The sequence below is a fragment of the Ailuropoda melanoleuca genome, chromosome 2 (genome assembly GCF_002007445.2).
Source record: "Ailuropoda melanoleuca isolate Jingjing chromosome 2, ASM200744v2, whole genome shotgun sequence".
NCBI classification, from domain to species: domain Eukaryota; kingdom Metazoa; phylum Chordata; class Mammalia; order Carnivora; family Ursidae; genus Ailuropoda; species Ailuropoda melanoleuca.
The window spans coordinates 180,316,586-180,443,145 of record NC_048219.1 but is presented as its reverse complement, the minus strand read 5'-3'; the positions used below and the strand labels follow the sequence as shown (position 1 = coordinate 180,443,145).

The 126,560-nt window shown below is 50.0% G+C and overlaps 5 protein-coding genes and 1 long non-coding RNA gene across 12 annotated transcripts in view; 3 read left to right on the top strand and 3 right to left on the bottom strand.

The window, feature by feature from the left end:
* Positions 1 to 9,728: 9,728 nt before the first annotated feature.
* On the bottom strand, positions 9,729 to 68,532 carry PNKD (PNKD metallo-beta-lactamase domain containing). Of its 3 annotated transcripts, XM_019807388.2 has the most exons (10): positions 68,248 to 68,532; positions 67,345 to 67,513; positions 14,282 to 14,397; positions 14,031 to 14,143; positions 13,343 to 13,401; positions 12,527 to 12,619; positions 12,017 to 12,180; positions 11,210 to 11,296; positions 10,180 to 10,295; positions 9,729 to 9,939 (listed from the first exon to the last, which is right to left on the bottom strand). In XM_019807388.2, exons 1-10 carry the CDS (start codon positions 68,312 to 68,314, stop codon positions 9,766 to 9,768), a joined length of 1,158 nt encoding a protein of 385 aa, XP_019662947.1. In that variant the 5' UTR covers positions 68,315 to 68,532; the 3' UTR covers positions 9,729 to 9,765. The 3 variants fall into 3 exon arrangements, with proteins under 3 accessions (XP_019662947.1, XP_034511052.1, XP_011232023.1); XM_034655161.1 differs by lacking the exons at positions 67,345 to 67,513; positions 68,248 to 68,532 and adding an exon at positions 27,825 to 28,140; XM_011233721.3 differs by lacking the exons at positions 9,729 to 9,939; positions 10,180 to 10,295; positions 11,210 to 11,296; ... (3 more) ...; positions 14,031 to 14,143; positions 14,282 to 14,397 and adding an exon at positions 65,840 to 66,237 and having other exon boundaries at positions 68,248 to 68,401.
* Positions 48,804 to 65,111, top strand: TMBIM1 (transmembrane BAX inhibitor motif containing 1). 3 transcript variants are annotated; one of them, XM_034655162.1, is made up of 12 exons: positions 48,804 to 48,953; positions 57,484 to 57,725; positions 58,995 to 59,095; positions 59,844 to 59,908; positions 60,090 to 60,143; positions 60,642 to 60,692; positions 61,208 to 61,247; positions 61,488 to 61,525; positions 61,711 to 61,798; positions 62,144 to 62,239; positions 63,206 to 63,259; positions 63,684 to 63,830. In XM_034655162.1, exons 2-12 carry the CDS (start codon positions 57,524 to 57,526, stop codon positions 63,828 to 63,830), a joined length of 936 nt encoding a protein of 311 aa, XP_034511053.1. In that variant the 5' UTR covers positions 48,804 to 48,953; positions 57,484 to 57,523. The 3 variants fall into 3 exon arrangements, with proteins under 3 accessions (XP_034511053.1, XP_002913716.1, XP_034511054.1); XM_002913670.4 differs by lacking the exon at positions 48,804 to 48,953 and adding an exon at positions 50,281 to 50,429; XM_034655163.1 differs by lacking the exon at positions 48,804 to 48,953 and having other exon boundaries at positions 57,524 to 57,725; positions 63,684 to 65,111.
* A 137-nt stretch (positions 68,533 to 68,669) lies between the features above and the next one.
* Positions 68,670 to 73,577, top strand: AAMP (angio associated migratory cell protein). Of its 2 annotated transcripts, none has more exons than XM_011233729.3 (11): positions 68,670 to 68,882; positions 69,329 to 69,487; positions 70,170 to 70,289; positions 70,746 to 70,885; positions 71,145 to 71,289; positions 71,587 to 71,670; positions 71,775 to 71,890; positions 72,040 to 72,143; positions 72,296 to 72,386; positions 72,536 to 72,690; positions 73,118 to 73,577. In XM_011233729.3, the coding sequence occupies exons 1-11, from the start codon at positions 68,762 to 68,764 to the stop codon at positions 73,191 to 73,193; spliced, it is 1,311 nt and encodes a 436-aa protein (XP_011232031.1). In that variant the 5' UTR covers positions 68,670 to 68,761; the 3' UTR covers positions 73,194 to 73,577. The 2 variants fall into 2 exon arrangements, with proteins under 2 accessions (XP_011232031.1, XP_002913717.1); XM_002913671.4 differs by having other exon boundaries at positions 68,671 to 68,882; positions 69,332 to 69,487.
* Positions 73,578 to 77,168, bottom strand: GPBAR1 (G protein-coupled bile acid receptor 1). Its single transcript, XM_002913672.4, has 2 exons — positions 76,682 to 77,168; positions 73,578 to 75,001 (listed from the first exon to the last, which is right to left on the bottom strand). The coding sequence occupies exon 2, from the start codon at positions 74,954 to 74,956 to the stop codon at positions 73,964 to 73,966; it is 993 nt and encodes a 330-aa protein (XP_002913718.4). The 5' UTR covers positions 74,957 to 75,001; positions 76,682 to 77,168; the 3' UTR covers positions 73,578 to 73,963.
* Positions 77,169 to 81,039: 3,871 nt separating this feature from the next.
* ARPC2 (actin related protein 2/3 complex subunit 2) lies at positions 81,040 to 108,731 on the bottom strand. 2 transcript variants are annotated; one of them, XM_034655160.1, is made up of 11 exons: positions 108,710 to 108,731; positions 108,137 to 108,218; positions 100,493 to 100,527; positions 98,894 to 99,006; positions 94,614 to 94,659; positions 91,650 to 91,836; positions 90,903 to 90,996; positions 85,461 to 85,587; positions 83,803 to 83,903; positions 83,250 to 83,350; positions 81,040 to 81,504 (listed from the first exon to the last, which is right to left on the bottom strand). In XM_034655160.1, exons 2-11 carry the CDS (start codon positions 108,208 to 108,210, stop codon positions 81,480 to 81,482), a joined length of 903 nt encoding a protein of 300 aa, XP_034511051.1. In that variant the 5' UTR covers positions 108,211 to 108,218; positions 108,710 to 108,731; the 3' UTR covers positions 81,040 to 81,479. The 2 variants fall into 2 exon arrangements, with proteins under 2 accessions (XP_034511051.1, XP_034511050.1); XM_034655159.1 differs by lacking the exon at positions 108,710 to 108,731 and adding an exon at positions 108,433 to 108,584.
* Positions 108,732 to 125,808: 17,077 nt separating this feature from the next.
* The window catches only part of LOC105240718, a 3,817-nt gene continuing 3,065 nt past the window's right edge, over positions 125,809 to 126,560 (top strand). The window contains exon 1 of the long non-coding RNA XR_002144141.2: positions 125,809 to 125,871. This is a non-coding gene — a long non-coding RNA (uncharacterized LOC105240718). The remainder of the gene's footprint in view (positions 125,872 to 126,560) is intronic.

The window sequence follows — 126,560 nt, the reverse complement described above, 5'->3', positions numbered from 1 at the left end:
CAATAGTAGGCTATTAGTAGTTAAATTTTGGGAGAGTCAAAGTTATACCCGGCTTTTTTTTTTTTAATTTTTCTTTTTTTTTTTTAAACACAATGTTCAGTTTTATTTTTTTAAGTGTGTTTATTTATTTACGTAATGTCTGCACTCATTGTGGGGCTCTAACTCATAACCCCCAGGTCAAGAGTCACATGCTCCTCCCACTGAACCATCCAGACACCCCTATGCCCGGATGTTCAACCGTGCCAGGAAGGGGGAGTGTTGGCATGCCTAACCCCATGTTATCCCAAGAGTCAACTGTAATTGGCAGAGCCAGGACTCAACCCAAGCCAGTCTGGCTCCTAGAGAGAATTCAAAGAAAAATGAGGCAGCAAATAGACAATACATTGAATTCAAACAAGGTAGTGATCAGTGACAAAGATGAAAATTGAATTACCATAGGACTCAAACCCCAGGCTGTGGGCTATCTGGTCCCCACCTTGTAAGTGTTCGAGTCTGCATCACAGCGGCTCTAAAAAGGGGTTCAGCCCGGCAGAGTCATGAACAGAGAAAAATCTTGTCCAAAAAACTTCCATCAGCAAAGGAGTTGCCCCCAACCCCCACCATAGCCTTCAGGAAGGTACCATCCTGCGTCTTCTCAGTAGGTGATTATCAACTTCGGGAAGATTTACGATTACGTGTAGAATTGCTTGAGACAATCGAACTAGCGATATTAATTTTTGTGGGTGTCATATTGTGCATATTTGGTATTTCAAGTTCTTTAAAATAATTTGGCTCGGAAGGGGGCTTAAAAGATAAGTCTTGAGGGGCGCCTGGGAGGCTCAGTCAGTTAAGTGTCTGACTTCAGCTCAGGTCATGATCCCGGGGTCCTGGGATCAAGGCCCATGTCGGGCTCCCTGGTCGGCAGGGAGCCTGCTTCTCCCTCTGCCTGCTGCTCCCCCTGCTGTGCTCTCTCTCTCTCTCTTTCTCTGTTAAATAAATAAATAAATAAAATCTTAAAAAACAAAAATAAAAAAAAGACAAGTGTTGAGACTCTAATTTACATCAGGCAGTTGAATGGCACCTGGCGGGCTCCGTTGCAGAGGGTGGGACTCTTGATCTCGGTGGTTGTGGGTTCGAATCCCATGTTGGGTTTGAGATTACTTAAAAACAAACAAATAAAACAAAATCTTTAAAATATTAATAAATTGGGCAGTTGAATAATTGATTTAGACTGAACTCTGAAGTTAAATTTTTACTGGAATTGTAAGTAGAACCAAACGTTTTTTAAAAACCTTAAAATTTGCTTGCTTCCTTCCTTTATTTATTTGTTTTTAAAGATTTTATTTACTTATTTGTCAGAGAGAGAGACAGCGAGAGAGGGAACACAAGCAGAGGGAGTGGGAGAGGGAAGAAGCAGGTTCCCAGCGGAGGAGCCTGATGTGGGGCTCGATCCCAGAACGCCGGGATCACGCCCTGAGCCGAAGGCAGACACTTAACGACTGAGCCACCCAGGCGCCCCTTATTTATTTACTTTTAAGTAGGTTCCACACCCAGCACGTAGCCCAACATGAGGCCTGAACTCACAACACTGAGATCAAGACCTGAGCTGATATCAAGAGTTGGACATTCAACCAAGCCACCCACGTGCCCCCAAATTCACTATATTTATGTGTTTACTTTTATTAGATTGCAGTTAAAGTACTCGCAAGGCTGGTTCCTCTTTTTTTTAAGACAACTGAATTCTTTTCATTTTACTTTATTTTTTTCCAGCTTTTTGAGATATAATTGACATATGACAATCAATTCCTTTAAAAAAGAAGTAGAATATGATGAATAAATACAACAAAAACTTGCAATTTTGAAAAGAGGAACCAATTATTATTATTATTATTTTTTTAAAGATTTTATTTATTTATTTGACAGAGATAGAGACAGCCAGCGAGAGAGGGAACACAAGCAGGTTGAGTGGGAGAGGAAGAAGCAGGCTCATAGCAGAGGAGCCCGATGTGGGGCTCGATCCCACAACGCGGGGATCACGCCCTGAGCCGAAGGCAGACGCTTAACCGCTGTGCCACGCAGGCGCCCCAGAGGAACCAATTATTAATCAAAGCCCCCTTCAAGGTTATTATTAACATTTACTGGATTTATGCTTAAAAGATGACTGATAAGTTGAACTTAAAAGTTTTAAGAATGCTTATGTTTCAAAATTTGCAATTTAAGGAACTATCATTTTAAAAATGTTAATTATTATTTATTTTTTTAGTAAGCTCTATGACCGGTGTGAGGCTTGAACTCATGACCTCAAGATCAAGAGTCGCATGCCCTACCGACTGAGCCAGCCAGGTGCCCCTAATTTTATTTGCTTTTTAAATTTTAATTTGCGTATTCATTTTTAAAAGCCAGTGAATTCTGAAGAAGCCTTTCCCTGCACGTGAGAGACTGTCGGTGGCATTAAGAAAACTCACAACTGGGGGCGCCTGGGTGGCACAGCGGTTAAGCGTCTGCGTTCAGCTCAGGGCGTGATCCCGGCGTCCTGGGATCGAGCCTCACATCAGGCTCCTCCGCTGGGAGCCTGCTTCTTCCTCTCCCACTCCCCCTGCTTGTGTTCCCTCTCTCGCTGGCTGTCTCTATCTCTGTCGAATAAATAAATAAAATCTTTAAAGAAAAAAAAAAAGAAAACTCATAACTGCTTGAGGAGGTAGTTTGCTAGTTCCTCAAAAGTTAAATGTGGAGTTACTATATGACTCAGTAATTCCACTCCTACGTCTATACCCAAGAGAACTGAAAACATCTGTGGACACAAAAACCTGTACCCAGATGTTCGCAGCACCATTATTCATGATAGCCAAAGAGTGGAAAGAACCCACCTGTCTACTGCCTACCGGCTATACAAAACTTGGTGCATATACAGACAAAGCAGTATTATTCAACCACAGGAAGAGTGACGTACTGACAGGTGCCGGGGCAGGACCCTTGAGAACAGGCCGAGTGAGAAGAACTGGGCACAAAAGACCACATATTGTCTGATGCCATGTTTGTGATTTGCGCAAACCTGTGGGGACAGGAAGCAGATCAGTGGTTGCCTGGTGTGGGTATGCAGAGGCACAGGGTGACATCAAATGGGCACTGGCTTCCTTTTTGGGAGGAATGAAAGTGTCCTAAAGTTGGATTTGGGGCCCCTGGGTAGCGCAGGAGATTAAGTGACTGACTCTTGGTTCCCGTCAAGATCTCAGGATTGTGGGATCGCGCCCCACGTGAGTCTCCTGGATCAGCTCAGAGTCCGCTTGGGTTTCTCTCTCTCTCTCTCCCTCTGCCCCTCCCCCCAGCCCCGCACCTCTGCATGTGTGTGCACGCGCTCTCTCTCAAATCGATCAATAAATCTTTAAAAAAAATAAAATTAGGGGCGCCTGGGTGGCTCAGTCGTTAAGCGTCTGCCTTCAGCTCAGGGCGTGATCCCGGATCTCTGGGATCGAGCCCCACATCAGGCTCCTCCTCTGGGAGCCTGCTTCTTCCTCTCCCACTCCCCCTGCTTGTGTTCCCTCTATTGCTGGCTGTCTCTCTCTCTAATAAATAAATAAAATCTTTAAAAAAATAAAATAAAATTGGATTGTGATGGTCACAAAATAGTGCATATACTAAAAACCGCTGAATTGTACACTTTAAAAGGATGAATTTTGTGTTATGTAAATGACATCTCAATAAAGTTGTTAATAAAAGATTTAAATAAGATCTACAAAATCAATCCCTATTGCTTTCATTTGTAAATTACATAAAGTTGGAAAGGATATTTTTGATTATTAGGACAAAGTTTGAAAAAAAAAAAGAAGAAACTTATGGTCTAGATGCTTTTTAAGGGGTGCCCATGTACCCCTCTCCTGGCCTGAGGGAGGATTTGCTCCCCCAGCCCTTTACCCTTTAGAGTTTCTCCCCTCCCTCCTCCCGGCTCCGTGGTCAGGCTCCTGGAGCTGCCCAGGACTCCCACCTGCCCGTCCACACAGGCTCCCACTCCTGAGAGCCCAGCTTCTTTCTCAACCCCCCACCCCCACCCCCACCGCCAGAGATCCCTCTCCATTCGTGCTGGCTGTTTCCTGCTTTGAGAGAAAGAAATGTGACAAAGTGCTTCACGGAAGGATCAACATCCAGTTTGTTAGTCCAATTTTTAAACCTCTGGAAGAGATCTGCTACAGACCCTTGTTACCGTCCCGCCTTAGGGCCTGCTAGTGGAGATCCCCCAGCGGAGGGACGCTCTATAGCAGGTTGACCTACTAGCTGTGTGGCCATGTTGGGCAGGTTGGCCTCTCTGAACCTGTGACAGGGACAGCCTGTGTCCTTCCAGCCGCTGGGATCGGCGTCTACACAACCACAGCCACTAACGTGGAGAAGGCTCACTAGGTGCCCAGCTCTGCAGGTATGAACTCAATCCTCACCATCAGCTTCCACGGTGGGGCCACTGCGCCCTCAGTGGACGCAGGAGAGAGGGAGACACAGAAAGGTTAAGTAACTTGCCCAAGGTCACCTGGTTAATAAATGAAAAGCATGGGGGCGCCTGGGTGGCTCAGTTGGTTAAGCGGCTGCCTTCGGCTCAGGTCATGATCCCAGCGTCCTGGGATGGAGCCCTCGCATCTGTCTCCCTGCTCAGCCGGGAGCCTGCTTCTCCCTCTCCCTCTGCTGCTCCCCCTGCCCCACTCCCCCGCTCGTGCTCGCTCTCTCTCTAATAAATAAATAAAATGCAAAATGTGGACCCCAGCTCAGATGAGCTGTCTCCAGAGCCCATGTTCTTAATCAGTTTGTCCTACTGCACCTGACAGACTGGCCCTACGTTTATTAGTAACAGTAAGAGGAGAGACTGCTGTTCACTGAACACCACCGTGCATCTCACTTAGCTCTCCCAGTGGCTCCAGAACTGGGGCCAGTGACAGGTGATGCATGACTGGCGTCACCCACGGTCAACCAGAGACAGAACCTATATTCCTATCCAAACCCGTCCCTCTCCAAGTCCTCTGTCTGCCACCCTGTCCCACCTTATTATCTATCTATCATCTATCATCTATCATCTATCTATCTATCTATCTATCTATCTATCTATCTATCATCTATCTATCATCTATCTATCTATCATCTCATTTTCTATTGGTTCTGCACCTCTGAAGAACCCTAAGACAGATGTCTTTCTCTGCATTTTTTGTGGGGCTTTGCCTGTAGTTAGGAACTCAGTAAGTGTAATTGCCTAGAGTTTACTGACCACCTGGGTTAGGTTCCTACCCACTTGCAAAGTCTCTGCCTGTGGCCAGGGCCTCAGAGGACTAAGAGCACCCCCAACACACACAGGTAAGCACAGGGCTCCTCGCGATCACGTGGCAGCTTCCCTGGTCTCCGTTCCTCCCTGGAACGCCTGAGCCTGCCCACTCGGTGTCCCCTCCCTTTCTCCTTTCCTGCCCCTAGAGACAGACAACCTGTGATTCAGGAACAAATGAACTGCTTGCTGGTTATTTTTAAAAGTACGTGTTATTCCAATACCTTTGGGGCCACCCGACTACCTCCATGTCTTCTATATAATGAATTCTAGCACCGGGAATCGGATGTAGCATTTCCCAAAGGGACTCCACATGCCCTTGCGCATCGGACTCTCCTAATAGCCTCTGCTAAGCGGAATTGTTGGTGAACGTTTATGATTTTGCTACCTTGGATCACTTCTGGTATCACACCCCCTATTACTCCGGGGTACATTTTCCACACCTTTAGTCCACCTTCAGTTGGGTCTGACCCTGCCCCTCCAAGTGTGGTCATGTGACCTAACCTGTTGGGTGAGAGGGGCCCATTTCCCTAACTTCTGATTGGCTCAGGGTTGGGCACATGACCCGAGCTGAACCAATGAACCTCAACCCCTGGGACTGTGGGAGGTTCTGCTGGGTGTGATGAACCAACCAGGAGCCTGTAAGCCTAGAACTTACAGACGTGATTTTTCCACTGCAGGGAGAAAACCTGACGCAGCCCGATACCAGTGCAGAAGAAAGCCGAGCCGAATGATACAATTGCCCTTGAATCCGTGGATCCAGCGATGTCTGAAGTCACCAGGATATAATCCCCCACTTCTTAACTTCACCAGCTGATAAACATTCCTCTTGGTTTAAGTTCCTTAGTGTTGAGTATGTCACTTGGCACCTGAAAGTGTCCTGACTCATTTAAGGTTGTCATCTCCATGGAAGGTGAAGAAACAGGTCAGGGAAGTGAAATTTGCCCAAGGTCGCTTGGATGTTGCATGACAGAGCTGGGAATGGAACCGAAGTCTCTAAGGCCAGTGACACCTGCTGTCTTGTAAGCAAAGGGCAGGTAGCCTGGCTGTTGCTGGTCAGTGCCAGTACCGCGAAAAGCATAGGCCATCATTCATGACAATGTCCCAATGGGGGGCTCACCCGAGGCTCTAGGAAAATGCTTCACCGGCCCTAGAGAACCATCACCAAATGCCCCTTGAAGCTGGGCATACCCAAGGAGACCTGGCCCTGGGGCTTGCCCATCCAAGACAGGAGTGACCCAGAGACAACCCCAGAGCACAGAGAGCTGCCCTTCTTCTGGAAGGTGAGGGTCATGGCCCCTTCCTCCATGCCCACCCTAAGTGCAGCCCTGATCCAGAGTAGCGGGGGTCAGTGCCCAGGTCCCTTGGTTTGGGGTGAGGGGTGCCTAAGAGGGTAGGCTGAATTGTCCCACGGGGTGGGGAAACTATGCCTTGGTCTGGCCCCAAGGAAACGCGGGATGAAGCCCGTGCTGCCCAGTCTTCAGCCATATCAAGGCCACCTTTAAGAGTTCTGCTCTGGGGGGGGGTGTGTGCCTGGGTGGCGCAGTCTGCCTTCGGCTCAGGGCGTGATCCCGGAGTCCTGGGATCGAGCCCCACGTCAGGCTCCTCCGCTGGGAGACTGCTTCTTCCTCTCCCACTCCCCCTGCTTGTGTTCCCTCTCTCCCTGGCTGTCTCTCTGTCAAATAAATAAATAAAATATTAAAAAAAAAAAAAGAGTTCTGCTCTGGGGGTGCCTGGGTGGCTCAGTCAGTTGAGCGGCTGGCTCTTGAGTTTGGCTCAGGTCATGATCTCAGGGTCGTGGGATGAATCCCCAGGTTGGACTGTGCTCAGTGGGGAGTCTGCTTAAGATTCTTTCTCTCTCCCTTTCCCTCTGCACCACCCCCCCCCCCACTGCTCATGCTCTCTTTCTCTCTCTCAAATAAATAATCTTAAAAAAAAAAAAAAGAGTTCTGCCATGGCCCAGGGCCACCTTTACTTCCCTCCGATTTCAATATATATCTTTAATTACTTTCATAACTTGAAAACTGCTATCACTTTGTGGGGAAAAGGAGGAAAAAAGAAAACTGCTATCACTTGTCAAAAATATTGACCCCAGGGGCACCTGGGTGACTCAGTCGGTTGAGTGTCTGACGGTTGGATTTCTGTTCAGGTCATGATCTTGGGGTGGGGGATCAAGCCCCATGGGCTCCGGGCTCAGTGGGGAGTCTGCTTGTCCCCCTCCCTCCCCCTCTGACCCTTTGCATGCACCTGTGTGCGCTCTCTCAAATAAATAGTAAATTAAAAAAATACTGACTTCAAAGGTAAATACAATGCAAACAAAACCACAGTGTTAAAGTTTAACTCAAGATAGTTGCCCGACTGAGGTTCTGGACCCGGAGCCTGGCTCTGTTAGAGACGCGTTGAAGAGAGGCTGGTGCCAGGGCCTTGCCCCTCAGTGCTGTTCCTCTCCCCTTCGGCCAGTGGTGCACCTGTGCCTCCCAAGCTCTGGAAAACACGAGGTAAGCACGTGGTAACTCTGAACAGGTGCACACAGGCTGTGGGAGGATGTATTTCTAGCCCTGTTTCTGGCCAAGGTTCCTGGAGCACAGTGACTCCAAGTTACAGACTGGAAACTTCGACAGGAAAACGGAACAGCAATAAAGATGATCTCACTGAGTGATGGAGCCCCAGTTAAATTAGTCATTCATTCAAGATTTATTGAGCGCCTACTGTGTGCCAGGCACCGTGCTAGGCGCAGAATTACAGAGATGCATAAGATACAGTCCATGCCCTGAAGGGTTCACAGTCTAGAAGGGGAGACAAACATGTAAACAAGTAAAATACAGTGTGAGAGAGAGAAGCATTTACAAAGAGCAGAGGTAGCCTGGAGGGTGAGGGGCATGGGGGTTGTCTTCCTGGAGGAGGGGGCCTTTGAGGGGGATTGTGAGAGATGAATGGGTGTTTGCCAGGCAGACAAGGCTGGAGGAGCAGGGGAAAGGCATTCCAGTCTGAAGAAACAGCATGAGCAAAGGCACAGCGGCATGAAACTGCATGTCTGGGGGGGGCAGGGAACTCTATTCTGGCGGTATTGCTAGAGTTGGTACCAGAGGCTGTGACTGGAGAGGGAGGCAGAGGCGGGATGATGAGGGGAAACTGAGGGCAGGGGGCATCTTGGAGGCTCACTAGAGGCGAGCAGAGCCCGAGGGAAAGCTTGAACCCAGGAAGAGAAGGCTCCCGGCTGACCCGAGGTATGCCTGCTCAAGGACCTTAGGGATCCTCTCTGTGGCCCCAAAGGGACCTGGACCAGAGACCAAGGAGAGGCTGAGCTCGGGGCGGGGGCGGGGGGGCTCAGGCCTGGGGTCCTGGAGGCTGCCATTCACTCGAGAGCTGACAGCTCTCTGCTCCCAGACGTCTGATTTCTGCACTCTGCTGCATAGACCCCTTTCCCCAGCCAGAATGGGACCAAGGATGGAATGAGAAATGACATGGGGATGTTCTTGGCAAACTGCAGAGGGCCAGAGGAAGGGCTTTATAACTAAAAGAGGGAGGGACTGAGGGCAAAGGAGGGGTTAGAACAAGGCAGAAGTTCCTAAGAACAAGGGCCATCAGGAGAAAACTGCTACGGCCAGGGTGGAGGATGGCTCTGTCCCCCCTGGGACGGGGGTCCTTTGGGCCCCAGGCAAGGGCAGAGGCCAGCTGCACAGGGACCCCGTGGGGCTGCAGTCCCAGCTCCTGGTGTCTCCTCAGCCTGGGGGAGCTGTTTCTGTGGCAACCAGGACCCTCCCTCTTCCAGGCTGTAGGGGAGTCACTGAGGCCGAGATTGTCCAGACATATAGACGTCCAGCCCTTTCGTCTTTCCCAGAAATGGCTCTGTTTGAAAAATGCCTTCATGGGGAGGGGGGAGGGCAGGGGGAGAGTCTTGAGGAGGACGGCCAGTGTCTCAGGACACTGGAGCCCAGCTGCCCGTCTGAGTGACGGCTTTTCCAAGGCACCACATCTCAGGCCACTTTGGGGGCCTGAGTGTCTTTCCCAACCCTGGAAGGGAGAAGGGGGAAGAGGACTCAACCTGTTCGTGGCTTCTGCTGCCCTGGGTTCAGGGGCTACAGGGAGAGTGAGGCCTCCTGTGGGAGGGGCGACCAGCACTCTCCGTGTCCTTGTGCCCATGTCCTCGTGCCCTCGTGTCCTCGTCAGGGGCAGGAGCCAGGGGCAAGAGCGGGGGGAAGGGAGAAGGCACTCTCCCAGCTGGGTCTGGAGATGTCCCAAGGCTCCCCCTTCCTCTTGCCCTGGATAACTCAGCCTCACCCCTGGGGTCTCCAAGCCTTCGACCAGCCTCTGTCCGCTCAGTCTCATGGCCTCGTCATCTTGTCCCTTCTCCCCCTGACAGTGTTGGGGCCTGATGGCCACCGTGGGTGCCAATGGAGGTGGTGGTGGTAGCAATGGCAGGGGTGGTGTGGTGCGGGTGATGGGTGGCCTCCCCGCCGTGGGAGGTGGGGGCTGGGCTGGGCTGGGGGCTGTCACTTGCTCTTGTGCAGGTCCTTCAGCTGGCGGAGCTTCTCCAGGAGCTGGGCCCGGGAGTAGCCATCGTCCCCCGTGGGGCCTGGGCCTGGCCCCAGGGCCTCCTGCAGCACCAGGCAGTGGGTCCTCAGGAATGGGTTGTAGGAGCGCTCCTCTCCCAGGGTGGACGGGCACTGTGGGATGAGAGGCACCGGGTTTGACAGACAGAATCTGGAAAATAGACCCAATCAGGGAAGCCTCCCGGCCCCCTCCTCTGTCTCAGGGTCCAGGGGGCTTCCCGTGAAGGCCTGTGGACCAAACATGTCGGGGATCTAGGAACGGGTCTGCAGGCCGCAGCTCAGCATGGAGGGGCTCCCACTGGGGAGTGCCCTGGAGGCGGGCCCCCCTCCCGGACCCCAGCCCCTGCCCCGCACCGTGCTCTTGCGCTCCATTCGCTGCCTCTGGACCCACTGCATCTTCCTCTCCCGGGCCAGGTTCTCAGGCTCCACCACACCTGCAAAGCCCAGATTCTCTTCTGCGTACTCGTGACCTAAGGACCACCGGGGTGGGGGGTAAGATGCAGGACACAGAGAGGGGGTGGTGTGGTCAGAAAAAGTCCTCCTTACCCTCAGGCCTCTGGGTACCCGACCCGGCACTTCCAGGAAAGCCCCCACCACAGGCGGCTGCTTCTCTAAATGTGGCCACAGGTCAGCCATGAGTGGAGGGGCCGAAGCAGTTCCGAGACAAGACTGCCAGCCCCAAAGCCAGGAGCCCTGCATCCTTGCCCTGACTCTGCCCCTGCCCAGCTGTGCAGTCTCAGCCAAGCCATGGTGCCTCTCTGAGCCACAGGTTTGTCATCTGGCAAGTGGAGAAAATAATGCTACTAGAACAGAGATGTGTCCCCGGTGCCTAGGACAGAGCTGGGCACGCATTAGGTGTTGCATCAAGTATCTGACAAATGAGTGGATGGATAAATATACATTCTGAGGATTAGCTGACATCTTAGTGATGTGTTTGAGAAACTATGGCTATCCAATGTTCATGGATGTATGTAGGGACATGCAGTGTCTGGATGGATGGACGTGCCACATACGTGCGTGGGGCCGGATGCACACGCAGTGTGGGATATGGACGCATGCCATGGATGCATGCAGAGGGGATTTACTGACTTCTCCTCTGATAAGCAAAGGCTCTTTTCTGTTTTCGGCTCTGGCTATGAAATATCAGCCATCTCTCTGGGAGGCACTGGGGCCTACAGGACTCCCAAGAGGCCGAGGCTGGCTGTCAGCTGGCATGAGAAGCAGAGACATTCAGGGCCGGTACTCCAGAATGAAGGGGGCTCAGCCCTCACTGCTGGAGTTGGCTCTCAGGGGCCACCCGAGGTGCAGTGCCGTCACCTCTGGGCCACAGCTGGGGCGGCTGGGACTCTAGGGGAGTGAGGGAGGAGAGGGAGGGGGACCTCACCAGGCCACAGCAGAGTGTCATCCCCCAGCCCCAGCACCGTGTCCAGGGAGCTCAGCATGGTCTCTGCGGTGCCCTCAAAGGTCCGTCCTGGTAAGGGGCAGTGGGTGTGTTACAAGGTGCAAGAACGCAGCTTGGTATAAGGTATGTGGAGGGGGGCGGGGACCAGCGTGCATAGCTGGGGCTGGCCACCAGCCCTCAACCTGGCCCCTGCCATACCCACCCCCCAGGCTTCTACGCCCTCCTTCCCACTGGTTGCTGAGCCCACATACTCGCTCCCCAACCAAGCCTGCGGGAAGGCCTCCATTGCACATACTGACGTGTGGATGGAGAGGGGGACAGAAGCCTCAGGCTGAGCGCCAAGGGCCCCAAGCACAGTTGGCGTGGGGTGGCTCTTTTCCACAGAACACTTTTTTCTTTGCCTGTGCTGCCTTCTGAGACTCCGCGCAGCCTGGGACTGTGATCCTCCCCTACCCACAGGTCACCCTCTCATTTGGGGGTTCTCCATTTTTTGTAACCTAGTCTCTCTGGGTACTGGAGAACTAGGCTCCACCCAGTGGAAACCAAGGCCCTGCCAGGTCTGTGCTCAGTTACAAGCATTGTCTCATTCTGCGCATCCCCTGTGGGAAGTTGTGAGTGTATTAAAAACAATGGGCTAACACAGATGAGAGTAAGGGCAAGGCAGTTCTGCACTGAGAGCAGTTTTCATGCACTGCATGGGGCTGTGGCCATCCTTGGGTCTCTGCCCTGACTCTCCCCCTCCTTTCTGTCCCCCCTCCTCCTGCTTCCCTTTTGGGGGGGGGAACTCACCACAGCCAGAGAGGAAAAGCAGGTCCCCTGAGAAGAGGCAGGAGGGACCCTTGTAGGGCTCCCCATCCAGCAGGTAGACCAGATGGCCTTGCGTGTGGCCAGGGGTAGCCAGAGCCCGGATCTGAAGCCGTCCCACGCTAACCACATCTTGATGACACAGGGGACTGAGAAGCAAGGCAATAGGGGAGAGAAGGTGCTAGAGCTTGGGCTGTGCTGATCCTTGCTGCCCCCCAAGCCCAAGGGGCTGGGTGATTTGAAGGAGGCAGGCCTTCTACACCAGAGAGGGAAGGCACTGACAGTACCCAGGGCTACAGACCCAAACTCTTGCCTCTCCCTCTTTTGGGGACCGTGGCTGGATGAGTTGGGGGGTGGGCTGTGATCTGTCCTCTAAGGACCAGGAAGGGCTTCAGCAAAGATCCAACTGCTGGCAGTCCTGCAATACTCGCCTGCAGGATGGGTGTGAGAAAGGGCCCACAGAAGGGCCACCCCCGCCCCGGGTCAGGGACTTACTGGGTGAGGTAGGGGATGCCGTCCTGAGGGTTCCCGTACACCCGACAGTCCTGGTGCCACCGGCTGAGGTCACGGTTCCCTCCACTGTGGTCCCTGGAGGATGGCAGAGACAGCAGGGACTTTGAGGGGCAAGGTACTAGGCCTCCTTGCCTTCCTCTTTGCAGATCTCTAGGCCTTCGAGCCCTGAGCCCTGGGCTTCTGAACTGAGTCAAGCTGTCCACAAATCGAGGCCTTTGTTTGAGCAGCTCCCCTGCTCGCAACGTCATCCTCACGACTTGCCACCCCTCCCCTCCATCATCCAGCCAGTGACAACGGATCTTTCTGGACTCTCTCAGCTCCAGGGTCATCAGCTTCTAATTCCTCCAAGTGGATCTGGTCATGCTTCTCCAAGGGCCCCCCACATCCTGTACCTTGTGCCAACTGCCACCTAAATGTTTGTCATCGTTGTACACTGTCATGCAGGGCTGTCTCCCCTATTGGACCATAATCTCCTTAAGGAAAGAGCTCACAGGGTTTGTTCGTGTCCTGAGCACAGTGGGCATCTAATACATGACCAAGGAATGAAAGAGAAATGCCTACCCTGCCCTCCTCTAGGGCTTCAGGAGCCTGATAAGCGCCCCAATGGGAGAGCCGCCCCTTCCCTCCTTCTCTGCTGGTGCCCCCGTGACTTTATGAAGAAGGTGGGTGCCCTTGCATCCTGACTCCCTGCCCCCCAGCCCAGCCCGTCCTCACTGGCCTAGTCCTGCCAAGCCCACTGGGGGCAAGGGTCACCCAGGGAAGATCATCTGTACCCAGACCCCCACCTCAGCCCCTTACCAGTGCTTGTGGGTGCAGAGGATGGCAACCAAGTTAACGCCCTCCTTTTCAATGGAAGCCTGGGGGAGAGAGGAAGTACTGAGACTGAAGAGCGGTGTGCAGCAAGGGACAGGGGCGCAGGTGCCAGGCGAAGAGGGGAGAGCTGGGAAGATGAGGGACAGGGAGGGGATGGAGCTAGGGAATGAGGGGGTAGGGAGGAGAGTGCTGGGGAGAAGGCAGCAGCAGCAGAGGCTGAGCCTGGACACAGGGGAGACGATGGGGAGGTGGGCGGAAGGAGACTCGAGGAACAGAGGAACACACATACCCGTGCACACAGAGAAATAAGAAATGGGAAGGAAAGATGAAGAGACCCAGACACTGACAGATGAGGAGAGAAGAGGGCCAGAAAGGCACCACAGAGAGTGACAGACAGAAGAAACCTCAGACCATGGTCCTGAGTCAGCATCCTTTTCGCTCTGGCTCGGGTTCCCCCACGGCTGTCCTACTCCCCCCACCCCCCCACCATGCCCTAGACACTGGCCCCTCCCCCTGCTGTGGTTGTGGGGGTCTCTGTGTGTACTTGCATGTCAGGGTCCATGTGTGAGGGCACAGGGAGGGGGCACATCCCACTGGCAGAGGGAGCAGGGACAGCTGCCAGTCCCTAAGGTGACCCACCCCCGGTACCCCTGCCCCCCCATCCTCCCCTCACCTGTACAGCCTGAGGGTCTGAGGGGTCCACAGCCACAGCCAGCCGGGCCTGGGTGTCGATGATGAGGTAGCTGTAGTTGTCTGAGAGGACGGGGATGGGAAGCACCTTCACTCCTGGGGGACAGAGATGGGCTGTGGGTGGGGTGCCGGGCAAGGAGCCCAGCGCTTGGGGGGGTATATGATGGGCCGGAGGCAGGGAGGGTGGGTGCGCACAGTTTGGGGCCATGTTGGCCCGGGGCAGGCAGAGCTCACCGTTGAAGAGGCGGGGCTGGGTTCTGGAGTGGCCTTTGGGGTAGCGATTCCGAGCCCTGCGCAGCTGCTGGCGGTAGAAGAGATACCCGAGCCAGGTGCGGGTGTACAGGCTGTACCTGCGGGCGGGACATCTGCGCTCAGCCCCGCCCCCCGCGCACGCTCGGCCCCGCCCCCTGCGCGCGGGACCCTCCGCGATGCCTGTGCGGATCTCCACTGCCCTGGCCGCACGCAAGTCCGCGCATCTCTCCCGTCACTTATTGTGAGCCTACTGTTTGCCCGGCTCAGTCCTCCGGCCAAGATGTTGAATGGCACAGACACACCCTAAGCCCCAGGCCCATCGGAGGAGGTGTGAACTGAGGGCTTCACAGAAGGGACTCAGAGGGTGAGGGGTTAATTCCGCAAAAAGGGTGGAGGAGTTAGGAAGCGGAAATGGGGCGGACAAAGTAGGTCCAAAGAGCAGCGGCGCCTCACATCACGCCGGGGAGCTGCTGCACCAGATTCTTTGCCCCATCCCCAGCCTGTGCGGCTCATCAGGGCTGCGGTGGGGCCCGGGAACCTGCATTTCTAACAAGCTGCAGGTGATGCCGGTTGCCGCTGGCCCAGGAACCGAACTCGGAGAACCTCTGGGGCAGAGCAAACAACAGGCAAGGCCCAGAGGCAGCAGACAGCATGGCCTTGTTTGGGGAAACTGCAGAGAGAGTTCGGTCTGGCCGGGTGGTGGAGTAAGTAGGGAGAGGTGAGGCGGGATGGCCTGACCACACTCCCTCCCTCTTCCCGCCACCGTGTCAGGCCACCCCAGGCTCCATATGGAAAAGGCGGAAAACGTGGCACAAGGAACAGGGGGGTCTTGTGACTAACAGGGTCCTCCAAACACAGGATGGCAGCGTAAGGGCGGGCCTCACAGGCATGTGACCCGCCCGGTCACACAGGGCCCCCCCATTCGGATCAATCTTCCACTGCCACCATCTTGAAATTCTTAAAAGATTTTACCTTTGGATTTGTGCCCCAGAAGTGAAGTCTGATAGGGCAAGGGAATATGTGGGGGTCGGAGACCACACAATATTTGCATGGTCGGTCCCTGCTGCCCCCACACCTACCACCTCACCGTGCTCACGAGCACAGGATTCTGGTGGCCCCACCGTGGTGAGAATTCAAGACTCAGGGTGAGTATACATCTATGACCGAGTAACGGGCCTGGGAGGCCACGCCTTCCGTCCAAACCAGAACTTGCTTCAAATGCATACAAAGGTGCTCTAAGAAACACAAATGACTAAGAAACCCTGCCCCATCCTTCCTTACTCATGTTATTTCCCTGTATGATCCGTTTTCGCCGCAAACGATGCTACAGGAGGCAAGGGAAAGAGGGTAACCCATCTGTCCTGTGCCTTCCGTCCTCCCTTGCTCATTGGTAAGCCAAAAGCAGACGGGGCTGGCAGAATGTGGGTGTACCAAAAGTGAAATAGAAACAGGTAATTCCGTTTTGTGCGGCATTTCCACTGCGTGGGTAAGAACAAAATACATATCTGTGTACAAGCTAGGAAATGTGAATTATAGTTTCAGTGATTTCATATGTGACTTAAATGTCCTTATATTTGCATATTTGCATTTGAAACTGGGACTGTACAGGGGCGCCCGGGTGGCTCAGTCGCTTGAGCCTCTGACTTGATTTCAGCTCAGGTCCTGATCTCAGGGTAGTAGGATCGAGCTCCATGCCGGGTGTGGAGCCTGCTTGGGATTCTCTCTCCCTCTCCCTCTGAAACCGCCCCCCCTGGAACAAAAACAAAAAACTGGGGTTGTATAACAATAAAGCAAAAGGCAAAATTCGTGCTAATAATTTAGATTTTCAATTTTTCTTTACTTTGGCTGATGTTAAGTAGCAAATTAAAAACATCAGGACAAGTCAAAAGAGAAATCATAGAAGAAAAGAAAAGCTTATATTTTAGTACCTTTCAGGTGCTGGGGGGGCTTACAAAAGCCTCTGGCGTCCATGTTTAGGGTTACCCAAGCAAGTCAGTCAGAAAAGGGGCAGGGATTCTGGCTGATTAAGACTGAGATGGAGAAGGGGCGCCTCGGTGGCTCAGTCAACCTTCAGCTCAGCTCATGATCCCAGGGTCTTGGGAACAAGCACCAGGTCGCGCTCCCTGCTCACCGTGGAGCCCGCTTGTCCCTCTCCCTCTGCCCCTCCCCCCTGCTCTCTCTCAAATAAATAAATAAATAAATAAATAAATAAATAAATAAAATCTTAAAAAAAAAAAGACTGAGGGGAGTTGAGGTGCAGGGTTGGGCGTAGATGGTGGGCCCTAAATCTCCACAGAGATTTGCTGTGTCTATCTTGGGGTGGCGGGGGCGGGGCAGCTGCTCTTGAAGCCCCCTTGGGAAGAGCTGGCTGATCTGTCTACACACAAGATGGTCAGACAGGAGCAGGTCCAGCAGGTCTGCCTGACTGCATTAGCGATTCATCGCCACAGTCCCTGCGCTGGGTGTCCACGCACCTGCGTGCGTGGGGAACTTGGACACCCCGTGGCAGGGTTTTGCCATGCCGTCTTTAGGTCCCATTTCCACAGGCCCTCTTTCTGTTTCATTTTCAAATCAGTTCCAGGCTTTCCCCCTTTTCACCCATTCGACACTATTTAGTGAGGCTGGGCTGGGCTGGGCTTTGGGCGGAGTGAGTAAGGCAGAGTCAGTGCCCTGTGGCAGCTTATATGCTAGCGGGACAGAGAGGAGAACAAATAGATTGTCCGGTCAGGATGATGAGATCATACCGGGCAACAGAACAGAGAACAGTGACATCAAGGAAGGCCGCTCTGGAGGTGGCATTTCCAAGAAGCGAGGGAGCATGCTGTGCCAGACTCTGGGGAAGGCTCACCAGGAACTGGACGTATGGGAAGCAGAAAAGTCCCCTCGGGGAGGAAGGGAGCCAGCTGGCAGGGGCCGCTCCTTCTCTGGGCTGTGCTGCTGTCATCACAGAGCCGGCACAACAGATATGCCCAGCAAGAGCGGATTGGTTGGGACGACACAAATACCCTGGGTTGGATTCTAGACCAGAAGAGGAAGGGTAGAGGGACAACTGGACACATTTCAGTAAGGTCTGGAGAGGAGTTAAGAGTGTATATGGACGTTAACGTCTTAGTTTTGCTGACTGTCTGTGGTTAGGGAAGACGTAACATTCAGGGGAGCCGGGTGAGAAGTATATGGGGATCCTGTGTACTGTGTTGGCAAGTCTGAGGTTACTTCAAAATGAAAACTTAAAAGATCATAAATAAGTCAATAAAATCACTTTCCTCTGTGCCCCGACCCCACTTCGCATCCGTGCTGGGGGTCCTGTTCCTGACCTCACTGCTTCCTACTTAGGTTTATGGAAAGTGCTGGGGCCCTGGCAACAGAAAGCTCTGGGTTCCAGTCATGGCTTGGCGTGTCCTTGGGCGAGCGATCGGTCTCTTAGATCGCCTTCCTCATCTATAAAATGGCGACACCATGACTTAGTCCTGCAGGACTGTGTGAAAATTCAGCGACATAAAACAAGACACCAAATGTGAGTAGTCGGCCGAGGGCCTGGCGGGTGGGAGGTGTAGCAACTGCCGCTTCCTTCCCGAATTCAGCCGGGCCCCCCTCACAGCCGAGGGAACACAGTTGTCCACACTCGGGAGGGACTGATACATGTTGCCTGTCTTCCCTTACTGGATGCTTATTATTTTATGTGCTTTCTCCGCCAGCGAAGGTCAAGATCTGCAAGGGCAGGGGCTGTGCACTGGGGAGGCTGCAGTCAACAAGGCCCCTTTCTTCCATTCCCTCTCTTCAGCCAATGCTTGCTGCACGTGCTGGACGCGGGGCAGACAGCGGAGAGCAAGACAGACCAGGGAACAATCACTGGGAGGCCAGCGGTTGAGTGCAGCTGGCGAGGGAAGAGTGCAGCAGAGGGGAGGCAGTCTGATCGTGGACAGGGTGACAGGGTGCTCAGGGAAGGCCTGGCTCTTCCTGAGGGTCCCATCTGAGCCGGGTACCAAAAGGAGAGAGGGAGTGCAGACTGTCCAGGCGCCATGGCACTAAGGCCCCGAAGCAGGCAGGCATGTTCTAGGAGTTGCCAGGCAGGGCCGGAGGGATGGAGAGTGCCAGGGATGGGGGTCTGTGAGAAGGGCGGGCAGGGGACAGACCGTGGCAGGGCAGCGGGGGATTGTTGGTGGGTTTTAAAGCGGGGAGGCTCTTCCTTGTTATAGACAAAGGCTCCTCCATTGACTTCCCTTTCTAAGAGCTTGCTGGCTTGCAGTGTTGGAGGGAGCAGTGAAAGGGAGCCGCGTGGCAGGTGGCAGGAGGAGCTGAGTCGCCAGTGGAGGACATGACAAGGGCCTGGACTGGAGGGGTGAGTCGCCAGTGGGGGACATGACAAGGGCCTGGACTGGAGGGGTGAGGAGGAGGTAGGTGGGAACGGATGCCAGACCTGAGATGGGTGCCCTGCTTGGCTGTGGGGGGAGGGACGAGGTGGCCTTGTGGGCCTGAAGTCTGGGTTACTGTACAGAGCAGGGGAAGGCTGGCCTGGCCGGGAGGCGGGGACAAGGACCCAGTGACCCTGGGATCCTGTCCCTAGGCCTGCTCTTTCCCTGACAGTGACTTCTGTGCTACTCTCTCCAGTCTCAGAGCTCTGGCACCTTCTTCATCTGCCTGCTGTGCTGGCTGGGTGTCACAATCGCCAGGGTCCAAAATCATGCTTGTCAGCTCCTCTCCCTACGGCCTCCCTCTCTGGGAAAGGCCCTGTCACCTGCCCAGTGACACAAGCTTGAGTTCCCATTTAACTCTCTCCCTGACATACGCTACCAAAACTGAATCCTCTCAGTCCCGCCTCCCCACAACCCCAACCAGGGAAAAGGCCCTAGAAGCTCTTCATGGGGCCCTTGCGAAAGCCTCCTTTCCTCAGCTCTCTGCCCAAACTGCAAACCAATGGAAAAATTTAAGTTCTTAAAGCACCTCACTCACCTGAGTGAGTCTTGCTCCTGCTCCAGAGCCTTCAGTGGCTCCCCACTGCTGACAGGAGTGTGTCTGACAACCAGCATGATCTAGAGCACCAGGTCTCAACTCACACAAAACTCAAATACACAACATTAAGCTAATAGATTCACTATAGGGAAAACAGACAATCTGTCAATAGTTATTAAAAATGCCAAAGCAGGGCGCCTGGGGGGCTCAGTCAGTTAGGTGTCTGCCTTTGGCCCAGGTCATGATCCTGGGACTGAAGCCCGCCTTGGGGCTCCCTGCTCAGTGCTCCCTTCTTCCTCTGCCCCTCCCCCCACTTGTGAGCACAGGAGCTCTCTCTCTCAAAAAAGAAATAAAAGCTTTAAAAAATAATAAAAAATAAATAAAAACGCCAAAGCATGCAAAACCACAATCTATATTGCCTGGGGATACAGATGGTTGTAGTGAAAGCGTCAAGGCAGCTGAGGGGACAGGACGTTCATTGCGCAACTCAGCAGGGTTCCGGAGAGGCAGGAAGGAGGGAGGCTGGGCATGTGGGCACAGGGACTTCACCGCGTCAGTATATTTCGTTGCTGAAGCTGGAAGGTCCGGAGGATTGTTATATTATCCGTCTTCTTTAGAATGCCTGAAATACCTCCTGCAAATCTCGGACTAACCTGCCTCAGCTCCTGCTCTCGGGCCTCCAATACCCTCTGGGCATTCTGGATTTACTAGAATCCTAAGTATCCTTCAGAGCTCGGCTCAAACCCTCCTCGGGATGGCTCCAACAGAAAGCCGAGGTCCTCTGCTCCGTCTGGAGCACTCGGCCTCTCCCTGCCCCCAGGGGTGGCGGAAGCTGAGCCCCTCCTTGGCAGGGCCTTATCCACTTCTACCCGGTGTCTAATCGGTGCTATGCACGGTGTAGGCGGACTCGGCTCGTGACCCAGCCTCCTTCTCATGACTCCTTTGCATCCCCCTGGGGTACCCCCAGCACTAGCACAGCACAGAACTGGCTCTCAGAAAATGCTGGCTTAGTGCCCAGGCAAGGCTGGGGTTGGGGGGTGAGGGGAGGCCAGCAGGCAGGTGTTAAAGCAGAGATCTGGGGCTGAGAGTGCCCTGTCAGCTCAGCAGGCCCCACGCCCGGCTGTGGACCTTGTGAAGCCTGCTGGGGTTTATAAGGCCCAAGTTGCAACTGCCCCTGCCTCTGCCCCCCCCTCCCCTGCTCACCCATCGGCTTCCCAAGTCCCTCCCTCTCCCTGTTGCACCCACGCACCTGGCCCAGCAGGGTGCTCTGATAACCAGGTCACCTAGACCCAAGGGCATGGGTGGGGCTGCGTCACAGGGCACAACGTCCCAACTTCCCAGACTCTGGGGTCTGGGGGCCCTGAATGGAGGAGCTAGAAGGAGTGCTGAAGAGGGGGGAGGTCTGCACACGCAGGTTAGAGTGCCCCTCTGGAGCTCATGGGCTCATCTCTCCCCAGCCTCATCTCAGGGCAGCCCTGAGCTAAGTGTCTCCAATCAGTCATCTCCTGTCTGCCTCTAAACAACCTGGAGGCAGCTACTATCCGTTCTTCCTTGTTATAGACAAGGACACTGAAGCTCAGAAAGGTGGGAAGGGGTCCACTCAGGATCACACCAAAGTGAGTGGTGGGGCAGAGACTCGTCCCCGGCAGCCTGATCCTGGAGTTCACACTCGTAACTGCTAACATCCTCCCTGAGTCCTGACTGAGGGCAGAGGATGACATGAGTGGGTCCGAAGTATTTTCGGATAGACCCACCTCCTCTGAGGGCCTCTGTTGAGAAAAATAATAGGTCAGGGTGGTTTCAGTGAGACCCACACATGCAGCTGAGGATCTGGCCACTGGGACCTTCTTGGATCACTGGTTTTAGCCTTTTTGAAACTCAGACTTGGGCCAAATTCATTACATGTGCCACATTTTGCTGATGAAGGCAGAGGGTCAGAGACCCTGTGGACCTCAGGGCAAGACACCCTGAACTGGAGAATCCTGAAGGTCCCTTTCAGATCTAGGCTCTGATTCCCAGTCCTGGATTTATGACTGAGTTGATGGTTCCATGGGCAGAAGAGTAGGAAAACAGACAAGACCCCTAGCCAAGAAAATGTGAAGGTGAAGGAGTCACTGGGAAGAACCTGTCCCGTCTGCTAGTGCCCCCACCTCGCTGTGAATCACTGCCCCCTCTAACGCGCCCCTACATCTTCCTTTCTTCTGCTGCCAGAGGCAAGAAACAGGAACCCACTCCCTGCCTCAGTATCCCTCTCTGTGAAACCGGGTGCTCTTTCTCCCCGAAGGAGCAGCTCAGCCTGGAAAGGTCACATGACTTACAGGATGCAGCTGACCCCCCAGGGCCTGATGTGGGAGTCAAACTCTCTGTCATGGGGTTCCCAGGCATCATCAGAAAGCTGGGATGTGGGCCTTAGGCCACTGCATCAGAATGATCTGGGGGTGCTGGTTAAACAGGAAGATTTGTACCTTTTCCTCTTCTGCCTGCCCCCCCTCCCCCACCCCCCCACAGATTCTGATTCAGCAGTTCTGGGGCCCAGAACTACCCACTGTCACTTCACCAAAAACAAAAGAAAGTTTCCTAATTGGTCTCCTGGGACTTAGAAAAACCGCTGTGCAGGTTTGGGCAGGGGCGGGGGCAGGTGGCCTGGGGTGATCCCCTATAGTTGCCCTGAGGGGTTAGAGCTGGGACACAGCACCGATCACTCCAGGCAGGGGTCATGGACACACCTTTCACTCCCAGCCTCGCTGAACGGAGCTTGGCTTCTTTGGCTTCTGAGTCTGAACTTCTAGCCCCAGGGGAGGCCTGTGGGCTGGCTGGGGACTGAGACACAGCCCCTCCCCTCCCCGGCTCCCTCAGCCACCCAGTGCGGAACACACAATGGAGCTCTTCTTCCCCTCCTCCCTAGGGCAGTCTCCCCATCTGGGCGAGAGAGGCCTGAGGGCTCTCAAGTGTCAGCCCCAGCTCACCCTGGGCCCTGAACTCTACTGGGCCCCAACAGGCAGGCCAGGTTGCTGAGGCCTCCGGTCGGGGGTACTTTTGGCATCTCCTCTCGTGCCCCTCAGGACACAGCCTGCCCCAGGTCTGCACCTGACAGGCACTCTTTATGAAACCAAACCCAGAAATGCCTGTCTGAGGGCCGAGGGGCCTGGAGCGCTACCAGAACGGGGCCTGCTCCCAGGACCCTTAGGAACAGAAAGTGGCTCAATGTTTTACGCTTTCTCAAAACTGAGGAAACCAAAGAAGATAATGAGACAGCTAAAAAGGCCCTAGGGAGGGAGTTTCCTGAAGCTGCCGGCAAGCCTGGAATGGGGGGGGGGGCTCTTCCTGTGCCCAGGAGAGGGGCAGTGCCTGCACGTGGTCGGAACAGGCCTTCCCCGGGGGACCACAGGGTCTATCTCCAGTCTCCATGCCTGTCTGCAGCCCTCACAGCCCTCTCTGGACTTCATCCATCTTCCCCAGAGTGAGAAGGTGAGGGCTCTCAGGGGGGACCCAAGGCAGAGACCTCTTGGCCAAGTCTCAGTCCTGCCTGCGACCCCTGGCCACCTGCCCAGCCAAGGCCCCTGGGTTGTGTTTGATTTGGGTTTTGGTCTGTTCTTTCGGCTTTCCCCTGCTCTCCCTCACCCCAGTGCCAGGCCCTCTTTATTCAGTCCTGCTCCCTGGGCTAGGAGTCCAGTGGGGGAATCAGACCTGTGGTCACCTAATGTAAGAACGAGCCAGAATGGGCAGTGAAAGCTCTAAGGGGGAAGCCAAGGCCAAGGTCATGCTGGAGGCAGAGATGAATGGGGACTGGGGAGGCTGGACGGGCTTCATGGAGGAGATGGCACTTGCACCAAGCTTCTCATTCATTCAGAAAACTTTTAACAAGGGCCAACTGTGTGCCTGGCACTGTTCTGGACACTGGGATACATTACTGAAAGAAATTTCTTCCCCCCTGTGGCTCATCTTCTGGTTGGGGGAGGAAATCAATAAACAAATAGACAAATCAATATATAGGATGCCCGGTGGTGATCTGTACTATGGAGAACAATAACGCAGGGTAGAGAGGATAGAGTGCAGGGGTGTGGGCGTTGCCACTTTTATATGGGGTGGTCAGGCACGACTCCCCAGTAGGGTAAATTTGAGTAGAGACCTGAAGGGAGTGGGGCAGCAAGCCATGTGGCCATCTGGGGGAAGAAGGTTCTAGTGAGAGAGAACAGCAATTGAAGGGCTCAGAGGGAAGACTGTCTTAGAGTGTTTGGGAAAGAGCCAAGTGGCCGGAGTGGGCACTTTGCAGAATTAGCAACGAGAAGAGCAGAACAGGTGGGGTGGGGGATGGGCTGGTCACACAGGGCCTTGACTGAAGCCATTCGGTAGGGATCTGAGCAGAGAATGGCACATTCCTGATTGAACTCTTAATGGCTTCATTCTAACTGCTGTGCTGAGAATACTTTGGGGGTACAAATAGGAAAGGAAACAGTTTAGGAGGCTGGGCAGGAGAGGACCGTGGATGGGCCCAGGGTGATAACAGGGAAGTAGGGATAGGTGCGTTCAGATTCGGGATATATTTTATTTTTATTTATTTACGTATTTTAAGTAAATTCTACACCCAACATGGGGCTTACACTCAAGACCCCAAGATCAAGAGTCGTCTGTTCTATAGACTGAGCCAGCCAGGTGTGCTTCGACCTGTTCTGAAGGTGAGCTTTGACAAGGCAACAACATTTGTGAGGTAGAGACCCAGGGAGGAAGCAAGGGTCTGACAGGCCCCAGACGGAAGTGTAGAAAGACCTCCATGCCTGTGGAAGACGGCATTGGGCAGGTCTGCGGGGGTGAAGGAAGGCCCCAGAGGCCTGGGCGGGCAGGTGTGGACTCCATTCTGTAGGCAATGTGACTCGGGGAAGGAGGCACCGACTCAGAGCCACGCTTTGGAAACTACCCGGCAGCCAAGGGGCCGCTGTGGATGCTGGGGCTGTAGCTCCCCAGGGTCCCAAAGGCCTGCTGAAAGGAAAAGGACCCTGCTCCCCTCATGCAGGCTGTGTGGGAGATGGCCCAGCTCATTGTGTCCACACAGCCTTCATTCAGGTCACGTGCAGGTGGGTCATTTACTCCAGGGCCCTCAGCTCCGGATTCTTGCTGCTCCTTGAAATCAAGAGGTGGGGGGGGGGTGCCGCTCAGTCGTTAAGCGGCTGCCTTCAGCTTGGGGTGTGGTCCGGGGGTCCTGGGATCGAGCCCCACCTCGGGCTCCTCCACTGGGAGCCTGCTTCTCCCTCTCCCACTCCCCCTGCTTGTGTTCCCTCTCTCACTGGCTGTCTCTATCTCTGTCAAATGAATAAATAAAATCTTAAAAAAAAAATAAAGAAATCAAGGCAAGGGGCCTCACTGGCCCCAAAGAAGGGGGTTCCTCTTGCAGAGGTGGGGCAAGGAAGGTTTGTCCCAGGGACAGTTGGTTTTACCTGGGTCAGGACAATCCAGAAAGACCCTCTCTGCCTAGGAATGAAGAGGGGGTTTGGTCAGGGAGTGTGGAAGGGCTCTGGCAGCGAGGACCAACTACCCCAAAGGCTGCCATCTACTTTCTCAGTTGTGCAAGATGTTCCGAGCCCCAGATGAGCTCAGCTTCGTTCCCCATTCACCCTTGCCCCTGCAGACAGAGGCTCTGCTCAGGGCCCCATTCTGCAACATCTTCTCAACTACCATGGAGAAGGCAAAGGGGCAAAAGGGAAACTGAGGCACGAAGCAGGTGGCACACATGGGAGAGTCCCAAGCTCCTGATCCCAGCCTCCTCAGGCACACCCTGCCACTCCCTGGGGAACTTGTTGGGCCCCACCTCCTGCCACCGTTTGGGTCCCTGTTCATGCTCCTTTCCCCTATTCCTTGAGAGCAGCACCCAGACTGTTCATATCGGTGATCCCACAGTCCCAACCCAGAAGAGTTAGGAGTTCACTGGATGAACAGAGGGATGTGGGATTTCCTGAGGGGTGGGTGGACAGGATAGGCTTAGAAAACAGGAGAAGTAAAGAAGGAAGCTCCAGAAGGAGTAGGCCAATGCCACCCTCCCACCCATTCTCCATGCTCCAGAATGAGCCATTGCTAACATTTCCCAAGCACTTACTATGAGCCAGACCCTGTGCATTTATATGCACAATTTCATTTGATCCTCACGGGATCCCCGTGAGGGTGGTACAGTCACTATGTCCATTTTACCGATGCAGACAACTGAGGCACAGAGAGGCTGAGTTATCTGTCCGAGGTCCCATGGCTACTAAGCAACAAACCTCAGATTCAAAAGGAGATTGGTACAAGCCCACATGCCATGTGCTTCACTGTCTCCCATACCCTGCAGGGCCCCCGATGTGTGGGTCTGTCTTAGGTTAGCCTGGATATCCCTCCATGATGCCCAGTCATCACCACCCCTAGATAACTGTGGTTCTGTTTGAGGAAAGCCCTTTATAAAATTGTCAAACACCAGTGATTACTGTTATTAATGATAATAATTGCTCTTCTCTTAGTATTTCCATCACCTGCTTTCCAGCACCCCCCCATGGAACCCTTTAATTGCAGTCCTCCCAGTTTCATGTTTAGGGTGGAGTGTGCCCCGTACTCTGCCCCTTCCCATCACAGCCTGTCCCATCCCATCCCACCCTCCCCCTCCTTTCCATCCTTCCTGGAGGCAATCCCCCCCCAAGCAGCAACACCTGACCATTTCCCCCAGACCATTTCCTGCTCACACCCCCTGTCCCTCCCAGCAGCCAACAGCCTCTCCCCCAAGGGACTGAACTGATTGTTTCCCAGACCACAGTGGGGGGGGGGGGATCTGGAATTCTGATTCCAGGCACGCCCTTCTGCTCTGCAAATTTGGGGAGCTGATTGCAAGGCAGTAGGGAGATCCAGACACAGGAAAGCCCAACAGGAAAACTGAATTCCAAAGACGTTCAATGAGAATTCCAACTTTTGGGATTTGGAAACTCCCAGATCCTAAGTTCTAGGAACACCCAGACCCTCAGGATTCAGAGAAGGCAATCTTGGAAATTCTTATTTTCAGGACTTTTGATTCCAGTTCTTTGCGGAAACCTTCCTTTTCCACTTCCTCAGGCCATTTGTATGACTTCAACGTGACTGATTTTGAAACCCAGAAGTAAATTTAAAAATCCTTCTCCACATAGAGCTGTGAAATTCCCAGAAATTTTATGGGGAATTTTTTTTTTAGGTCCCAAATATGAAATTATTTAAATATCTGTAAATCTCATTATTTAACACTCTTTGCAGAGCAATGACTTGGTTGGAGCCTTATCAAAATTGTGACCAATGTTGGGGTGCCTGGCTGGCTCAGTGGGTAGAGCATGTGACTCTTGATCTTGGGGTTGTGTTTGAGCACCAAGCCCTATATTGGGTGTAGAGATTACTTAAAAATAAAACAAATCTTAAAAGAAAAAAAAGAACAGGACCAATGTTTGATCCATTAGAAATGTGAATGCCCCAAAGTCACCCATGCAAGATTCTCTCTCCCCCCATGTTTTTCCACTCCCCCCCCCCCCCCCCCCCCCCCGCCCCGCTACTAGTCATTGTATCTCTACTCCTTAGACTGAGTTTGAGTAGAATCCTAGGGCTGAAGCTTCTTGGAAGATCTGGGGTAGTCTAGGGAGGAGGGATAAATTGTACAATGTCTTCTCCGAAGCTCAGGAAATTCCCAGGCTTAGGCCCTCCCCCAAACCTGGCCAGTGGCCAGGGCTCCCACAGTTCCCGTCCCCATCATAGCTGTCCTCAAGCTTGAGGTCCTGTCCTCCAGCCCTGCTGGCTGCCGGAGGGGATTAGGGGCCCTAGGGAGCCTTCTTGTGGTCTCCCCGGCACTCCCCTCCCCCCTGCCCTCTTAGTGGAGGCGATCTCCATGGCAGATCAGAGCTGGTTACCCCCCTTGTCTGGCCCAGGAAAGGGGTAAAGTAGGGGGAAGGAAACAGTAGGACTGGGGGAAGGGGGTCTGACAGGCAAAAGTCATTGGAGGTCAGTGAACCTCCACAAGTCTGGCTGGATGAAAAGGGTCGGATTTCGCAGCCTGGGGCTCTGGACAGGGGCCAGGGTGGGAGACTAGAAGGAAAGAGACGAACTTACAGAGTTGGGACTCTTGCTTGGGATAGAGGAGCTTATATTGTGTAGTGGGGAGCTGGGTGAGGGGAAGAAGGACAGGGACACATGGAAGGAGCTGGCGGTTTCAAGTGACACTTTGATGGTCTGAGGCATTCCTTCTCTCCTGCACCTGCCCTCCTTTTCCAGCTCCCTGTCTCCAGCCCCTCATCTGGCCCTTTTCTCCAGATGTCCTCTCATGCCCCCTTTCCCTGGCCACCGTGGGCTGCTCCTCCAATCCTTCCCCAGCCCATTCCAATCTTCCAGCCCCCCGCCCCCAACTCCTGCTCTTCCTCGTTCCCTCAAATCAGGGGCTTCTTCAGCCCGCCTCTTCGATAGCGCTTCTCTGGATCCGGATGCCCCAGCCCTCGCTCCATCTGAACCCCCAAGCCCTCCTCCCGGCCCCCGCCTCTCAGTCCCCTTTCCCCAGCGCGCCCGCCTTCCCGAGCCCCGCATCCCGCCGCCGGAGCCCGGCACTAACCCGATTCGGAAGAGCAGCCTCTTGCTGCGCGCCATGAACAGGCAGCGGAGGGTCCGCCGCGCTCGGCAGCTGCGGGGGCTCACGAACAGGACGAGGACAAGGAACAGCAGCCCGCCGCCGGAGACCCACAGCCACCGCGCGGACCAGCCGGGCCAGGCCATGCTGGGGGCAGGCTCCCGCGGCCGACCGGGGGCGGGCGGGGCGGGGCGTTGCTAGGCGACGGCTCGGCCCAGGCCCCTTGGCAGGGAATCTGCGGGGTTGGGGCCCCGCCCCCTGCACTGCCAGCCTGGGGGGCGTGGGGGGGCATTCTGGCCCCGCCCCGCTCCGCGACTCGCGTTCGAACCCGCCTCCCCGCCACCCTCCTCCTGGCGCAAGCCCCGAATGCCAACCGCTGGAGGCGGCCTGGCCCCGCCCCCGCCGGCCGACCCGGAGGCGGGGCCGGTGGGGGCTTCGGATCTGCGCTCATCCCGGTCCAAGATCTCCAGAGGCCGTGGAGGGGCCCGAGGCTCGACGGGTGCCCCCCCCCCCACGACATCTTCCCACTTTCCCCCAACGGGAGACTCTGGGACAGGTCCTGGAATGGTCCTCTTGGCGGGAAACCTTAGACTGAAACTTTTTCAGCTGGAAGGAACCTGGAAGATCACTTGGGTCAACGGCCATTCATTCATTTATTCATTCACTAAATTACCGTTTTGTGCCCTCCTTTGCGCCAAGCACTGTGCTAGTTCTGTGGATGAAAGGGTCAAAGACACACAATCCTCTACATTCCTGCAGCCTGAAATCTAGAATCTGGCAGGGAAACAAACCAAATAAGCCAACAAACATAATTATATACGCATTTATTTATATTTATATACACGCATATATATAAACACACATACATACGTACATACTTGTGCGTGATTACAAAGTGTGCTGTGATAAAGGGAGGGAGCAGAGGGGCAATGATAAGGAGGACAAAGGACCAATTTAGATGGGCCAGGAGCTCCCTAAGCAGGTGACCTGTAAACCATATGCCCTTAAGGATAAGAAGAGACAACAAAGGTCAGAGGGTGTGATTCAACCAGGATTATGCAACAATGGGTGGCAGAGACAGGAGTAGGACCTTGGTATCCTGCCTCCCAAGCCCAGTGGGATTTCCACATCATTCCCCCCCACCCCCTGCTCCCGCCCCCTGCACTGCTGCCTTGCTGATGGGTTCCAGAAATTGTTGAGGTCAGTGGGAGGGAAGTAAATGCAAGGGCAGGCGTGGTGACATTGACAAATTTGGACAAACCTTCTGGCTCCAGCCCTAGCCCTGGCCCAGCACAAGAAGGGAAGGAAATGCTGCCAAGAGTCAAGTTAGCTCTCTCTCCTGCTGGGAGTTGGTTGGGGAGGGAAGCAGGTGAGGCATTGCTCTCGTTTTCTTCCCTGCAGCCTGGGCTCGGGCCTAAGAGGGTGGATAAGCTGACCCCCAAATCACACACTCTCTCCCTCAGATGGACAGCTGGGTCTAAAGGCTGGGTCCCCAGCATGGAGAGCATAGACATATAGGCTCGTTACGCACAATGAGTAGGAGGCCTCATCCTTACCCTTCCAAAAAGCTGAGAGATGGGTTGATTTATCCCTAAACGGAACTGTAATCCCAACACCTAATCCTGGTTTCATTCAGAAACCCCAGACATGGACTTTCTCTTATATGGATACATCTTGAGGGCCAGAGCCTATGGTCTGCTCCCTCCCTGTCTCCTTGCCCACAATTCAGCTTCTTCTTGGGGCCTGGCATACTAAGGGTCTGAATAAACAAGTATCAGATAGAATGGAATTAGGCTCCCACCTGTGATTAGCTTCCCACCTGCGAGTGCTGTGCAGGAGGCGGAGGGGAGACAAGACTGACAGGCTACTTTGCAGAAGGCCCTTCCAGGCCAAGGGACTTTATGTCTCTAAGTCTGTGTCTATACATGCAAAGTGAAGAATTAGGAAGCTTCATCAAAAGTCATTGTGAACACACCTTTCTGCAGGTAAAGCTGTGCCAGGCATTATATTGGGAAATTAAAACAGTCTCTGTCATCTGTTTTTTTTTTGTTTTTGTTTTTGTTTTTTAATTTCTTTATTTGACAGAGATAGAGACAGCCAGCGAGAGAGGGAACACAAGCAGGGGGAGTGGGAGAGGAAGAAGCAGGCTCCTAGCGGAGGAGCCTGATGTGGGGCTCGATCCCATAACACCGGGATCACGCCCCCATAACACCGGGATCACGCCCGCATAACACCGGGATCACGCCCTGAGCCGAAGGCAGACGCTCAACCGCTTTGCCACCCAGGCGCCCCTGTCATCTGAAACAGGAAATGCAGGCTTAGGCATGAGCCTGCTCAGAACACAGAATGATCGAATCCTTAATCTCCAGCCACACACACATTGACAAGATCATAGATAATCATTCAAGATGCATTTTGTGAAATACATGGAGCCAGGATAGGGCTGGGGATAAGGAGTGAGGGCGGGTGTTTTAGGGGCCTCACGTGGGCTCAGGAAGCCCTCCTCTCCCCTCTTGGATTGTTCTGGAAGGCTTCCAACATTTGTCCCAAATCTGCTTTAAAGATTTTATTTTTTAAGTGATCTTTACACCCAAGGGGGAGCTCGAATTTATAACCCCAAGATTAGGAGTCTCATATTCCGTTCACTGAGCTAGACAGGCGCCCCAAAATCTGCTTTAGTGTCATCTCCTCTGCCATGAATATCTCCTGTCCCAGCCAGACTGATGCCTCCGTATTCACCTCCTCCTGCCCTTAAGCCTTACATTTCCTGTTTGTCTTTGCCTGAATCCATCATACTGCTTCATGCCCTCGAGACTTTGCACATGCCGTGCGTTCTGCCTGGAGTGTCAGTCATCCTCTGTTCCCCCAAAGACTCAGATCATATGTGCTGTCTTCAAGAAAGCTCTTCTCGGGACACCTGAGAGGCTCAGTGGGTTAAGCATCTGCCTTTGGCTCAGGTCATGATCCCAGGGTCCTGGGATCAAGTCCCACATCGGGCTCCTTGCTGAGCAGGGAGCCTACTTCTCTTTCTGCCTGCCGCTCTCCCTACTTGTGCTCTCTCTCTCTCTCTGACAAATAAAAAAAATAAATAAATATCTTAAAAAAAGAAAGAAAAGAAAAGAAAAGAAAGCTCTTCTCAAACCCTCCCACCCCAGAAGGGGGTTACGCACGGCACCCCTTGTGCCAGCTCTAGGTCTCGTCCATAATTCTATCTTTCAATACAATGCCTCATGATATATATATGTTTATGTGTCTATCTCAAGAGTCTAGAGTCTAGAAGACTTTATTGTCATCCTGAAGAGGATGATTTAATTGATTCGTTTTTGAATCTCCAGTGTCTGGCATGGTTCCAGACGCATACTAAATACTCACAAATGTTCTTTGAAATTTCCCAATGCCAAGGCCCCTGCTTAATGATGCCAAGCCTATCTCTCTTCCACCTTTTCAGATGCCATTCTTCCCCTTGTCACCACGGACCAGGCACACTGTTCCTCAGATGTACCAAGCTCGTTCACACCTCAGGGCCTTTGCTCATGCTCCCTCTTGGAACGCTCTTTCCTCAGTTCTTTGAGCAGATAGCAGTTTCTCATCCATTGGGTCAGAGCCCAAATGCCAACCCCTCTGTGATGGGAATAGCCCGTATCCTGAGCTGACTGGCGATTGCATGGCTTATCCCAGGAGCCCCCCACAAGGGGGTTGTTGCCTCACAGAAGACACGCGGCCCAGTCTGGAGACATTTCTGATTACCGCAAAAGGGAGGGAGAGGTGTGCTCCTGGCATCCGGTAAGTAGAGGTCAGGGATGCTGCTAGACATCCTACGATGAACAGGACAGCCGCACAACAAAGGATTATCCAGCCCCAAATGTCAATACTACAGAGGTGGAGAAAGCCTCGCTTATGCAAACGTGAAAAGTCACCAGATTGTGCCCTAAAAATGTGTGCACTTACCATATGTAAGTTATACATCAAATTAAAGAAAAAATGTGACCCTCTCTGAGGGTGTCTCTGAGTGGTCAACTCACACCCTGGTGCTCCCCCTGCTTGTGCTCTCTCTGATAAATAAATAAATAAATAAATAAATAAATAAATAAATAAATAAAATTCTTAAAAAAGAAAAAAGAAAGCTCTTCTCAAAGCCACTCCATCACCATCGATTGTATTGCTCTGCCCACTTCCTTCATCACACTTTCACACTATGACTTTATTTTGTGATTCTCATTTGCGCCCCTGCTGGAAAGTAAGCCCCGTGAAGTCAGGGGGAGATCTGTCTGTCTTCACATCACTGTATTCTCAGTGGGGTGCACAATGCCTGGCTCGGAGTAGATGTCAAGTATCTGTTGAATGAATGAGTGAATGATAGAAACAAAGAATGAATGAACGATAATTTGGTTATTGCCACTGAGCCCTGTGGCTCTTGGAAGACTCGTGTTCTGACCAGTGGGTTGAGTCCCTGCAGGATTGACGTGCAGAAGCCATTCCCCACTCAGGAGGGCGGCTAGTGAACAGGGAGTTGGGACAAGCCTGGTGACTGCCCGTGGTTCATTGCATTATGGGAGCTGCAGGAGAGCCAAGTCTGAGGAACCCCTCTTTGCCCATGACCACCTCCCCTGGCAGCTTGGGGTACGCTGCCAAGGCTAAGGTTTGCCTCTGTGACTTTCCTAGGAGAGACCCATTAATCACCTGGGCCAGGTGACTGGCAGCTGTGTCATTCTGGCCTGTGATGGGGGGTTTTAGAGCTCAACTCACAAAGAGTAAGCCTCCCCCCAGGTTCCTGGGGTGGGGTACGGGTTCTTGAATCTGCCCCTTATCCACTTGCCATCTCAGTTTGCCTGTCCCTGGTGTCTGAATCCTGTCCTCCCAATTGGCCTGGGACCTTCCATTAGGATCGAGAGCCTGCCTTCATCTTGCATCATAGGTCGGGCTTGATGCCAGGTGCTTGGCTGGTGGTCAGGAAATCATGGTATTGGTGGTGGTGATGATGATGACAACGAGGACGATGAGCGGTCATGAAGGAGCTGAGGTGGTTGGAGCTGTTTGAATGTTAGAGAGAAGAGACATCTCGTTGGACCGGGGTGGAGGAGTGAGTTCAGTGTAGAAAAGTCAGCCGCACGATGCCGCACGATGAGTGGGGGCTTGGACAATCCGGCCCCCACTCAGCCCAGCCCCCTCTCTGCGGCCCCCATGCCGAGCCCACCTTCCCATTGTGGACCTCCCTCCAAGGCGCTGTGCTGTGCACTCTGGGAGCCTGGTTTGTGTGGAAACAAGATCCCCCCCACGCGCACCCCCAACAGCCTCTGCCTCCTCACAGTCTGCCCTGTCCTGACTGAATACAACCCCTACCTTCCATTTCTTTCCTCCCTCCTGCTGCCCTGCCTTCTGGAGTGGGTGGGGGGGAACTTCAGCCTCCATCATTTGTCATGTACTGTTCCAGGTCAGAATCATGCTCCTCCTGCCTCATGTGAGAGCTTCTCTCCAGCCCTCGTCATCAGCGCAGCCCCTAACCCAGCCTAGACTCTGGAGTAGAACCTGCTTGTGGTCCCCCCGCCCGCCCCCTGCTATCAGGGAATTCCAGCAAGCTTGGATCATCGGAACTTTCAGCTCAGCTCTTCTCAAACTGCAGGGAATCGAAGAACCTACTCGGGGAGGCTGTTAAAATACAGAATACAGGGCCTCTCCCTAAAAGATTCCAACTGGGTAGGTCTGGCGAGGGCCCGGGAATCTGCATTTAGCATGGATAAATCTGAACTCTTGCCTTGGCCTCAGTTCCTGACCTCACTTCCAAGGCCTTCAGTGCAATTGACTAGCCTACTCACGTACTCCCACCCTGGATCCCCCTGGAACTTCTCTACCTCTGAAAACCTCAAGTCCGGTGTCCTTCCCTCCGACCCCTCAGCCCCACTTCCTGTCCTCCTTTATCTCTAGCCCCTCAAACCCGTATGTTTTCTCCCAGCCCTTCAGCTCCTCCTGCCCACAATTCTTCCCTCCCAGTGAGAACCTGGGTTCGGTCCCTTGAACCACTCACCAGCTGGGGAAGCTGTCACCCCGTTGGCCCTCCATCTTTAGCCTACCAATCTTCGGACCAGCCTGGACCAACCTGACAACCCACCTGTTCTGCTCCAACCTCTCGGACAGGGCTGGAGAAAATGGCCATCCCATGGGAAGGAGGGTCTCCACCACTCAGGCCTTCCTGGGACCCCCAACACCAATGCTCGGCAGTGCTTTGACTTTGCCGACAGGCCTGCTCATGACCTCTAGTTGCTATTGGTAACCACAGGCCCACCTCCAATTCCTTGGCTTCCAGCTGATACCCTTTCTAGAGGAAATGATTTCTGTGCCCACCCACCCCCTTACAAATTTTGCTACTTCCATATACATTTTTAGAGGAAATGCTATTAGCCTTGCTCCTACCTTCAAGTGCTGTTCCTCCTGACCACTACTTTTCCTCAACCTCGGCGCAAACGTGAGTATCTCATTGCCTTAAAAAAAAATTCCTTTGACTTTGGGTCTCTTTCTAGATTCTGCCATTTGTCTCAACACAACTGAATTTCCTGAAAGTTTGTCTCCTTGGGTTTGGTAGATTGCATTTCCGTTCTCAGTTCTTTTTTTTTTTTTTCTCTCCCCCAGTTCTTCATTCTTTATCTCTCCCTGTAAACACATCCTTTGTCATATGACTATGCACATTTTAACAAAGGTGACATATATTTCCCCACACCATTGACATTGGGCTTGGTCTTGTGAGTTGTTTCTGCCAGTGGAATGTTAGCAGACAATGATATAAGCAGAGGTCTTAAATATGTGATTGTGGTTGAATCTGGTCTCTATATCTATGCCTTTTGCCACAGGACCATCCCTTGGGCAGTTGGTGGTCTCAGGAGGATGAAAAACACATGGAGCCAACTTGACCCCACTCACAGCTTAGAAGCCAGCCCAGCCGAGCCGAGCCCAGCCTAGATCTGCTGAAACTCAGCCTGCCCACAGAAGCATGAGAGAATAGTGCTTGCTGTATGCATCTCAGTTTGAGATTTGCTTGTTATGCAGCATGATTGAAACACTAGCTGATGGAGAAAATGGGAAGCGGAAAGATTAGTTATTAATGGAGCTGGAAACCTGATGCTTGGATAACCGATTAGCTATTTGGAAAAGAGCAATTTAGATCCGTACCTGGCAGAGTGCACCAAAATAAATTCTAAGTGAATGAAAGTGTCAAGGATGTAAAATTAAACCATATAAAATTAGAGGAAATTTAAATACATGTTCAACCTCTGGACAGTGGAAGACTTTCTGGGCTAAAAGCAATAGAAGTGGTTTTCTAATTTTTTTAGTAGGCGTGTATTACTCTTAAACTCAGACAAAAAGCAATGGAAGATCTAACAAGGGAAACAATTACCCTTCTCACTACTTAAAAAAAATGTAAACCTTTCAAATATTAGAAGAAAAACCACATGCACACAAGCAATAGAAAAAGCCAAAAACAAAAAACATGGAAAATATTTGCCTCATATTTGTCACAGTTAATCTACTTATTAAATAATAAAGACCTTTATGATATAAAGACCTTAAAAAATAAGAAAACACAAAGAGCCCAATTAACAAAGGGATAAATGGATATATGAAAAAATGTTGAACTATTAATATTTAAGAGTTTAATTAAATTTCTTAAATTAAAAACATCTTGGGGCACCTGGGTGGCTCAGTCAGTTAAGTGTCTGCCTTCCGCTCACGTCATGATCCCAAGGTCCTAGGATTGAGCCTCCCTGCTCCTTGGGGAGCCTGCTTCTCCCTCTGCCCCTGCCCCCTGCTTGTGCTCTCTCTCTGCGTGAAATAGATAAATAGAATCTTTAAAAAATAGAGAAGATTAAAACCAATAAATCTGGGGCATGGGACTTTTGATTTTGGCTCAGGTCATGATCTAAGGGGCGTGAGATCAAGTCCCTCCTCAGGCTTATGCTGGGTGTGGAGCCTGTTTGGGATTCTCTCTCCCCCTCTTTCTCTGTTCCCCCTTTAAAAACACAAAACAAAACCAAACAAAACAAACTAATAAAATCTGAACTTTGGAAAGACTAGGGGAAGATGGGTATTCATACACTGCTTGTGGTGATATCAATTTTTGTATAATTTTCTACATGCCCAGCATGGAGTCCAACATGGGGCTTGAACTCACAACCCTGAGATCAAGATCTGAGCTGAGATCAAGAGTTGGATGCTTAACCCACTGAGCCACTAGGCAACCCCATAGATTTAAAAAAAAAATACAGGTGTGGGGGTGCCTGGTTGGCTCAGTCACAGGGCTCTCTGGATCTCAGGGTCCAGTTCAAGCCCCACATTGGGTGCGAAGCCTACTTAAAAAAACAAAACAAACACACACACACACACACACACACACACACACAACAATGCAGGTGTGGCAGATCCTGCCAGTTGACTAATACCCATTCTCCACTCCCCCTTTTTCCCTTGTTAACCCCTATTGTGCCCGCTCTCCTATGAACTCCTGTAGCTTCCAAGTGAGCCCTTCCCCAGCCCTGGGGGTGGATCTTGACTGGTCCAGGCCAATTGGTGTATTCTTTGCCCTGCCGTGTTTAATTGGTTACACCCAGGAATGTGATGCAATTCCTGCCGTTAGACGATAACAACAAATATTTATATAGCACAAATCATATGCCAGGCACTGTTCTAAGTGCTTTACGCAGAAAAACTCTCAGTTCCCAGAACAGCCCTATAAGTCAAATAGTTATAACTCTCATTGCACAGAGAAGAACACTGAGGCACTGAGAGATCAAGTCAATTGGTCCACGATGCATAGCTGCGAGATGGGGTGGGAAATAGGCTGCAGGCCTTCTAGGAAGGTTTTCCTAGTTGTTGAAGAGGAATACAATAGGCCTGTGCTCTTTTCTTGCTCCAGGATGCTGTCATCTGCCTGTGATGCCTGGAACTGCAGCAGCCATTTTAGGATTAGGAGGAAGCTGCCTAAGAGGATATACTGTAACATGTTGGAGATGGCAGAGCGAAAGGGAGGAAGGAGCCAATGTCCTTGAAGACATAACCAAGTCCCTGAATTAGCCAGTCTGGATTACCTTGCCCCTGGACTTCTCATCATGTGAAATAAAAATAGTCCTTATTGTTTAAGCCACATTTAATTGTATTGTTTTGTTTTGTTTTGATACTTGCCACCAAAAACATTCAAACTAATACTGTGGGTAAATTGTCCATTTTAATATAAAGTGGGGGGAAATCAGGATACAAACATGTATACATTTTGTATCATTGATAAGGTTGCTGTAAACAAAAATGAGTAGAAGAAATCTAAGATGCTACCAGGGATGACTGTTGATTGAGAACTTACGGGTTACCACTTACTGTCTTTTTCTTATATTTTAAAAATATTTTCTGTCCTACTATGATGAGAATGTATTACTATTTTTTTTAAAGATTTTATTTATTTATTTGACAGAGAGACAGCCAGCGAGAGAGGGAACACAAGCAGGGGGAGTGGGAGAGGAAGAAGCAGTCTCCCAGCGGAGGAGCCTGACGTGGGGCTTGATCCCAGAACGCTGGGATCATGCCCTGAGCCGAAGGCAGACGCTTAACGACTGTGCCACCCAGGCACCCCTGTATTACTATTTTAATAAAAAAATTATTTTAGGGGGCATCTGGCTGGCTCAGTTGGTAGAGCGTGTGACTCTTGATCTCAGGGTCATGAGTTCGAGCCCCACGTTGGGAGTAGAGTTTACTTAAAAAAAAAATCTATCTGGGGCGCCTGGGTGGCACAGCGGTTAAGCGTCTGCCTTCGGCTCAGGGCATGATCCTGGCGTTCTGGGATCGAGCCCCACATCAGGCTCTTCCGCTATGAGCCTGCTTCTTCCTCTCCCACTCCCCCTGCTTGTGTTCCCTCTCTCGCTGGCTGTCTCTATCTCTGTCAAATAAATAAATAAAATCTTTAAAAAAAATCTATCTATCTATAATTTTATTAAAACAAAGAAAGCAGTCCTCCTTCCTGCCTTTACTTTTTCACTTCGCATGGATTCTTAGGCCGCTCAGCCAAGTTTCCATCCCCACCATTCCATCCTAATTTGGCTCTGACTCCTGGAACATCAAACCCCTGGGGACATGTGGCCAGCTCAGTCAGTAGAGCACGCGACTCTTGATCTTGGGGTTGTATGTTTGAGCCCCACGTTGGGCATAGAGATTACTTAAAAATAAAAAAAAAATCTTAAAACATATCAACAAACAAACAAAACCCTTTGTCACTGTTCAGTCCTGGTCACCTAACCTCTGGGCAGAGCCTTCTTTTTGCCTCACCTTCCCTGTCAGTCTCTGACTGTCCTCCCACAAGCATCCCCTTCTGCTGCTGTTGCTCCTATTCCCCAGAGCTCCTGACTTGGCCCTTTTACCTCCATTCACTGCTTCCCCTGCCTCCGCTTGACATAGAACGCATCGCTCCCGGAGAGGAATGTCTACCCCGGTTTCTCTCTTGAGTTCCAAATGGAAATGTCCATCCTCTTTCTGGTCATTTCTGGGTGTGACAGGGCAGGTGTAGGGGATCCTCGGTCTCTTTCTTGGCAGAAGGGGCCGAGGATCTGCACAGAGCTATTCTGACAACTAACCTTGATTACCAGAGGAAAGCACACAGTGTGGGGTTCATTGCAGATACCCATTCAGTGATGTTATTGAATCTTGTATCCTTCTTGCAACATCGATGTCTGGTCCTTGTGGGCCCACCAATGCACATTTTAGGAATGGGTGCCGAGGGTGTGATCCTTCCCCTCCATTTCCCACTGCCGTCACCCAAATTTGGGCTGAATCCTAACACCCGGCCCACCGCAGACCCCTCTGGCCCCCATCCAGCTTACAAAGGCTATCAGACAAAGCCTTTGGAAGCCCAACTCTCGATCAGGTCTGCTCCCTCCCTGCTCACAGCCAGTGTCTACACCATTACATTCCATTGCTTGGCTTAGCAATATGGCTTCAACCCAGTTTTCCAGCATTTTATGCTCCCTTCCAAGTGCCCCCCCAACCCCTTCAGTAGGTCTGCCCTGGTCACTGTCCTGGGTTTTTTGTCCCCTACATCTGCCACAACACACCTGGAGAAATCCCCCAGGCATTCTTCTCTGGCTGCCTTCTGCTCCCGCAAGGCCAAGGTGATCTTATACGCTCCCAAAGTAGCTATAACTAATTAAGGCTGATTCCCAGTCTGGGGAGTTCTGCAGGCCCTCCCAGGGGGAGGAAGGGAAGAGGGTGAGGTCAGTCCCCAGGGAGACTGATACGTCCTACCTTGGAGCACAGCTCCTTTAAAGCCAAAAGTAAATTAAATTTTCCCTCCGAAGTCCCTTCTGATCACCACAGCTTATGCCTGGTCACTACTCTGTCTCCAGCCTCTGGAAAAACACCTGCCACATAGTTGTAAACAATGAAATGAATGGTTTGAAAAGTAACCCTCACAATTTTCTACCTTGAACTGTGTGGAGTCCAACGGGGGACCACTGTACCTTGTTCCCAGGACTGCGGCCTCCCTAGTCTCCCCCTCACCCCCAGAGCCTCCTAGCGCCCTGGACCCAGGGCAGAGCAGCAAGTGTTTGCTCAGTTGCCGGGGAAGGAAGAACAGACCCAGCGTAGATGGTCGCCTACTGTGCACTAGGCATGAGCCACACCCTTGTGCGTGTCCTTTCGCTGTCCTAGCCACTGTGTAAGGTAGGTGATGGTGTCCTCGTGTTACAGGTGAACAGACCGAGGCTTGGGCAGGCTAAAGGAGGCACCCCATCACAGAGCTAGTAAGTGACAGAGCCAGAATTCGGTCCTAGTTTTATCTGACCCCAAAGTCCAGGCTCGTCCCACTGACGCTGTGTTGCCAGCTGGGGGAGAAAACGGGTGGGGCGGAGTCGGCCAGGAAATGGGGGACCCACTCAAACTGAGGACTTGGGGAGAGCACGATGAGCTGACTACAAGGCGATGGGCAGGGTGCGGGAAGCCCAAGGGATAGTGCCATTCCCCAGGGCTCTGACGGTGGGGCCCTGGCACCACCTCTAGGCCTGCCAGGGGAGGGCACGGAGCAGGTGTAGAACTTGGAGGGACAGAGATGTGTGGACAGGGCCACCTGACCTTTGGTTGAGGGATGAGCCGGTCCGTGGTGACCCTTCGGGAAGGAGAAGGAGAACAAATACCGTGACTTCACGTGCTCCTTGACTCCCCTCTCTCCATTGACCAAACCCAACTGAAGCTGGAAGACAAAGGGCCTACTGATGTGTCCCCCCAGGCCAGCTCCGAGCACAGTGGAGAAGGGCACAGATAGCCATGGGGCGGGGGGGGGGGGCACAAAGGAAAGAAAACCAGCCAAGTGAGGCCAAAGGGGATATGTGGGGTTGGGTGGCTGTGGGGGGAGGCGCACTGATTCTTCAGAGGGGGACCACCCCTTTCCGCCCGATGCCCGAGACAGCTCCTAACTGTGGGCCCTGCTCTCACACTCACACCCAGCCCATTCCCCGCTCAGAGCCAGGGGATCTTAAAATGAAAACCAAATCCTGTCTCTCCTCTGCTCGAGGAGATTCAGTGGTTTCCCTCTGAGGTAAAATTCAAAAGCTTAAACCAGGCCCAACAGGCCCTGCGCATCTGGCCGCTGCCCAGCTCCCCAGCCTCCTCTCAGGCCGCGCCCCGTGCTCCCCTCGCCTCAGAGCTCCCCTCGCACCCCAGACGTCCTCTGCCTCCACACAGCTCATTCCTGCAGTGGGGAATGATCACAGTATGTCCGCCGCTGCCACACACTCACATACACAACCACGCACCACGCATCACACGTGACACACACACACAACACACCACACATCACATGTGATACACACACATACCACACCCCACACCCCACTCATCACATATGACACACACACACACCACACGATACACACACCACATACGATACACACATACATACACACCACACACACCACATATGATACACACACCACACATCACATGTGATACACACGCACACACACAACCACACACCACGTATCACATGTGACACACAACACACCCCACACATCACATATGACACACACACACCACACGATACACACACCACATACGATACACACATACATACACATCACACACACCACATATGATACACACCACACATCACATGTGATACACACGCACATACACAACCACACACCACGTATCACGTGACACACAACACACACCAACATCACATGTGATACACACACCACACACATCACATGTGATACACACACATATACAACCACATGATACACACACACCACACACATCACATATGATAAACAGACACACATACCACACACCATTCACACACACATAGCACACACCATACACATCCACACACACACCCACATGCACACACCATACACACACACACCATGCACCATACACATATACACACACCACACACCCCACACACATACACACACACACCCCCAACCATACACATACACACTCCCACACACCATACACATATATACACCCCACACACCCCACACACACCATACACATACACCCCACACACATACACACACACACCCCCAACCATACACATACACACACACCCCACACATACACATACACCCCACACATATCTACATCCACACGTGTGCGCACACACACACACAGCTCATCTGACGTGGGCTACTCTTCAATGCCACCCTCTCGGGGCCGCCGCCTTGGTCTCTCCAATCTCAGTGAGGTCCATGTACTGCTCTCTTAGGGCCCTGAGTCCGTTTTCCTTCAGAGCAGGTATTACTGTCTGTACTGATGTATTGACCTGTGACGTTAGCTGCTCATGTCTGTCTTCCCCACTGGACTGCAAGCTCCAAGAGGGCAGGAGCTGGATTTATGGTGTTCCCTCCTGTCTGCCTGCTTCTTGTGCAGGGCTCAGGACACAGTTCGCCCCACAGCAGCACTTGCTGAGTTGGTACAAAATTGCTGGGTGTGAGGCCTAGCTCCCTAGCTCCTAGCCCTGAGCCCCGTATGGCATTCTACTTCTCTGAACTCAGTGCCTTTTCTAATTAACTCCTTATTACGGAGAATTTAGAACAGCTAAACGAAAGAGAAAACAGTATAAGGAGCTCTCCTATTCCCATGTCCTAGCGTCAACACGGGTCAACTTGTTTATCTGTAGGTATGGGAAATTAAGGTGATTTTCAAACTTTTTTGACCATGACTCACAATAAGGACATTTTACATCAGGACTTGTACACAGGGGAGCCTGGTTGGCTCAGTTGGTTAAGTGTCGGACCCTTGATTTTGGCTCAGGTCATGTCCTCGCGGTTGTGGGTTGGAGCCCTGTGCCAGGCTCCACGCTCAGCAGGGAGTCTGCTTGGGATTCTCTCCTTCTCCATTTGCCCCTCCTTCTGCTCATGTGTGGTCTCTCTCACTCTCTAAAATAAATAAACCTAAAAAAAGGACTCATACGCAATAGATATATAAATAAAACTAAAGCAAAGTTACATGTAACAACAATAATGCTTATATTCTCATTTTTTCCTGGTCTATTTTTTAAATGTTGGTATGACTCACTTAACTGAAGTCACTAATGGGTCATGATGAGCAATAAAAAAACTGCACTGGACTATCTTCCACCTATGTAGGCAATTGCTAGGGTTCTTTTTCTCGCCGAGAGATGATAGCCAGATCCTGCCCCCTAGTGGTCGTGTTTGGGAACTAAGCGTGTCTTCCCAGAGGTCAATTTTTGATCCGGGAATAAGTTTATTTTGGTAAAAAATGCTGAGTCCGGGTCCTAGGCCAGGCATCTGGGGAGAAGGGAGGGTCCGAGGTGAATTACAGCACTGACCTTGACCCCCAGATTCTTCCCCCAGTGATGACCAGCATTAACTGCTGTCCAATATGGTAGCCACCAGCCAGCCCCATGCGGATAGCGAATACTTGAACTGTAGCTAGTGCAACTGAGAAATTGAATTTTAATTTTTATCTTATTTCAATTCATTTAAAGTTAAATATAAAAATCAACACTGATTTCAGTTATTCAAATATGTTTGGAACAACCTGGGTATGTGAATCTACCTTTTCAACTGTACATTTTTAAAATAAAATCTAGATAAACAGTATTTCTGATGAAAATTTAACATCCAAATTGAGATGTGCTGTAAGTGTAAACTACGCACCAGATTTCAAAGTCCTAGCATGAAAAAAAATCCTGTCAAGAATTTTTTTATACTTGGTTAAACGTTGAAATGATGCTTTTAGACAAATGTTGGGTTAAATAAATAAATTATTAAAATTCATTGCACCTGTTTATTTTTACCTTTTATTTATTTTATTATTTTTTAAACATTTTATTTATTAATTTATTTGAGAGAGAGAGAGAGCGGGAGAGAGAGGACACGAGTGGGGTGAGGGGCAGAGGGAGAAGCAGACTCCCCGCTGCTAAGCAGGAAGCCTGATGCAGCCCTTGATTCCGGGATTCCAGGATCATGACCTGAGCTGAAGGCAGAGGCTTACCGACTGAGCCGCCCAGACGCCCCTATTTTTACTTTTTAAATGGGCTTGCTGGAAAATTTTAAATACTTATGCTACTTAAATCATATTTCTATTGGACAACACTTGCAAGGTCCAATAGATGTCCCTCCTTTCAGCCCCTCCTGTGCATCTTGTACCCTTGATGGAGATGAGGGAAGATGCTAGAATCCTCAATCAGACTGGGTGTGGATGGGGACAGGGATTAGGAGTTAAGCGTTGGTCAAATTAAGCTTGAGAAGCTCAGGACCTCACCTGGAAGAGAGTGGGACACCGGGCAGCAGCGTCACCTGGAGCTCATTAGAAGTGCGGATTCTCAGGTCCCTCCCCGAGAAGCAGAATCTACCTTCAGACAAGATCCCCACATCATTGGTTTGCACACTGACGTGTGAGAGAGCTCAGCGGAGATCCAGGTGGCGGTTCTCCGACAGCTTTTGTTTGCTCAGTGACGTGGGAAGCAAGGCCAAGACTGAGAGTGAGGCTGTGGAGAAGGAGCTGGAGCTTTGAAGAGATTGACGGAAGTGTGAAGTCATTATCTAGGGCAGGAAGGTCAAGCTGAAAGCCGAGAAAAACCTAAGTCTTGATGAACTCAGTGAGATCTGTCAGCACCTTGCCTGTGTTCCTTCTCCCTTTCAGCTGTGTGCGGGCAGCATGCTGAGCTCCACCAGGCAGGGGGGCAAGGGGGTGCAGGGATTCCCCCCGGGGGAGCGGGGGGCATCGACGCAGAAGCTGTCAGTCCTGGTGTGGTCACAGAGTTGTTGCAGCTGGGCTTGTTGAGCTGGGGAGACAGATGGTGCTCAAAGCGTGGGCGCTTGACATGGACCTTATGGAGGGGCGCAGTTACTGGCATTGAGAGGTCCTAGGGCAGCTATTATCTTGGGCTGGGAATAACAGAAGAGGAAATGGCTGTTGGCTTTGCGGAGCGTGGAGCTGTTTAGACCAACGCAGGTAAAATAAGAGGAAGGCCTTCCTGCGTAGGAGAGGTTTGCAGAAGCTGGGAATCCCCCCGCAGGTCAGGGTGACCGAGGAGGCCAAGGTCCACGGGCGGCAGTGGGCAGGGCGAGAGGCCCCCTTAGCTACCACAGCTTTATCTATTCTGGTTCTGTTTCATCTGCCAATGCAATCACGCTGCTGGCCAAACAAGTGTGCGCTCATCACTGAGTCACTGGGTTTCTCTCTCGTCGCCAACCATAACAACTGACAATTTTTGCTAGGCCCCAAGCACTTGAAAGCTGCTATTTGTAAACCTTACACCCTGTATTATTACCTCCCTTTTTACAGAGAAGGATACAAGGCTCCGAGAAGTTAAGTAATATGCTCAATGTCACACAGCCACTAACGCCATTTGAACAGAGCCCGGGTCTGTCTAGTGCCAAAGCTGGCTGAGAATTGGATTCACCAGGGGGCATTTCTTTCAGCATCCCCTGAAGATTCTTTTTTTTTTTTTTTAAAAGACTTTATTTATTTATTTGAGAGGGAGAGAGTGAGCAAGTGAGAAAGAGAGCAGGAGCAGAGGGAGAGGCAGAAGCAGACTCCCCGCGGAGCAGGGAGCCCAATGTGGAGCTCGATCCGGGACACAGATCACGACCTGAGCCTAAGGCAGATGCTTAACCGACTGAGCCACCCAGGTGCCCCATCCCCTGAAGATTCTGATTCACATTTCTGACTCTAGAAATCGACACATTTTTCACAAGCCCTTCGGGTGATTCTAATGGTCAGGGATGACTGGAAAGCACTGCCCCGTACCCTGGCCGTGGCACGGTGGCTGCCACGCCTCTCTCACAAAGTGACACATCCAGGGAAGGGCGAGCTCTCTCACCTAACCTGTTTCCAGTTCTGCTTCGCTGGCAAGATCACTAACAACAGCCCCACGTGCGTGCCTTTTTCAGTGCTTTTCACGTAGCTGACTTCATCTGAGGCTTCCAAAGTGTAGGAGGAAGGAAAGAACAGTACGATTAGACTCATTTATAAGTAAAGACATGGGCCCCAGGCCTCACAGCCGTTCAGGCGCAAAGCTAGGACAAAACTCTTGTTCCTGCGGCATTCGAATCCACTATTCTTTCTACTCCCAATTTCTTTATGAAAGTGCTGACTACTGTTTATAGATAACCAGACCAATTTTCAGGGGAAAGAGCTCTAATGCCCTCCCCCACCCCAACTGGGCACATCTAGAGTCCCTTTAATTCAACAGATGATGCGACAGAGCTGAGGCTAGGGATGAATGAGACTTTGTCCTTGCCCACCAGTGGCGAGAAAGAAGCATATTGACCCCCATATTTACCTCTGAAAAACAAAAGGGAGCTTTTTGGAGAAAGTGAGTGATAAATGAAAAGACCTTTCTTGGGTGGAGTCATGTATAAACTCTAAGTGATCAGGCACGTGGCAGGAGGGATCTGTAGGGCAGATTATCAGAGCCCTGGGGCTGGCTTCAGAAAAAGCTGAGTGTTCCCGGCCCACTCCCTTCTGGTTCCACCTGGGCTCCAGGGAAACCACTCCGGGGGCCCACACCTGCCAACCTCCCCTCTCCAATCACTAAGCTTTCGCTCCCCTATCCCTAAAACAAACATCAGCCTGATTCCTTTCATTCCTTCTACTCTGCGTCCTGCTGCCTCTGATTTGACTGAACTTGATTTGACTTTTCTCCCAGGGCAGGGTTGCCAGAAGAATACAAGACGCCCAGTTAAATTTGAACTTCAGAGAAGCAATGCACACTTTTTAGTGTAAGTGTTCCCAAATATAACTTGGGGCAATGACACATAATTATGCAAAAAATTATTTGTTGTTGGTCTGAAGTTCAAATATAAGTGGTGCTCCTGCATCTTTATTTGCTGAAGCTTGGCAATTCTACTCTGAGGTCACCACCAAGCCTCCCACGCCCTTCCTGACTTCCCTCTAGATGGCTGTTGACAGTCCCATGCCTCCCGTTGCCCTGGAGGTGAAATCTCAATTCTGACCCCCTGTCTTCTTGCTCAGCCCCATTTTTTTTTTTTTAAGTAGGCTCCACACCCAGCATGGAGCCCAACATGGGGCTTGAACTCACGACCCCGAGATCAAGACCTGAGCTGAGAACAAGAGTCCAATGCTTAGCCGACTGGGCCGTTCAGGCGCCCCCCTAGCCCAATTTCTTAGCACTCCCACCCCACTCCACCTGTTCAATCCTAGATTGCCTAAACCACTGCTTAATGTGCTGCTCCCAGGGGCGCCTGAGTGGCTCGGTCGTTAAGCGTCTGCCTTCGGCTCAGGGCGTGATCCTGGAGTTCTGGGATCGAGCCCCACATCAGGCTCTCCCGCTGGGAGCCTGCTTCTTTCTCTCCCACTCCCCCTGCTTGTGTTCCCTCTCTCACTGGGGGTCTCCCTCTGTTAAATAAATAAATAAAATCTTTAAAAAAAAAAGTGCTGCTCCCAAGTGAACACCTCTTCATCCCAACACCTGCCAAACTGTCAAAATTAAAATGATGTGGTCTTTTACCATCTCCCCTAGACTGTTTCTCGAGGACAGGGGCTGGCCTGCGTCCTTCAGGTTTGTCATCTCCAGAACCAGAAATTCCTGTCTTCTTGACAGACAGCAGGGGCTTGGTTAGTAATCTGCTAAGAGTATTATAAATAAGGTCTTTATTCCTTTTATCCAGGGATAAAAGGGGGTCAAGAGAAGGAGACATCATTTACTGAATGCCCACGGTGTGCCCTGGGCCAGGTGCTTCGTTTCGGATTCTTTTAGGATTATAATCTTGAGTCCATGATCAGAAAATGGGCTCAGGAGAAAGCATGCAGCGAGGCTCGTGTGGAGCTTGTCACTGTGTGTCTCCACATTCCACTTTCCCATGAGGCGGATGTGATTGCTGGCTGGAAAACAAATCTCCTTGGAGACTGTTCTGACAGTTCCAGAGAGAGGAGGGTGCTTTCTGGAGAAGAGGCCCAAGCATAGAGGACATGAAGAGGTGTCCGGAGATCTGGCCAGAATCTTTGGGGCTTTACATTTCATGCAGGACTCTATTCTGCTATCAGGGCACTTGCTCCTGTGAGCTCTTGCTGGTAAGCTCACACTTTGGGAGGGGACTTCCTAAAAGGAGGTCCGTGGATCCTAAGAACTGAATGCATCTTCAGAGCTGGGGTGGCTGGGGGAGGGGAGGGTTAGCCTGCCAAAATGTCCACCAGTCCCCCTAAGTAACTCCTACTTAAGTTATATCTATATGAATAAACATACAAACTGGGGGGGGGGGAGGCAATTAAAAAAAATCTCGATTTTAATTAGTTTGAAATATACAATCTGAGTGGTAATTTTGCTCACTATGCTTATTAGCAGGCACACTGCTTTCACTTACGACCTTCCAGGTAAGTCCATGGGCCCCTCCTTCCTAAGTCTTGCTCTGTGACAAAGCTAGACTAGCCAGTGGAGAGAATCATGTAAAAAAAAGTGTTTGGTGATGGGTCTGGAATCGGGAGGGGTTCAGGTTGTCCTGGTGGTCTGCCTGCACTTTTTTCTAGCTGTATTTTGTCAAGTCTACAGGCCCGCCTGCTGCCATTCAAGAAGTTAGCGCCCTAGAGGCTGTGAAAAGACATCCAGTAGTAGTGTGGATTTGTAGCTCTTAGCGCCAGATAAGCACCTGAAATAAAGCTGTTCCTCAACTGGCAGCTTTGGCGTAATGGAAAAAACATGGACTTTGCAACTATACAAACTCGGGCAATGTTTCAAAAATTCCCAGAACCCATTTCCTGGTCTGTAAAATGGCACTAGGAGGGTAGGTATCCTTGCATTAGTGGCTGGGAGGGCTGAGATGACGGGCCCACAAATACTAGTAACCTACATCCCAGGTCAGGATTTCTGAGTCTAGAACACCTGCTTTCCTGGTTGAAGTAACTTCAAGCAGGAAATGTCCTAGTCCCCAGGGACAGAGAGATTCCAAGGGCCGTCTTTACGTTTGGACATCTGAAGTTTTAAACCTGTGAAGTGCGTTTGGTTTAAAAGAAGAGAGATGTCAAGGATGTTCACCACGGATTTATGTCTCATAATGAGAAATGGGAAACAATTTCAGTATCTTCCAGTAGGAAATTGATTCAATAAATCAGCATAGCTATGTGATAGAATACTTTGCAGCACTAAAATTACGCTTTTGAAGAATTATTTAGAGACGAGAAAATGTTCAAGATAAATGTTAAGTAAAATGGAAGCAATAGATAAAACATCACATAATACTCCCCAGTCTAGAAAGAGAAGGAAAACACATGGACATGTAAGGCAGAGAAGCACAAGCGCAGGCGCTTTCCGCAGGAAGTCCGGAGGCGTGGAGGGAACAGATTTTCCTCCTGTATGCTTGTGTTTTCTAAGTTTCCATCAGTGATCACGCATTGCCTTTATATCCGAGGACCCTAGACGGTCGTCGGGGTCTTGGGAGGCGCTCGAGGAGCGGGCGGACGCGGGTGGGACCCCGGGCGGCCCCCAGCGCCCCCTGGCGGCGTCCCGAGGCCCCGCCCCACGGGGGGCCGGCGCGACGGGGCGGGGCGCGGAGCCCCAACCCAGCCCAGGCCCGCCCTGCTCAGGCCCGGCCAGTGCGCTCCGTGCGGGACTCGCTGCGCCTGGAAGGGAGGCCGGGAGCGCACCGTCGGAGCGGCCAGGCAAGTCAGGGGGCCGGGGCCGGCAGGGACGGGGACGGGGCCAGGGCTGGGGCAGCACCCCGAACTTTCTCCGAGTGCTCGGCCCGGGGAGGCGGCACCAGATGCGAAGCTGTGGCCCTCGCCCTTGGAGTTTCGCTTTCTTCCGGTGTCCGGGCGGCCGAGTGGCGCCTGTTTAGCGTTGGGAGCCGAGCAGTGGGTTGTGGGCACCGGCGAGCGGGCCAGGGTCTGAGGGTGTCACGTTCCCCTCCTTCTGGCGCGTGTGTCGCAGGGTGTCCACCGTACGAGCCCCCAGAGTGGCCAGCTGTGCGCGGGAGGGGGGCTGCCAGGGCCCTGGGCCGGTGGGAGGGGGAGGGGAGCGGCCGGGAGGCTGGTGCCAGCCTAGGCGTAAACAGGGGATGAGTATGTGAATGGGGGGGGAGTGGCCTGGCTTTGGGGTGGAAGCAGCCGGCGGCCCACCGTGCTTGGCATGGGGGAAGTGGCCACCCCCTGTCACTATGACTTTGCCTCAGCCCGCCTGCTTCCAGCCGCTGTCCCCAGGCTGGGTTGAGAAAGCAACAAGGAAGTACTGTCCTCCTCGTGCCCTCTCTGGGTCAGCATAAAAACCGCCAGGAACCTGGGAAAGGGGAAAACAAGTGGAGCCGGGAAGGAGCCAGGGGACAGAGGGAGGGCGAGCAGGGGAAGGCCGCTGGGAGGTTTGGGCCTGTTCCGGGGGGTCCTACATCAGCTCTTGTCCTCTGGGGGTGTCCATCCCCTCTCACCCCACTGTGGTCTGGGTGTGGTATCCAGGGGGTAGCATTCTACCTGACCCCAACTTAGGACATGGGATAAGTGGGGGGAGGCCTGGGAACTAGGGTCAGAGCCTGATGTCATGGCAGGTCCCTCGGGTGTCCAGTTCTCTGGGGCTCTGAAATATTCATCTCACTGGTGAGCTTTGGTTTCAAAGCTGGCGCCTTTGGCCTGGCCAGTAGTGGCAGGGGGTGCCAGGTGCTGCCTGGGGCTGCTTTGTCTGGGGCAAAGGGGCAGCCATACTTTCTCTTCACCTGCCTGCTTGTCCCTGTCTCTGGAGGCAAGGGACCGAACAGAGACCCAGTTTGTAACTTAGAAGTGGTGGGACCACACAGTGTCAAGGGCACTGACTTCCTCTGTCTTCTGGTGCCATGACCTCAGGGCCTCACCTGTAAAAATGGGCACGTCAGAGAGGTAATGATGGGTTACACCATAAGTGTGGGGAGGGCTTCATGTCATGAGCTGGGGTAATAGCCACCTCAGCGCAGGCTCCTCCCACGGGAACGAGGGCCTCAGCCGGAAGCTGTCCACCTCAGAGCACTTCACCCCCGCAAACTTCTCACCCTGGGTCCTTCAGAAAGAGCAGAAGCCCCAGAGAAGGAACTTCTGTCTTCGGAGGGCTGAAGTGGGAGGGCCAGAGCGTGGACACTCAGACAGCTCTCTGGGAAGAAGGCCTCTGCTAACAATATGGTGAACATCGATGTGGGCTTTCTTGAGTATTCTGTTGGGAATGCCATGGAGGGAATGGCCTTGACCGGATCCTCTAACCCTAAGAGTCTGGGATTCTAGACCAAAACCTGGGTCTTGTTTGGAAGCAGATATTCAGAAGTCCACAGGCCACAGTGCCAGCTACTGAGAGCACTCAATGTACGGGTCAGGGAGGAAGCTAAGAATGCGTGCTTGTTTTTAATGGTTTGTATTTTTTCCTATTACATAAAGGTGATGTTAGGGGATGCCAGTCTCCTCGTTCTGTGCTAGTTGAAGATGTCCCCCAGGCCTTGGCAGTAAATTCCACTGTGGAGATGATAAGAGCAGCTGTCTTGGGGGTGGGCGTGGAGAGGAGAGGAAGGACCCTCGCCGAGGATGGAGCTGATTCAGAGTGAGGGGGCATGCTTGTACTGCGCGTGGCTGCTCTGAGGGCGGGACAGGGGTTTTAAGATATGAGGAGTTAGGACATGCATCATTCTCAGGGTTGGGTCTATCTGTAAAACAATGGTGGACTGGTCAGGATCGCACGGGATATTAATAAGGTGTGCCCTGATAAAAATGTTTCAGGCTTAAGGAAGTTTGGAGAGAAACTGGGTGAAACAAAGTTGAACAGTTTTTGCTCACTGCAGGACTGCTCCGAGGCTCACTATGCCATTGTGCCTTGGGAATTTCTGAAAGGGCTCTGGATTGTTTTTCAGACTTCTCTGTTTCAGAGCTCCTCCATTAACATCTCCCGGGATGGCGTTCTTTAGAGCAGTCCGGGGAAATGCCTGGCTGGCTCAGTTTAGCTCTCAACTCCATGGTTCTGGGTAACTAGTCCTCCCCTGCTTCCCCATGGGGGCTGGTGTGTGGGAAAAGGAGGCCAAGGGAGGTCATTTGCCTGGCGGCAGGGTTAGAACTGGAGCCCAGGTCTCTTGACCTCCCTCCTGCCTGATACTCTTTCTTGTCCACACTGTTAAACTGTTTCTCTGCAGGCTCTGGGGTAAGTAAGCGCCCAGGAAATGCTGGCTGTGGGTTCCAGAGGGCAGTATGGGGAAAGTTTGGGAGGAGAGGGTGTCAGGGTCACTCCCATCCCCTGAGCATGCCATGTGTCTCTGCCTCTGTAGATGTTCTAGGTGGGGAATAAGCCCAGAAAGCAGGTCATTCTACCCTGAAACTGGCTGTGCTCCGTTAGGCCCTTCTTCCAGAAGCAGAGGCTGCTGGAGTTGGAATAGACTTGAACTTTTGGTTCAGTGTACCTGTTTTATGGTGGGGAAAAGAGAGTCCAGGATGTGGAGTGGCCCACCCTGACTCACAGCGGAGTTAGGACCAGGACAAGAGCTCCGCTCCCTGCCTTCTCACCCAGAGCTCTGGCACGGAAGGACTCTCTACAAGGACAAGGTCTTCACTGCGTCAGCCCGCCCCAGGCGCTGCTCTGTGCATGCAGGCAGCTGCTGGGGGTGCCTCGGGGGCTTGTGTTCCAAGCAGGGGTAAAAGCATAGGTCTTGGACTCTAAAATCATACATCCAATCAGGGTTCAAACACATCTCTGCTGTCTGCCTGCTGTGGGCCCCTAGATCTGTTCATTTCAGTTTTTTCCTCTGGAGGGTGGGGATGAGAATATGCACCTCAAAGGGCTGTTGTCAGACCTGCCTTAGTTGCCAGGAACAGGGTACCCAGTACTCACTGCTGTAAGCAACTCTCTTCCTTCCTGCCCGTCCTGCCCGCCCGCCGCAGGGAAGGGTTAGTCAGTCCCCCTTCTCCACTGTGGGTTGCTAATTACATCGGCCTCGCCTCCCTCCTGAGCTGAAGTCCTACGGGAAGGAGGAGACGGAAGGCAAAGGAGGAGGTGGCTAGGGGCTGCGTTTCTGAATCCTCCTTCCTTATATGCATTTCCAGGCCCTTAGGACCAGTGACCAGTGCCCTAGCTGGGGTCACTGAGCTTATCGGCACTGGTGACACACTTCTACCCCCCAGTGAAGGGTGACGGAGCTGTGGGGCCTGGGTCCTCCCCTGCTCTCCCAGACGTCTTCTCCACCCCAACCCTCTCAGCCTCAATGGGAGACAGGCCGCCCTGGGCTCGAGACCGGGGCCGGGAGGGCAGTCGTGGGTTGGCCGTCTTATCTGTTTCTGAGCAGGGGACACAGAGGATGGGGGGAGCATTGGGGGGGAAGGGTGACTTGCCCTGGCTCCGCCTCAGCTGTGTGTGTGCTCGCATCTGTTACTGGGTTCTCAGACAGTGGTCAGGGCTGGGAAGGGAAGTTCCGAACCCATGACCGAGAGGGCTTTTTTGTGGGCTGGGCAGGAACTTCCTCGGTATTGGGGTTTCCTTGTCTGTCAGACAACCGGATGATTTCTAAAGGCCACTCCCGCTCTTACGAGTCAGGCTTTGGATCCCCTCAGAGTCATCCTGTTATTCCCAGAAGCCAGGCAGACAGGAGAAGTTGATCCTGGGCCTCTTGGTGCGTGTGTGGCAGGCCTGGTGACCTGCCCAGACACTCCTGGTGTATCTTTTTACGCCTGTGCCCTGGTGGCTCTGTGCGGGGGCAGGGGCAGGAGCGGGAGCAGAGTGGGGAGCAGAGTGGAGGGCCGGTTCTTGGGGGTGGGCGACAGCTGGGGGAGTTGGGGGTAGGTAAAGGAAAAGGGTGGGAAGGAGAGCGTCCTGAGAGACCAGGGGCCGTGCTCCTGTGCCTGCTGGGCGGGGTTTCCTGAGATGCACAGTCTGAGCTATTCTTTCCATTCTGGCTCTGGGCATCCGTTCCTGGCAGAGAGGAGGGCAGGCTGCCTGGACCAGTCAGCCGCTCCTTTCCACCCCTCCCTCCGACACAGACACAGACACAGACACACACACACACACACACACACACACACACACACACACACTCACGCATGCACACACCCTCCTGCTGCAACCCTTCTGTGCAGATTCCAGAGTCTTAACCCTTCAGGGCCCCCTAGGGGAGACTGAGCCTGGGCCTCAGCTGGCTGGGGTATGGTGGCCACACTGAGATGGCTCCAGGGGAAGGAGATGCTTCCCCCCACCCCCCACAAGGCTTTATCTGAAAACCTTGACAGCCAGCAAGTCCTGGGTCTGAGCCCACCCACTTCTGCTGCTGGGATGGCTGGGTCTGGAGGAGAAAGGAGAGCTTCTGGCACCTTCCTGATGGGGGGATTGGGGTCATAAGGATGGAGGAGCCAACTTGGATCTGTAACAGGACAGGGATGGGGCAGAGTTAGAATGGCGTGATAGCAGGCATGGTGAGGAAGAATGTTCTAATGATTCGGGCTGCCTGCAAGGAAACGGCCTTGCTCCTTGTTACTGGAGTGTGTTCAGGAGAAGCTGAATGCCTACTGTGTTTTAGGAAAATTCAGGCTTCCAGTGGGGAGCCTTAAAAGTCCCTTTTAGTCCCTGGAGACTGGGAGCTCCTCCACTAGCTCCTGGCAGAACCCAAATGACCCGATTCCTGGTTTCTGGTCTCTGGATTGTCTCCCTCCTCTTTCCCCTCATTCCCTTTCTACTCCACGTTCTCCAGCTCCTACCCTTAGTCATAGCTCTGACCACTTCCCCTACTGCCTAGGCAGAGGCCAGCCCCAAACCTCGTCCTTAGACGAGGCCTCAGTGACATGCAGGTGGCCAGGGCCCTCCTGTAGTCTGGGCAGCAGTCAGCTAGGCCCCACCTGGCGCTGCTTGGAGGTGAGTGAGGCTGACCTTAGCCACTCCCTTGACTCAATACGACTCTATCTCAGACAGCCCGGATATAGTCCCAGCCCCAGGCCCAGCTCCATGACCACGGATAGGTCACTCTACCTTCCTGTCCTGTTGGTAAAGGAAGGGGGTTGGCTCGCCTCAGATGAGTGGGTCTGCTTTCAGCTCCGGCAGTTACGAATCTCTCTGACCACCCCTTTCACCTCTTGGCGGTTGTCTGGGTACTGGGGTTGGGGGGGATTATAGAGGGGGCTGAATAGCTCGGTGTCTACTTGCTATGTAAGCCTTCTGTTGCTCTTAGAGAGTCCATGGGCTTGAGGCTTAGATAGACAGGTTGTCCAAACGTGGGATTAGAGCATGGGCTTTGGAGTCTGTCTTGGAGCTCAGAAGTGGACTTCATCACACCCTAGCTAAGTAACCTTGGGCCAGAGACTTAATTCTTTCTTCATTTGTAAATAGGGATAACATTATCCACCCTGCTGGACTACTGTAAGGATTAATAAAATAGTAACTAAAACCAGCCACCATTTACTGTTTTCATCAGGGGTCAGGTACCCTTCTAAGTGCTTTATGCATATTTTTACAATTCTGTGGAGGGTACTAGTATAGTGTTAAACCCATTTTCCAGGTGGAGAAACTGAGGCACAGTGAGGTGAAGTGGTCCAGTGCCAGTGTCCGGTAAGCATGGGCTGGTGGCTGAGCCCTTGGAGAACTGGACTGTGACTTGCTTTGTCCCCAGCAGGCAGGTCTACTGATGAATTCTTCTGAAACCAGAAGAGTGAGAGGGAGGGGTGGGGGAGTGCAGAGGGAGTCCTTGTGAGTCAGTAGCCTTCTGAGCTGGAGCTGGCCCCTGGAGTCCTGGTGGCCCATCCAAGGCTGACCTTCCTCTCAGGGATTCACACTGCACTCTGGGGCCGCAGCCCCTATGGTCTGGGAAGGGACCTGTTGGCCCGGCTTGGCTTAGAGGAAGGAGGGAGGGCCAGCTGCTGGCTGGGCAAAGGGCAAGCCCACGTAGCTGGGTGCCTCAGATAATTCACAGTCTGCTAGAGCTGGAAATGAGCTCACAGATCATCTGGCCTAGGACACCTCATTTTACAGAGGTGCACCCTGAGCAGCTGACAGGGCCAGGTCACGGTGACATCACTGTGTGGTGGCCCAGCTGGGGCTTCCAACCATGGGGCCTTCCCTGCCAGTGTCTCTTGGGTCATCTTCAGCCTGTTCACCTGCGTGCCACCAGCCAGATGGTGGGCCCGGGGCTGAGATGGCCATAATAATGACAGATAGCCCTACTCCAAAGATGGCCTGTTCGTAAGTCTTCCTACGAACAGGAAGCCATTCTCTTGGTGGAGTTAGAAGGGGGCTCCTGGAGAGGGGTGGGCAGGGGGGTGTAGGGAGGAGAAGCCTCTTGCCTCAGGGGAGGAGAGCCAGTTTGTGTTTCTTCCTTTTTAAAAATCTACGAAAATTTACATATTACCTATTACAATTTACATATTACAACTATCTATGCCAATTTCCCTACCCTTACATGAGTCCAGAACATTCCCACAGCAGTTAGTATCTCTGTATCCAAAACTTTCAACACTCAGTGTTTGGTCTTCTCCTGTTCCCTTTCTTTCCTTATCTCCTCACGTCACTCTCCACTGTGTAGACCTTCGCCACAAGCCTGCTGTGGAAGCCTTGGGTCTCTGGGTCATACCCTCACTGCTAGAAAGGTCTTTCTTATTTCTGACCTGACACATTCTTGTTGTGCTGGTCTGTCTACTCTGGGAGGATGGAGAACAGCTTTTCTCAAAGTAACCCATTTAGAGACCTGGCCTGTTACTCAGTCCTTCCTCCCTGGCCCTCCCTACCACCTTCCTCCCTGAACTATCCCACTTCTCCTAAGAGAGAAGAGATAAGACAGTCCCTTATCTGATCCCTGGACTGTGGAGTACCCTAAAAAGAGAAGCCGGTTCTCTCTTCCTTCCAGCAGAGGTCCTGAGGATGTCTGCCTGCCTGGATCTGGGCGTGCTTCCTCCCTGTGGGATCCTAAAGGTCTGCCCCTCCGGAGATGCTGTGGGAGGAGGTTGTGGCACTGTCAAGGCTCAACCTTACCAAGGGCATAGGCCCTTCTGGGACCTCCTCCTTAGCTTTTCTGCAGCCCCCATCTTTGACACCTCAGAGGGGAACACCAGGCCTGGAGGACAAGAACACAGCATAACACATAGCGGGTGTACCCAGGACCCTGAAGGCCTCAATTCTGGCTGTGCCTTCACCTGCAAGTTCTGTGACCCTGGGGAGTCATGGGTCCCTTCACTGTTCTGTGCCTTGATTCTCTTATCTGAATTGACCGTTTGGGGCCATATAACCTGGAGGTCTCTTTGAGCTGTTTTGGGGGGTCCCTCCTCCTTGTTCCTCAGCCTTCCCCTGGCTGTGGGGGTCTTCCTCCTGCAGAGAAGGTACAGGCTGGGTCTGGTGGCAAACCCCTCAGCGCTCTCTCCTCCCCTCTAGCCACGGCCCCTGCTGGGGAGCATGGGGATACCAGAGGCCCTGGGGTTCAAAACATGTGTCTGTCCCTCAGGGAAGGTTCGGGGCCTGTGCACACTGTCTACTCCCCTCACAGCAGCAGATAGGATGTGCCTTGGCTATTATCTGAAGGAACCAGAAAGTCCTGTCTCTGGCCTGCCCTTTTGTACAGCTTCCCAGCCCTGGTGGCCAGCCCAGGACACCCACTCGCCCAGGCCTCTTCGGCGTCCCCTGACTCAGCCACTGGCCATGGGCCCGCTGCCCTCTGGCTCGGGCCTGGTGGCTCAGCTGGCCCTGGGGCTAGCTTGTTGTCCTCCACCCTCCTCCCCCTCCACTTTGAGCCTTGGCTCCTCCCCAGCTCTGCCTTTCAGGCCTGATGTTCCTGCCAGCTGCCCTGGGGGCTGGGCTGACCCCTGCCATGGGTCCCAGCTGGCTGTGTGACTCACCCAGAGGCTTGGCTGGGCCATCAGGCTTCTTCCCTGGTCGCTGGAAGCTTTTCTTAAATGAGCACAGGGAGTTCCTGGGCCTCAGTCCCCTGTCCCTCACACCACTGACTGCTCTGGGCTCTGGCACAAATCCCCCCTTCTGCTTTCCTGGGGCGTGAAACTGCACAGGAAGGAGGGCTGTGGACAGAAAGCTGGCATGAAGGCAGAGGGCAAGGGTGGAGCTGGTGGGGCGGGCAGCACTGTGGGGATCAGGAGGACGGCCTGTGGCCAGAGGATGACACATGGGGATCATGATTAAGAGAGAAAATAGGAGGGTCCCCTCTTCACGGGGGCAGCCCGGACTGGGGCCCCGTGAGCTGGGTCTGGGCACTCCTGACTGCTCTTCTCATCTCCATTCCAGGTGCCAGCAGCTGGGGTCTGCCCTCAGCCCTTGAGTGGCCATGTCCAACCCCAGCGCCCCCCCTCCGTATGAGGACCGCAACCCCCTGTACCCTGGCTCTCCACCCCAGGGGGGCTATGGGCAGCCGTCCGTCCCGCCTGGTGGCTACCCTGCCTACCCAGCCTACCCGCAGCCTGGCTACGGTCACCCTGCTGGCTACCCACAGCCTATGCCCCCCATCCACCCGATGCCCATGCACTACGGTGAGTCCCTGAAGGGAGTGGGGCGGGGGGGGATGACGAGGCAGCACTTGTTGCACACAAGCCACCTCTTTTCCTTCCTTCTCAGCTTCCTGTTTCATCCGTTTTTTTCATCTCCTCTTTAGTTCTTTCTGTTTCCCCATCTTTGTTTCCTCCCCACCCGCCCCCTCAGCACCTAGCCCCCTGCCCCACCGGCTGCCTGTAGCCCCTTTAGTCAGCAAGGAGCCTAGGTCCACAGTCACAGAGCAGAACTCACGCAGCTGATGAGAAAGTGGCAGGATGAAGCAGTTATGTCAGAGCGGCTACCTTAGGAGGCCATTTCCGGGTCCTAACTAGACAGTTGCCACCTCTGCCCCAAGACTCCTCCGTTAGGAATTGGAACCTGAAGCTTTTTTTTTTTTTTAATATTCTCAGTGCCAACAGGTCCTCATCCATTAAGGTCATGTCTGAGTTTTGCAAACATCCAGGAGTCATTTGGATGTTTGGTAAATGTCATGGCAGGTGTATGCTCTGTTGGGTCAGAAATGAGAGCTTAGATGCGGCGACTTTTCGTGAATGGCTCCTGTGCAGATTTTGAGAGCGGTTTGCAAGGAGGCATTGAAGGAATGTTTGAGCCCTGCAGCCTCTGGAATGCTGGGGCACGGCGAGCTGTCAGCTGCCCATACATGTTCATAGGTGTTCTGGTGGGGATATTAGAGTGCACAAGTCACGTTCACGGTCACGCCTTGTCCTAGGCACGAGGACCCCTGGCATCCTTGTGTGCTCATGTTTGCCAGATGGAGAACACGGCCCTCACTCTGTTCTCCACCCTCCACACATATGCTCTGTGTTTCTACCTGCCTTTCCTCCTTTCATTCCTGACACCCCCTGTCCTGACGCTGCCAGCTCCTCTCGCTGATGCTCCAAGCCCTGCCCCTGCCTGGTTTCCTCACTAGGTCATGACCCCTAGATGGCAGGGACCATGTGTGTTCATACCCCAGAGCACCCAGCTGTGGGCTGCACACGCTCACCCACGTGCCGTCAGTGAATGTGCACTGACAGATGGGCTCACACCTAAGGCCCCTCGTGACAGGGACACATGGCTCCATATGGTGCCCAGCCCAGCACTGGGCCGCTCTGAGGGTGTCTAGAGGACCTGGCTTGGGTGAGGAGTTCCTGAGTTATGGCTTCTCTCTTTTGGCCGGAGACACTGGAGACTCTGACATAATGTCATGCAGGCTTTGGGATTGAGGCCCTATGTCCCAGTCGGTCACACGTGATCTGTCCCCGCAGGCCCAGGCCAGGGCTATGATGGAGAGGAGAGAGCAGTGAGTGAAAGCTTTGGGCCTGGAGAGTGGGATGACAGGAAAGTCCGGCATACCTTCATCCGAAAGGTAAGACATGGGCTGGGAGGCCCACTGTCTCCGGGCTCCTTGGGCTGTGGGAATGGGGTGGGGACGGGATGTGTAGCCAGGCACTGTGAGCCCCTGGCACTCATTCCTATGGAGATATGCTGCCGCCTTCCAAGTTCTTTCTAGCTCTGCCCTGCCCTCAGGGGATCCCCCAGCTCCTCTGACCCATGTTCCCTGCCTCTCACTCTTCTCTTCCTTGACCCTGTGGCAGGGGACAGATTCAATCTGGGAAAATCTAGGCAGGCTCTGCCAGAGTGTCCCTCTCTCCCCAAACTTCTTTCTCCCGTGAGACTGGAATTCAGAATGATCATACTTGTTTATACCCCTCCTCTCCCCCAGCTCCTCCACAGGGATGGAGTAGGCACAGAGACCGCTGTCTGAGCATGGAGGCTATCCCTGCTAGCGCAGTGAGGCGGGGGAGGAAGCAGGGAAGCGAGGCTAGCCATGGCACCGGTGGGGAGATGGCAAGGAGCAGCTGGAGGTGGGGGTCGGCCCTGAGGGTGTGGGTAGTCTCTGAGCCAGACTCCTCACTCTGGGGTGGCCTTCAGGACAGGCGGCAACAAGGGAGGGCCCTCGAGTGGAAATGAAGAAGAGATCCTTCCAAATTAAGAGAGCCCCCTTCCCACCCGTCAGAGCCAGTCGTTTGGGCTCCTGGATAGGGGGCTGGCTGCTTCCTGGGGGAATGGGGGGATGGTGACACGTGCTGCCCCCACCCTGGCTTGCGTTCCAGGTTTACACCATCATCTCCATCCAGCTGCTTGTCACCGTGGCCATCATTGCTGTCTTCACCTTCGTGTGAGTCTGAGGACTCTGCCCCAGTCTCACTGGGTCCCCCGTGGGGGAGTGCGGGTTGGGGTGAGCCCTGTGCTCAGATGCACCCAAGGGGAGTTTGCATGCGGCTGCTGGGAGGGCCTGGGCAGGGAGGTACCAAGCCTGGTGTGACTCCTCTCCCCTCCCACCCTCCCCTGCTCCACAGGAAGCCAGTTGGTGATTTCGTGAGGAGAAACCTGTTTGTCTACTATGTGTCCTAGTGAGTCTCTGCTCCTCTCTGCTCTATGTGTGTTGGGGGAGGGGGCAAGGAGATGAGGGAGGGACCACTGACCAGCTTCTCTCAGGGCAGGGATCATGTTTTGAGAGGGGCCCTTCAAGCTGCCAGCTGTACTGGGAAGTGTGGGTGTGTGGGAGTGACCAAGTGAGGAGTGACAGCACCACGGAGCTCCTGGAAGCAGGGGTGGGGGACTGGTGTCAACATGCAGACTGCCAAATGGTCCCCGAGTTCTCTTAGCCTAGCTACCATGGTCTCCTTCAGCCTCCTTCCTGGCTAAACTGTCTCAGAGGTTCTCAGTGTCCTTGGCGGGGTAATCTTGTCCTGGGTTGCTTCCCCCTCAGACTTCCAAATGCTTCCGTGGGCCCCCAGCAGTCTTGAGCCCCCAGCCCGCTGGCCTGGTGAGTGCTGCCAGGCGGGGCCCGGAGGGGGCCGAGGGGTGGACCAGGCCTGTAGACTACCTCCTCATCTCTTTCTTCCCAGTGCTGTCTTCCTGGCCACCTATCTGACCCTCGCCTGCTGCCAGGGACCCAGGTGAGTCCCAGACAGACAGTGAGAAGGGATGGTGGGGGGCCGGTGGGGGGGGTCAAGTGTTTGGGGAAGAAAGGGGATCCCTGTAGCAGCTGAATGGTGATGGGCGCAGCTGAGGTGTGGGTGTGTGCAAAGTCCCTTGCCTGTGTGGCATAGATTCAGTTATGTGGCTGTTATTTTTACGGTACCTGCAAGGTATGTAACATTTGAACCATTTAACAGATAAGAAGAACCCAAGGCTCAGAGAGGCTGAGTAACTTTCTCAGATAGGCAGGCAGGCAATGTAAGAGCTGCAAATGGATCCGGGTCTTTGTGGTTCCACAGCCCAGGTCTGTCCCATCGGCCATGTTGTCCCTGCATAGGACACCTGAGCAGGTACCAAAGGCCATGCCAGCCTCCCCTCCCCCAAGTCAAGGCCTCATTCTTCAAGCACTTGAGCCAAAAACTACCTTCTGCTCGAGGAGCCTCTGATACCTGGCTGGCCTCAAGTCACTTAATCACGGTCTCTTTCCCTTCAGACGCCGTTTCCCATGGAACATCATCCTGCTGGCCATCTTTGTAAGTCAAGAAGGGGTGAGGGAAGGAGGGTGGGTCCCAGGGAAGGGCTGGGGACATGATCGTGGGAGATGTCCCTGGCTCTCTCCCACACCTTAATCTGACCCACGCCCTTGGTCTCCTCATGGCTGCCTCTCTCCCGCTCAGTCACATGTGCCCCCAGCTCTGGCAGTCTGCCATGGCTGTGCCTCCAGGGGCCCACCTTTCTTACGTGTTCTACTCTTGTCTCTGTCCTTCCCTCAGACTCTTGCCATGGGCTTCATGACGGGCACCATTTCCAGGTACACTCAGGGACAAACCAGCACACTCCTGCAAAGTGTGTAGTATGGGGGAGTGGGGCATCCCTGGGCTGGCAGTCATCTGCATGGGGGGGATGCTGGGCAGGAGCCTTCTAGAAGTGATAGTTTTGAAGTCATTCCTACATGACTTATGCCTCTGGCCTCCCCAAACTCCTCCTTCCCCTCAGTGTGTATGAAACCAAAGCCGTCATCATTGCAATGATCATCACTGCTGTGGTGTCCATTTCGGTCACCATCTTCTGCTTCCAGACCAAGGTGAGGGTATGGGCACGGGGGCGGGGGGGGGCAGGAGGCGCTTCCCTGGCCACCCCAACCCCCTCTCTTTATATAAACCTGGCCCTCCAGGCTTGGCACTTCAGCAGGCCTGCCAGGGCCCAGACCCCTCTACACCAGGGATTTCCCTTAGAGACCCTAATCCCCTTCCCCTCCTATCGGCACCTACAAAACTGTTCCTTGCATCTGTCCTTCGAATGTCATGGTTACTCCCATGCCTTCTAGGAGGCAGCACTGGGATTCTCTGGTCGGGGAGGCGGGGCAGTCTGGCTGCGCTGCTGGTTGTGACACTGGTCTGACAGGTCCCTCCTTCTCCCTTCCGGGCAGGTGGACTTCACCTCGTGCACAGGCCTCTTCTGTGTCCTGGGCATTGTGATGATGGTGACTGGGATTGTCACTGCCATTGTGCTGTCCTTCAAATATGTGAGTGTCCTGGGAGAGCTGGGGTCAGCAAACCTAGCACTCGGAGGAGACTTTCTGTATAAAGTGTTGGGAGTAGGTCCCACCCAGGTCTCTGGGCAAGCTCTGACCTCTGGAAGCTGTCAACTGGCTTGCAAAGACACCAACACTGGAGCACCGTCCTTTGGGTTAGGGGAATCTCTGTCTGGAGATTCGAAGGCCCTGGGAGCCATAGAACCTGAAGCCCTGGACGGCATCGCAGAATTCCCATGGGAGGAAGTAGTGGGTGATATCTGCCTGACAGCTGAGCTTAGGATCTAGAAGGGAGATGGGAGAGGTGCCCAGGACTGAGAAGATGGGCCTGGATGGAAGGGACCTGCGAGGAGGGGAGCACAGTGCTGGGAGGCACCTGGAGGGCTGTTAAGCAGGCTGCCCTGGGGAGGGGGGTGGCTGGGGGCTTCCTTCCCAGGCTGGCTGCAGGAACCATGACTGAGTGGGGACTAGGACTGGGGAAAAGGTGACAGGGCTCCTCACCAGTGCCTGCCTGGCTCTGTCCCTCCTGGAGCGACAATGCAACCACCTGTTTTTTTCCAAAAGCACAGTGGACGCTTCTGTCCCCTAACTTTGGAGGTTGGTTTCATATGACCACTGAAGGATGGCCTCTGTTTTCTCTGTCCAAATTTGTTACTATTCTTGTTTTTTTGTCTTTTGTTTTTTAAAGTAATCTCTACACCCAATGTGGGGCTCGAACTCACAACTCCAAGATCAAGAGTTGCGTGCTCCACCGACTAAGCCAGCCAGGCATCCCAAATACATTACTACTCCTGATTTCTTCCAGGATCCGGAAGGCAGAAGTAGTTCCTTCATGTAGCCAGCTTCCTGGGTCTCCCTGCTCAGATGCCAGAATGCCGGAGGAAGCTGGTTCTGAGGGACTGCCTGGTTCTGTGCTTTGCCAAGATTTCTAACACCATCCCTGTCCCCTCTCCCCAGATTTATTGGCTCCACATGGTCTATGCTGCTCTGGGGGCCATTTGCTTCACGTTGGTGAGTAAGGCCCTGCTCCCTCTCTGGAGGGGAGCTGAGGGGCTGGAGGGGAGCAACTAGACACAAGGAGCATGCATTTAGGCTGCTTGGGGGGCAGGGAGTGGGCCACAGCTATACTTCCCTCTCTCCACTGTCAAGAGGTGACTGATTTTCTGGGCATTCCTGCCACCTCTCATTCACTGCCAGCTATGGAACACACCCAGCAGGCCGTATTACAGATGAGGGTGTGTCTCTCTCCCTTTCTAGACTGCGGAACCGCTTGACGGTGGAGACCATGTGCTGTGTGCTGTTTGTTAATGTGTCCCTAAGCACACTGCATGGCACGGAGGCACCCAGGACAGATCTGCTGATGAAACGAGAACTAGAAAGGAGCTCTAGCCACTGAGCCCCTGGGTCCTCACGCATGCCTTCCCTATTCCTACAGTTCCTGGCTTATGACACGCAGCTGGTCCTGGGGAACCGGAAGCACACCATCAGCCCGGAGGACTACATCACTGGCGCTCTGCAGATCTACACGGACATCATCTACATTTTCACCTTTGTGCTGCAGCTGGTCGGGGATCGCAATTAAGGAGCACCGCATTCCGCCCCACCGTGGGCTCTCCCTTCCCTAGAGGGCTGGGCCCTGTGACCGGAGTCTGGACCTCAGATCCCTTTCCTTCCCTTCCAGTAACATGCCCAATTTCTTTTCTGTCCTGGGATGGGTAGCCTCTCTGGTGGTGGAGGTGCAGGTGCCTGGCGGGCCGGAGGAACTCTTGCCTTTGGCAGACCCAGAGGGGACTAGGCAGATGTGCCTTCCTCCTCCACGCACCACATGGCACCAAACTCTCCTCAACAGCTGGGGTTGCAGGGAGGGACAGGGAGAGCCTGTTTTACAGCCAGAAAGGAACAGGAGAGGTAGAAGTGACTTCGAGGTGATGAGGTGTCCCTCTCACCTCTGCCGTAGGCTTCTGGGCTCTGTAGCTAGAGCTCTTTCCTCCCTGAACCCCCAACAAAGCCAGAGAGCTTTGTCCTCAGCCTCCTGGACCCCTAGGCCATTATCCTGTACGCCTCTGAGAACCCTTGGTGCCTTCAAGTTCAGAAGGACCCATCTGTGCCCACGGGTCTCCCCTGCTGCAATCCCTCTTCTTTCGATGGCATATATATACTGTTTCTTTGGAGTGGGGGAGGAAGAGGAGAGGAAGCGAAGTCAAGCACAGGGGCCAATGCAGAGCAGCATCTACCCTGGGCTTCCTCACGGCTTCTGGTGGTGGTGAAGAGGACAGGCCCGTTCGCAGCTGTCTGGTCCCCGTTCTCCAAAGCTGCCTGGGGCGTCCCTGGGTGCTTCTGAGATCTCTGGTCAGAGAGACCTCTTGCTTCCTGTGCCCAAGCTGCTCAGAGCAGAAAGTGAGGAGCAAACGTCAGGAGATGGGGTGGTTCGTAGGAATGTAAGTGTGGCCAGGAAGCAACGAGGGTGAAGAGAGGCCAGGGTGGGGGCAAGGGAAACGCTGTGGGGTCCTCCACCTGGTCTGAGGGATATGAAAGCCTCGTGTGGTATCCCTGGAAACTTCGGTGTCTTTCCTTATGCTAACCTGGGGAGGACCCTGAGCGAAAGGAGACTTCCCCTCTCAGTTTGTGCTGGGGGATTTTAGACTTGAGCCTTATCTTTCCAGCCAGCTGCCACTTTATTCGTGACACCAAGTGCCTCAAGCTGGAATGGGGAAGGGGGATGAGAGTCACTCTACAGGTGGGGGGTGGAAACAAAATCAGCCCGAGGGTATAATTAGGACTTCTCTTAACTACTTGGTCCTAAATATATCACGCAAAAGGACATAACTAGAAATGTAATAAAGTTTTATGTTTAGAAGTTAAACCCCTATTTGGCTCTGGTTTCTTTACTTTAAGGTGGGAGCTCTGGGAGTGCTGTTCTGGCTCTGCCCAAAGCATCCGCTTCCTACCGCTGCATTCTGGCTTGGTGTCTTCTGCCTTTTCTAAGATAACCAAATACATTTTGTCCCAGTGCTTCCTGGTAATGGATGCAACAGACTGGTAAAGGTCCAACCTTGCAATACCGGGTCTGACGGGGACCGGTCAGAGCAGTGGCACGTGACCTTTTCTGCATCATGGACCCTACTTTACAAAAGCACACAAGAGCTATGAACTACTGCCCACAAAGCTGTATGTGTACACACGATTTTGCATGTGGGGGTGGGGGGAGATAAATCATAGGTTCAAGTTTAGAACCCATGTCTTGGAAATCACTAGTCCAATCCCTGTTACACACAAGGAAACTGAGGCCCAGAGAGGCTAAGTCACTGGGACTGGACCAGGAAGAGGAGTGCTTTCTTCCCCACCCCCCCGAATGCCCTTTTTGATTCTCTTTATTTTTTGTTAGAGGCTCAGTGGGACCCCACCCTCCTGGCCAGCAGCTCTGAAGGCTTGGTCCCCAGGGCCTGTGCCTAGCCTTGTACTTAAGTCTCTGTAGTCTCCCCAACCATCCAGCCAGGAACACTGACTGCTTCTGTGAGAGGGAGCACACGTGAGTAACCAACCCCTCCCTCTGCCCCGCCCGTCCCAAGGAATTCACAAGCCCACTCCTGGTTCCTTTGCTCTCAAAACACTCCGTGACTTTATTTGCCTTTGGCTGGCTTCTGGGGAGGGGCGGGGCAGGGGTTGGCAGCAGCCTGGCCTTCACGCGCCCTCTGGCGGACCTCACAGGCAAGGACGGGAATCCTGGCCAAACCCAAAGGCCTTCCAGTCTTGGAGGCCACAGTCAATACAGTCTAGGAGAGGGTTGCAGTGTTTGTCAGGCTTCTACCCCCGACTCAGCTTCAGGAGATGGGGCATGTTGGGAGGAGGCCCTGAACCTCTGGCTCTCATACTCGCCCGTGTTGGATGCCCGCATGTTCTGCCGAGCCTTCATCTGCTTCAAACGGTCCTTGTCCACTTCCCGCTTGGTGAGGATGAAGAGGAGGATACCACAGGGGAAGCCGATGGCCCTAGGGGTGGGGAGATGTGCACGGGGTTTGGGGAGGGGCCAAGCCTGAGCCAGAGGAGCTGGGGGAATCTCATTCCAGCTTCCTTGGTCGCACGAACACCGCAATACCTCTCGTGTCTGTGCAGCCTTCGCACTGGCTGCTGGAGGGCCCCAAGCAAATCAGATCCTGCCACTACACTGCTTAAAACTCTAACAGCTCTCCGTCACTTCCTGGCCAAATCCAAACTCCTAGGCACAGCACAAAAGGCCCAGTGTGGTTGGTCCTCTGCCCACCTTTTCGTTCCTGTCCCCTATAGCTTGACGCTCCTCGACGTGAGCCCTGCGATCCTGCCATACCGACTAAGCAAGATTCTCCAGATGGCCCATCCTCCTTCCCTCTCCAAGTGTTGTCAAAGGTTCCCTCTGCCTTAACCACCCCATGTCCCCTCCCAGACTCCCCTTCTTCATCTGAGTAACCGCTACCTGGGAGGCACTTTGGTGTGGGGGGAGAGGGCATGGAGTCACAAGACCTGGTGAGAATCCCACCCCTGAACCTTCATTTCCTCCTCTGTGAAATGGGATGTAATTTTTTTAAAATGTTTTTTTGTCTTTTGGATTTAGGGGATTTTTATTCATCTCAGAAAACCTACATTACACTGTAAAGTACTGGCACACCTCAGGTGTGGAAAAAAATGTTAATTTTCCCCTCCTTTCCTTTTAATATTGATCAACGATACAAATTAAGATGAGTCAGATCCAAAAAACGATGTACTGAACACCTTCTAGATGCTACATATACAACTAACACAATCTCACATGATCTCAACGATCTCAATGAAAGAGCTCAACTGGCTTTCAGCCCAAACTTCCAAAAGACTGAATGAGGCCAGGGACCCAAATTCAAATCAGATTACCTCAGGTTCCTACACAGAAAACCCACTGTGTCTCCAATTCCACATACTTTCCCACTTTCCCTGCCCCATTCCTCTGAGATTCCAGTCCTCACACGAAGCAGTCCTGTCCCCACAACCTCGGATTCAACTCACCACCTGAAACTTGAAGTTTCTGGGTCCCGCCCTCCCCTGTGCCACTCCCCATTGGTGGGCAAAGAGTTTTAGTTAAAACTCACCAGGCGAGTCCCACAGCTTTCATGGGGTTCTTGCCCCGCTTTCTGGGAATGTATTCCAGCTCAGGGGATAGGGGCTCCGGCTCCTCCTTGCACTCTGGGGAGCTGTGGCTTTGCAGTGCCCGCGTCCTGCTCTGGGAGGCCTTGTTAGCTGTGGCTCCTGAGAGAATCCCTGTGGGGAGAAGAAAAGAAGGTCAGTAAGAGAGAATGAGGACAGCCCTGGGGAGGAAAGGGAGTGACTGCAGTTTGGAGTAACAAGTGCCAGCGAGAATCCAAAGGGAAATGGGAAATTTGCCATCGAGGTGGCACCTCTGGAAGCCACTTCCACGTCACTGCAGGCTCATCACCCTGGTGCCAGGAGAGCGAGCTTCGTTCTTCATCTGCTCAGACGACAGGATGTGAAAGACTGCAGTGGGGCTCACACAAGACGTATGAAGGAAATCCAAGGAAAGGTTTTCAAACTGCAGAATGTTAGCACTGGGAGCTTAAAAGTAGTCTACTCCATCCCCTTATTTTATAGAAGAGGAAACTGAAACCCTGAGAGACGAACTGCTTCACCCAAGGTCAAACTGCTAATTATCCGGGGCTAGAACCCAAGCCTCCAGAAGCCCAGGGCTCTTTCCTCTGCACTGCGGTGAGTGTGAAACACCTGGAGCGCGGGAGTCTAAAAGGCTTCCTCGGAGCTCCCTCTCGCAGCATGACCCCAGAGGTGTCGCGTAACTTGAGGGCAGGGGGGATGGACTGGGTGACCTCTAGAGAGCATCTTTTAGCCCCCAGACTCTTCATGAGCCTGCATAGGGGTGCGGGCAGGAATAAACAGCCATAACCTCCTGCTATCGCTGGTCGGGATGTATAGAAAAAGGGGATCCCCTGCCGTCCTGCCCACCCCGGGGTCCCTCTCCTTACCCCGGAGGACGCGGGCATTTCTCGCCCCCCGGCCCTTCAGCGCCGTAGCAGCTACCACCGCCGCCATGTTCAGATCCCACCCCCCTTCACCGCGCTCACCGCCGGGAATTGTAGTTTGCGTAAGGGGCCTCCCCCGCTCCTTCCGTCCTGCCTACAGACCAGAAACTACATCTCCCAGAAGCCTGCGAGGGGACCCGGGAGAACTACTCTTCCCAGGAGACCCCGGAGGCGCGCACGCTCGCTTGTTTCCCTCCTGTTGGAGGCGGAGTCAGGCCGGGCGGAGTTTGGGTTCTCCCCGCCACGCCCCGTCCCCTTCTCCCAGCTCTGTCCTGTGATTGGTGGGTCGGCCAGTTAGGCCCCTTCGCTATTGGCCTAGCGGCCGTCGCTCTTCCTGCCGGGGAGTCGCCTACGCCTACTTCCTCCCGGGAGGAGGGGTTCGAGTTCCGCGTCGTCGCGCAGAGCTGACTCTGGGAGGCGTTTGGGCCCAGAGAAGTGGATCGGCCGCTTGCGCCGCATGGAGTCCGAATCCGAGAGCGGGGCCGCGGCTGACACCCCCCCACTGGAGACCCTGAGCTTCCATGGTGATGAGGAGATTATCGAGGTGGTAGAACTGGATCCTGGTCCGCCGGACCCGGGTGAGAACTGCCGCGCCTCGGGCCGTGGGACAGGAGGCGCTCACCTCTGGCCTCTGACCCCTCCTTCTCCCCCCTTCCCTCCCCTCCCCACCGGTCATTCCTACCGACCTCTTTCGCCCTTCCCCCCTGCCCTGCCCCCACACTTAGTTCTCAGGCCTGGCAGGGGTGGGGGTTCCCCTGACGCCTCCTCTGGCCCTTCCCCTCACACACCCCCTTCCCATCATCCCCTCGGTCCTCCCTTCCCACACCGTCTCTGGCCAACCCCGGGTCCTCAGACCTCTCCTGTCCTCCGTCCCCAGTGCCCCCTCCTCCCCGCCGCTTCTCTTCACNTTTGACCTCAGCCAACCCTCTTGCTACACCCCAGCGCCTCAGGCCTCCCCATCACTTCACCCCTTCCCTCTTTCTTACTGTGTGCCGAGCCCCATCTCTTATCCCTCTCCCCAAAGCAGATGATCTGGCCCAGGAGATGGAAGATGTGGACTTTGAAGAAGAGGAAGAAGAGGAAGAGGGCAACGAGGAGGGCTGGGTTCTGGAACCCCAGGAAGGGGTGGTCGGCAGCATGGAGGGCCCAGACGATAGTGAGGTCACGTTTGCATTGCATTCAGGTAGGTCTCTAAGGAGATCCATCATCAACTCAGTGCACGTGGGCATTTGAACATCAGACACCTGCTGTGTAGGGAGTCTTCCCAGGGACATGGAGGTGGGAAAACAGAAGCTGGCCTTGCCCCAGAGGAGATCGCACTGTGAGGGCCTGGGGGAGAACTTGGCTTCCTGAGCCGGCAGACACCCCTGGCTTCAAGTCCTCCTTGTGCTCCTTACTGATTTGTGATCGTTATGAATCTGTTTGGGTCTTAGTTTCTTTTCAGAAAGTTACCTTGTTGTAAATGAGAGGTAGCAGTACATTTTTGAGCATGTTTTATATAATTCTCTCGAATATTAGCCCTTAATAAGGTAAGTGACACAGTGCATTCCTCACTCTGTGCTCAGCCTGGTGTCAGCCTGCGCTGAGACCTGTCAGCCTGCGCATGTACACTTCTTGTCTGTGCATCTGTCTGGGGTGGTGAAGGCAGCAGCCCCGGGGAAGGACTTGGAGCTTGGCAAGCGTGGGGAGGGATTTCTCCAACAACTGGACGTTTGAAACTTAGAAGAACTTGGATACACCCTTGTTTTCCAAGAGGAAAGACATGTTGCTTTGGGTGGAAGGAGGTGGGCTTCCTGAAGGTCCTGAAGGACAGAACCCGGGGCGGGAGCCCTGTCCGCTTACTCATGGAATATCTTTTGGGACAGCATCTGTGTTTTGTGTGAGCCTGGACCCCAAGACCAACACCTTGGCAGTGACGGGGGGTGAAGATGACAAGGCTTTCGTGTGGAGGCTCAGCGATGGGGAGTTGCTCTTTGAGTGTGCAGGTGAGGGGGTGCGGGCGAGGACATGTTCTTTTGGAGGTCTTAGGGGGCTAGCCCGCAGTGGGTGTGCATCCAGCGGCCATTTACTGATCCGCGTTTTGTGCCAGCTCTATGCTGGACCCAAGGACCTCAAAACAGAATAACCTAGTCTGTCTTGGGCACGGGGAGGAGCAGCATAGGAGTATCTAGAAAGGAGGAACCGGTATTTTGGGCAGAGCTGTGGAGTGGACGGAATGGGGAGGGCAGAGACCTGGGCTCTGCATGGTTGAATGGGAGGCTAGCATTGCTACCCCTAGGGAGACCTGGGGGTGTTGGCTCCTGGAGCGGCAGTGAGCTTGAGTCACCTGTTATGGTGGGACTCACCCTTCTTCTCTTCCTAGCTGGTCTGTTCTGGGGGCCAGACACCTGGGTCCTGTTCTCCTGATGTTCTCCTCTCTCTCTGCCTCCTTCCCTTTGCAGGCCATAAAGATTCTGTTACTTGTGCTGGTTTCAGCCATGACTCTACCCTTGTGGCCACAGGGGACATGAGTGGACTCTTGAAAGTGTGGCAGGTGGACACCAAGGAAGAGGTCTGGTCCTTTGAAGCAGGAGATCTGGAGGTGAGATCAACAGGGTGGTGTTCGGCTGCCTGGGGCCTTGGGTAGGAGCTGAGAGCTGTGGGGTCCAGTCTCGCCTTCACCAGACCAAGCCAGCTCGAAGGCTGTGCGCTCTCCAGGTGCAGCAGGCGTGTCTGGCTCTGTTTCCTGGCCTGTCCCTGCCGACCTCAGAAGCAAGGACAGCTTGGGTGGAGCTTTCAGGATGGGCTCCTGGGGGGCTGGGGTGACGGGCCTCTCTGGCTGACCCTTCCTCTCTGCCCAGTGGATGGAGTGGCACCCTCGGGCCCCTGTCCTCCTGGCGGGCACGGCCGATGGCAACACCTGGATGTGGAAAGTCCCGAATGGTGACTGCAAGACCTTCCAAGGCCCCAGCTGCCCAGCTACCTGTGGCCGAGTCCTCCCTGATGGTGAGGGCTGCTCCCCTGTCTGTCCTTCCCGGGGTGCAGAGAGGTCGGCTCCAGGTTTATGCACCTTCCCGGGCTCCCTCCTGGGCCTTAGCTGGCCAGCTCCGAGGTCTGCTGTCTGGAACGTGGACACAGGCCCCAGACCAGACCGCTTCCCCTTTCCTGCCCTGACTGTCCGCTAGTTCCGGGGGCGGCGACGGCTCCCTTACTTTCTTGTCTCCCCCTGCCCCCCATTCCGTTGCTGGGTGTGCCTGAGAGCGCTGTCTGTCCTTCTCTCCATCTGTGCCTGTGGCCCTCCAGGGAAGAGAGCTGTGGTCGGCTATGAAGATGGCACCATCAGGATCTGGGACCTGAAGCAGGGAGGCCCGATCCACGTACTGAAAGGTCTCCAGGGCAGGGGACGGGTTCACTGGGTCTCTGTGTGGAAGATCTGGGGCAGGGCTCAGGGGCCAGGATGAAGCCTGACGTAGCTGTCTGCTCCGTCCTAGGGACTGAGGGTCACCAGGGCCCTCTGACCTGTGTCGCCACCAACCAGGACGGCAGCCTGATCCTCACTGGCTCTGTGGACTGCCAGGCCAAGCTGATCAGTGCCGTCACCGGCAAGGTGAGTGCGACCTGGAGCCGGGCTGTGGAGCCTGTGCTGCGCATGCCCTCCCCTTCCCTTCTGATGACTCCCTCGGCCCCTCTCCTGTTGCCTTTCCTCCTCCTAGTCAGGCCTCCCTCCATCCTCGGATTCTCTCCCGCGGCTTATAGGTGGTGGGTGTTTTCAGACCCGAGACTGTGGCCTCCCAGCCCAACGTGGGAGAAGGGGAGGAGAGCGAGTCCAACTCTGTGGAGTCTTTGGGCTTCTGCAGCGTGTGAGTGTGAGAAGGGCCTCGGCCTGACGAGGAGGACAGCTGGGGAGAAGGGGGTTTGGTGAGGGGTGCCTGGGCTGGGGAACCAGGGAGGAGTGCAGGGTGCGTGAGTCCAGGTCCTTCCACGAGCCTTAATGGTGCTCTCCTCCGTCCAGGATGCCCTTGGCAGCTGTTGGCTACCTGGATGGGACCTTGGCCATCTATGACCTGTCTACGCAGACCCTCAGGCACCAGTGTCAGCACCAGGTACAGGCAGCCTGGAGCTCTGGCCTGGCTCTCTGTGGCCCTCCCCACCCCCCACTCCTCCCCTCCCTCCCTTCCTCCCTGAGAGTCGGGCAGGTGCCTCTCCGCTTTCCGGGCCCTGACGCTGCTCTGTCTCTGGCACCCTGGTGTAGTCGGGCATTGTGCAGCTGCTGTGGGAGGCGGGCACCGCCGTGGTTTACACTTGCAGCCTGGATGGCATCGTGCGCCTTTGGGATGCTCGCACCGGCCGCCTGCTTACTGACTACCGGGGCCACACGGCCGAGATCCTGGACTTTGCCCTCAGCAAGTATGTGAATTGGGCAAGGGCTGGAGTCTCTCTGTGTATTTGGAAGGTGGGAATAGCCCCTGGGGGACCGCAGGGTCCTTGGGGTGCAGGAGGGCCTTCCTAAGGGAAGCTGGGACCCAATGCCTGGTGGTGGCCTGTGAGTCCCAAGTGCTGGGAAGCCTGAGGGAGTTGTCACTTCTGGTTGACGGTGACCTACGTGGGCCGTCACATCTCCATTCCAGGGCTGAGGGGCTGGAACTGTCTCCCCCACGCCGTGGCTCTTCTCTGATCCCCTCACTGGTTGCTGGCTTCGAGTGTGTTCACTCAACCACCAGGGATCTAGGATTGGGAACGCACTGGAGGAGGCCACCCGAGGGCCCCTGGGTAGTGGGCTCGGGGCCGGGTCCCAGGTCCTTCAGTCCCGTCGACCTGTGCTTTCTTTTCACAGAGATGCCTCCCTGGTGGTGACTACGTCAGGAGATCACAAAGCAAAAGTATTTTGTGTCCAGAGACCTGACCGCTAACAGCTGCGGCCTCTGCTTTGGTGTTGAGGGGTGAAGGGAGAACCCCACCAGCAGAGGCGGTAGGGTATGGGGGAAGAGGAGGGGGGGCCTCGGACTACTTTCCAACCCCTTTAAACTGACTTGCCCCCTCTGTCCCTTCTCTTAAGAAACCCACTCCTTGCCCCCCCACCCCCGCCCAGACCTGCGGGTCCCTCAGAGGGGGGTCAGGCCTCTTTCTCTTTCACCTTCATTTGCTGGTGTGAGCCACGGGGGTGTGTGTTTGTATGTGGGGAGTAGGTCTTTGAGGTTCCCGTTCTTTCCCTTCCCAAGTCTCTGGGGGTGGAAAGGAGGAAGAGATATTAGTTACAGATTTTAAAAATGTAAATAAAATATACTTCCCAGAGACCGTGTGTGTGTGGATTTTGTGGTGTGCGGACATGAGGAACCAGTGAGGGGCATGTTGGGGTGAGGCTCCCTGCAAACTCTGCTAGATTTCCAGATCCCTCAGCTCACCATCTGGGGCGGCGGCTCGTCCTCTCCGACAGTGGATTCTGAGGCCCTGGGATCTCTGGATGCACGTGTGGCTTCAGTTTCTTGCAACGGCTGTCCCTCCTGCCTCTTTTTGAGATGCGGAATGAGATACCCGTGAAGGGGCGGGGGGAGTTTATTTGGACAGGGTGGGGTCAGATAAGGGCAGGGCCTCTAATCCGGAGGCTTGGGGACAAGAGGAGGCGGGCTTGGTGGCCGAGATGGACAGATGCTTCAAGTAGGAGCCAGCAGGGGCCCTTCCCCTAGTTCAAGTCGAGGTCCACGCTGCTTTGGCTGCTGGCGTGGTAGGCCGTGCGGGGGCCCGGCCCGGCCTGGGAGGCTCTTTTCCGCAGCAGCCGCAGGCACCTCTGCGCGGCTGCCCTCCAGGGCGCCGTGTAGCGCTGATCACCCAGCCCCATGGCCACGGGCACGGCTGCCGCGCTGGCGCTGCCCAGTGAGATGAGGGACAACAAGGTTCCCGGCCCCAGCGGTGGGCGCTGCTCGAAGGCCAGGACCGAGAGGAGCAGCGTGGCCACGTAGGGCCCCCAGCACAGCCCGAAGAGCAGCGTGGCCCCGGCCTGCGCCCTCGCCTGCCTCCAGGTAAGGGCCCGGGCCAGGGCCGAGGGCGCACCGCGGCACACGGCCCGCTCCAGCCGCCGGATGTCCCGCAGCTGGCGGTGGGCGGTGGCCAGCACGCGGACCGAGAGGAGGGCGGCGGCCCCCACAGCGGGCAGCAGGAGCCCGTAGACTTCCACGTAGAGGTAGGGGGCGGGGAAGACAGCCTGGGAGCTGCAGTTGGCGCCGGGGGCCCAGTGGTTCCACCCCAGGGCAGGCAGGCTGGCGAAGAGTAGGGGGCCCGCCCAGGTAAGGAGCAGGGCCAGCCGCGTGCTCCCGCGGGGCCGGAGTGGCCGCAGCACCGCCATGTAGCGCTCGCCGTGCACCAGCAGGAGGTTGGCGAGCAGTGAGAGGAAGGAGAAATTGGGCGCCAAGTAGAGGAGGAGGCAGGACCAGTAGCCCCGGCGGCTCTGGTTCCAGAGGCCGGGCAGCGCGGGCAGCGCCAGCCCGGTGAGCAGCCCGGCCAGCAGCAGGCTCAGGAAGAAGCAGCCAGCGGGCGGGCGGCGCAGATGCCGGTCCCTGGCAATGCCCAAGGCCAGGAGCAGGTTGGCGGCGACGATGAGGCTGGCCAGGGCCAGGGAGAGCCCCAAGGCCCCCGCGGGAACGGGGTTGGGTGCCTCCCTGGTGCCGTTGGGTGTCATCTTGGGCCTGGGAACAGGGGAGGCCTGGAGCAGCAGCCGGCGTGCCTGGATGGGAGACGGGCAGCCAATTAGGCGGGGCTGCGCAGAGATCCGGAGGCCGCCCCCCCACACGCCGCGGGCCTTATCTTATTTGCCGATGCACGATTTTTTTTTTTTCCAATTAATGGCCAGTTGCAATTTACATAAAAATTCGTATTTTGGGCTTCCCTTAAAAAAGTCACCTCCAGCAACAAGTATGTCCTGCATGGCAGCCACCAGCTGGAGCGGAGGGGTGGCTGTGTTCACCCAGCTCCCCAGGCTCTACCCTACCGGGTCGGCCATTGCTATCACCTGTCTGACCCCCTCTGGGCAGCTGTGTTGATGCCTCCGTTTAGACTGAAGGGTGGACGCACCCAGCCCCAAAGTGCTTTGTCCATCCCTTGCCTCACAAGGCAAGGCGTCTAAATTGGCCAAAAGCGACACACCAGGGGCTGGCTGGCGTGTAGTGGTTTCTGGCCAGCTATCAGTTGAGAACCTCCTTCAGGCTGGGCTGGGGCCAGGGCTAGGTGGGTGCGATGATGGAGGGGTCCCCGTCCTCAGATGCTCCCAGCCTGGTTGGCACCAGAGCATTAAGAGAGGGTAGGTTGCTAAGGCTTGGGGGGTGGGGGCAGGAGTGAGTGAGTGACAGGCCAGGGTGGCAGCAGCAAGCAGGGTGCCCTGTCCCCTGACACCTCCCCCCCCCCATAGCCGGTTACAGCTCAGTGAGCAGCCTCCGGGTAGGACTTCCAGCCCATAAACTTGACTCATCCGCACCACACTAGCAACAGGGCCCCTCCTGGGAACTGGAGGAAGAGAGGAGTCACTGGGGAGAGAGGAGGATGCTGGCAGCAAGGAGGACAGCCGCCACACCTGGGGACGCTGAAGCTGAGCCCAGGGTACAGGCAGTAGGAGCCTGAGGGCAGGGCCTGGCCATTCTGTGACTCCAATCTGGCCATGTCCTTTCCTTTCTTGGTTTGTGTCCTCAGCCCCCTCTGGCACCCTGGCCCCAGGGCCACACGGTGGGGAGGAGGAGGGGTCCTGGGGCCTGGGGGAAACTCCTGCTGCTGTCAGCCAGGGAGCAGCTGCTGTTGCTAGGATTAAAGTCAATAAGGAAAGGATTCCTACCTGCCCCCACCCCCAAGTCACCGGATCCTAGGACACCACCACCACCCTGAGCTCAGGACCCTTCTCTTCCTAGCTCCCCCAGGCCCGCCAAGCCCCACCAAGCTCCTGGCCCTCTCCCCTCCCCTCAGCCCATTTCCTCTTCCTCAACCTCCCCCACCCGGAGCCCCGAGCCCGGAGCCCTCGACCCAGGACGTCCTTCCCTCTCTAGCAGGCCCTTTAGTTTCTGTTCCCTTCGTCCCTGAGCCACCAACTTTATTAAACCTCATGAGACCTCAGGGTCCGTGACTTCAAACCTGGACTCTGGAGTCCGGGGCTGGAGCTCCCAGCACTCCCCTGGAGTGAGTCCCCAACCCTCCTCGCCTGGAGTGAGTCCTCCCCCCCCCCACCGCCCCGAGCCCCAAAAAAGGCAGGGCTGGCCCCCGGGGCCACCTTCCCAGTGGAGGGCTGGCCCCGTGACCTGCACGCCCCGGAGGCTCTGGTGGCTTGGCCTGGGTGCACTGGCCTCTACAGGACCTGGGGCCGAGGTCTCCAGGTGAGGCTGGGTGCTGGGCGGGGTGGGGGGAGGAGGGCGTAGCTACTCACATGGCTGTTGGGGGCAGGTGTTGCTGGCCCAGCTGGGCTTTCCCTCGGTGTCAGGGAACGGCTGCAGGCAGGCCTGCGGGGCTTCTGGCGCTGTCTGGTGTCCTGGCCGGTGAGGGCATGGTGCCTCCACTCTTCGGGTACAGCGGGGCCCCGGGCTCTCTGCTGCCCAGGCTCTGCCCCCGCCTGGGTTCTGGAGGGCCGGAGCTGGGGCTGGTGGGGCTCAGCCGGGCCCCGCCTCTGGGGGTGGGGCCGCAGGAGCTGGGAGGCCTTCCCAGCCACGTCCAGTGCCCTCCCCGGTCCCGTACCCGGGTGCCCCTCTCCAGCCACCAGCTATAGCTCGTCACCAAGGTGGCAGATCCCCAACCTCAGGTCCCCCAACTTGGAGCCCTGTCACCTGCTGCTTGCCTAGCTAATCTGAGAAATGCATTCCAGTCAATGAATAATCTGGGTTTCGGCTGCCCCTCTCCACTTCCTGTCCGGGCGCATACATTTACATTTGATGAGTCTTAAACCGCTGGAGGGGCCAGCCGGCCGACAGTGCGTCCAGCTCCGCCATTCTGAGGAGCAGTGTCTGAGGTGGCAGGGGTGGGGCTGTTTGGAGCTTGAGCATTTTCCATCCTATCACCTGATGGGCCTTCCGGCTTATAAAGCCAATGCTACCTTCTAGAACCTGGGGGCATTCTACACTTTTCTCAACTGCTTTGAGTCAAGTTCTGGGCTACGAGGTAAAAATGGCTCTGGGGGTGTGGCATTGGGCAAGCTACCTCTGGGCCTCAATTTTCCCGCCTGTAAAATGGGAACAAGTAAAACTACCTCTCTGGGCTGTTGGAGAGTATCATGGAGTAACGTGCGTGTCTGTGTATAGCCCAGTGCCTGACACTTAATGGGAGGCCTCCGTCATGAACAAGAGGCGTGAGCCACTGTTGCAATCAGAAAGCTTGGGTTTGAATCTTAGAATCCTGGCTGGGAGCCTTTTTTTTTAAGCTTTGTGAACTTGGGCAAATTACTGAAGTACTTTTGCCTTCCCTTCCTCAACTGTAGAATGCGGCTTATATTGCACTCATCGCTATGTCGAGACTAACTGAGCTAATGGGTGATGAAGACTTAGATGGGCACCAGGCACACAGGCACTCAATGAAAGCAGCTATTGCTAACATTTTTAGGATTTCTGCCCTCTGCATGTCGCTTCCCTCCAGAAAGAACGCTGTAGAGAATGGCAGATAGCTCGTGAAAAGCAAGAGAATGGCACTTCTGCTCCACAGAGACACTGAGGAAAGTAGGTAGAGGAGAGGAAGGGCAAGTTCAAGGCTAGGGAGCCAAGAGGTGGGATGCTCCAATTTTCACTTGTACGAACTGAGGCCTTGGGGTGCTGGAAAGAAGCAGGCTGAAGTGGGAGGGTGCAGGTTGAAACTGCAGCAAGAAAGCTGGAGATGAGACATGAGGAAAGACTTCCCTGCTCAAGAGCACAGGTAGACCGAGCGAGGGGACTTCTGCGGCCTCAGCGGGGAAGGGCAGGGAGAGAGACCTGGGCTGAAGGCTGGGGCCCTGAGGGGTCTTGGCTCTGCCCATCCTGCACAGTGGTCGGGGGACCTGGGCGGGGCAAGACTTCTGTTGGGACAAAAAGTGGGAAGAGGAAAGCATCCAGCTTCAAATCCATCCTCAAGCGAGCTGGTGGCCAGAGGCTTCCAGCAGCTGGCCCTCAGACCCAAGCTGTCTGGTCAGGCAGAAGTCAGAGGCTCTGGGAGAGTTCAGCCTGGGGCCTGTACAGAAGTGGGTGTGGGGCCCCTCAGATGTTGAACTGCCAGGAATAAACAGACCTCCTTCTGTTCCCAGCCCCAGCCTCCTCCCTATGGGATCCAGGATGTCTGTGTTTCTTCTTCGCTGCTTTGTCTAAACACTGTGTGTGGGATGACGTCCGAAGGGGGCGGCTCAGGCGGCAGGGGCCGGGAAGCCTGGGTCCTGTCTCCTCCTCGCTGGACCGTCCAGGCCTTCTCTGCTCCACTCCCATCCATCCCCGGCACGGATTCATCCCCTGCCTTCTCCCCTTGGCCCACGGGAGGTCTCCAGTGCAGGCTTTCGTGACCCTCCATTCCAGCTGAAAGCCCATCTCCGTGGACCCCATTCTCTCTCCTCAGGCAGAACCTCTATCTCGGGACCCAAACCTGCCAGGGAATCCTCCTGGGCCTCCTTTGTCCTTTCCCTTCTCTTGGATATTGAAGCTCTTTGCTGACCCTGGGGGCCCAGACGGGGTAGGTGTGGTATGCAGGGGCTGGGGTTCTCACTAACTGGCTAACTGGACGAATGGAGGCAAGGAGGCACCAGGGCTTGCTGGACTCTGACTGGCCTCCAGGAGCCATGGTCCACACTCTTCACTCCCCATAGGCAAGAGCAGACAGGCCCTTGGGAGCCTCTGGAGGGCTCTGGGCACAATCCTGGCCAGGACCTTGGCCTCAGGAAGCCCCAAGTCAGGTCTCTGGGCAGAAGAAACCCTGGTCCTTCCTGTGAAGATTAAACTGGATTCTCCACGGCCCTCTCAGAGCCACTGCAGTGCTTTTAGCAATCCCCAGAAGGGGGTAGCATTGCTCGAACTCAAGAGCCCCCAGAGCAGACCCCGGCTTGGGTCTTTGGCCTCAGGAGCTGCTGGGACGAGGGTCTTCACTTCTAATGAGACCAAAGGAATGGAAATGGCACCTGCTAAGTACCAGCTCCCCAGGAGAGGGCTGACACAGCAGCTGGTGCTCTCTTCCAGGTTTGCCACCCAGCAAAAGCAGGTGACAAGGGGCCACGCCTCCCCAGGGCACAGGTTTGTTGGGATGCGCACCGAGCTATGTCCCGAACTAAGAGCCCATTTCAGTGGAGAGCAGGTGACTGAATGACCTATGGCTTTCAGATTTCTTGACTGTGACCCACAGTAAAAGACATTTTAGAATCTAATCTAATCAAGATGTGTGTACATAACCAAAACACATTCCAAAATCAATACCTGCCCTTGAGAAATGTGATGCACTCTCATCCTGTTTAAAAAAAAAGCTGGGGCGCCTGGGTGGCTCAGTTAAGTGTCTGCCTTCAGCTCAGGTCATCATCTCAGGGTCCCGGGATTGAGCCCTGCATTGGGCTCCCTGCTTAGCTTCTCCCCCTCCCCCCCGCTTGCGCTCAGGCTCTCAAATAAATAAAATCTTTAAAAAAGTTACATACATGACAAACACACAGAAATACACCCCCCCCACAACATGCATGCGCGCACACACACACACACACACGGGTCAGGCCGGACTGTGTCCACAACATGGTCCTGGCCGAGATACTGCACTACAGTCATTCGAGATGCTACCACTGGGGGGAGCTGGGTGAAGGGCACACAGAATTTCTGTATTATTTCTTCTGACTATATGAACCTACAGTGATCTCAACAACAGTTTAGGAAACAAAAATGTCAGGGCAGTTCACAATTGACGAATGGGTCTCAAACTAGCCTGAAACACACCGCACTAGGTGGAGACTAGTTAAAAGGGAAAGCAAGAAGCTAAAAACCGTCAGGATGGCCCTCAGACCATTTCAGGTGCTCCTAATAATCCCGATAATTCTTTTTTCTTTTTCTCTCAAAGATTTATTTATTTGACAGAGAGACAGCCAGCGAGTGAGGGAACACAAGCAGGAGGAGTGGGAGAGGGAGAAGCAGGCTCCCAGCGGAGGAGCCTGATGTGGGGCTCGATCCCAGAATGCCGGGATCACGCCCTGAGCCGAAGGTGCTTAACGACTGAGCCACCAGGCGCCCGTCCCCTGATAATTCTTTACCAAATTTTCTGAATGATTTTATTTTTGGGCTCAGTGTCCTGCTAGCTAGGAGACAGTATACATTGCTAGGCTTGGAACTGTTAGGTGAGCGTCTCCCCCAAAGGAAATTCTATGGAAGGCCAGTCGTTTGGCCTGTTGTGCAAGAAGAGGAAGGGTGGCCAGTTAGTCTGCATTAGGTCCCTACCCTAAGACCCATCAATGTCCCGCAGAACACCACAGGCCACAGAACATATTTTGGGAAATGCTGTACATTATTTGTGATGAAAGAATAAGCCAAAAAACACTTAATGTGACTGTCATGGTCCCGAAGCTTCTTGGCCACAACCAGACAGACTTAGTAATAGCAAGCTTTACAGGAAGCATGTGCACATTTATTCAGAACCGCCAACCAAGAGCTCACTAGCCAGCCATCCTCTCTCTCCTCGATGGGGGCGGTGTCGAGGGACTCCTGATGTAAGGTTTCCCAGATTGGGTCTGTAGATTCAAGGGCAGCACCATGTGTACCCTTCCTCCCCGCTCCTCTCTCTTTTGGACTCAGTCCAGAAACCCAGCAAATTCTCATGTAAGATAGAAAGATTTTCTTTATTAATGACCCCAACCGTATTTCTTTAGATACAGGAGTTTTGAACTCAAATACTTAGGAGAAAACAAGTTAAGATTGCATTATCCTGCAACTCATTACCAGTAACATATTGCAAAGCGCAACAGCTTGGAAAAGGGGGAGGAAGGCAAGGGAGTGAGGGAGGGAAGGTAAAGAAAAGGAATTAAGTTGATCAAGTGGAATTCTTTTTTTTTTTCTTCTTTTTTTTAATTCTTGAGAACTATGAAGTCCTTGCAAGCACAGCTCGTTTCTGTGGATTATTTTCCAAACGTGTACAAAATGGAACCAGAACGGAGACTCCCTTAAGGACCTGAAGAGGTGCCACATGAAAAGCTACGATTATCCAGCAGCAAGTGTTGCAGCCTTCAGCTGCCAGCCGCCTCCTCTTCCTGCTCCAGAGACTCAGCGGGATGAAAACGTCTTCCCCCTTCGAAGGCAGAAAGAAGTGTGAAGGCCGGTTTCTGGCTCACCTGTCCTGCCGCCCCACACACTCCCAGACTGGGGATGGGGTCTCAGAGACACCAGCCACAGGTGCAAAGGCACCTCAGAGGATGCGGGAACTTGAGGCCCGGGATAAGCCCAGCTCCCAGAGAAAGGTCATCAGCTCCTTCTTTGTGCTGGATACTCCGGGGATACCAGGGAGCATCTGTGCCAAGCCCACAAGGACGTCAAATGTACCACGTTAGACAGGACAGTCCCTTGCCCACAAGGTCTGGATGGCCTAGAGCTACTCGAATTTCAGACTGGGCTCAACTGTCTCCCGGGTTGAGAGCTCAGGCTCCTCCTACACAGCTTAGACCTTTTCAGACTCACAGACGAGCAGTTCCTTCCATTTTTCGCCATGGGAGTGGGATGCCCAAAACTTCCAAGTACAGGAACTGTGTGTTGCCACGCGGTAACCACACTCCACGTTACAGAACACTCGCCTGACTTGAGGCTCCCGCGTCCTGGCCTTCTGACCCACCCGGTGTTTCTCCATAAGGGCCAGCTTGGGAAGTGGGCTGGTTCCCAAAGACAGGTAATTTGGTAAAGCAGCCTGGAAGCCAGGGCTGAGAACTATGGGAAACTGGGGCAAAGAGGGGGACTAAATTTTCCTGTCCTGAATGTCTCACCCACCCCAAACTGAAACCGTATTTTCTCACCCCCACCCTGCCATGCAAAGCTCGTGAGTGCTGGATTCTGGCAGAGAGCACCAAGCCAGGCCTGCCATCCCATTCCATGCAGCCCCGCTGTTCCTGCTGTCTGGGGGCCGGGGGTGTCCTGGCTTCTCCTCTAAAGCCTCTGCCTAAGGAAGTCAGGAGTGCCTTAAACTGCTTTTGTAACTATCTGATGTTTCTGAGGTGGGAAACCCTCTGCTCAAGTACCAAGAGTCAGGCACCTCTCATCCTGTCAAGTGGCCGCAGAAACTAGCTTGGCAGGAGGCGCCTCACATGCCAGGGGCGGGAAGTGGAGCCCCGTGCACACCATACCTGCCAAATGTCACCCCCGAGAGCAGCAGGTTCTGCAAATCCACTGGCTATGAGGGGTGTGCAGAAGCTTAGTTCACCTCAAGACTTGAGTTCAATGGGCACAGAAGCTGGCAGATAAGCACTTAGTCCTTATCTTGAGAACAGGATCGCCTGAACTTCACCTGAACTTCACCTGACATTTTGCCTCAAGACCTAAATCCCTACCCAAGCTCTAGACCACGCTGGCCTCTCCTGCACAGAGCCACGCACCGGAGTGCTATTCAACATCTCCATCTCTGAGAAAGACAACTTTATCTCCACGCAAAATTCCTGCTGAGAAGCAGACCAGGGGATAAAAACACTTAGGGGGTGGCTCCAGGCCTGTTCACTCAACTACATGTCCGGAAGCGAATCTCCCCCTTTCTCCAGGAAGACCTTGAGGACTGACCTCCCAACTCGGGCCCAAAGAGCACACACTGTATCTCAGTAAAAAGATCCCTTTGTGTTCTCCCTAGCTGACTCCCCCCTAGCTCACACCACTCAGGAGTGAAAGCCTGTCCATCCCATCTTTAGCTGGGCAGGTGGCTACAGGCCCGACCCTGCCTGCCTCTCACATGCAGCTGCTGCCCAGACACTTAGAGGGCCAGGTCACCACCATCCACTATTTCCCTCTTGGTACAACAGGAAAGGAAGGTGGTCCTGCTTGTGAGACCGCCCTACTCACGTGATTGTTTTCATTTCTTTTTTCTCGGCATCTGGACGTGCACGGTTCAGCACCTTGAGGAAGTCAGATGTTTTTGCCCGCATACGTGTGTGAATATAGGCCTGGGAGCAAACACAATGCGTACTGAAGCACTCATGTTCTAGAAAGATCGCTTTGCTTTCCCTAGAAGTTATCAGGAAGGTTTGGGAACATATGCCCTGGGACAGACACAGGGCCATGCAGGCAAGCAGGAGGGCAACCCTTTCTGGAGACACATATTCATCTTTCTATTATGGGGAGAGGTAGCAGGGAAAGATGGAAGAAAGGCTGTGACATCTTAGTCTCTAGAACCATTAGAGTTCACAGTAACAACCTGGACTATAGGAATGACTTTTTTTTCCAAGTAAACTACCCCTAGTGTGGTGCTCGAACTCACCACCTCAGGATCAAGACCACAGGCTCCACCGACTGAGCCAGCAGGTGCGGCCCACACAGAAACGACTTTTTATGTTATTAACTCTGGTGGAAAGAAGGACCCGGAGCGCAGGAGCTGAGGCACCGTGCTCCCTCTCACCTTCGAGCACTTGATGTGGTAGTGCAGATAGTCCCGGAACGTGTGGATCAGGTTGATGGTGTTGTCCCGAGCACTGGCATTGGTGTGGCGAGGGAACAGCACTGCAGGCAGGGGCACAGACAAGATGTCAGGCTGACATTAAGGCCGAAGGGCGGGAAGATCAGAGCCTACGATCGGCTCCGACCTCTCCCCGCCTGAGGACAGTGTGCTCGTGCCACTATGCCCAGGCTTTGTCACAGTGTTCTCCTTCAGACGAGGAAGGGTTAAATACTATAACCAGGGCCCGTACCAGTGAGTGTAAATGGGAGGATATGTCAAGGAAAATGGAGGAGATCATGGTGGAAGACCAGGGCTCCCCCGGAAGGGCTTAGTGCTGGGATCACTGTAGGTCTGGAGTCTAGCCTGTGGCTGTGCACTCTGAGATCTATGCCCCGACTGCCACACGCCCACTAGCCTCTGCTTCTGCAGCACGCAGTCTCGAGAAGGTGATACCACTGGCAATGGAGGGGGTGGAGGGTAACTTTGGAGAAGACACATCATCTTAGACATCAGCATGAGGAAATGAAGCCTGCCTATCTTCTGTCCATGGTGCTTCAACCTTCAGAGGTACTTGGTTCCAGAAGATTCTGTGGTTTTGTAGTGAAAACTAAACACTATAAGCTCCAAGGACCTCAACTCTCCTGATGAGGACAGGCAGCAGGAGCCACTTTGGCTGGGGGATGAGAAAAGCCCCTCCCGGGGCTCCACGCACTGAAGCCCTCCTCACCCCTCCCTTCAGCTTTCTGGAATCCTCTCCATCTCCCGCACCTCCTCTATTCAGGGGTCTCGGCAGCAGTAAAATCCTCCAAGTAGGAGGCTTTGCTAACATGAAAAGGAATACCGCAAAAGAGAGGGTGGGACCTCTGTGTCAATTTGCCCCGAGAAGAAACGGACAGCAGAACAAGAGCTAACGACATGGCACAGGATCTAAGACGCCAATGACCGGAAAGTCCGTGTGCCGTGAAGAGAAAGGCTGCCAATTACACCACGCAGCATGCATCACCGTAAGCGGCACCCCAACCCCAAAGACAGTCACACGAAAGAAAATGCGTAGCTTCGATCTTATGAAATACAGTAAATCGGTGGGCTCGTGGTTAATTAACAGGTACACCTTCAGTACTGAGGTGACTTAAATTTCACAAAAGGCAACATTTTAGTGGCTTCAGATGCAGTGTGAATGAGCTGTTATTCCAAACTGTGAGGTACAATCATGAGCCAGCTCATTGGTCTGGAGCAATCCTAAGAAGGGAAGACTTGAATTTCTTCAGTGGAATAAGTGAATCATGGCTAGACCTCTGGCTTAGTAAGCAAAAACCCAAGAAATGCCAAATGCCAGAGAACTCCCTCCCACCCAGCTGCTTAGCGATGCTTATGTGGTCCCAACTCTTAACACTTGACATCAGGGGCTATATATTTTCCCCCCAGAATTTAAGAAACACAGGGAAAATAGAAAATGATTACGGCACACCCTCCTACAGTCACAGCACTGGCACAGGAGAACGATCTGGTACGCCCGCTTGTGCCGCCTTCACATTTTAACAAAGGTGTGTCCCGGTTTAGACATCCCGCAGCGGGAGGCATCAGAGGCGCCCCGACTCGGCACACCCCACCCCGCTCACCGAAGGTAATGTAGCCAATGTTGTCGCCCACGGCAGCATCGGTGTCTTTCAGCTCCAGAGGAGGTTCCCTGTGGCTGAAGAGGACCTGTGGGGCTGTGTGGCTGGCTCGGCGGCCTTCTTTGAACTCCTGCACAGAGCAACCAGAAGAGAGTCTGACGTCAGATGAATGGCAACTTCCACTACAAGGCTGGCCCTATGGGTGCGACCTCTGCAGCACTCCAGACGGCAGATGGCTAAGAAACACCTGACATGAAGTATGACAAGTTCTGGCTGCTACCGATGCGATCCGGCCTCAAAAAGCAGAGACCACAGAGTACTTAACAAGGCTGATCTTCAAAATGTGGTGAGATCTTTTTTTTTTTTTAAGATTATATTTATTTACTTGAGAGAGAGAGCATGCATGAGAGGGAGGGGGAGGGAGAGAAAGAGAAAGACAGCCAGCGGGTGGGGGGGGGAACAGCAGAGGGAAAGGGGAGAAGCATGTTCTCCGCTGAGGAGGGAGACCAAGGCGGCACTCTATCCTAGACCCCGGGATCATGACCTAAGCCAAAGGCAGACGCTCAACCTACTGAGCCCGGCGAGGCAATTAAAGTTCGTTTGAGACTAAACAGACAACCACTGCAAAGCATGTGAGAACCAGGTTACATTTAGGATTAAGGACTACTGCTGATTTGTTTCTTTTGATTCCATGTGAAGAGGCTGTGTTTATCAGGAAATCTTGAAAATCTCAGGGTGCATGGAACCCAGGCTCTAGCTTGCTTAAGACTCAAGATAAAATCTTAACCCCTTTCATCTTTGTCTGAAAGCCTCTTATGAGCTGGCCCATTTCTCTCACCCCTCCCACCCCCATATCTGCTTCTTCCCCTTTCTTGAAAACCAGGCCTTCTCAGGGCTCTGGACCTTTGCACAAGTCCTGTTTCACGGAGGTATCTCAGACCGTTACTGTTTAGAATCCACCAATCTGAACTTTAGACTAAATGTAAGCCCTTCTTGGCAGCAGAAGACAACGTAGTTAAAGAAGCTAAGTTGTTTTAGGGCTGGCGGAGGGGAGAAGGCTGTGTGACATGAGAAATGAAAGCCTGATTGTTAATTCCGGTCTTGAATGGCTATGGACTCAATCACCATCACTCTGCCTAAGAGCTCACCATCCATAACAAAATGTCCCCACCCTCATCAAAGGCCAGGAAAATGAGGATGTAAAAACCAGGCCATTCCTATATTTTAATCTTCAAACCTCAAGCTTTTCTAGTGCACACATTCCTGTGTACATACCAAAGCGATACAAGGCATCCCTGTCTCAACCCAGGTCTCCAAGAACAGAACTAATTTTCCTGCAATGCCAGTAAAAAAGGATGATCCAAATTCACTTGAGTGATAGCAGAAGGATGGAAGCAAGGACTAGGTAAAGCCTCAGAGTTTTAGTTAGGAGTACCGAAAGCATGCTTATAGGGCTGTTTAGTCTGCAATGCTCTTCTGCTGCTAGATTTGACCTCCAATAGACTCGGGGAGCTGGCCTCTATCTCGCGGGGAGTTCCCATGTCTTCTAAGTCTCTACTATGGCACTTTACTATTCACTAACGAGCCTGGCTTCCCTACCAGGCTGTAAGCTCTGCAAGCCAAGGATCCTCCTTTACTACTCTGTATCCATTTCTCTTCCTTCAAAGAGGGTGGCTAGCACATGGCTTGCCGAATGGAAGCAAGCACTTTCTATCAGAGCTGACTTAGTGCTGTTGTACTGTAAAGGAAGGGACAGGGACTACGCTTCCATTTGTAGGTAGGGACACTGCGCACTGGGTGGCAAGCCCTCGGCAAATTAGTGGCAAAAGAAGGATAACATCTGAGGAATTCCAACGCCCAGTCTGGGACCTCGCCTGTTCCATCACCCTGCCTCCTGAGCTGGCACTGCCTGGCTTCTAAAGCTTGGTGGAAGATAAACTAACAGAGCCAGGTTGGGTTAGCTCCCTCTTATATTTTGTTCCTCAAACGAAACATATTTGGAGAGGCACGGAAGGAGTCAAGATCATTCAAAATGGAAATTCCTAAAGCAAAGCTTCTGAGATTACCCTTCTCTAGAAAACATTACTTTTCATTCTGCAAAGGGGTTGGGAGGTTTTCTCACTTCTTTTATTTTTACTCTTTAGCTACCCCTCCCCCAACCCCTGGGGGGAGAAAATAGAACAGATAATAACTGCCAGCATTTTCTCATGTTTAGTAAGTTTCTCGAAGGCTCCAAATCACTGGTACTTGTTGGCATTCACACCCAGATGGGGTGTATCTAAACCCGTGGTGACATATTAGCGTGGATTCCATCAGTTCTCTGTAAGGAAAACCACACATATAAGATCTGGTTAATAATTCACTTCTGATTTGGGTCTATCCTTTAGGCACTGTCACATCTTTGGTTTCTTCTTGGTGCACGCTCTAAAATAATACTTAAAAAACAATCAACCAACCCACCCAAACAGTTCTCCTTTTTCATTAGGGTCTTTGTCCTGTATGTGTCCGCAATGATGCCTCTTTTTTCTTCCTCCAACTAGGATGTATTGAGTATCACAATACTATTTCTCTCTCCCATCAAAGCACAATCTATGATTGCAAATTCAGAATAAATCCAAATATATACACAGAAACTAAGTATATGATAAAGGCAGCATCTTAAATTGGTAGTATATACATGGGCCTTGAAACAATGGCAATTGAGACCACTGGGTAGCCATTTAGAAAAAATGATGGATCCATCTTTCACACCATATACCAGGAGAAAACTCCAAATAGGTAATCAAAAGATAATGTGTAAAACATGAAACCGTAAAAATACTAAGAAATAATACAGGTACATCTCTTTACAATCTTGGAGTAGGGAAGGAGTTTCTAACTATGACTCAAAATCTAGAAGCCGTAGAAGAGACTGACCGACTTAACTATGTGAAAATAACACTAATGACAAACTGGAAAAAATATTTGCAACTCCTACCATAGATAAAAGGCTAATCTCTCGATTATATAAAGAAATAGAAAAGATCAGTAACCCAATAAAAAAATGGGTAAGGACAGAAACATCTCACAGGAAAGAAAAATAAATAGCCTTCAACATAAAAGATTTTGGATCTCGTTCCCAAGGGAATGTAGACACCATTTCTAATCTATCAGATTGGCAGAAATCCGAATGTCTGACGACATACTCCGGGAAATCAGGCACTCTCATGCTTTGTAGGTGGGAGGCAAAAGGGTACAACCTCCGTGGAGCAGGACATTCCTGACTTTGACTCAGTGCTCCTACTTCAGGAAAACATCCTACAGCTATATCCAGGTAGACAGGGTCCTCAATAGCCTATCTTCACGACTGCCTAACAGGCGCACTGCTTGTGTCTTGTCCCTGAACATACAGAAACTAGTGGTCTCTGTTTAACTTTTCTTGGTTACAGGGCTGACGCTAAGACCTAAGAATATGAAAAATATTCTAATTCACCTTACTCTAATCTCCAAAACTGTATTGTTCCTAATGCTTTTCGCAGAACGAGCAGTGACGTGGTATCTACCAGACTTTCTCTAGTGCTCAGCTTGCATGCCGACAACATGCACCAAAGGCAAACACTAGAATACCCATGTGAGTGGGGAATGGAAACTCCATCTTTTTCCTAAAAGCAGGAATCGTGCTCTGACCAGGCTGGAAGTCCACGCCGGCAGGGGGAAACCCACAAAGGCCCACAGTAAGCAGGTCAGTGACCAGGAGGAACTTCAAACAGTGTCCCTGGGTCACAGCATTCTGTGCTAGGCATCTGCTGTTCTAGGAATTTAAAATAACGAAGCCCAGGAAAATTCTCAGATGGTTTATTTTGGGGTAAAATCCAGCAAAAAAAGCCCAGGTTTCTAAGGTCATTTCAAATAAATGGCCCCAGCCTTCGACTCTGCAGAGAAGGAGGCAAAGCAGACGGCTTCCGGAGTACAACCCTTCCACGTTCCTGGACACCAGATGGGGCCGCATGGTGCCAGTCCAGTCACTAACTAGAGATGCTGTCAGTGCAAAAATGCAGAGACTTTCTTTTCCCTTTTAGATCAATGCCCTACCGCATGTACTTGGAGGGAGGAGTTTAAATCCATACGCAAAAAAATACACAAAAATCTCCTAAGGAACAAATCTCCTGTGAGCTCTCCAAGGTAAGGTCGGTTTAAAGCATAAAACTAAGTTAAGATGTCGCCTGGAATAAAATGGAACAAGGCTGGTAAAAAACCAGCCAAATCTAAATATATACTTCATAGCTTTTAAAATTAGTTTGTCAGTCTGGATTCAGCCCAATTTCTAAGCTACTGCATTTAATTCCCCTGTCAATTCTGCCTAAAAACAGATAAAATGTCTGTCTGGAAGCTTACATTTGGGACCCAAGATATAGGTCTATATATCTGTGTACACACACACACACTCTCAAAGTTTAGTACTCTCAAATGCTGAAAATGTCAATATTCCAGTTTTTCTGCATAGTGGCTCCAAAATCAGAGTTTCTGATTAATTAGACTAAACACAAAAAGCCACCAGAGATCTGGAAGAAACTGAGGCTCTCACTTTCGAGTATTTCCTAGCCGCTCAGAGAGGATACCCATAAAATAGCCTCACTACGTTAAGCACAACCACCTTTCGACTCTATGTAGCAAACAAGATTCTGTCCCAGAATTCTTAGATCTCTTCACCCTGCCAAGGAACAGGATGCCCATACAAAAGGTGCCTGAAAATTTAACCACTGAACTAGATACTGAAAAATCAGCCTGGGTATCACTTCAACGACGAGCTATCCTACCTTAGAGCCAGCAACTGGTTAGCAGTCAGCATGACAAAGCCACAGTGGGGTACTGTTTCAGACTGGAGTCCAACTGTACCGGAAATCCAATTACAAAGTGTCCCACTAAGCCCCACTCCTCGTCTTGGTAGGTGAGCAGCTTCTGAGGGAGGCACACTATGGTGACCTCAGGCAAACTGCGGCCAAGCTGCCTCACTGTCTGCTCAACGACTCTACCCTATGGATGTACTATCTACTACTTGGGAATTTTCTAGAGATTTGGTTCTGAGAAGACTTTAGGACTAAACCAAGCCAAGAACAGACCTTGTCAGAAACTGCAGGAAACACAAGAGGGTAGGAAACGTGACTAAGCTTTCAATTGAAGACCCAATGGCAGCAAGGGCGCTTAAAACTCAGTCATACCATGAGTATGTTTAATCTTCAATTCACTCTCCAGTCCAGTCCTGCAAAAGGCTAAAGGCACTAAGGAAAAACTATGCGCAGTGAATTTGGTGGGAGCTGTTTAATGAAATCTTCAACAGGTGCCAGCACCCCCAGAGCGGCCGGTTCTTTTTTCTATGCTCATGGTGTGCTTCAGTGCTGAGGTATAAACGACACCATGGTGACCCGACCACCCCAGCCTCCCGCTCTCAAGATGTCTGGTCCATACCTGCATGAACACTTTTCCAATGACCACATCGTCATCATCCTTAAACACTGTGCTGAAGACTACTGTGACTCTGTCCTTTTTAGATTCAACATACCTGAGGGGAACAAAACCCATGAGGTAAGAAGTATAGAATCAGCATGAGGTTTTGTCAAGACCTTGATCTCCAAGTGAAGAAGGTGGGTAAAGTCCTAAATCTCTTCGTTCACAAAACAAGGCATGATAAGGGAGACTCAGTATGTGTGGCCAACAAAGTCAGTGTAACACAAGCATGGCCCCGAGAGAGGCAGGAGAGGAAAATCACCCTGAGTTAGCTGGTACTGACTTGTCTGTGTGGTGGGACATGGAATCTAGGGCTAGCGACTCTCAAAACTTCACTTTAAAAAATTTCTTTATATACTAGGAGAGTCCTACTATGGAGGTGACTGAAGAGTTGCACACACACAGAACATACGGTCCCCTCTCCCTCGTTACCCACACTGTATGACTGAAGGGGACCTTCAATAGTGGTGTCTTAAAGGAAAGCACTGGATTTGCCTTTCATCTTTTGCCAACTTCTGGTATCTGGAGACCAGCAGAAGTGGCCCCCTTTTCTCACCTGTCATCTACATTCTGGATTAAAGAATTTTATGAGAAAGACATGTTAGAGGGATTCACACAAAAGAGTTTAAGGTCTGACCTAACTATGTATCTTTCAGTAAGGGCATTTATCAGCCACACCCAGGCTTTAGGACCAAGTTCTATACTCACATGGTCTCATCATCCCTGTAATGGATAACTGCCCTGTTCTCTCCTTCCTTGCCCTCTTCTTGGAATTGGAAATATTTCTCAAAGACAGAGGCAAAACAATTTCGTTTCAACATGCCAGCCTGATGCACAATGGAATCCTTGGATGCCGGCAGATTTTCAAGGTCATATAGCAAAGAGACATTGTATCCTGGAGGGGGGAAAAAAACAGTGGTTATATTAAAACCAAAAAACTTCACAGGTTTCAGTGATATTTTATTGTTTCAGTGTCCATACTTTTAACCCAGGTAGATTGCTGTCCATTCTCATCTACCTCAAATGGCAAATGAGGGAAGATAAAACTTTAATTCTTGTAAAACCACTGTAAATACACACAGCTAATTAACAAATGCTATGCAAAAATCTGAATCAGTATCAAAGATGACTGATTACAAATAAGGAATAGGAAGAAGCCATAATCCAGGAACTTTGAGTAGAAATTTAGTGTTCCAGACACAGTAGTGAACGGGGCACTTGTGTACGCTATCAAGATGTAATAATATGAGTTACATATTTTTCTCTGATGGCATAACTGCCAACTGCTAACACAAGTCAGCAGATGGGTAGCTTTTTGATAAAAACAAAAAACAAAAAAAAAACCCCCTTACATACCATCACAAACCCTTTGTCGAAGGAGGCAAGGTATAGAAAAATCTAAAAAGTGTGTGTGTACCTCCCCAATAGCTTTTACTTGTATACGCTATAAAAATTTCACAGTGTTTTAAAATATTTTACTTCATTTGCTCTCTAAGAATTCTTTGAAGTAAGCAGGCCGGATACGGTGATTCTCATTTTGGAGGGAAAATAAGTTCAAAGGAGCAGAATGCCATGCTAAAGGGAGCATGATATACAGGTGTAGGCAACTCTATTTTGAGCTGAACAGAACTTGGTCCAAATCCTGGCCCTGCTACTGTGCAACCCTGGACACACTACCAAACCTCTATAATTCCTGCATCTATTTAAAAAGGGTGGTGAGATGGGGGAGGCTCTTGCAAAAATTTATAGAGAGCATACAGTATTCTAAAGTGCCCGGAACAACAGGCTAATCAGGTTAGCTAATCAAACAATTAATACATGCCAAAAAGCCCATGGGTGGCTTGCAGTGTTTCTGTGCATCACCGAGGATCACTTCATATTCTAGGTGAGTGCTGGGAATAATTTTACCAGAATTGTACTGAATATCTTAAACATTTATACTTTGTCACTATTAAATTTTTTCCTAAGAGCATCCCTGAGGTATGTTTTTTGTTGGACTGATCGTCACTGAGAACATGGGCTATCTCAATCTCTGCTCTAGATTGTGCTTAGCATATCTGGCACTCCAATATTAAATAATATCAATCATCATTCCATTTTGGGTATCTGAAAACCAGATAAGCAAACAGACTACAGGGTTATAAGATTAGATAGAAAATGAAAATATTTAAAGTTGAGGTTTGTTAGTTTTAAGAAGCCAAATAAACTAAGTAAAACTACAGCTAAAGTCAGACTCTAAATAAGGCTTTGATAGGATGAAGAGAAACATACTGAGGACAGATTAAAAGTAAAAATCTAGTATGGCCTGGTGAGACTCCCAAACCTGCCCAGATAAACCAACAGAAAAACAGGAGGAGACACACTACTTTCACACGTTTTTATACTCTGCACTTGTATGAACACAAGGTCTGCAATCTGGCAACGCCTGTGCTTTTAGAAGGAACCAGAAGAAAAGGCCCAGGGACAGAAACATGAGCCCTCTGTATTACACTCCAGTGGTTCTGACAGATTGTAGGATCTGAGCCGTGTCAAGCATGCCTGAGAGTTCCAACATGATTTTTTCTGTTCTAGTTCTGTTTCTTTCTTCCTTCTTCTCTGAAATTCCTTGATTCCTCTTAAGGCCTACAGTGTTACTTAATTTTTGGTTTTTATTTCTCGATATACTTTTACCATCAATTTGGGGATGAACACATTCCAGTGTTCTTTATGGACTGCAGTCAATACTCCCACCCACAGTACTCCTAGTAACAGGTTACATCCCCAAGACATCTTTCTGTATTTGGTATTTTGTTTCCAGAGCATACAGAAAAGGGGAAGGTCTTCTACTGGGAGTGGTGAGGCATATCACATTGTAAAAATGAAAACAAATAAGCAAACAAAAACCACACAAAGGTTGGGGGAGGAAATATGCTAGCAAAAGGAACAGCTGTGAAAAGACAGATGCACGTTCCTTCTTAGAACAATTTGCTAATCGAGGTACCACAGGAACAAAATGCGAGTAATATAATATTCAAAAGAACTTAACTACTTGGTCCTCATCAGGGGGCCCAGCTAAACGCCTCAGAATTTGAGACTACCACTTATTCACAAGGAAGAAAATACCGTTCAGTTTTTCTGCTTTAAATTTCCTGTAAAGCAGTAGGAACATAGCTGTTGTAATCAAGGAAGGCCGTGGTGCTTTTGAATTCCTCTGTTGGCAAAGAGGCTATTTATTCTTTATCAGAAGAATGGATTAAAAGGAGAGGCTGTAATTTTTGTTCCTTGAATACGTGAGAATAGTCGTGTTTCCTTCTCCAAATGCGCCGAGTACAGAAAATGGGGTTACTAGGGGCTGGGGTGAAAACCAATGTTTGCTCAGTCTCAAAAGGCATTTTAATCACCACGAGCTAACAAAAGTGGCCCACTGGTTGCCAGTTACTTGGCTCCCCCACATAAATGTTAAAAATGACACACATCAGTTCTGCAAACCACACTGTATACCATTATTGGACAAAGCAAAGCCCCTTAAAAGCTATTTTTATGGAGAGGGTTGAAGTGCAAACTGGGTTCAGGCAGAAATATTTGTAAAATGAACAATATTTAAATGAAATCCTTTGGTTAAAAAAAAAGCAGAGTACAAACAGGACAGGTCTTTTTCCCGGTCCCTCCACAGTTGCTCCCACTACTACATACCTGATTCGGGATTTACCAAGAAACTCCCGTACACCCTCTTTAATAACTAGAAAATACAAAAACAAATGTTAATCCAAAGGTCATGATAATGCCATTATTTTTAAAGCACTGTATTTACCAAGCTTCTTCTAAGCCAGAATTTTTCATTCGGTGGATGGGACACCGGATACACAAGGGGAAGCAGATACATCTGAGTTACCAAGCAAGTCACTCACGGAACTGAGATTAAATCCAAAAGGTTAGGGGCACCTGTGTGGCTGAGTCCGTTAAGCATCTGCCTTCGGCTCAGGTCATGATCTCAGGGTCCTAGGATGGAGCCCCGCATCAGGCTCACTGTTCAGCGGAGGGGGGCTGTTTCTCCCTCTCGCCTCCTACTAGTGTTCTCTCTCTCTCTCTTTCTCGCTTTCAAATAAATAAATAAAATCTTAAAAAAACCAAAACCCTGTTTAAAAAAAAATCCAAGGTTAATCTAGGATCTGTTTTTCAATCAAGGCTCATCTTTTACTCTTTTAGGACTTGGTCACACCCTTGTATGTTCTCTGTTCTCCTCCCCACCATATATCACACACAACCACTTTTGTTTTCAAGAGTGCAAAAGGCTGCCAAACCCAAGTGAGAGCAGATTATGTTCGTTATCAACTAAGTACAGGCTGAACCAGTAACCAAGGTGAGTGAGGACATAAAGCCAGAACTGTGGGAACAGATTCCAGTTAGCTTGCTTATCTTGGAAGCCTTAAAATTATTTAGCTCATCATCAGTTTTATGACAAAAGACAATAGATCACTGAACCATAGCCATTTATTTATACTGGTGGGTCACAGAAGGTTGTACTCTCTAAATGTTATTCCCCCCCAAACCCCGCCCCCCCCCCAAACCAATATTTACTACTGCTGACTACTCTCCAGCTCAGGGGAGTAAATGATAAAACAGGAACCCTTTTATACCTTCCTATTTCTCTGTCAGTGTGACTGCTTCACCTGGTGGAAACTGCTCCTAGGCTGACAGTTTAAGAAGCCTTTTGGAAAGACTAGTTTCGACTTCAATGTTATATAGGTTACATTAAGCAGAAAAGCAGCTATCTGATGATAGAAAAAAGTAAACATTAGAGCCATCAGAACTTAATAACCTTTTTGATATTTAGTAGTCTTTATATGTTTAAGAGGCCAGACATGGCTTAACCCTCATTAAAAACATGCTTAGGAAGGGAAGGTATTGTTACTATTCCACAAGATGGGAAAACGGAGGCCAATATACGTAACAGTGTATGTAAGAGCAGTACAACAGGCTGCAGGGTTTTGTCTCTATACATTTAGTTTCTCAACACTATCTGACGACAAACACACTAACGATCCTCTGGAATTTTCTAGGATATCAAAAAAAAAAAAAAGAATACTTAATTTATGACAAGTTACCAAATCAAAAGTAAACAAAAGCATTAACTTCTGTTTTAATCGTTAAGAGTTACTCATGCACGTTTTACAGGATTCCATCAGCCCGAGAAAGGCAGTGCAAACGCAGGCAGTACCAGAGGGGAGCTCCATGGGAGCAGGCTCTGGTCTCTGCACCCACTCGTGCCTGCACATGGGGACTGGCAACAAATAGAGCTGAGTCAATACTGAGGTTTTCTTCTAATCTTCCTTTCAACGCACCCTCTAGATATTAAAAACAAACAAACAAACAACAACAACAACAAAAAAACAAAAGCACAGCAGCAAACCATGTATTTTAAGTCCTATTTGAAAAAATTATTACATGGTGAGGTTCTTTCCTTTCTGTTCTTAAATACTCTTTTAATATTCCACATATTTATTTCACCACTTTCCTACAGCTGGAAGAAAGTCTCTATCTGCAAACTATGGAAACAGAACAGACCTCAACACCTGACTGTGTAAGCACACTGGTTTGTATACGGGCAAACGACAAGTAATGCCATGTGCAGTTCCAATCTGGTGACCACAGCGTCACCATAATGTTGTCTCTTTTACAGAAGAGGAAGTGAAGGGAGAGGTTAAGGTCACAGAGTTTGTTGGAGGCAGAGAGACCTTCGGTCTCACCTTTGGGGTCCTATATACCACTTCTCCTAAATAGTCTTGCCGGGGGGGGGGGGGGGGGGGGGAGGATAACGGGCACATCCCATAAGAATTTGAACTAGCATGCTGTCTCTGAGCTACAATATTGTACCATGTGCACTATGGGTACTTGGAGGAAGGGGAAATTAAATGTGGAAGAAAAAAACATAGCTCCTAAGATTTAGTTTAATTCCAAGCTTAATATTCTGAGATCTAAAAGGGCCTTAGAGCCAAACTTATACCCTGTTTAACTCCTCTGCTCCTTCCACTTGGCAAAACCAGCCAAGGCTTCCCTGTTAATTTCACTTGCACTGTTAACCATGATTCACTTTGCCACTGAGTGCTCCCTCTTCCAACCTGACACCAGGAGATGGGTGTCAACCCATCCGTCCTCACCATCAGACATTCCCGTCCTAGCAGCAGAGAACTTTCTGCCTTGAAAAGGGTCTTGGGCAAAGTAGCAAGCTTCCTCTGGTTATGACAGGCTGGTCACTGTTTAACCAACCCAGGGAGTCATTTACTGTGCACTCTGCTCCAAAACTGTGTGTGTTACTTGCCCCGCCCACTTGGGTGGGTGGGGTTGGTTCTCCGACCCTGCGGGATCTACAAGAATAAGGATAGCACTGTGTTGTGGAGCTCCAGTGTGCAGAAGACACAGACTGGAAAGGAGATTTCAGAAATCCAGCTTTAACGCTTTCTTTCCAAACTTCCAAAGATGAGTATTATCATTTGTGCCTGCATCTTAAAGAGAGAGGACTGTCTGGGGAGAATGATTACACAATTTTCAGTTGTCTGTTCAAAGCTTTAACTTTTCAGGTAGTCATTTTATGGCTAACCAAAAGTGGGGCCGCTTTAATAGTCGGTTGCTCCCTTTTGTTCTTAATCTGGTCAAGAGAAGACCTGGTCACTAATTTTTATAGAATGAGCCTTCTTATGTTTTATGAGACTTGGTCTTCCTCCTGAAGCTTTTCTTTCAGGTAAAATCACCCTGAATACAAATTCTCTACATATTTCTTCTTCCCTTGAACTTATGAGGCAAATCAGAAAAGGTTTTGGCTCTTCCCTTGAATTGCTGGGACAGATCAACTGCATATGAATAACTAAGAGAAATGACTGCCTATGGCTCTTGGGACATATTTGTTTAATATCAATTTTAGTTTTATACCAAAATATTATCGAGAAAGATCCTGATCTTTTTTTTTTTTTGCAAATAGCTTTTTCATTGAATAAATTTTAAATATTTCAAAAGTGCTGCTCTTAATCAGAAAGAAAATAGAAATGGCCATATCTTCATTCACCAGATTAAGGAGAACCTAGCTTGTTAAAACTAAAAGATATCTGAAAACTGATTCAGGAACTGAGTCATACTTCCTGCTCTGAGACCCAACCACAACGTGTGCACACTGGTGTAACAGCATTTTCTTTCTTCCATAAATGGCTCTCCCCGGAGCAAATACAGTTCAACAGGAACCAAACCTGCCACTTTAGCTATAGAAAGAAGCCAGTGAATAAGGCATGGCCATCAAGAATTTCAAAATGCATGGACAGCCTTTCTTATCTCCCCTATGGTAGTCATAAGGAAGAAGGGAAACTTAAAGTGGCCAGCTCTAAAGAAGTTTAATAAAAAAATTTAAAGGGTAGATTTGTGCCTAAATTCCCAGAATGAGAAGTTAAGACCATAAACTTTAAAGGCCAGAGCTACATGCCTGCTTCATAATATTACAGAAATAGAATGGAACCCACCTCAGTCTTGAGATAGCTACTTTTTAAGTAGGCTCCACAACATCGAGCCCAATTCGGGGCTTGAACTCATACCCTGAGATTAAGACCTGAGCTGAGATGAAGAGTCAGATGCTTAACTGACTGAGCCACTCAGGCGCCCTGTGATAGCTGCTTTTATACTGGCCAAAGAATGTATTCTTTGGTGCATTTTTGGGGAACTAGAGCTGTTTTTGTTTTCATTGGTTAGGGAACATCTTTATTTTTCGGTAATAAACAACAAGCAAAGAGCCAAAGCTTTTTCTGAAAAAACACGCTGCTTTTTATCATTATGGAAAATGGAATCAAGAGCCCCTGGTTAGGTGAGCAAGCTGCCCAAAGTGGCCAGTGCCAGCAGGAGTGGTCAGTGCCATAGACCTTCTAGAAGCGGCAAGCTGCTGATAAAGGGTGCAGAAGAAACAAGAGTCCCAAGGAAAATGATGTGGAACATACCTCATCAGCACCATGTGCCTGAAGTTCCTTGTAGAATTTCAAAGAAATACTGACCATCACTTTTGTTTTGTCTCCATTAGGATTTGAAATATGATAGAGGACTCCATCGAAATCTGTGAGGAAAGCAAATAAAACTGCTTAACTTGGGAATGGGAAATAAGATCTCAAAGCACCTGCCTACTTTGTTACAGGGCACAAGGAGGTCCCCCTTGGAAGTAGGCATTTAAGTAAAATGGTATTTATTTTAAAATCACGCAGAAAGTCAGCAAAAACACTGGGATAGAACTATCAAGTACTTAGCTCTTTGCACCCTTCTAACTTCATCACAGCTTGGTGCTGAATGTATTTTTTTTTTAAAAGCTTTGTTGTGATGATTTTAAACAAGCCCACAATATAACATATAATGGACTCCTAATTTCCCCCATGTGACTTCAACAATTTCAACACATGGCCAATCTTCTTTCACTTAGATGTCCCCTCCCAATGATTTATTCTGAAGCAAATCTGAGACATCACATCACTTCATCCATAAGTATTTCAGAATGTATCTCCAAATGATTTTGGACACCAAGTGTTTTTTTTAAGATTTTATTTATGTATTTGACAGAGAGAAAGAGAGGGAATACAAGCAGGGGAGCAGCAGGGAGAGGGAGAAGTGGGCTCCCACTGAGCAGAGAGCCCCACATGGCGCTTGATCCCAGGACCCTGGGATCATGACCTGAGCAGAAGACAGATGCTCAACTGACTGAGCCACCCAGGCGCCCCAAAGAAGAATAAAACAAACAAACAAACAAACAAACAAACAACCCCCCCCCCACAGCTACAATACCATTGCCAGGCCTAAATTTTTAAAAACAACTTAATACCAAATACCCAAAATACTATTGTCTTATTTGAAGATCCAAACATGGCCCCCAAACTGCATTTGGCTACTTCTCGAGTTTCTTCTAATCTATGTAAAGGCCTCCCCTCTCTTTGGCTTCTATCTTCCTGCAGTACAGAGAGGACTTAACCCTGTGTAGTTCCTGAAGCCAGGTGCTGAGTGCCATCACTTTAGGGAGATTGGGTGTTTCTAGTGGGAGGGGACAGGGATGGGGCCTGGCCTCCAGTCACAGCACTTCAGAGCTACAAAAAGTCTTCTGAGATCTAGTCAAGTACCCTCACTTTACACAGGGTGATTGTTTAACTCCTTGAAGTCCACACAGCAAGTAGTTATCGATATCTAATTCTTTATAGGGAATAGAAAGCAATAACCTCTCTCTAACTTGTTGAACAGGTCTCTAGTATTTTCCACATTTCCCTGCTACTACAGTGCTAGGCAAACTGAGATGAAGGCTACTTGGAGACAGTAATTTAATATTTCCAAATTAAACAAACTTTAGTTTATACCACAACATTAAGCCCAAACTTTTAAGATATCAGCAGGTAACTTTACACAGTTCAATAAATCCATGAAATAATCATCTAAAACAAAGACCTCGAAAAGACCTGACAATCAAGGGCTAGTACCCCAAATCTCAAAATGTATTTTAGGAATGATTTTGTTTTTTATTTTTATATCATGCCTTCTCTTAACAGGGCTGAAGTAAGGACACTTACCTGCAAACGTTACTTCTACTGCTTCTGGTTTGTTACTGCAAAACAAAAGAAAAGTCCCTTAGTTAAGACAGTTGTATTGCTGTCTGCCTTCAAGGGGACTTGCGAAGACTCCCGAGCTTTACTTCAGATCGAGGCGTTCGGGACCAATCTTAAGCTTACTGCTGACCTGCGACCACAACTCATTTTCTCATGTACCTGAATCTTTGGACTCATTTAAGGTGGAGGATACAAAAAAGCAGCAGGACAGATACAGCTTTTGTTTCCCAGCTGCTGTCGAAAATCTCTGCCATGGTTGGCGCTTACCTTCAGTTCAGAATTCCTTAAGACTACAATATGCACATCTGTATATGTGAACTACAAAGTACTATCTTTTGATTAACGTCTCCCCCACAGGACAGTAGTGATGCACGTGGAGGTAGTACATTCAGCAGGAAAGCTGCTAAAGAGAATGCAGAATGCTTTTAATTTACTAAAGATGAAAGGATAATTCCAGGCTATGAACAAAACAGGGAGTTCTATACCATTTCAAAGACAATCTGTAAGTTTCCTACATGTCTTTCCCTCTCCTCTCCTTTAATGTCAACAAAGTACTCACCACTCTCCTTCATGAAGCCCTCTTTGACTGGTTATCTACCCTAGTTTTGTTTTGAAATTCCTGTGCTGCACTTGCATAGAAAGCGTAGCACAAAATAACACTGGGGAATCACTGGGACAGTCAAGACACCAAGTTTCCAGCTTTAGCTTTTCATCAGGACCATGTTTTCAGACAGATTAACACCTGCACCCTTTCGTTTTCTCACCTACTCATCTATAAAATGGGAGACTACAAGTGATTCTACCCACCTCATAGAACTGCTAAAGATAAAGCAAGAGAACAGATACAAAACAACTTATCCTGAAGGCAATGAGGACAGCCTGATACTTTCTGCGCAGCTCCCAGCTCAGCCTGGTACAGAAACTTCTACTTGATAAATGCTGCTGAGTTATTACCTAGGAGGCATAACATACATCCTAGCAATAAACAATAATGGTCAATTAACCTCCTGTGAAAAGCAACCTTACGTGATTTCCCCACTTCTCCTCAAAGCCCAATGGTAGGAAACAAAGGAAGACTCCATGGTTTTATCTCTAACTACCTAGGACTCCAATGACTCCACTTTGTTTTATGGACCAGCAGACAAGACACACACATTTCCACATTTATTCTTGCCTAATTTGCTCAAGACCTCACCATCAAGTCCATCTTTTTTATACTACCTCCGCTCCCTCACCGGTAAAGGAAACCACGACTCAGCTGCCCTCTAGGGTTGCTGGGAAATAATGGAATACACAGGGTGGTTTATGAGTGTTAAAAAGCTGCTGCAGATGCTACACAACACCCTTCCAGGAAACTGGCTTCTATGAAGCATACGTTGGCCCGGTTGAAAAATCAACCGATACAAGTCACATACGGAGTTCCACTCTACTCCTTCACAGCCATCCACGTGTGGTGTAGGAGAATCCCTCTGGGAGACTCTAAGAATCGAAGCACCGAGTGGGTTTACGGAGAAGCAGTGGGCTCAGAATATGATGCGAAGAGCAAGAGGAAAACTTAAATCGCTTATCTTTCATTTGAAACTATAGCCAGGAGACAAAGACAATGAATGGCCAACCACCATTTCTCACCTCTAAAAAAGCAAGAGCAAAGGAAGAAGCAGCACGAACATTAATCCATGGCTCACTTGAATGAACTATGAAGAGGCTGCACAATGGGAGGAAGCCCCGAAGTATATTTTCCTGGGGAAGGGTGGCTCTGCCAAAAAGTCAGGGTGGAGGGTTGTAGAAGTCCATATTGCATCACTTAGTAGGTGGCTGGTTTTTTTGTTTTTGTTTTTTTTTAATCCTTAGGCTTTAACTCAGCCAACAAAGGACTGGGTTCCTCATTCTCCTACTTCATCAACAGAAGGAGAAAAATTAGGTATAAATAAAAAACTTAGGGTTCCAAGCTGTAAACATAAATTTTTTTTTTTTTAAAAGTAGGCTCCATGCCCAGCATGGAGTCCAACGCAGGGCTTGAACTCATGACCATGAGATCATGATCTGAGTGGAGATCAAGAGTTGGATGCTTAACCAACTGAGCCACCAGGCGCCCTGCCCCCAAGCTATAAACATTTTAACTGAAATTCTGAATTTCTCTAGGCTGTAAAGTTCCCTAAGCACAGATCCCCACTGGGAGAAGTTGCTCAGGAAGAGCTATACTAAGTGGTTTGCTGCCTGACTTGGGAATATTTGTCAGATCATCACCATTAATATTTTAGTTTACTATTTATGGCTGCACAATAGGTTACAGACCAGACAGGCTGTAAAGGAGAGCATTTGGCCAAAGGAGTCTTCCTGAGAGGTCATGTGGGAGTTACAACTCTGTGCCCCAACAAGCAGAGGACAGCAAGAGTGAAATATACCAAACAGGAGTGTGTGTCAATTCCAAGACTAGGGTGTTTGTTATTTACTTTTGTGGTTTAAAACCATGGAACTAGAGGGGAATAAGACTGGTCTGGGGGAAAGTGGACCACTTTAAGAGGCCCAAATGATAAATGGATTAAGTTATTTTTTTTTGTTTTACCATCTGCTAAAGTTTCAGATGCTGGGAATGAGTTTAACCACAATAAAACCAAACCCTTCAGAGCTGACTAGTCAACTCAAGTCCTGTCACTTACTGGCTATAAACCACACTCATGTTGCTCAGATGTTGCTGAGCCTCAGGTTCCTTTTCTAGAAAATGAAGATTAAAAGGTTGCCGTGAAGACTCATTGAGATGACATGTGTACAGGAAAGTTTCCCAACCCATGTCTTGTGACTAAGTTACAGACACGCTGAGATAATGATCCTCACAGCCCTCAGGGCAGCCCAGCAGCAGGATCTCTAGGCTAGACCATTTACTCAAATGTGCCATACAAATACCATGTTCTGTGTGACAGATCATAAGGTTAGAAGTCACCAGTGCAGGGTATCTGCACAGTGCTTAATGAGGATGTCTACGCCCTCCATAGCTCCCAAGAGCCCTAGTTTTCTCAACTGTAAATGGGAACTGCTGCCACACAGGCACATTCTAAAATCAAATGAAGTTATGATTTCAAAGCTTATAGCAGAGTGTCTAATTCATAGACAGTGATCGATGAATTAGTTTTTCTTCTAGGTGGAGTCAGAAAAGACCAGACTTTGAAGCCATGGTTGGGAGAAGTTGTGGGATTGTGCTAACTCCCAGAATCAGGAATTGGTCAGCACTATAAGGAGAAACAGAACCCTATTAGTATCAGTGTGGTAATGTCCGGAATCCTAGAACAAACCAGCTAGGTGAGTCCTCAGGGTTACTGACTGGATAACACAAGACACTAAAACATGTTCAATTCATTCAGATGGGTTTCAAAAGCTATTCTTAAAATCCTTAGGAAAAATTTTCTTCTATTCTTTTTCCAAGGAAGCTTCTAGAATGTCACCAACCAATAAAGAACTCCTGACAACTGCATTTTCCAACCCTCTTTTCTCATTAAGATTTTGGAATTTTACTCCTGAAGGCATCCAATTCCCCATCTGGGCATTTATGTGCTGCTTCTACTTACCTCTTCTATGAGCTGAATGAGAGAAATTATTGAATTCTGCTATCTCACCATAAAGTTTTTGATCACTCTCCAGTTAATTCCCCTATAAGGCTCCCATCAACCTATTTGAGCAAAGACTAAAAAATGTGGTCCCTGCTCTGCTAAGCCAGGTCTCAAAACATGGAGAACAAAGATGATCTAAAAGCTGATTCACAGTGTCACAAGAGTGATAAATTAAGTACCTAAAGGAATTAAGATCCATTCTACCTGGCCTCATCCATTCTTTCAAGAGAACAGTTACCGAGCTAACTATATATACAGTGAGGATGCTGGGAAAGAAAGATGACCAAAGTGGTAGGCCCTGCCCTTAAGGAGTCATCAGTTTCGTGGAGTGTAGCTCTGGGGCCTCATGCACGAAGCGGTGGTGAGGTCAGAAGCCACGCAGCAGTATGCAACTATAACGACCTGTAAAAAGACCAACCAGACCATTCTATTTCTTCTAGATACTTAAAAAATGTCCCAATTCCAAATCACTTCAAACCAGTCTGTCTCTCTGAGGACACATGCACCATATTTAGGAATGAGAACAAGGTATCAGCAAGATTTAATTTATTCCTTTCTCAAATTTCTCCTCCCACAGTCCTTGCCCACCCCAACTGGCACCGCTTGCTTACTGAGCTTCACTCCCCCTCACACAACCACAGAGCCCCACAATATGCACAGCTGTGGCAAGGAGCCAGCATGCACTTAAGATCAACAGCAATTCGCATCTGATACCATTTCCTCAATTCTGGACTCTAGACTAAGTTGACAGGCCTAGCTTCTGAGGCTGAAAAGGTTCTTGATGCACATACAGTATCAAAAAAATTAATCTGCCAGATTACTTCTGTTTTAATTGGGCACCTAGGTAAGAATTCCTAAATGAAAAGGCCATGCTGTTGACAAGACCTGCACGAGCTTATCTGCAGTGCTGAGCATGGCTTCTTAATCAGCATATTTTCTAAGTGTGCAGGCTGTTGAGGAGACAATTTACCAATAATTACCATTTTGTGACGGTATAGGAACCGTTCCAATAAGTCATTTTCCCAGGAGTGTGGTAGGAAAGAAATAAAAAGCAATTTGTTGGGAATGAAACTTAGGCTTTGTCAGAACTGCCTCCAAATTAAAAGGTGATCATGCCTAAACGTTCAACAGTTTAGATAACAACTGTTTCACCCAAAGGAAGTTTAGACTCTTAGTAGGATGTCACAGGCAAGAAGATTCAGCAGGATGGTCTGAGACATCATTAAAAAAAAAAAAATCAACCTCAGGAGGAAAATTACTGCAACTGTATTCTGAAGCATATACCACAGAACTATTTTTAAGACTATCTCATGCTTGCATTTTCAGTAGCTGCAACAGTGCTAGTGCTGTTCAACAGAACTTCCTGCAATAATGGAAATGTTCTACGTGTGCTGTCCAAATATGGCCGCTACTAGCCACATGTGGCAACTGAGCACTAGAACTGCGGCTGGTGTGAGGAACTTAATTTTAGTTTTATTTCACTTTCTTAAACTTAACTTGCTACAAGTAGTCACTGGCTATTATATTGGACACCACAGAGTTGTGAGATTCACTGCGGAAAAGGCTGCTCAGAACCATAACTTCCCCAACTGGTTTGTTCTGAGAAGCGTAAGGCCCGATCGCACTGCCCTCTCCCAGCAAGTTCCCACAACTGGCAAAGCCCTTCCAATTTCCAGGGTTTCTCCTCCAAGCCACTCCCCCTCATTAACGTTTCTCTCCCATCTCCACCCTAACACACCTCACCCTTTAGCTCCTCTGTAACTATTGCCGATAGGCTCTCTCAGAAAGGCCTCCTTTCTCTGTTTCTGCTTGGTGAACACTGGTAGAATCCCATAAATGTTTATGATTATCACACTAGTCATTTTTTGCTGGAAGTTCTGGTGTAGCAGGCATGCACCTTGATAAATGCCTTAACTACTTCGCTACCTCACGGTGTATGCCTGGAAACTCACAGCGGGCTTGGCTTAGAAGCCATTTTCTGGTGACTATTACGTCTGCAATCCCACTTACCTCCTACCTCCTAGGCCTGCTATCAGAGTCTCTTCAAAGATTTTCAGAGCGATTTTCAGCAGAATACATTTTGAGCCCACTTACTTAAAGTCATATCTCAAAGGGAAGACAGGCCATAGTAAAAGCCAAAACTTGCTGCCCTACCCAATATCCAACATTGCTATAACATTTATTTTGTTAAGAAATGTCCTAGAAGTTCTAACTTATGCTTCCAGACTTGAGTGTCTATTTTAATTCCTCTGAAATGATACTTTGTAAGAGTTAATTTTTTAAAAGGAAAAGAGCTGATGTTCTGGATAATGGGCTTCATTTTGGAATCACAAATACACAAATAGATGTGAATGTACTTCTACACTGCAAGGCACGCCTCTACTTGAAAATGAACAGGCATTTATCTTGTAGATCAGCTCATAACCACTCAGGTCTCATTCTTTGCTAGTCTGGACTCGAGAATGCATTTAACAGGTTCAGCTGTGAAAATGCAGAAGTTAATTTAACTTCCTCCTATGTGCTACACTGCTCAAAAAAAGTACCCAGCAATCACCCAAAATAAGACTCTGAGCTGATTCACTCAGACATTTAAAATGCAAAGGAACTGGTGAGACTGAAGACAAGAAGCAAGTTAGCTTAAAATATAAGCAACTGCAGCCCCTGGCAGGAAACAGTAGCTACTGCTTACTCTAAGCCTTACTTCAACGAAAGCCATGCTTTACTTCACAGATAAAATCTGTGACCTTATAAAACAGATAGGAGACACAATATGTTCAATTTAAGCAGTGGGTTAGAAGTATTTTTTTTAATGCCTCCAAGCCACAAGTTCATTATGAGCACTTAGAATTTCCCCTGCACCAATCCTTCCCCATCTGCAGATCTCCAAGCACTTACTTTTCTCTGACTAGTTCCCAGTTCAGCAGAAAGTTTGTACTTATTTCCTCAACTGTGCAACCAAGAGGCGAAGCCCCAGCCTCACAATGGGGAAACAAGGCAAAGGCACTGGCTACAGGCCACCAAAAATTAGAAGCTAAAAGCCATATCTTTGGCTGACGTTTTAAATATTAGAAAAGCAAAGCAGCTTTGAGGGAGGAGGTTGTTTTCCACTGATTCTGTCTTTCACAGAGAAGCCTGCCTTGGAAATATGTGCTAACCTACCTTTTAAAAGGCCAATGGTTAAAAAAAGAAAAAAAAAAAAGGTTATGAGAACTTTATAGACTTTGGATGCTTGTAAGTGTGTACCTGGGCCAGGATTACCACATGAAAAAATCACAGACCTGGGATCTTGTATAAGAGTTTAAGATAAATGGGTGGGGAAAGGAAAATTAGAACCTCAGAAGAGAGATATGGGAGGGGTGTGGATGGGGAGACTACCAGCTTTGCTTGATAAATATGTAACAGAATGGCCAGTGTGTCTTAACAGTAGGGTCCGGGGAAGGGAAACTAGACAAGTCCCGTTTTTCCAGCTGCAAGACTGGGTCGTTTTCAGTCTTGCCTCCAGCTCCTTTAGACGAAGATGTGGGGGTGGGGAGCAAGAAGGCCGGTGGGGATCTGGGCCTGCATCTTCTTCCCTCTTCCAGTCCTGGGAATTCCTGGAAACTCCTTCCAACCCAATCCCAAACGGGCTTTCCTGGGGTTCAGAACAATGACGGGGACTACACAGGGAAGGGGTCCCGGGCACGCTCCAGAAGGCAATGGGATCCTCCGGCCGCAGTTCCGGCCCCAGCTGCCCTCACGTCCCACAGGTCTCCTGCCCTTTGGCACGCGCGCTCTGGTCCACTCGCCGCTTCCGCATCCTTCCTCCGAGCCTCTCCCAACGCATCTCTGCCCCTCACCCCACCGCGCCCAGTCGCCTCCCACGTTTACCCTGCCGGGGCCGTCCCCACACCCGGTCAGGTCTCCCACCTCGTCCCTCCGGGTCTGGAGGACTGAACGACACCGCGGACTAGCGGGGGTCAACTCTGCCTCCCCCGCCACCCACCGGCCCCGGGCGCGCGCTCACCCGGCGGCCGCGTTCTCGAACTTGAGCGCGAGCGTCTCCTCGATGATGCGGTTGTTCACCTCCAGCAGGATCATGGCGGCGGCTGCCCCGGGCAGGGGAAGGAGGAACAAGGGAGGGTGAGGGTGAGTAAGGGAGGACAGGACGGAGGGAGCGGCCCTGCTGCCCCCTAAGGAGGGGGGTTGGGTGGGATAGGTCAGGGGAGAGGGGAGAGAGACAGGGGTGGGGGGGAAAGGGGAAGACGCGAGCGCTCGCCCTCGCACGCACTGACTGTGGAGACACCCACCCACCCGACCGACCTGGCCCCCGAAGCCTGAACCCGCCTGCCGAGCCGCCGCCGCCGCCGCTGCCGTCTCACCGACAAGCCCGGTCCCCGCCCAGCCCCCGGCTCCAGCCGGCCACTTCCGCTCTCACACCCACTTCCGCTCGCTGCCCGGACGCGCGGCCCCGCGGCCCCGCGGCGCCATTTCCGCTTCGACCCCTCGTGCACGCGCACGCAGGGACGCCGCGGAGGCTGGGCTGGCGCATGCGCGACCCCCCACCCCATACTGTGGTCCCTTCCACTTTCCCACAGACCTCCCCCGCACTTCCAGCTCTCGTAAGTTATTTCTCGTCGTCGGCTGTCATTCTCCAATGTCTGCCTCACCGTCCAGCCCCTCCCTCCCGCTCGTCCCAGAGGTCCAGCTCCACCCTTCCGGTCGTGTCATTTCCGAGGTGCCGCGAGAAGCTTGCTCTTGTCCTCTCCCAGCAGGCTTCTTGGCTCTCAGCTTGTCGGTGTGCCCTTTATTCATGTTTCACTAATGGCTATCTAGCGACACCATCCCGAATTCATTTCTCCAACAAATATTTAGCGGGCTCATGCTCTATGCTGGGGGTACAGCTGTTAATGATACAACGTCCTGCCCTCGTGGAGCTTATAGTCTGGTAAAGGAAAGAAAACTAGGGGCGCCTGGGTGGCTCAGTCATTAAGCGTCTGCCTTTGGCTCAGGGCGTGATCCCCGAGTCCTGGGATCGAGCCCCGCTTGGGGCTCCCTGCTGCACTGGGAGCCTGCTTCTTCCTCTCCCACTCCCCTCTGCTTGCGTCCCACTCTCGCTGGCTGTCTCTCAAATAAATAAATTTTAAAAATCTTAAAAAAAAAAAAGGAAACAAAACCAACTCTCAATTATGTAACTACAAATTAGTTAAACGGGCAATGAAGGAAAGCAATGGCAAGTCACATAGGTGAATAGGCCTCCCTGGGTTCGTCATGCCTCTGGGTGCCGCGAACATGATTTGATTTGTCTTTGACACCCTTACCTTTCAGTACCTTCGTACTTACCTGCGTGCAGAGTCTGCACCTTATGGCTGTGTGCCTTGTTCTGTATTTCCCCTCCTCCATGGAGAATCTAACAAACGTAGTTGAGTCTCCTCTACATGCATTGATTTATTTTCTGCTATGTACTCCTGGGGTGGAAGTGGGAGAATCCAAAAAATGAACAAAAACTAGCTCCTGTCATCGAGGCCCAGACAGCTCTTTAAAACAGATTCTTAAATGCTAATATTTTAGCATTAATGTTTATTGAACTAAAATAATGCACCTACACGGTATAAAAATAAACGTATATATAAGCTAAAAGTCTTGTAATGAAAAAAGCAGTTCCCTGGCCTACTTTATAAAGGCAGTAAGTATCTTCAACTCTATATTCATCCTGATTCCATTGGTATATTGAAACAAATGCTTGTGATACTAGTTCTTGATGTGTTAATTTTATCTGTTGACTTCCTGCCATGATAAGAACATGATCTTTCAGTTCTGCTCCCCCCCCCCGCAGTTATGTAACAATTTTTGGTGAAACCAATAATCAGCATTTACATTATGTATGCAAATATTGCTTACCAATGAGCCCCAAAGTACACTACAACCATGCCTACTAGCTTATACAACCCTTCATTTTTCTTAGACTTAATTATTGCCTTTTTTCTCTGTTGTAAATTTTCTGTATTATCCACAATTGCCTGCCCATCCCCTCTCCCAAGTGCTCTAGGACTCTGTCAAAATCTAGCAATATTTCCATATACTCCAATACATAAATTCCACTTTTTCTGTAGTCTTTGTCCCAGAGTCCTCCTTTCTCTTGTTTCATTCTGGATTGACTGCTCTCTAGACTTGCTGTACCAATGTGATTCTGGGATTTTCCTTCACTGCTGTTCTGGGCCTTTTAGCCTACTTCCTGGATCCAGTGGCTTCTTTTCTTGGTTTACTTCCTTGTTTTGCTAAAGCATCTTCTCTAGTAACTTCCTAAGGAAGAGACTTAAGGGATATGTGGTTGGAATCTGCATATTTGAAAATACCTTTTTTTTTTTTCTTTTTAAGTAGTCTCTACACCCAAAGTGTGGCTCTGGCTTAGGACCCTGAGATCAAGACTCACATGCTGTACTGACTGAGGCAGCCAGGTGCCCTCATACTTGAAAATATCTTTATTCTAACAACTTGAATTGTAATTGGGCTGTGTTAAAAAGAAACCCAAAATGGTGTTACTTAGGTCAACTCACCAGCCTGGAGCTTAATACCTAATCAAATTATACTTTCAACCTCCCTTAGAAATACAGTCTAAACCATTAGTCAGGAATTTTCTGATCAGCACCAATAAGGTTATCAGTCTCACGGGCCCTCTCCATTCCCCAAAGAAAGATGAAGTAATCCACCTACTAAGACCCTTTTGTCCCCAAGTGAAGGTGACCTCACCTGAAATAATCCTTTTTTCTGTTTGACTTCCATATCCTACCTTTATAAACCTTTCCTGGAGTGTCTGGCTGGCTTGGTCTGCAGAGCGTGTGACTCTTGATCTTAAGGTTGTGAGTCCAAGCCCCACATTGGGCATGGAGCCTATTTAAACAAACAAACTTTTCCTTTTCTGTAGCCCTCAGAGCTCCCCTCTACTGGATGGGATGTTGCCTGATTATGAATCATTTAATAAAGCCAATTAGATCTTTAAATTAACTTGGTTAAATTTTTAAAATTTTTTTAATTTATTTGAGAGAGAGAGAGAGGGTGTGCACATGGGCTGGAGAGGGGGCAGAGGGAGAAGGAGAAGCAGACTCCCCCCTGAGCAGGGAGCAGGATGCAGGGCCCAATCCCAGGACCCTGAGATCATGACCTGAGCCGAAGGCAGACACTCAACTGACTGAGTCACCCAGGCACCCCTAAATTTTGTTTTTTAACAGCTGGTTATTGATTTCGAATTTGAAAATAATTTTATCCTCATAATTTTGAAAGTATTACTCCATTTTCTTCAGCCATCCAAGGGTGCTATTAAAAAGTCTGATTCCTATTCCTATTCCTGATCCTTTGTATGTTATGTCTTCTCCATCTCTGGAAACATTAGAATTTTCTCTTTAGGCTATTGGTTGGAAATTATATAGTAATATGTTTTGCTGTGACTCTTAATATTTTTGTGCTGGGGACTCATTCAAACTGGAAACTCATGTACTTCAGTTTGGGAGGAAATTTTCTTTTATTATATCCTTGGTAATTTCTTCTTCATTTTCTTTGTTCTCTTTCTGGAATGCCTGTTATTTAGAAGTTCCACTATGGATTGATTCTTTAATTTTCTTTTCTATTTACAATTTCTTTGGGGTATTTTTTTAAAAAGATTTTATTTATTTATTCGACACAGAGAGAGACACAGCCAGAGAGAGACACAGCCAGGGAGAGAGGGAACACAAGCAGGGGGAGTGGGAGAGGAAGAAGCAGGCTCTCAGTGGAGGAGCCTGATGCGGAGCTTGATCCCAGAGCTCTGGGATCACGCCCTGAGCCAAAGGCAGATGCTTAAGGACTGTGCCACCCAGGCACCCCTCTTTGGGGTATTTTTTTGTTTGATTGATTTATTAAGTTTTATTTATTTAAGTAATCTCTACACCCTACATGGGGCTTGAACTCACGACCCCAAGGTTAAGAATTGCATGCTCTTCTGACTGAGTCATCCAGGTGCCCCTGATTTTTATTTTTGGTTGTGGTAAAATATACGTAACATAAAATTTGTTGTCTTAGCCATTTTTAAGTGTACTATTCAGTAGTGTTAAGAAAATTCACATTGTTATACAACCACTTGTTTTCATCTTGCAAAACAGAAACTCTCTACCCATTGTTTGTTGGTTTTTGTTGTCCTGTTTTTTCTGGGATATTTCCTTGTCATTATCTTTAACCATTTTGAGTTTCAGTTTTTCTGTCTTTAATTCCAAAGATCTTTTTAATGACTGACCCCACCCCATATTATTCTATTTTTGTTTTATGGACAGGAATGTCTTCTATCTCTCTGAGATGTTATAGTGTGTTTGTTTTTAGTTTTTCTCCTGCTCTCTGCTTTTATCTGTTTCTTTGGTTCCTTTTTAATGCTCATTTATTTAGGTCTCTTTCTTTTATGTTAATGGCCATCCTCTAAAGTCTGGTTACTCTAGCAGTCTGTTTATATTTAAGAATGAGACTCTAAGAAGTGGAAGGGAGATTCAATGTATGGGAAGGATGAGTTTACTAACACCTTGCTACTCAGAAGGGACCACCAGCATTGGCTTCATTTGGGAACTTTTTGGACATGCAGAATTTCAGTCCCCATTAGAAACTACAGATTTAGAATCTGCATTTTTTAAAAAAGATTTTATTTGTTTATTTATTTATTTGACAGAGATGAGAGAGAGAGAGCACAAGCAGAGGGAGTGGGAGAAGGAGAAGCAGGCTCCTGTGCTGAGCAGGGAGCCCAATGCAGTACTCGATCCCAGGACCCTTGGATCATGACCTGAGCCTAAGGCAGACACTTAACGGACTGAGCCACCCAGGCGCCCCTAGAATCTGCATTTTAACAAGATCACCAGGTAATTTAGTTGCACATAATACTGTGAGAAGCCCTGGATTAATGGGCTTCGCTATAAGGTGCACCAGTGGCGTGCCAGATTTCATTGGGGGCCCACAAAGTCAATATTGGGAGATCTTTTCTCCAGAGAAGAATCCTCCAGTTGTGTTGGGGGCTTATAAATTTGGCCGTGAGCATTCCCAGAGTGTATGGGAGTGGGGAAGAATGCTTTGAGTCCCTGCTGACTTCCACTTGATCCCATTATTAGCCCTGTGCCTCCCTGCTATCTTCTGCTGGGTTAGAGTCTATAGAAAATGAATCTTCGGTGGTCGTAATGGAGGAAGGGGTGGAAGTGGGGTGGATGGGGTGGGAAAGGGGTAATCCCTTGACTGCTGGTGGACTTAGAATGCCAAAGACTTTTGATATGATTTTCTTTCCATTTTCTTTATCTCGCTTTTTGGTTTATTTAAATTTATGACTAATAGGAGATACATCTTTGTACTACCACCCACTTTTTTTGAATCTTAATACATTATAATTAAACCTTCTTCAGAGCTTTTTAAAAAAGAAGTAGAGTCGAAACTTCCTGTGAATCCCACCAGATTCCATTCCTTTCTCTCCTTCCTTCCCCACTCCATAAAGGTAACCATCACCCTGCATTTGGTGTTTATTCTTCTCATGCGTGTTTTTACACTTTTTCACTGCATATGTATGTATCCATAAACGATGTATAGCATATTTTGCATGATTTTAAGCTTTTGCTAATAGTTTTATACTCTATATCGCCTTTGAAATTTGTTTCTTTTAGTCAACAATGTATTTTTGAGATTTACCTATGTCGTTACCATGTAGGCATTTTAACTGTGATATAACATTACAATGTACCATTATATATTATGATTTTAAAGGTATTCATCCATTCTCCTATTGAAGAACACCAAAGTTTTTTCCAGTATTTCTGCTATTACAAGCAATGCTACTTCGAACATTCTTGTACCTATTTCCTGTATATAGATGTGAAGATTTCTGTAGGGTATGTTCCTCAGAATGTAACTGCTATTATGTGGGCTACAGACATCTTCAACTTTGCTGGATGTTGTCAAATTGTTTTCCAAAGTAGTTGTACTGATTTATACTTTTTCTGGCAATGTGTGAGGGTTCCCATTGCTCCCTGTCCTTGCTTGCACTTGGTATCCTCAGCCTTTGAAATGGATGGATATGAACAAACATCTCAGTGTTTTAAAAATAAGAATTAGCTAGGGAGAAAGAGAGTGATGTATGAAGGCCTAGAGGTGAGAGAACACAGCATCTTGCAGAAAGTGAAAGCAGACCAGTAACTGGGGGGTAGAGCTGGAGGGGGGATGTGCCAAGAAATTGACAGCTGGAGGCACAATAGGCGTTAACATTTATTGCAGTTGAGGATTTATTCTGCGTATGTACTGTTTGAAGAGCTTTCCATGTATTATCTCATTAAATCCCTGGGACAACTCTAAGAAGTAGGTACTCCTCTTAGTTCATTTTGTAGATGATGAAACAGATGCTGAGAGGCTGAAGAATGTAACCAAAATCACATATGTGGCTGGTCACTAAGCTGAGATTCAGGCTTCAACTGTCTTGCTTTTGATCACTATGCAATATCGGTATCTGGTGTTGAACTGGATAGTTTTGTATCTTAGTTTCAAGGGTGATAAAATCAGTGTATAAAAAAACTGGACCTAACACTCCATTAAAAATGAGGATAACAGCTTCTAGATTGAACCTTCATCTTGTTGAACCCTGATGTCTAAAGTAGGGAAATTGACTGTTCTAAAACAGTCAGAAATTTGTTGCTTTTGGTCTTAAATGTAGAGGCTGGAGCTATCCTGGGGCTGGGGCGCTGTCTGGCTATCCTCCATCTAGTCCTCTGGATCTACTCTTCAGTCTTTTCCACTCTCACATCATCTGGGCCCCCTTGCACTTGGGCTTTTGGGCTAATAGGGAGGCCCAGCAGGAGGAGGAAAGAGAGGGAGAGGAGAGAGAGAGACAGATAGATAGATATCAGCATATTTAATCCCCTGCTTCTTCTTCCTTGTGAGGTTGCTTCAGGCTGGCTGTGTCTCTCTACCAAATGTCATAGCTCCTTTCAAGGTGACCACCTCAGCACAACTCTTCCTTTTCTTCAGTGCCTGGTAACCACCCTTATTTCTCAATGCTTAGGGCCTAGAGGTGGTATCAGCTTGGTTGCTGTTAGTCCTGGCTTACTGCACTCTCTCTTGTGGTTCCTGTACAACCAAAAAAATTTTTTAAAAAGATTTTATTTATTTGAGAGAGAGAGAGAGAATGAGCGGGGTGAGGAGGAGCAGTGGGAGAGGGAGAAGCAGGCTCCCCACTGCACAGGGAGCCCAATGCAGGGCTCAATCCCAAGATGACAGGATCATGACTTGAGCCAAAGGCAGCCACTGAACTGACTGAGCCACCCAGGTACCCGACATCCACACTTTGTAAATAGCTCCTCCTCTTAAGTCTCTCATCTGTTTCTTGTGGGATCAAGACTAATATGGGGTAGAGAGTGATATCATAGAAGATAGTGAAGTTAGGAAGCTTCAGGAATTGGTCCCTTCATTGAAATAATTACTGAGCTGGCAAGAGCTGTCAGAGTAAATTATTTGGAACTTTGGAGTTTAGTTGAACACTTGCAGCATCTAGGGGAGTGCTTGATGAAGAAAGATGCTGGTGACTTTGGGTGAGTCTTAGTGTTTCATGTAGCAGCTACCATCCCTCATCCCACAGCAAGTAGTCATGTGGATGGCATTCCACATCTCTGGTGTGACTTGTTGATTCAAGTGTGGGCAATAGGGTTCTTGTCCTCCAAAAAATCAGGGTTCTGTGTTTTGATCTGCTTGGCAGTTTGCTAATGGGTGTGCACAGAGGCTGGTCATTGTTTCAACTCCAATAGGATGGGCAGAAGTGACTTGCCCAGTGGTGTCAATTAAGAAGTTTTAAAGAAACTTTCTTTATTTTCTTTTCCTTTCTGTTCTTTTCCTTTCTGGATCCAGGCATTGAAGGAAATCTCTATCAGGTCACTGGCTGGCTACAGAGGTAATAAAATGAGGCTTCAGTGACTACACACAATAAAGAATATAGTCTTTGCAAAAATATTTTGGGAAAGGTACTAAATAAACAGATGACTGCAACCTTCATCAAGCAATAACAACAATCCATACATGTGGAAGGATCTGATTTCCATAGTTACCACTTTAACATTCAAAATGCCTAATTCTCATATAAAATTGCAAAGTATACAAAGAAACAGGAAAGTATGGCCTATTAACAGAAAAGAAGAGGAAGGAGAAATTGATAGAAACCATCCCTGAGGAAACCCAGACATTAGACTTACTAGAAAAATACTTAAATAAACTGTCTTAAATATACTCAAAAAGCTGAAGGAAACCATGGACAAAAAACTAAATAAAATCAGGAGAAGGGTGTATGAATACATATATAATATCAATAAAGAGATAAAAATTATAAATAGCAATCAAATAGAAATTCTGGACCTGAAAAGCATAAGAGTAATTAATCAGAAGATTTGAGTAGGCAAAAGGAAGAATCAGCAAACTTGAAGATAAGGCACATTAAAATTACCTAGTCTGAGGAGCAGAGCAAAGAGAATGAAGAATAATGAACAGACCCTAAGGGACGTATGGGACACCATCAACAGTACCAGCATACACATTATAGAAATCCCAGAAGGAAAAGAGAGAAAGAGGGGAAAATAATTGAAGAAATAATGGTGACAAACTTTATAAATTTGTTGAATGTCATGACTATACACTAGCCAGTACTCTCCAAGAACTCGAAGTAAGATAATCGTAGAGATCCACACTATAATACATTATAACCAAACTGTTGAAAGCTAAAAACAGAGAGAAAATCTTGAAAGTAGCAAGAGAGAAGTGGCTTGTCATTTACAAGGGATCCTCAATTAGATTTAATACTGATTTCTCATCTGAAAACACAGAGGTCAGAAGGCAGTGGAATGAAACCTTTAAAGTGCTGAAAGAAAAAACCATGGATCAAGAATTCCATATCCAGTAAAACTATCCTTAACAAGTGAAGGAGAAATTAAGACATTCCCAGATAAACAAAACTAATGAAATTCATTGCTAGTAGACCTTCCATAAAATAAATGTTAACAAGAGCCCTTCAGGCTGAAACAAAAGGACCCTAGATGGTAACTTGAAGTATTATGAAGAAATAAAGATTATTGGTAAAGGTAACCACATAGATAAACATAAAAGCTAGTATTATTGTATTTTGAATGTAACTCCTCTTTTTATGTCCTATATGATTTAAAAGCCAAATGCAGAAAATAATCATTTTAAATCTATGTTAACAGGGACGCAGTGTATAAAGATGTCACTTGTGACAATGACAAAATAAAGAGGAGATGGAGCTGGATAGAAGCAGAGTAAATGTATGCTATTGAAGTAAGTTGATATCAGTTCAAACTAGATTTTAATTAATTAATTAATTAATTTTTTAGAGTGTGAAGTGGGGAGGGGCAGACGGAGAGGGAGAGAGAGAATCTTTTTTTTTTAAATCTTTTTTTTTTTTAAGATTTTATTTATTTGACAGAGATAGAGACAGCCAGCGAGAGAGGGAACACAAGCAGGGGGAGTGGGAGAGGAAGAAGCAGGCTCATAGCGGAGGAGCCTGATGTGGGGCTTGATCCCATAATGCCGGGATCACGCCCTGAGCCAAAGGCAGACGCTTAACCACTGTGCCACCCAGGCGCCCCGAGAGAGAGAATCTTAAACAGGCTTCAAGCCCAGCATGAATCCCGCCATGGGTTAGATCTCCACACCCTGATATCATGACCTGAGCTGAAATCAAGAGTCAGGTGCTTAACTGACTGAGCCATCCAGGCAGCCCTCAAACTAGATTTTAAAAATAAATTTAGGGGATGCCTGGGTGGTACAGTGGGTTAAGAGACCGACTCTTGGTTTTGGCTCAGGTTGTGATCTCATGGTAGTGGGATTGAGCCCCATGTTGGACCCTCTGTGCAGAGTCTGCTTGGGATTCTCTCTCCCTCTCCCTCTGCCCCTCCCTCTCATGCTCATGCTCTGTCTCTCAAATAAGTAAAATATCCTTAAAAAAATAAAAATGGATTTAGGCTGTCAATTGTAATCTCCATGATAACCATGAAGATAATAATTGAAAAAAATGTGTGGAAAAGGAAATGAAGAAGGAATCAAAATTGTGCACTGGAAAAATCAAACAAAAGTAGGCAGTGTTGGAGGAAATAAAGAACAGAAAAGATATAAGATGTAGAGGAAACAAACAGCACATAGTAGAAGTAAGTCCTTCATCATCAGTAATCATTTAAAATGTAAATAGAGTAAACCAACTTTATTAAAAGACAGAGATTGGCAAAATGAATTAAAAAACATGATCTAACCATATGTTACTTACAAGGGACTCGTTTTAGATCCGAAGACACAAATAGGCTGAGAGTGAGAGGATAGAAAAAGATATTCCATGTGAATACTAACCAAAAGAGATCTGCAGTGTTTATATTAGTATCAGAAAAGGAGATTTTAAGTTAAAAGTTGTTACAAGAGACAAAGAAGGACGTTATATATAGATAAAATTCATAAAGAAGATAGGGGTGCCTGGGTGGCTCAGTCATTAAGTGTCTGCCTTCGGCTCAGGGCGTGATCCCAGGGTCCTGGGATCGAGCCCCACATCAGGCTCCCTGCTCTGCTGGGAGCCTGCTTCTTCCTCTCCCACTCCCCCTGCTTGTGTTCCCTCTCTTGCTGGCTGTCTCTCTCTCTCTGTCAAATAAGTAAAGAAAATCTTTAAAAAAATTCATAAAGAAGATAGAACAATTATAAACATATATATACCAAACAACAGACCCCCCCCAATATCTGAAGCAAATATTGACAGAATTGAAGAAAGAAATAGTCTATCTATAATAACAGAGTTGGACTTTAGTACCCCACTTTCAATAATGGATTGAACACCTAAACAGAAGATCAATAGGGAAATAGAAGACTTGACGAACGCTATAAACCAACTAAATTCGGCACACATATACAGAACACCCCACTCTACAACAGGAGAATATACATTCTTCTCAACTGTACATAGCACATTCTCCAGGATAGACCATATGTAAGGCCATAGAAAAACCTTAATACACTTTAAAAGATCAAAATCATACAAAATATTTTCTCCAACCACTAAAGAAATCAATAACAGATGGAAAACTGGAAAATTCACAAATGAACAGAAATTGAACAACACAATCTTTGACAACCAATACATCAAAGAAGAAATCACTAGGGAAATTAGAAAATATTTTGAAATACATAAACCAAAACCACAATATATCAAAATGGATGGGAGGCATTGAAAGCAGTGCTCATAGGGAAATTTATAATTGCAAGTGCCTACATTAAAAAAGAAGAAAGATCTCAAAAGATCTCAAATCAACACCCTAACTTTACACCTTAAGGAACTAGAAAAAGAAGAGCAAACTAAATCTAAAGCTGGCAAAAGGAAGGAAATGATAAAGATTGGAGCAGAGGGGCACCTGAGTAGTGCAGTCAGTTGGGGGTCTGACTCTTGGTTTCGGCTCAGGTCATGATCTCAGGGTTGTGGGCTGGAGCCCTGCACTGGGCTCTGTGCTCAGTGAGGAGTCTGCTTGAGTCTCTCACCAGCTCCCATGCTCCCCCTCTCCCCCACTCTCTCTAAAATAAAGAAATAAGTCTTAAAAAAAAAGATTAGAGCATAGAGAGAGAATAGAAAGACAATAAAGAAAAACAATGATGGGGCGCCTGGGTGGCACAGCGGTTAAGCGTCTGCCTTCGGCTCAGGGCGTGATCCCGGCATTATGGGATCGAGCCCCACATCAGGCTCCTCTGCTATGAGCCTGCTTCTTCCTCTCCCACTCCCCCTGCTTGTGTTCCCTCTCTCGCTGGCTGACTCTATCTCTGTCGAATAAATAAATAAAATCTTTAAAAAAAAAAAAAAAGAAAAACAATGAAACCAAAAGAAAAATTCTTTTCTTCAAAAAGATAATAAAATTGACAAACTTTTTAGCTTAACTAAGAAAAGAAAGAGAGAGGATGCAAATTACTAAAACTAGAAATGAAACTGGGGACCATACAGAGTGTAAAAGGACTTGGGAGATTATTGTGAATAATTATATGCCAACAAATTACATAATATAGATGAAATGAACAAATTCTTAGAGACACACAAATAACCAAAACTTAAAAACCAGTAGAAAATATCAATAGACCTATAACAAGTAAAGATTGAATTAGTGTAAAAAAAAAAAACAAAACCCCGGGGTGCCTGGGTGGCTCAGTTGGTTAAGCATCTGACTCTTGATCTCAGCTCAGGTCTTGATCTCAAGGTTGTGAAGCCCAACATGGAGCCTACTTAAAACAAAACACCTCCAGAGAAAGAAAAGGCATTCATTCATTCATTCATTCATTCGTTTATTTATAAATTGAGGTGTAATTTACATACAGTGTTATTAGTTTCAAGTGTACAATATAATGATTCAACAATTACTCCATGCTCACCACAGTAAGTGTAACCACCATCTGTTACCAAACAATGTTATTACCATCTTAGTGACTATATCCCTTATGCTGGACTTTGTCATTTCTGTGACTTATTTATTTTGTAACTGGAAGTCTGTAACTCTTAATCCCCTTTATCTATTTCACGCAACCCCCACCCACCTCCCCTCTGAAAGAAATGTCTTTTAAAAGAATAATTTAAAGAATTAATACCAACCCTGCTCAAACTCTTCCAAGAAACAGAAGAGGAAGGAAAGCTTCCTACATATTCTATGAAGCCCCCATTTCCCTAACACCAAACCCAGACCAAGATGCCACAAGAAACGTAAACTGTAGAGTGATATTTTCTATGAATATATAAATTCAAAGATCCTCAATGAAATACTAGCCAACCAAATCCAACAGCACACTGAAAGGATTATATACCATGACGAGTGTGATTTATCCCAGAAATAAGCAACAGTTCAACATAAGATCAGTCAATGTAATAACCACATTAACAGAATGAAGGAAAAGAAAAAAGAACATCCCAATAGGTGCAGAAAAGGCATTTGAGAAAATTCAGCAGCCTTTCATGATAAAAGTACTCAGAAAACTAGGAATAGGAGGGAGTTTCCTTGACATGGTAATGGACATGTATGAAAAAACCCACAACTAATAAGATCCTTGATTGTGAAAGGCTGCGGACAAAACGAAGATGTCTGCTTTCATCATTGCTGTTCAGCATGGTACTGGAGGCTGTAGCCATGGCAATCAGACAATAGAAATAAATAGAAGGCACTGAAATTTGAAATCAAGAATTAAACTATATATGCACAACATGATTCTATGGAAAGAAAATCCTATAGAATACACACACATGCACATGCACACACACAATGCTAGAGCTAATAAATGAATTCAGCAGAGTTTCAGGGTACAAAATCAAGTCACAAAAATCAGTTGTGTTTCTATACACCAGCAATGAACAATCTAAAAAGGAAATGAGGAAAACAACTCTATTTACAATAGCTTCTAAAATAATAAATTAACTAAGCATAAGTATAACCAAGGAAATGAAAGACTCAGACACTAAAAACTACACAACATTGCTAAAAGAAACTGAAGATGACTTAAATCAATGAAAGATTCCATGGTCATGAATTGGAAGACTGAATATTCTTAAGATGGCTGTATTCCCTGAAGCAATGAACAGGTTCAATGCACTTTTCTAGTAGCTCTCACAATTCTAGTGGCTACTCCCCCCCCCCCAGAGATGGAAAAGTCAATCTTTAAGTTTATAGGGAACTGCAGGGGGCCCCAGATAGCCAAAACAACATTTAAAAAAGAAAAACAGAATCGGAGGGTTCACACTTCTTGATTTCAAAACTTACTACAAAATTACAGCAATAAACCCAGCGTGATACTGGCATCAAGACAGACATATGTAGACCAGTGGAATAGAGTTGAGAGTCGAAGCAATACACCCAATATTTATGGCCAGTTAATTTTTGACAAGAGTCTCGAGACCATTCGCTGGGGGAAAGGAGAGTCTCTCTTTAAACGAATTGTGCTGGAATAATTGGTTAACCACACGCAAGAGAATGAAGTTGTACCCTTACCTCATTCCTGATACCAAAGTTAATTCAATATGGATCAACCATCTAAATATAAATGCCCAAACTATAAAACTGCTAGAAGAAAACATGGGGGAAAAATCTGCATCACCTTGGATTTGACAATGGTTACTTAGACGTGACACTAAAGCACAAGCCATGAAATGATACAGATCAACTGTTCTTCAAAATTAAAAACTCGTGATAGACGTATGCGAGCTGTACCCTCCCAACCTGAGATGAGTCAGCCAAGAGCTGTCATTCAGTACAGTCAGCTGGAAGTCTGAACATGAATAATGTAATGGGTTGTGCTATTTACAGGAAATTAGTGATTTATTTTATTTAAATTTTATGTGGTTTAATGTGCCTCCCAAAAAGTCGTCTGCTTTGGAAAATCACATGTATCGAACTCCCCGTTTTGGCTTAAGTTGAGAGGCATACTGCTTTTATGAATAGACAATTTCTCCTCATGTCTGTTGAAGTAAATGCTGCGCTGAAGGAATGCCAAGTTATTTGCTTGCCGGGGATGCTCTCATGCCTTGGCCCAGTGCTGAGAGGAGGGGCAAACGTGACGGGAGACCAGGAGGCTATTCTCTTCGTCTGCTATGAGATGATGACAGTTTGCTCTGGGTGGAGCAGTGGAGATGGAGAGAATTGAATGTTTTCGAGAAATATTTCAGTGAAGAAATCCCAAAGTTCTGGTGGTGGATGGGAGAGATGCTGCAGTAGTTTTCCATGTTGAGCAACAAATCACCGCAAACTCAGCAACTCAACAACACTCATTTATTATCTCATGGTTTCCATGGTCAGGAGTCCAGGCGCAGAGGGCTGGGTCCTCTGCCCAAGCCCTTACCAGACGTCAGTTAGGTGCTGACTAGGGCTGTGGTCTCACCGGAGGATCAGCTGGGAAAAGACCCACTTCCAAACTCCCTCAGGTGCTTGGCAGAATTCATCTCCTTGCAATTTGTAGCGCTGAGATCTCGGTTTTCTTTCCAGCTGTCAGGGGATCCCCCACAGTTCCTTGACAAATATGACAGCTTACTTCTTTAAAGCTAGCAAGGGAGTCTCTCTCACTTCAGCCTGCAGGATGGAGTCTTATATAACATAGTCCTGGGCCTGGCATCCTGTCACCCTTGCCATATAGCACAACCTAAACAAGGCGCTGACATATACCACTTTGGCCACATTCTACTGGTTAGAAGCAAGTCACAGGTTCGCCTCAAGGGGAAGGAGTTATACCAAAGCATGACACTTTAGAGTGTGTCTCCCACAGGAAGGAGAAGGAAAAGTATAGTGTCAGCTATAAAGTTCAGATTTCTGGCTTGAGCAGGTGGGTGGTGATAATGCCATTTACAGATAGAGAACACGGAGGAGCATGTTGGTTGAGGGAAGATCTTGAGTTCAGTTGCAGACAAGTTAAGCTCAAGGGCATGAACCATGCTTATTCTATTCTTCACTCTTGAACCAGTGCCTAGGATAGTTCATGACACATAGTAGGTGCTCGAGGCAATGAATGAATGGATGAATGATATCTGTGAGACATCCTGGTGGAGATAGTGATGAGGCCAGTATCTCCTAGAGGTCTTGGTGTTTTGTGCAGTGATTAGCACGCTGCCTTGGATGGAACTGCCTAGGAAAGAGGATAGAGGGAGAGCAAGGATCTCAGGACTGGGTGCTGGGAGCCCCAAAACTGAAAACTCAGGTTGGAGGGGAAATACTGGCAAAGGCTACCAAGAAAGGATAGATACAAGAGTGTGGTGCTGAATGCTGCTAAGAAGTTGAGACAGGACTGAGGTATCCCTGGGGACAACTGGGTTTGGTGGAGCGGTGGGGCTCAGCAGCCAAGTTCATGGGCTGAGGAATGTTCAGGAGGTGAGGAAGCGGAGGGCAAGTAGACAGTTCTTTCTAGAAGTCTGGCCATAGCGGGGAGAGATTGAGTGATAACTGGAGGGAGAGGAATCATCCACTATTGAGATCATCCAGGTTCTAACAACAAGAGAGGGCAGCCCAAGGCAGGTGCTGGGATGTGAGGGACTGGGTGGCATTCTTGGTCACAGGGAGAGAGAGCACCTTTTCTGCTTATCTTATGGTCTTGCTTTTATACCGCTTTCTCTATCAAGCTTTTATTATAGTCAAGCTAAAATAGTTCTTTAAGAATGTTAAGAATGGAAAATATGCCCAAGGAGCCTCTTTGAAACCTCTCCTCTTCTCTCCGCCTGTCCCCTTCCTTTTTCCTCATCCCCAGTAATTCTATCTAGAATTTATTTGCTCCCTCCCTTCCTCCTTCCCTCTTTCTTTCCTTCCTTTCATTAGTATGGAAAAGCCTTGAGCAGTTCTCATTGCCGAAAAGTAGGCTTCAAGAAAGGAGAAATTGAAGATAAAGAAAGTGAAGATGATAATTAATAGTGTGAGACTTCCAAGAAAGCAACAGGGGGAAGGATTCTAGGGCACAAGATTGGCTTTGGGGTGGCCAAGGGACAGCTGCTGCACTGTGGCAGGAGTAAAGGAGGAAGGTGTGGGGTGGGCCCAGCAACGTGTTGGTCTGGTGTCAGCAAGTAGTGGGAGGTCCCCAGAACTCAGGTCCATTGTCTTTTGCGTCCACCAAGACACCACCATTCACATAATAAACTAATAATACTGTTGAATTGCAGGGTACGTGCACAAACCCTTTACAGAACAGCATACATAGCATATTTTTTCCTTAAATTTTTCAAAATGAAATCCTTATTGACTTTAGTTACCATACATGTAACACATGTTCCTTGTTAAAAATTTTAAGTAATATAGAAAATTTCCCTTGAAATTCTAACCCACAGAGATAACCATTGTTAATGGGGAGTGGCTACCTTGCCCATGGGTTACATATTAAACAAAAGACAATATATGGAATTGTGTGAGCTGTTTCTCTCACTTTCACCTTATATCCTTTATGTCAATATGTAAATATCATCCTTATCTTTCTAACACCTGCCTGGTCTCTGGTCTCCATAACACCTCTGAGTTTCCTACATTTATTTAACAAAAACCCTTTGATTAGCATTTAGGTTGTTTCTAATTTTCCAGTACAATGACCATTCTTGTTCATACCACTTTGCACACCTGCACCATTATTTTCTTAAAATAAATTTCTGGAAGAGGAAATGTGTGCATATTTAAAAATTTGATACCCATCTCTAAATTGCCCTCCAGAAGGCTCTGCCAATTTGAGCTTTCATTAACAGAAGCTAAGGGTGCCTGTTTCCCCACACTCTTGCTAACAACTGGCTTATAAATCTTTTTAATCCTGTTAATTAATCTAAGTGAAAAATGACATCTCATTTTAATTTGCTTATCTGTGATTGGTAGTAAAGTGGAACATCTCGAACATGAGTTTTGGCCATTTGCATGTGTTCTTTTATGGAGTCCTTCTTAATGTCTTTTACTCATTTTCTATTAGGCTTGTAATGTTCTTATTTAAAATGTTTCTAAATAATCCATAGTTTAATAGCATTACTCTTTATCGTGTTGCAAATATTTTTTCCATCTTGTTATTTATCTTTAGTTATGCCATTGGTTTGCTTTGTGATATAGGGATTTTACATTTTCATGTCACCTTTCTCAATCTTTTTTGTCATTTTGTTTTATTTTTTATTTATTTTTATTTATTTATTTTTAAGGAGGCTCCATATCCGACGTGGAGATTGAACTCATGACCCTGAGATCAAGAGTCGCATGCTCTACTGACTGAGCCAGCCAGGTGACCCCATTTTATTTTTATTTTATTTTGTCATTGACATAGCCCTAAGTAAGCTGATTATCACATCAAAATTATAAAAAAGTTATATTTTTTCTCTATTACTTTGTAGTTTAAACTTTTTCATTAAAATTTTATCCTTTTCTGCTTATTTTTTAATTAGATGGACAATATATGATTACATTCTAGTCACTTTCTTTTTTTTATTTTATTTGCTTTTCTTTATTTCATTCTAGTCACTTTCTTAGAAGCAATCACAGTTATCTGATTAAGATCTGTTCTTTCAAAATCTAATACATTTACATTCATATATTCGTATGGAGATATACACACATATTTAACATAAATAGTATCATTCTACTATATATTATTTATCTCCTGCTCTTCCATTGAACAATAGCTAAATATTTCCTTGTTAGTACCAATAATTTGACCTCTGCCTTTTCTAGCTGCTGCATGATAGTCTATGAATATACTATAAGTTGTGGTTTAATTCTTTCATGTTTAAATCTTTAATCCATCTGAATTTTGTGTGTATGTATATGGGAGTAGAGTGAATTGAGAATATAACTTAATTTTTTCCCCAATAAATTTCCAGCTATCCTAACACCACGTGTTGAATAGCCCATCCTTCCTCATTTCCTTGAAATGTTGCTTTACAACAGAATGAATGCTAGATTGATGATGTTGAG

Coding starts and splice junctions, on each gene's coding strand:
- TMBIM1 (XM_034655163.1), top strand. CDS start 57,524: ATGTCCAACCCCAGCGCCCCCCCTCCGTATGAGGACCGCAACCCCCTG. Junction 62,240..63,205: donor TTGTGCTGTCCTTCAAATAT/GTGAGTGTCCTG, acceptor CCCTCTCCCCAG/ATTTATTGGCTCCACATGGT. Junction 63,260..63,683: donor GGGCCATTTGCTTCACGTTG/GTGAGTAAGGCC, acceptor CTATTCCTACAG/TTCCTGGCTTATGACACGCA.
- ARPC2 (XM_034655160.1), bottom strand. CDS start 108,210: ATGATCCTGCTGGAGGTGAACAACCGCATCATCGAGGAGACGCTCGCG. Junction 85,588..90,902: donor TTGGAAAAGTGTTCATGCAG/GTATGGACCAGA, acceptor TGCTCTGTGCAG/GAGTTCAAAGAAGGCCGCCG. Junction 81,505..83,249: donor AAAGAAATGAAAACAATCAC/GTGAGTAGGGCG, acceptor CTGCCTTCGAAG/GGGGAAGACGTTTTCATCCC.
- AAMP (XM_011233729.3), top strand. CDS start 68,762: ATGGAGTCCGAATCCGAGAGCGGGGCCGCGGCTGACACCCCCCCACTG. Junction 70,886..71,144: donor TTGAAGCAGGAGATCTGGAG/GTGAGATCAACA, acceptor CTCTCTGCCCAG/TGGATGGAGTGGCACCCTCG. Junction 72,144..72,295: donor TCTTTGGGCTTCTGCAGCGT/GTGAGTGTGAGA, acceptor TCCTCCGTCCAG/GATGCCCTTGGCAGCTGTTG.
- GPBAR1 (XM_002913672.4), bottom strand. CDS start 74,956: ATGACACCCAACGGCACCAGGGAGGCACCCAACCCCGTTCCCGCGGGG.
- PNKD (XM_019807388.2), bottom strand. CDS start 68,314: ATGGCGGCGGTGGTAGCTGCTACGGCGCTGAAGGGCCGGGGGGCGAGA. Junction 11,297..12,016: donor GCTTTTCCTCTCTGGCTGTG/GTGAGTTCCCCC, acceptor GCCCCTTACCAG/GACGGACCTTTGAGGGCACC. Junction 10,296..11,209: donor TGACACTCTGCTGTGGCCTG/GTGAGGTCCCCC, acceptor GGTGGTCCTTAG/GTCACGAGTACGCAGAAGAG.